Here is a 144,179-nt window from a genome sequence, read left to right on the forward strand (position 1 = left end):
TGGTGAAAATAGTGTATTTTGCCAGAATGAGGTGTTGTAGGTAAGGGTCAGGAGAGGAGGAAGGCTATGGCAAAGCTAGAAATTTGTATGGGTAAAGGTTTTAAGCTTCATGTGAATCAGCAGATTAAGAAGTTTGAGCGTTTTCCAAAGTCGTGGCTTGAGCCCAATTTCCTGTGCTGTTGATGCTGGAATTCAGACCCATGCTGCCCAAAATGAGCTTCCAAATTCTTCAAAGCACCCTCTAGAGTGTGCTGAGGCTGCAGGGGGATTGCTAGGGGCAGAAGGGAAAGAGAGAGAAAATTGGGTTGTCTGCAAAGGTTAAATGTGATTGCAGGAGTGCGTGACTGGCTGACTCCGACTGGAACAGAAAGAGGTAACACTCTTTTGCAGATGGTGTCCCTGATGACATATCCGTTCTGCCTACCAGCTGATACGCTCTTTCCACTATATAATTTCTAAATACTGTTTGCTTAGTTCAAATGGTGCTTTCTTTCTGTGACTTCTTGCTGCTCAGAGGCAGACTGTGTGAGGCTCAGACAGCAGCATATTGTATACCCATTACCCGTGGCTCGTCTGCATTGCTTGGAAGAACTCAGCAGTGCTTCTTTACAAAGTTGTCTCTTGTTAAGCTTTCTCACCCCTAGGAGTCTGGTTTAGAGAACTCACTTATTATTATTTTTTCTGCACCAGACATTCAATGACACTTAGATGCTAACGCTTCAAACAGTCACCTCCTCCCTTGCTTTAACTTTCATCCGTCAGCTTTGGTGGTCCTGTTAGGTAGTCTGAGAGACTCCTGTGCAGTAAGGAATGTATCTGATTTCTGCACAGCTGTCTGAGGTGGAGATTATGCTTGTAAGAAGTCTGTGTTACAGGGAATGGGTGCAGTAATATGCAGTTGTTCAGGCAAAGCAGCACTTACAGTGTATTTTTTTGTTCCATATTTGAACAACCCAGGGCTAGGCTTGAACCAAAGTTTCACAGACAACATGTCAGTTTACCATGGATGATAACAGCCAGTGATCTTGGACGCCTCACTGTATTTAAGTGCTCCCGATCCTGAGGGGTCTGTATTCAAGCTTTATTTCTTCCCTTAAGTCAGAAATTACAAACTAAAGCTCTTCTTGACTATGTGGCCTATATAAGCCAACTCCTTATCTCTGCTGTGATCTCCAAAGTACACACTGTTGTTGAGGACTCTGTCATCAGAGCAATGAAATGAAAACTTTCCAGTTGTGCTTACCTCTTGTGGATTTTTATCAGGTTAATACAATTTCATTGCACTGGATGTAGTAGTTTGATTGCTTTGCTTATAATGGATTGTGGAAATAAATTAATAGAATTTATTTTGTTTTATTTATCGCAGTGGATCTTCAGCGAAAGGGCAGCCTAACTGTACCCAAAGCTGACAGCACTGGTCCCACTCTAATGTCTGCCAGGGTTGTGTGCCCTCTTTCAAGGTGTGCAATAAAAGTCCCTGCTCAAAAGCATAGACTCTTTTTAAGCCAACTGGTCTTTGTGGGGAGAAGCCTCTTTCTGGGGGATTTGCTAAGGAAAATGCTAGTGTGAAGGGCTTTATTTGAGGTACAGGATTATGTATTGCTGGGCATGAAACTCTATCGGATGTCTTTTATCCCCATGGAGCATGATATAGTCTTATAATTAACTCACTTATAAAGTTTCCTCACTATTATAAAAATACTAGCTGAATAGACAGTGTTGAAGTTCTGGGGTTAAAGTCCTGAACGCTTACCTGACAGCATCAATTACTTCTTCAAACCTCTTTGCTCTCCTGCCCTAAAAATGTTTTTCAGTCAGTCAAAGTTATGTCCCTTCTCCCCCTTCCCAGCTAAATGACATTACAGATCAATATAGCAAAATTCTGTTGTGCTATTTAAAGAGAGACCTCCATCATCAGGCATGTATCTGCCTAATGTGTTATCTGTCTGTAAGTTAAAGCAAATGCTTCAGTGCATAGCCCAGTGTACAACAGCCAAAGCTTTTTATCTTTTTTTTTTTTCCCAGGGTAACCAAAGGAAGGGGGAAAAAAAAAAAGGCAGAGTGAGTAGAAGAAAAGACAAACAAATTTTGCAAATCCTTCCAATCTGAAGCAACAAGGAAAATGCTGATTGATCAGAGGTGCTTTATATATGGTGAGAGGCCAAGGCCATGTTAAGTAACTCCTATGAAATGTTAACTTCCCCTCCCACCAAAACCAGGAACATCTAGCACTGCATAGACTGGCGCTAAAGGGTAAGAAACTAGGCTGGAGAGAAAAGTTGTGTATTTCCTTTTCGAAGAGAAAATCTACTTCTACCAAAGGGAAGATTAATTCACTTTTGTTCTCTTGAAGTTAGGGAAGAAGATTTCTGTAGAAAACTTTCTGTATCTTCTCATATAGAATACTTCAGTTGGAAGGGGTCTACCATGATCATCCAGCCCAACTGCTGACCAAAAGTTAAAGCGTATTATTAAAGGCATTGTCCAAACGCCTTTTAAACACTGACATGCTTGAGTCATCGACCACCTCTCTAGGAAGCCTGTTTCAGTAGTTTGAGCGCCCTCTAGGTAGAGGAATGCTTACTACTGTCTGGTCTAAACCTCCCCTGATGCAGCTTTGAGCCATTCCCACACATCCTGTCCCTGGATATGACATCTGTTATAGTAAAAGAAATGTTAGAGCATATTATTAGTAGAGTATTTCCTACTCAGGACAAGGTTGGTTGAATGAGACCAAGAGATGGTACTTTACCTGAATACTCAAGGTACTAGCCCATAAGCTGATCACTGGGACACGTTACACGTTCCTCCATTTCAGTAGAACTGCTTTTTTCCTCAAAATGAGCCTAGCTTTTGGCTTGACCCGGTAGGGTGCTGGGACCAATAAGCCTGTTTTATTTGGGGTTTTGTTGTAGTGCAGGGAATGGGTAGCTGTTCTGCCAGTGGCAGTTACTGTGAATCATATTTTGAGTGCCTAGCTGTGAGGACCTGTTTTTCTAGGAAATATATACATCTATAACCTGCTCTTCTGCTCTGGTGCTTATCTCTTCTGATGGATGCTTTCTCTCTCTCTATTCAATTCTTATTTCCTTTCTGGATCTCCCTAGTCATAGATCTGAGATCACAGACCACAGGGTGGTGTGTGATGGATCTGGCCAAGATCCTATGTAGGTGTCAACCAAGAAGTCTGGATCAAATGGCCTGTCCCAGGTCAAAATGTCAATGAAAAATGTTTGGTCATAAAGTTTTGATTTTAGTGAAGTTATATTTCACTGGGGAAAAAGGACTATCAAATCAAAGAAAAAGGACAGAACTGTCCAGTGAACATAGTATGTGCCTGTGTGAATGCACATACACAATTTTATGTGCATAAATTAGCAGCTCAGGGACAGTTTATGTTGTAGCCTTCATTCTAGATAAAAGCCTGTTTATTTATAGTCTAATCAAGTGCAAGTCAATTTTGTTTTCCTTTGCTACAACAAACACACTGGGCTATGATAACATATCACATACTCGCCCATGATGGGACTGCCACAGAAGGAAGCAAGTATAACACGAATCTTGAGCAAATGTAGCTAATCTTGCATTGTAAGGTCATGTTATTTTCAAACTATGTAAAGAATGTGTAACATGGAGGAGACAGTTTTTGTGTAGCCCTTTTGATTTGTTTTTGTTTTGTAAAGCCAGTTTGGCTTTAGTGATCCACGGGAACAAGCTAGTGGAATGTGTGATTCCAGAGGCTCATAAGGGAAAAGGGATCACTGCTGATCCTGGCCAATGTTTGTTTAAAAAAAAAAACAAACAAACTCACAAACAAAAAAACAACAAAAAAAGTCTTTTTAGAAAATGTCAGAGAATGAGAAACCTTGCTGCCTCCAAACATCTTCCAGTAAAGAGTTCAACTCTGGGCTGAAGTCAGACACTGCAGACTCTTATCGGGTAGGTCTAAGACTTCTGGGGCCAGTCTGCCTTGGTTGCATCAACATGAAAATAAGAGTTGTGTCTGAGGTGTGCTGCTGTCGTGGCATTGGGAGTGAACTGCACTTTGTATAGCCATTATGACCCCTCGGGCAGCACTCTTCTGGCAGCACTCAGTTTTAGCCAACTAAGGGGTTTCTCAAACTGGCCTTTTGGAATAATGTCAGTCTCTTTCAGATACAGCAAGGGTTTTCTCTGTTTCTTCCAAGTCAGCTGATCTAACAGGAGCTGCTAATCCCAGTGGCAATGGAATTTGACCCGTTTTCAAGATGTTGATTCTCTTTCTCTTGCTGAAGATAAGAGCCTTATCTTTGTCACATTTAGGTGAAGCTTAGGCTCTGTATCCCAGACAGCAGATGAGTGTACTCTGGGCTGTTCAACCCTTAAAAAGTTTAATCTCCTTAAAAATGGATTTTTCTCTACCTGGGAATAGATATATACCAGTCTTGTTGTCAAGCGTTATAGAAACTTTATGGGTCAAAAGGCGGTGAAACTGCTTATACACAAAATTTGGAAAATGGAGGCGCCAAAGAAGGCGATTCAGAATTAACAAGAAATCTGCCTTTTTTTTTTTTTCCCAAAGCAATCATTTGTGTGGCCTTGGTTTGAGATTTTCAATTATTTTGTAACAGTATTTTTTCCTTTTGTGAAAGAAAAGTCTTTATTAGCTTTCAAAACTATCATGTAAGATTAACTGAAACTGTCACAGCACCTGTTGATTGATCGTTAACAGTTTTGTATCCCAAATCCCTTTGGTATTCATTACCACCCCTGGATACTTTGGTTGTTTTGAGGCACGTTTCCTTCATTTTCTAAAACTGGGCATGAGGGTCTGTTTCCACAGCTAAGTATTTACCTTGCAGAACTAAATTACTTTGCCCTCAGCTAGACTGAACTAATATTTTGAAGAAAAGTGAAACTGCATCTCAGTTTGATTCTGATGCTTTTTGACTTTTTGATTAAAATACCAAAATGAAAGTCTTTATTTTTTTAACAGAAGTTTACTTTCTGGTTTGTTTTGAAAACAAACAAGCAAACAAAAAACCACAGAAGGAAAATTTTAATTTAAAAGAGGAAAAATGTTTCTCTTAAAAAAAAAAAAGTTCTGCAGCAGTTCAAATAACTACTTGCAGTATTTCATAAAATCAGAATTTGGTCAACTCTGTTTAAAACATTTCTTTAACTTTTTTGTTTGTTTGTACTCCCTAATGAAAAGTGTTGGTCAATCAGAATTAGGAAGATGTTTCAAATTATAGTTACTGTGTTTTCCATCCGAAAGTACGAATGTGTTCATGTTTTCTTCAGACTGGGCTTTCGTCAGCCAAAGACTCATGAGGAGAACAGGTTGAATTTTGCACAGTATCTCAAGCCTCACCAGCCTGAGGTTTGTGCATCTTATTCAAAGAACACTTGCGCATTGTGTTTTCCATTAGTTTATGTTGGCCCAGGGCTTAGATCTGTGACTTCTCCTTCACACGCCTGTTTTCTGTGAGCGAGGACTGCAGAGTTGGTACTTAGGAAAAAGATTTAATTGTGCTGTTAAAAAACATATTTCATACTGGTTTTGTCACTTCTGCAAGAAATAGTTAAGGTTTGGTAGGACTTTGGTAGGATTTTAGTAGGATCTTGCCATTTCTAGTGCAAGGTACTAGTTAGCAGAGATGGCAGTCAGAATCTGTCCTTGCAGGAAAAACAATCAAGTAGAAAAGTATGTGAAAATGAAGGGAAGAGGGGTAAAGATAGGAATTAATTCTGCTTTTCAGGCTGACTTCTACAATCCAATTACAGCTATCAATAAAGTCTTTACAACTTTGTCTTGAAGCAGATAAAACTTCCCTTATATTCTCGCCATATTTAGCTGAGTCTTTGGCTAGTAGATACAGAGGATGAAAAAAATAAATGAGTGTGAAGATATAAAAAGGCCAAAAAAACCCCCCTCACCATCTGATCATGTAACTGATCTGGTATGAACTTGCCATCATTGTGATGTCTATGAGTTAAATTTTTCCAGATGTTCTCCCTAACAATTTTTACTCAATCATATTATTCAATAGCTGTTTTTCTTCCACAGGAAGGCCTTTCTCAGTGACACTCAGAACTGAAAAAAAGCAGGTTTTCTGAAACTCTCTGCAAAGTAAAATGGTCAGCATAAGGAAACAATGGAGTGGAGTTGTGGATGACTGCAGAGTATGCTACCCTGGTACAGTTTTAACTTCCACATTAAAGTGTGCATTTAAAATCCTGTAGTTGAATGCTGCAGTGCTTACAACATCATGCATGACTTTAGAGAATAGTTCCCAGTGAAGGCAGCAGGCTTATTTGTAAAGTAAGACATCAGTTACCCTGTCAGGGGATCACAGAGATTTTGAGGGAATTACAAGAGAAGTGTCTGCCACTACCATACAGGCAAATAATAAAAAAAAAGCAACAGTTGATTTGTTCGTTCTTACTTTTTGGCGAGTTCCTGTAAATGAGTAATAATGAGGAAAACTGAACTTCTGTAGACAAAAAGGGTGACTTCTTTCTCTAAAGCACGCTCAAGGGAAAGCAGCTTTCAAGACCCATGGAGTGGTGTGGGCAGGAGAGTCACATCAAGGAGCTGGGAGAATGTTACCCGTGCAGAGAAACTGTGAAAGGAGGCAGAGAGCAAAAAACGAGGTCCCAGGGGTAGAAAGGACTAGGGATCAGAGAGGACTGGGCAATTTGCGTCTCAGGAAGACCCTGAGGTGGATGGAAAAGAAGCTGCAAGCAAGAGCACACCTCTAAGGACACAGTAGGCAGCTAGGAACAGTCCATTTTTAGTTCCTATTCTTCTTGCCTTTTCACTTGGAATTGTTTCCATCTAAAAATTTAATCATCTGAGTTTATATTCACTCATTCCTGTCTTTTTATTAATTTAAAAGCAATTTGGTATCCTTTGTGAAGCTCAGGGTAGAAAAAAAGTTTAGGGTGAAGTCTAGTTTGCTTGGGCTATTGTCACGTCCATTCTGTGCTTTACTGAAGCTGGAATATGAGGATGAAAGCTCACAGTTTTACCCAAATGTATTCAGGTCTATGATAGAATAATAAGTAAAAGAAAAGTCAACAATCAGCAATGATTGGCTTTTTGGATAACAACCAGTCTCTCCATCTCTGAGGAATCATGCAGGTAGATTTTTAATAAGGCTTTTTTGACTTGTCAGTAAATTGGGCAAGCAAAGAAAGTGGTTATCAATGTTTATGTCACATGAAGGCACTCTGAAAGAGTAAGAGAGCATACAGGCTTGAATGTCTGCTGTTTACTCAAAATCTGACCGAGGGAAAGGGAAGAGGAATTGCTGTGGCCAAACCTTGATCTTTTTTCCATCCATAGAAGTGTAGATGTAGCATATCTGTAGTATACTTCTGTCAAGGTACCAGCTGGCAACCAGATGTTGCAGAATGGATTAGCCATTCCCCCAAATCATGCTTCATACTAACCTGCATGTATTGTTCTGCCAGGTTTCATGAACTTGCCTGGTCATATCTCTGTTGATATGCAGTATGATTCATGTGAATTCTCAACTGCAGGGCAGTGCCAGACTTGCCTTCCAAGCAGGTGTGCTGTTGAGCTGCACACATGCAGGAGATCTGATGCTTCCACAAAACTTTGATTTCCATGTGTGAGTTCTAGAGAGCCAATCTGTGCAGGCAAAGTGGACACATCCAGTGTTTCTAGCTGTCCAGAAATCCTGAATGAGTATGTGAAACCATCAATTTCTGCAAATGTAGAATTTCTGTCTGGAAAAAGATAGGATCTGGCAAGACTTGAATTTGGTATAATTTGATATGTAACTTTTAAAAATTACCTTCTGTGCTGAGGTCAGAACCCTATCTTAATTTTTTTTTTTATCACATCTACAAAACTTTTTTGCTTTGTATGTGTAGGCTGAAGTTCTCTAATAGTGAACTGCTACTGTTTGGCTGGACTTAAGGAAGAAGGAAAAATGTCAGGATAAACAATCATGTGGGTTGGTAAGGGTGAATGGAAATGCAGAACCCAAATCTGAAGATTGTGTTTTGATCTGCTATGAACCTCTCCCATTAAAATTTAAAATATCCTTTTCCCCAGACCTCCTCTAAAATAGAACAAACTATGTGGAAAACACCCCCCCCCCCCCCCCCCCCCAAGTTCTGGCTGTGGCTTAAATAACAGAATTCAGGAGAGCTGAGGGGTAAGGCTTGCACTTGATTCTTATTCCTTTCAGTTTCTCTCCACATACTCAGGTGAAGATCAGCCTTAGTTTTTAAATTCTTGGCTTGTTGCACTTTGCATCACAATTACTGTGTTTTCTAAACATTGAGTTTTGCTCGAAATGCTTCATTTGATCCAAGATTGGCTCAAAGCAGTTGATCTGGAAGTGTAACTGAGCTTGTTTTATCACCTGCAGCAATCCAAGAAGAGATAGGGGATGCCTGATGCTGTTAGTTTATTTGCATGTGAACAAGATAACTTCAGTTTATTCCCACCCTACATACTGCAAAAAAGTAAGTTACAGGTCTCTGAGGTGATGGGGTTTGATAGAGTTGTTAGCAGTATGCTGCGAACAAAAATTGTGATCTAGCTCAGACTTACTGTTGTATTCACTGTGGTGATCTTGCCTGGTAAACTAACACCTGATTAGAAAATGTATGGCAAATCTTAATATTTTTCGGGTGCTTCCGAAACTCTTCCTGTAAGTTCCTTGGGAAGCAAGTGGAGCTTGCCTTGTAACCTTCCAAATCACTCTGAGGGCTTTTCTGCTAGCTGTGGGCATGGAGGAGAGTATTTGTCTTGTTCCCTGTGGAAGCAGAGAATTTCGGTTTAGTTGGCGCTGTCAACTATTCTGCTTTTCTGCTCAATATTTTTGAAATTTTAGTTGGAGCAAGACAAGGTGGTCAGAAATCAGAGACAACCTGACAGATGGCAGGAGAGATTTCCAAAAGCATTTGAAGGACACTTGGGGAAAAAACTCCTCTCTGATCTCAGCTACAAGAAGGACAGTCCAAGTAATTCACATGGGCTGCTCGTTACACTGGTCCCAATCCAGGGGAGACTTATGCCATTGGAGCTCCACTGCGCTGGAGGCAGTTACTTGGGACTTGCACTGACATGAATCTGGGCCAACATGCCCACAAATTGGCCCTGATTGCTTGTTTTTCCAGTAAGAACGGAACTATCTTGTGCTTTTTACGGAGAACTTGAAAATGAAAAATCCAGTGTAGCTTGGTTGCTTATAGCAGAGCTTCCCAGCTGTGACAAGCAGCTTTGGGAGCTTCCGTTTTAGGGTGCCGGTTCTGGGGCATCTAAGCAAGGTCTCTATTGCTCTCTGAAAATCGAGCAGTTTGATTTAAGCCTCTGAAAATGTAGGCATTCAGCTTGCTTTGAGTATGTTTGCCCTGGGGATTTGCAAAGCCACAGACCACTGATTTTATTTGATTTTTACGGTTCAGTGGGACTGTGTGATGAATTTAGCTTCTGGTGTTTTTCACTTGTAAACTGTAAGAAAAAGCTCCTCATTTAAATGAGCACCTTGCTCTTCTTGTCCCACTCCCTATCTTCTATGCACGATATAGCATGAATTAATATGAATCTAAAGGCAGTCTACCTTTCTCTAAACAGCTATGCCAAGTAAGACCATGCTAAGAAAGCCTGAGTTGTGAGTACTTCCCACCCTTCCCCCCGCACAGTATTTGAACTGCTCTTGTCTGAGTGAATCTTCTGCCTTCGTGGCTTTACATTGCTGATTTCTCTGATATGCATCCTTCCTCCAGAGCCCCTGCCCAAACTTTCTTTCCTGAAGGGATGACAGGATTGCAACTTATGTACTGGCAGGCAAGTTTTAAGCTCAGGCAGTGTGGCTGCAACTCCATAAAACCATTGGTCTCTGCTCTCCTTTTTCCACTCTTCTATGGTTGGTTTCTTTTTCCTTATTGATTCCCTGTTTCTTAGTGATTCTGCCTCTTCTGGTCTTAAGTGAAGCATATGCTTAAGATCTGTCCAAAACCACAGAAGGCTTCTTTGTATGTTGACAGTTTTTTCTGAACTGAGGCTTTTCTCCGAAATATCTAATATATTTTCTGCCTTAGAGTCAACAGTTTGTCACCTTTTTTTAGCACATTGGCAATGAGACAAATATCTTGGATGTTTTTTCCTGGTTTTGGCAGAAGGAAGTTCCTCCGTCATGGTGGAGGCTTTGAAAAGGAAGATGGTTCTTACACTGGAGGGATAACCTTCCTAATCTCAGAAGGTCTGAGGTGGGCTTAATCAATTTTGATAATAAAACATGGATGAAAAAAAGGGAAGACAGCAGGGTCAAATCTGTAGTGGTACTCAATGGGGCATCCTTGCTGTGGAGGTGATGAAGTAGTCTTTTGCCTGTTGTTCCTGCATATAGCATTTCATCCTTAATATACAGCTGCCACATTAGATCTGTGTATGTACTGCAGATCCCTGACAAACTGAATCCAGTTCACGATGTGGTTATGCAGCTGTTGTCACCGGCCAAAACATGCTGCTCTGCCAAAAGGCATGGTCCTTTTTCTGCTCACTCCTGACCCCCTGTGTTTATGAATGGCCTCGTGGTGAAAAGGAAAGGGTCATTTAGCAGGATCTGTATGTCTCATTGTGCAGCCACATTGAAACTCGCATGGTGGAAGGGGGTGCTTACGAATTAGCAGTTAGGGTGCTGAAACTGCCAGCATAGATATGTTCTGGTTCAAACACATGTACACCTGGGGTCCAAAGGAACTTCCTGATGTCGGCAGAGAGTAAAATGGAGTGTAGAATTTGCCCTTCAGTATAGCCATAATGAAGGGTGGTGCTTGTAACCTTCCAAATGCTGTGTATGACATTCATGGCAGTGTAAAGCTAACATAATGTGAAATGTGACTTTAGAAGAAAGCTGGCTTCTGAATTGCATGTGTTGACTGCACGTGTGTTTGTATGTTAAGATGACCTTTTTAGTACAAGGTATAGGTCTTTCCAATCCACTCACCTACAGGTGTGCCTTTACTTTCTGTATGTCTCCTTTCCTGTGTGTATCTCCAACCTGGATCACTACAGGCTAGAGCCAAGCAATTAGAGGAAAGCTAACAAAAACATTTCCCAGTTCCTGTATTTTTTTTGTTTCTGTTGTTTGCAGGAATTGAAATCTGTCTCTCTCAAGCTTCTTCTATGACTCAGAATGATTGTCAGGTATCTTACAGGAAAAACGGTTATGTCTTTCGTAAACCACACTCAAGTTACCAGGGAACATTGTTGGCTTGCTTCTCCCAGCTCTGCACACTTGTAAAGCTCATGCTAAAGCAGTGAGCTCTTCTACACCTGGTCTGTCTTCCACCCTATCTCTGTCTCTTTCATTGATCTGGATTCAAGCCTTTCCCATGTGTTTCTCATCCAAGTCTCCAACAAGACCTCCATGTCACAGAGGGTACCCAACCCCATTGCCCTCTTTTTTTGTCTTTTATTATGTGCATGACTGTTCAACCTGGTGCTATAATGAGCTGCGCATAAAGTATTTTTGTGGTACTGGTGTCAGTTTAGACTAATCTCAAACCACTGTATAGAAAGAAGTCCCAATTATGACTGTGAGTGCTTAGGAAAGGTCACCTAAATCCTCTACAGCAGTATGTGTCCAGCTGCAAAAAAAAAAAAAGTCTGTATATCTTTTTTTTTTTTTTTCTCTTTCTTGCTCTGAGCTAATTGAAGCTTTCGTCACCTTGGTTTCAAAAGATGCCTCACCATTTTAGTGCTTGAAGAATAATAATGTGCATGCTTCTCCCACAGCTTTTGTCTTCGTTAGGCATTGTCATGTCTGGCTAATGAGGAACACAATTCTTTTTGAAGACTAAAGTAGCGTTATAGGAAATATGTGATAGTCGCAAAGGTCTAGTAGTCGGTTAGGAGGTAGTATATGGAACATTTCACCTTATTTCAGCTGTTGTCCACCACTGAAGTTTTAACAAAAGATGTTTTTTTCTTTTGAAGCTGTTTATTTTTCCTGGCGATGTCCTTTTCATTTGTCTGGGGAGGGGCAGCTCTCTGGGACCTGTGATAGGGCTTCTGGTGACTGTGTACTCTTCAAACACAGAATAAAAAGACTACAGCTTTCCACAGAATTTGCTCTTCCCACTTTACTACTTTTAGTACAAATATGCTTGTAGCAGTCACAGGCTGTCCCAGTAGCTAATGTGTGGCCCCATGTTGGACAGCACTCAAAAGCACACTGTGAACAAGACTTAATTTGCCTAGGCCTTGTGCTGTTAGGAGAACAAATGGTGCTGTTCCTTGGCTCTTACTGAAATGTAAAGTGTTTGTTTTAGAGCATGAGGACTGTCTTCATTGCTGTGGGTGTAATTTCTCTAGCATATTTTGGTGTCTTCTAGCAGGCAGAGCTAGTGTCTGGCCTCTGATGCAACCTCTACAGCAGTGCTCAGAGACCAACCTGAAGAGAAGTGTTGCAAGGGTGTCTAAGCAAGCGCCCCTCCAAGGAGGGGCGGGAGGAGGTGGGGCTGCACCAGAGGCTTTTAGTGGCAGAATAAATGGGAAAGAACAGGGCAGCACTGTACAGTCAGTCCAGCACACCTGCTGTATCTTTGTTTTCTTCCCCTGTGATCTGCAAGAGTATATGGTCTGCACCAAATCTTGAAGAAATACATACAAGTAGATTTTTATTTTGTCTTTTTTTCTTAAAACTTTAGTTACCCATCGGCAACTTTCAAGATGACAAGAATTCTGACAGCTTGCAAAGTGGTGAAGACTTTGAAAGGCAGATTGGAGTTTTGCAGTGTCTCTGCTGATCACTGGAGTTTCTCAAGGACTCGTACCAGGTTGTTGAGCACCAAGGTAACAGTAACTGAGCTACTGTGGTTTATTAGATGTGTTTGGCATGCTGAGAGATAGCTTGCTGCAGATAACAGGGCTTACCTAGACACATAACATGAAACAAAAGGAGATTTGTCTGAACCCTAAGCAAGGGAGTTGCTTGGCTAAATGGTTTTATTAGTTAAGCAAACACTTTTTGTGTAGTCTGGAATGGAAATTACAGGGTAAATTGCACCAAAAGGTGGATTTTCAGGGTTTGAGTTAATTATTATGTGGTATTTTCTTTAGAAACACCCCACCCTTCTATAGCTAACAGATAGGTAACAGAGCGGATCTTTCAGTCCATATGTGCATAAATCAGCTAGATATTTAAAAACATGCTTCACTTGAAGCATGTGATTAATCCTATTGGATCTACAAAGGATCCATTTTCAATGTATTGGAAACCATGATGCCTCTGAGATTAATTGGAGGTGTAGAGGACTCTTTGTGAATGCATCAGTGTATCGGCTCTATCAGATTTACTGGGGCTGGAACCTCTTAGTTCACTTCCCAGCTTTCTTCTGCTCTTTGTTACAAACAAAAATTGGCTACAGAGAAAAACTGGATGAGGAAAGAGACATCCCTATTTTCATCTCTTCCTTAGCATGTGAATTCTCAGTTTAGCTTTGTCTCACCTGCACTTAAAAACTGTGTTGTGACTAGTGTTCTTGCTAATGCACCTGTCTGCCCCTGTCTGTCCCTTCCTGAGCATGCATAGCAGGCATGACCTGTCACTTCATTCACTGTCTTAAAACACAGCACGGAAATCTGCCTCCCAGCAGATTGATCCTGACTCTGCAATCAGATCTGGCTTAGGAGAAAGTTACTCCTTCTTGTGATGACAACAGGAGTTCTACTTGTGAATTAGAAAGCCATCGTGGTTACCAGTTTCTGCAGGTGCATCATTTGAGGAAGAAGTAGGGCTCTGACATGAGGAGCAAGTTCCTTGGTTGTTCCTCAGGCTGGTGAAGCTATGTTGGTTTGACACTGACCACACGTTAAAACTATGTCAGAGCCCTTAGGTGGGGCAGTGCTGTCTCCCATGTCTTCCAGGGCAGGTGCCAGCTTCTGTTGTTCCATTTTGAAAACTCAGCACTGGACTAGAAAGTGTCTCTTGGTGTGACAAAGCAAATTGTTCAAGCTGTGCCGCAATCTCTTCTCTTTGGGCTTTGTGCTTTGCATTAAAATGAGATAGGAGAAAATGGAGACAATTTTACTGCCAGTACTGCTGGATGAGTGGAACCTGTGAATGCACTAAGAGGTGCTGTTGGCAAATGTCACAATGTCTAGGGGATAGGAGCCCAGGGTTCATACTTGGCTGCTTGGTTTATGGCTGGTGATGGCCTGTGGCATCAATCTGCTGATGCTATGTAATGTAGAACAGGAGTCCATGTAGATACACTCAAGTTCACTAGGGTTTTAGAAACTGTCAAGCCAACTAAGCAGGACTGGAGAGTTCTGCTGGAACACCATCTTTTCTTGTCTCTGTTGCCTCTGATGCTTCTCTCTGTTGTTGGAGCTGGTTCAGTTATTTTAGCCGTGCCCTGGGGAGTAGAGCAGTTGAAGCCTTGTGTTGCACAGATAAGTGAGTTCAAAGACACTTTAGTCTGTGGTTATAAGTCTGCTGCAGTAAAAGACATCTTCCACTGGTGATGCTTTGTAGCCCATGGTTAGTATTGCTGGCTCAACTTTTGATGAGACACAGTCTTTCTGTACATATCCCAGGATAATTCTAGTAGAGACCTGCAGAAGGTTGGATCTGATGCATTCTTATACTGGTGCATTAGCATCTGAAGTTTGGATCTGGCATCTTAAATGACAGATTGTTGGTGTTAGGTACATGGTTTTTTACTCATTCAAGGACTGCACAGTGACAGACCTACAAGGTCATACCTCATAATGCTGAGACATCCAGTTAGGAAGCTTCATGCTCATGGAAAACTGCTGCCCTACTTTGATAGTTACAGTACCAGCTGTTCTAGCATCTACCTAATTCTATGCTTGTAAAGCTAAAGAGTGATTGCTTAAAGCCAATGGCACCAGTGCTGAAGGCAAGAAGAATGGAATACATGTTAAGAAAGCAATGCCAAGTGAAATCTTGGGAGCTGTTTTAACCTTAGTCCCAGCAACGGCAAATACATCTGAGGTGGGTGAGAATGAATTGGGCCCTCTTTCTGTTTCAAGGTGTATGACAGGCTCTATTGGAGACTACTCTGTGTCTGAAGTACTGAGTCCAGTGGAGCATTTTTTCCCTGATTGTGACTAGTTGGCTTACCACAAGGTGTGGTGCTAGCCAGCCAGCCCCAGAGGTCTCTTCCTGACATATGTTGTGTGACATCTGCCTTGGTATTGACACTGCGGAAAGTTGTTTCCTTATTAGACTTGATTATTTTAGTTCAATACGTACAGGTGTTTGTGCTGTCAGAGTGAATGCTTATGCTCTTGGTGAATAAGAAGGCTGATATCTGGTGGAGTTTATGAGCCTGTGACACTTGAGATCTCAGCTCAGATTTTTAACACCACCTTTGCTGGGGGCTGAGTGGTTCTGTTTGAATTCAGAATCTGGAATACAAAAACTTGAACCTTTCCTGGCCTGGGGCTTTTGCTTTAAAACAGTAACAGGCTTATACACCTTTTTTCATGGGGCATGCAGAAGCAGAAGTGGAAGAGACTCTCTAATATACTTATGCAAGCAGTAAAGCAGCAGGCCTGAGGGAAAATTTAAGGATAAGTGGTCCTAAAAAGCCAACCTATTGCATAGCTTTGTGTCAGAGTGTGGAAGTTAACTGTAGTTGTGAGACAAGTGACCAAGTAGTGACTTAGGGCTGGGTTGGTGTTCCAGCCATCATCAGAGGTAATGGATATTTGTAAGAAGTTTGGAGAAAGAGTGAAATGCAAAGTAATTAAGGTGTGTGGGCTAGTGCCAGTATAGGTAATGATCACATTCTCCCATTATTGCAGGCTTAAATGAGCGTTTAGTTGCCTTTTATTGCTTTTTCTCAGTGGGCTATTTTAGGGACCATTACAAAATACAATGAAAACATGTTTCTAACCTATGTATAAGCCAAGTAAAGTATTAAAGAGGTGTTAGTTGTTAGTAGAGTGCCTAATAATTCTCCCAAGTCTGTCTTCTGTCCAGTTAAACTCAGCCTGTTTGGGGTGAGCTCACCACTGTAGGTGAGCAGTCTGAGATGTGGGGACTCACAGGCCTGTATTTTCCATATTGCACCCCATCCTTCGGTTCTAAAGCAGAGATGGAGCATCCACGAGTGAAAGAGGGGCACAGAGAGCGGATCAGAGACCCCTATGGGCCCTCTGTAGGGGTGCTCAGCATCACTAGTTTCAGGGTAATCAAGCTGCTTTATAATTCAGAAATGGGCAGAGACTGCAGCTCGAAGCTCATATCATTTAATGCTCATCTGAGGCCAATGTTGTTAAATGGGGATATAAAGAGTAGTATGAGCAATCAATAGGTGGCTTGTAATGGTATAGCCAGCTCAGTAAGGAGAGGATTGGGAGAGCTATAAAAACCACCAGGACCAAGCTAAAAATGTAATTAGAAATGAGAGGGAGAGGAGGAAAATTTTTGAGCGCTGGCTTTAGAAACTATTTCAGACTTCTGTAAAAGGGCTCTTCAAATATATTTTGAGGTGGGTGGAAAGTAACTGCAAAAATTACTGCATGGGAAGCAGAGAGATGGTGAGGAGGTGAAAGATCAGTTACAAGATACTCCACTCCGCTCCCTTTGGAGATGAAAGTGAAGGGGAGGTAAATGAGACCTATTCCTAAAAGATGGGGGAACTTAGTGAGCTGCTACTGTGGGGGAGAGAAGGGATGGTCATTTCCTTGGGTGCTCACTGACTTCCACTAGGTGCCTTACCTATCTCGGTTTCCCTTCCTCCTTTGATTTTTGTCACAAATAAATACTTGTGGTGTTGTGATCAGCCTTAAGAAGAGATCAAGCTGTAGGAGTTGTGACTTTTCTACTGTGGTACCTGTGCTGCATTGCTGGCTTTGTTTTGTCATCAGTTTGGATGGTAAAGGAACTAATCCAAAGCTTCTTCCTAAAGTTAGCCTACATGTGAATCTTCTTTGGTGTACCCAAGATGCTGACCTGGCTTTTGATTTATTCTTTATTCTTGCCCTTTCTTCTTATCTTAATTTTATCCAGAAGCAAATGTGCCAAAATAAAATTATGTATATATAAAAAGGGGTGGCAAAGAAAGTCTTGACTGTTAGCAACGTCCAGATAGATTTCCAGCCTGTGATGGCATAGTACTCACAAGTAGAGACATTTTTCCATTGATGAGAAAACTTCTCCTTTGTTGTTGGTTATTTGGTCTTCAGAGAGTGGATTTAGCATAGTCTTGGCACCAGCTTTCTACTGTAGAAGAAATCTGGTGGCTTTTGTCTTATTCTGCTGTGGTGCTGCGTGGAAATCTTATTCTGCTGTGGTGCTGCCTTAGAAAGATGTTTTATCATGTTATTACTGGAGGAAAACAAACTGGCCTGCAGTGAAACTGAGTCCCAGCTGTGTGTCTGCCATATATCGGTGCCCATCCTGGCTTTGGTACTCAGCATACTTGTAGTCCTCCAGCAGCCCAGTGTTCAGGGTTCAGCTTGGCCATGCCAAGGTAAACTGAGGGATTTCTTTGGACAGGAAAAACTTGACTTCCTTGACTGATTACTCTGTGATGCAAGTAAAAAAGAAATAAAATTACCTGTTCACTTTCTAGTACAGGGGTTTATAGGAGACAGGCTTTAAAAAGCAAATTATGTTGCAGAGTTTTTGAGATCTTGCAGATCTTTATCATCCATCCTGTAGATGGGAAGAGCTGCTAGAGCAGGGAGCTAACTAGAACTAAATAAATCTGGGTTTTCTGCTTTCTTTTTTCTTTAACTGCTACAGTGCTTTGTTTACTTCATGTGTGAAGTGCTTAATGAAGTGGAGCCTGAACTAGTTAACTCTTCAAGTTGCTTTGACAAAATACACAAAATCTAGCAATACCACAGCAGCAGCATGACCCTTTGTTAGCCATCTCTATTCTCAAAGCTCTTCAAGAGCCCTGCAGCCTCTCTGGAGCACAAGGAGCTCTGCTAAAGGTGAAGCTACTGGCGTGTAGGAAGGAGAAATCTGATTGCAAATGGTATGTCTTACATTGTGTGTGTGTGGAAGGAACATTTTATTTGAGACTACAACAGAGATTTATCTGAGGCTACCTGGGGATGCTTCTGAGAGGGCAGAGACAAAAGGATCTTGTGGAGCTATGGGGGTTTTGTTTATTTCTTTTGGGTTTTTTTTTGAAAGTGAAAATCTCTCCCAACTAATCCTCGATTGAGCCAACTGGCCTTCTCTGTAGCCTGTAAATCACTTTTCACATTAAAAACAAAAATGAAAAGACAAGGTAGGCTGGCAGCTTAGGGATATGGTAACACCTCCGCTGGAAATGTAAGCAAGAATAATTGCTTCTAGAATACTCAACAAATAATCCAACCACTTAATTAAGAATAATAAATCAAGTAAGGGAGGGAAACTTTTGAACATCTATCCCTTGCTATAGCTGAACTTGCAGGCAGGTTATGGTTGTTCAGGGACATTCTTGTGCATTACTTAAACACTGTGTAGGGGCTCTAATAGTACAACAGAGGTTTCTGTTCAACAGAAATTATTTCTGTGCAGGTCTGGTGTGTAGAAGGGCAGGTGGCCTGTGGTGGGAGGAAAGACATGCAGATTCCTGTGAAGTACTATAGTGAGGATGAGGTTCTAAAGGTCACATTGATTGCTCTGGATTTTTGACCCTTGGGGTTAAATGGATCTTAGCTTTTCTGGTCATTCCGCTGTTGTGGACTTTGCTTCCTGAATGATTCTCCCAGGCTATATCTGCAGTTGGGATTGCAATTCAGGCGATTACCCAAACTTGTACCCCTTGGACTTGCTGGGTAGGACCCTTGGTAGGACTTGCTTGAGCTGCATATTTGGATGGACTCAAATACATGGGGAAAAGGATCCATCTCTTGAAACCAAGGCTGAGAGAAACTGGTTCCTACAGTAAGTCTCCTGTCAGCAGTGTGGACTGGGTTTTCAGCAGCCTTTAGAAAGGCCAGAGGTCCTGTCCAAAGCCCAGTCTGAGCCACCCAGGTGACCTCTGTACTTTGTAATGCTTTGAGTGCATAGCAGCTTTCTGTAATGAGAGGCTTAGTGAGATTAGGGAGCTGATCAAACTGTAATTTTTGGGGGGGTCTAAATCTAGGGGATTTAACCACAAAAAATATATTTATAACTGGAGAGGGAGGGGATTTTGGTATTGCTGACTATCCCATCCTATGGTCTGGGAAGGTTCAGGAAATGATGGCTGAACCTTTTGAGAATGACTTGGTGTTTGACATTAATAAGGAAAAAATGTAAGACTAAAAGCATCCCAGATGCACAGAATTTAGTTACTTGGCAGTGCAGTTTGATTTTTAGTGTATTTTGTGGTACATTAGTAATTGATCTGTGCGGTATTTGTAACTGCAGAGGATCTCTAGATGAATGTTTGTCATAATTGTTGCAAAATGTTCAATGCTGAGAATGAAATTTCTCCTTGCTGAGATTGTTCATCTGATTTATGGCTAATGGAAAGTAGCTCTCCTGCTCCTTTCTGCAGCAAATTGATCTTGATTCTTTTAAAAAATACCAGTCAGATTAATTGTTCTGGGAAAAAAAACCCCAAACAACCAACCCAACAGTATGAAGTTAAATCATGATGAGAGCAGCTTCCTGGTGGACACACTTGGTGCATCTCCTGTGGCACAGACCATTGGAGTTTTTGCACTGGTGGTCACTCTGTGACTGCAGCTCTGTGCCCAGGAGGCAGCTGCACTTGCATTCCAGAAGTGGAAGTTTCCCAGGGCCCAAAGGGTTAGTTGTCCAAATTCTTTTAAGGCCAGAAATCTGTTGGCAAATCTATTTCCAGCTTTGCTTACTCTATTTTCCCCTGCATGTCATCAGTGATCCTGCTGTCTGAAGGAATCTCCCAAGTCATTCTGTTGTTTGTTGTGTGTATACTTGGTGGGTTTTTTTGGTAGAAGCTGGAGTTCCCAGGTGGTTTCCTATGCAATTCCTGGACAGGCTAAGAAAGGTTTAGTTTCCAAATGAGGCAAAGAGGGTATGTTTGGTCTGGTATGTCTAAAGACCCAACTGTGCCACTGAATCTCTTAAGGACTTTTGTAAAAGTTGCTCTCTCTGTCCTATTTTCCTCAGCTGTAAAATAGTGATTAAGCCTGTAAGGGATCCCACAATTAGTGTGGGACTCAGTTTTGCTAAACACCCTCTGAAAGAGGTGTGGTTTTATGGCAAGTTGTCCTCTAGGCTGCTTGTTCTATGTCTACCTCTTCCAGGACAATTTGTGCCTATCCTGAGACAACTGGCCACGAGTGTCTGTCTGATCCACTCTCTTCTTGTGTCCTACAGTGGAATTGACTGGTATTTTGAATTTTGCTGTCTGACACCAGTCCAACTAAACATACGCTTATTTTTAGAGGCTTAGCTGTACAGTTGCAACAGAAGTTAAGCACCTATCAAAGGTCACAGCTAGATGAGAGCCAGTGTACTCAGCAGCAAGCCTTGAGCAAACGTTGAGGAGAGGGGCAATCCTTTCCCTCCAGAGTTATGATATTGGTTAATTGCGAGATATAATGGGTAGAAGAAATGAACAAAATTATATGGAAAAGTGATCCCACAGTAACAGCAGCACATGGGTGAGGTTTGCCAGCTGCCTCACCCTCATTAGGAGCACAATGTTTCCTAGGTGTTAGAAAGAAAAAGAACATCAGGAGACAGGTAAAAGAGACAGAATCTTGGTAGCTGAGAATGAGAGAGGGGTAGGAATACTTAGAAGCTGAGGCATGAAAGGCAGGTGTCCTAGGTGTTACCTGTATAAACATCCTCCTGTATTTGAGTCTCTTTGTGTGGCTTTCTCTAGGTGCAGACAGCGAACTTGGTGCTGGAAGATGGGATGAAGATGAAGGGCTATTCTTTTGGCTATCCATCCTCCACAGCAGGGGAAGTCGTATTCAACACTGGTCTCTCTGGGTAAGGCAAAAGCAAATGAGATATAAGCACCAAAACTTCTCTGGCAGCTTGTTAAAAGCATGAAAGCTGCTTTTTCCAAGCTCATAGGGTCCTCATCCAAGCATGTAGTGTTCTGTGTAAGAAAACACTCTAGTCCAGGGATACAGAGAGAGAGAGTTCATGAAGAGACTTCAGGCAGTCCTCTTGCATCATAGCATTTGCAGTGATGAGCAACTTTAGAGACTGATATAACTAACCATGATATTGAGGTATGTAGGGATCTGATCACTTCCCATTGAAATACAGCCATTGCCGAGACAGAGCAGAGGAGCTGTCTTTGTTCTCCCTCCAGTGTCCTGATCAAACATAGAGGTTTGAAACATCTGTAGCCTGCTGGGTAATGGAACTTGGCTTCTGAGTGCAAAATTTTTGAATCCTGAGGCTCCCAAGTTGGTCACGTGTATGACCCATCCCTTATGACATTTGTTGGGTCATACCACAGTTAAAGATGCGGTTAAACTCTGTGCTATTTTATTTTATAATATTCTGCTATTATATTAGCTATAATATTTTAGCAGAAACAGGATGCTGCAGTGATGGACCTTTCAACCTGTGCTGATTAAATTGTCATCCAAATAACAGTTTCCTAGTTAAATCACTGCATGTTTATTTGTCTTCATTAATATGCAAATTCACTTCTGATTCTAGTAAATCTCCTATATTTAAAAGCACAAAAATAGAGCGCTATCATACATCAACAGTGATGTGCTGTATGTTTCCACTGATTAATTACATTTCACAAAGTGTTGATGAATTTGTGGATTTTATGAAATATAGTTGTCTATAATAAGCGTAAAATAGAGTTACAAAAGATGGAGCCGATCAGTAATTCTAACAAAACCACAAAAATGGCCTTATTCTATGTTTTCATTCAAATTAAAAATCCTTTGGGATGTCTAGGGAATATATAAAACTTTAAGAGGAAAAATAATAAAATTAGCTCTCAGCAGGAGTGGAAAATAAAGGAAAACCAGACATTAATGAGCAGTTTCCCAACATTTTACTATATAAATTTTAACTGTCAAATATCCTGCTTAAAATATAATTTAGTCTCTGACAAATTTAATTCCAAACAAAATACAAAAATGAACAACATTCAGCTTAGTTCATTTTTGTGTTTCATTTTTTCCAGCTAAAGGGTAGGATCAGATTCATGCCTAACCTAGCACGATCCTCTGGCCTCTTGAGTGGTAGAGGCCAGTGGCTGACAGGATGGCAGCCAAATGCTGCCGGTGCTTTTGTTGAACTGCTTGAGCAGAGAAAATCTACCCAGAGGAATGAGGCTTTTGGTTAGCAGAAGGACATGTCCCTGGGGAGGTGAGACAGCTCTGAGGTTGTTGGTGCTTGAGCTTTTTCTGCAGTCATTCATAGCTCTCTCTGCCCAACTGCCTTGCATTCCCCAAGTTCTACTCTCCTTTGGAGAAACCAGTACTCACATGATGAGTTTTTAATGAGTCTCATTGGTGAGAATGTTAAATTGCTGCAAAGGGGAATCTGTTTGCAAAGTTTTGCATTAGGAGGCAATTATTTAAGTATTTTGACAGCACTAATTACTGGCTGTGTTAATATACCTGCTAACAAGCAACTGCTTAATAGAGATCAGAATGATGGAGGGCACCAGAGTTCTCTTCTCGGTGATAGATTATGAGCAATAAATCTTGTCATATCACAAAAGTCAAGGAGGAACTGATGGATTCATTTCCTCCCCACATGTTACTGTGGCAGCAGAAGCTGTGTTTGCTTATTTTCTAGTGATTTGGAGAGGATGCCTGTGAAAGAGAGATCTCTTCTGTGCTGGAGAGCATATGGGCATGGAGGGAGTATTCAAAATGTAGTGTTGTATCTTCAGAGCCCTCTCCAGGAACATGACCTTGATTGATTCAGAGAAGAGGAAGATAAGAGTTTGCAGCATAGTTGCAGATCGTAGAAGTGACAGATTTGCTACCAGTCTGGGGATTGCTGTCCAGTGAAAGAAACCCCGTAGCTCTGCCTAGTGCTCCTGAGCACAGAGATCAAGACCTTGTGTATCCAGAGGAGCCCAACTAGCTCTTTTCATTGACACATGAGGCTAAGTAAAGGAGGTGGGACCTTTTACAGACTGTCTGGGCACATAGCAGTTTGTCAATGTAGGGAACAAGGGGCTAGTACAGGGGTGATTTTGCCATGGCTGCTGTTAAGCCTCAGACCAGTGCTTTCTGTGAAGTGAGTGTTTCTACATGCTGAGTGGGGTCAGCATGGCCTCTGTACTGGGACGATTAGTATGCTGCTCTGCACCTTGTCTCTTCATCTGGACTCCCACGTTCTAATTCATGTCATAGAACTGAGAGTCAAAGCATTTTATGTGCGCGAGCTTTCAGGCCTGAAGTAGCTAAAGTTGGCTGAAATGTTGTCATATGACTATGCAATAGAGGGCAGAGAGCACTGTTTTGGGGGTGGAATTTTGAATTTTCGTTCCAAAAGCATGAGAATGAACTTTTCAGAGACATTTACTCAAAATAAAAATAATCATAGTATTTCAGCCATCTGTTTGGTATAGGAACAAAAAGGAAGAGAGGAGATTTCCAATTAAGAAAGAATTACAACCCATAAAATGTTCCCATGTTTGAAACAGCCTAGTAAATGCATTTGCCTCCAATAAGTCTGCGTGTGTTTCCCATGATGTTCTAGCGAGAGACCTTACTGACTAGAATTTACTGAAATCAATTAGGCCTTTGGGTAGGCACAACAAGGATTAGACTTTGCAGCATCTTTGGAGCTTGTGCTCTCATCTGCTCCTCTGTGTTCCGTGAGGCACTGTGCCTTCTTAAAGGGCATTGCATCTCACTGCAGAGCTGTGTCCTCATACCCCAGCCAAACCCAGTGGCTCTCTGTCCTTGCTTGCTGATTGCAAATAACATGCAAAGGTTAATTACGTTAGCTTTGTCATTAACCAAGAGTCTTTTGGAAGCTTAACCAATTGACTAGGAAGGAGAGAGCAATGCTAAATGTACACGTGACATGCGCTTACTGCAGTTCTGTGATCACACTGCACTTTGTGTGATTGTTTACCTGCAGCAGAAAGTGTAGATTTGAACAGCAGGAGAGGCTTACCTGAAAATATTTCATGACCATTGTTCATTCGACATGTCATTTCTCAGAGCTGGCTGCTGTGCTGCGTTGTCTATATCTGCCTGCAGCCATTCCAGTTTTTGTGAAGAGTTTCCCAATGTTTGACAATTAATCTTCTGGCAGGAAGTCCAATGTTCCATAAAAATGTCTCCTGTGACTTGCTGATATCTGGTAGATGGCTTGAGTTGCCAATTATATATTGTTCAAACAATAATGACAATAATAAATTATATTTTGTATAGGGCAGATTCATCCTGAAGAGTCTTTATGCATTTGGCTAAATATTTGTGTGGATAACTTCATCTGTTGCTAAATTACAGCTGCTTTTGGGTTGAAAGACAGCAATTGTTTAATGGATTGCTGCAACAGGATGCTACAGTATAAGGGAGAAAGCAAAGGCCTGAATGTTAATTTGAAGTTCAAGAATACGAGCGTGGTTATGTAGACCATGTTTATCCTGTCCCCCTCTTTGGGGTTGAAAGTGAGACTGGATCTGCTCAATCCAGAGCTGATATTAGGTTTGATCCGCCGCTGCAGAAGAATATTCCACTGTGTTTTTATATCTGTCCTTGATGAGAAGGGTATTCAGGCAGGAGATTGAAAAAAGTTGCTGTTCCTGGGGCTTCTGCCTGGGCTAAAGATATAAGGACATGCTTTGGGACTTTGTGACCCGGGTGGACTGCCAAAAGGATTGCCTTCACCTTGTCGTCTTCAGAGATACACAAACCAACTTCCAAGCACTTAGGAGTCTTGTTAGGTGAAATGCATGGTGTCCTGTGGGTAGGAACCTGGAGATTGCTGAGAAGAGAGGCCAGGCTTCTGCTGGGAGAAGCTGCAGAAGTGGTACCATGGCAGGGTTTATTGACAGAGCAGGTAGGAGAGAAGAACCCAGAGTAATAGTGAGGAATCACAAGGATGATTCACAGCTGCTTCCATGATCCCCAGATAAAAAGGTAAGCATGGATTTGTCTACCCACTCCCCCACAGAAAGAGCAGTTACAGCCCTGAACATCTCAAGACCTGCAAGCTCCAGGCTGAGGAAGGGACCAATTCTGGGCAAACAGCTCTGTTGTCTTTTGGCTTTTCAGCTTGAGCTTTCTGTTGCCACCAAGAGGGGCAAGTTCTTACACCGCATGGAGGGAAGGACACAGCAATGACAAAACATTGCCCACATGGTATGCCCAGGAATGACCAATCCCAACCTGTTATTTGTGGGTCAAGTGATATGCCGTACAGTTACGGCAGTTCTGTAGTTGCTCTGCACTTTGTGTAGTTGTTTGCCTTATGTTAAATCACAAGAAGTCTGAGTTTGCTAATAGCTCCTATGATTTTCTTAAATGAAACATGTGAAGCCAAAGCCTTTCCTTGTTCTCAATGTCAAATGTTTAATTGCAGATGGCTGTCAGGGCAGATTAACAGATGTGTTTTGCTTTTATACTGAGAATGCTTTCACATGAGTACCATTTCTGTCTTTTTGTCATATGGGGATTCAGACCTGTCTTGTTTTCACTGGCTTTTTTGTTTTCCTTTCATCTCCAGACCAATGTACTTTTCTTCATCTAGGTACACCGAAGCCTTGACAGATCCCAGCTACAAAGGACAGATTCTTACACTGGCTAACCCCATAGTTGGGAATGGTGGAGTGCCTGACACATCGGCTTTGGACAAAATGGGCCTCAGGAGGTTTCTGGAGTCTGATGGGATCAAGGTAACAGTGGGAGATGCAGAGCTGATCAAAGGGTGGCGCTAGCAGCCTGAGTGTGTGTGTGTGCTCAAGAATTTACTGGCACCCTCATAGAAGTTAAAAGGAATCAGTGATACTCAGCCTTTCTTTTTCTTCTTGTAGATATTGTCCTTTGGAGGAATGGTGGCAAAAGAAAATCCATCTTGCTTTCTGTACCAGGCCATGTGCTGTCTGAAAGTGGTGTATTTCCCATCAGTGATAGACATGCTACAGTTTTTGTGAACTGCTGTTCTGGATGGCTTTTTTTCCACATTCCCTTCTGCCTCATATTTATCTGTTTGCCCAAGACTGGTTGCCACAGAGAGACCAAACACCAGTGAGAATGAGAAGTTTCTGTGTGCTGAGACTTTTCTCTGTATGCCTATACTGCCACAAACAGGGGAGGTGACAGTTGCCTGGAGAAGGCTTTATGTACTAGTGCAGGGATCGGTATTTACACTGTGGTGACAGGGGATATTGGCTAGGAGCAGGGCTGTGTCTGTAGTGGTGGCAGTACTGAAAAATGAAACAAAACCATGTAATGGCAGAAACAGTGAAACGCTTTAGCTGTCCTGTGGTAAAATGACTCCTTTATAAGCTATCTAACTCTGCTAGAAAATGGAACTGACTTTTGAAATGAAATCTCACTTAAAAGTGAAAAGCTTTCTTAAACAAAAAATGAATCAAACCATTTTGTCTTGTTTTAAATTTCCATTTTTCTTTGGAATTCACTAATGAGAAGTGTTTTCTCGGTTGAGTGCAATTTGCATCTTCGGTTAGCTGGAAGCCACACTAGTCTATGAATTTCCTAAGTGAAAGGGCCCAGATACAATCATGACAGAGCATGAAGTCTGTACCCCTTTGCCAGGTACTTGTTCTGTGCGCGCCCCCTGCAAAGAGTCAGATTTGCTATGTTTTTGTTATGTAAGAGCAGCCATGCCGTGTCTCTGATGTGGTCTGCAGTGGATGAATAGTGAAAACTCGGAAGGCACAGGGCAAGCACAGAGCGATCCTTCAGTGCAAACTGACATTTCTTCTCTCTGCAGGTTTCAGGTTTGTTGGTGCTGGATTACAGCAATGAGTACAGCCACTGGCAGGCTGCTAGGAGCCTGGGAGAGTGGTTGCAGGAAGAACAGGTGAGCCATCTAGGGGTAACTACATTATGAGAACAGACCTGTACATATGGGAACAGGGGAAGGAACAGCTGGCTTTGAGCTGGTAACCACTTCTCAGATGTCTTCATCAGTCAATACTGGGCTTATTCTGTGTTCCTTAGCACTCTGGTTCTTCATCCAGTTATCTTTTTCAGGGTGCGATGGTATTTCCAAGATCTATTCAGAAGGAATGTCAATTAAATGAGAATGTTTGGTTCTCTGTAAAAACGATGCACACTATATTCTATTCTCTCCTCAAATGTTTCTGTAGTGCTGCTCCTAGTGGTTGCCCCAGTCATAACCTCAAGATATATTAGCTGCCAGAACCTCACTGACTTGAAGCTGTGGGAGTCAATATGTCAGTAGACTGCCACTGGCTTGTGACGGCTGGGAGGGTTAGGTACTCCTAAGTAAGGCAGAATGGGGCTCAGAAATGAGACAGATATTTGCCATATGAGCTTTTTATTTTGTGCTTTTTGGTGCAGAAACTAGATTTGAAGAACTAAGCTATTTATGAATGGGACTAGGGAGGAGAAGTGATGAACTGTGAGGCAACCTTGGTAACAGTGCTAAGAGTCACAGCTCCTTAAACAAGGATGTGTTCTCAGCAAAGTAATCTGGCTGCTGTCTTCCTTTTGTCTTAACTGCTTGTTCTCTAACTTATCCTCCTCTTCTGTTTTCTTCAGGTGCCTGCACTGTATGGGATTGATACCAGAATGCTGTCCAAATTAATTCGTGACAAGGTATGATCTGCTTCCCTCAATCCAGTTGCATTAACCTTGATATTGCTGGGCCTTCTTTCTAACAGTGCAGCAAGCCTGGGGTACCAATGCTAGTATTGGGCTGCTTTGACCTCGGATTTGCTCTTCCAAAGGCTCTGTGTCTTCTGTACAGCTGAGGCAATGCTCTTATTCCAGGGAGCCCCCTCTCCTTGGCTCTGCTCTAGGTTTCCTGTTCTGCATAAGTGAACCAGCACAAGCTGATGTAAATGAAAAGCCTCAGGTAGCTGTGTCAGACTAGTGCATCAGGCACAACAGGCAGTAGTGTCAACTACGTGTTGCCTCAGATAGTAACAGTCAGAGAGAGAGCAAGAACTCAGAGATATTATAGGTATCAGTTCACAGACAGCACGACCTTTGGTCAGTGGAAACCTGAGAGACACAGGATGCCTGCAATAACCTAAACTGGATTCCTAACTCAGGCTGGTTTTCTTTGACTGAAGCCTGTTACTGTTTTTAATAGTAATTTTCTCTGGTTTCCAAGAGCTGACAATTGAAGGACACGAGTGGTATTATCTTAACGAATGGAGGTTAATGTTAAGGTACACTTCATGCTGCCTAAAAAGGTGATCAGAGCTAGTATGAATGTAAATGTGCCTTGGAGGCTCTTTCTTTTGTAATGGATTATTTGAAGCTGCTCTTTTCTTTAGGTGATCAATTTGCAGCCTGCGGTCCAAGCCCACAGCCGCTTTCATTCCACAGAGCAAAATATGAATGACCCAGCTTGAATAGAGGAGTACTTGTAGAAATGAATTCTTATGGGAAGACAGGCCATTGTCCTGCTCTTGCAGACAGCAGGCGAGTGCAGTTTAGTACAATAGAAAATGGCAATACGTTTTCTACTTTCTTGAGACATACTGTTTAATGGATCAGTGTTCCTTTCATCCAAAGTAAATACACTTTCAGTGTTTATCCTGTAGCTTAGCAATGGTAGTAATGCCTGTTATGCTGGGACTCTGAGCAGTATTGGTTTATGGCTTTTAAAATAGTGCATAATGTAGCCTTTTCTCACAGTCTTCTCAGGCTGAAAAAAGCAGCTTAGTATTTCACTATGCGTCTATTTATAAATTGGGGGGGGGGGGGTGAGAACAGAGCTTCATTATCATAAATGCAGAAATGAGCAGTGACTTCTTAAATTGGACTCGAAAGGTAGATGTAGGGCACCATTTGGCTGAATAATCTGGGAGCAAGGTAAGACACAGGGTTCCTGTTTGAGAGCAAGGGCTTTAGGGCTGTGTCATCAGCATTTATAGGACTGTCTGCATGGTGGCACTTGGCAGTTTCTGTGGTTCCCGAGAACCTGATTTGTTGAAGATGATGCTGGCCTTTTCAACTCTGCTCCACGCAAAGCAGCCTGGAGTAGCTTTTGGTGCAAGGTGCTACTTGAGATGAGATAGGATGTCAGCCACTGTTAAGAGCAAAACTCTGTCTTTAAAACTTACCCTTAGTTGTGCACATGGCAATACAAGATGCTGGCTCTTCCTTGCCCTAGAAAAATGACAAGGATACTTCGGGTATGGCCAACCATGGAAGTATCTCATGGAAGTATTGCTAACCCCATGAGCAGTCCCAGTTGCATGCTAGTGTGATATCCACAGGGAGAGCTGAGTTTAACGTGTTTTATCTTTAAAGTGTTATGTGTTAAAACAAAACATTGACTTCCTCTGTTTTACTTTCCCCTTCCATCCTTGAAAAGTTCTGTGTTGCACATCCTGTCCCCATGCTCAGAAGAGGTTAACCCTAGGTTAGTGCCCACTTATTTCAGGAGTGGGGCAAAGCCAAAACAGGGACTTTTCCACCGAGAACTTTAATGAGCAGAAGGTGGAAGAGGATATGCTGATGGCAGAGCAAGAGTGTCTTGGCTTCAGTGAGATAACAACAATAAAGAGTAGAGATTGCTGGAGGCAATGGTTTTTTTAACAGCTTATTCAGAAAACAGCTGTGCTGACCTGCCTTCTACATAGCTTTTCCTTACACCAGCTCTACTGCCTTGTAGCTATCCACAGGAGGTGGCTGAAGACCTCACAGTGGGTTTCCAAAATCAAAAAGCTTCAAACTGCTTTGTGGATTACTCCCAGATCTACACAACAGTTACTTGGAGATCTGAATTCCGATCCTCTTGGAAGGCAACCCATTTTACTGTCACTAGACAGCTTGCCAAACTGCCTATTAACAAATTTTACTGCTGACAATGCCTCTCCCCTGAATGAAAGATTTTAAACAGAGTTTTGATATCAAGGAAGGCTCATAAGCTTCTGAATATGCTAGAAATGGTTATAAGCTGCCAAGAAACCATCTCTAAACAGCTGTTCCAGTTGCTGTGCCTGTCAGCACCTTCTCCCAGTGTTCACAGCTTCTTCTTTGCTCATGCTTTGTTGTTTACTGGTGTGTTTCCACAGGGCACGGTACTTGGGAAGATTGAATTTGAAGGTCAGCCCGTGGAGTTTGCAGACCCAAATAAGCAAAACTTAATTGCAGAAGTTTCAACAAAGGTGAGCAGTTCTTCTGTAGTCCCAGGGCTGTACACTCCAGGTAGTAAGTGCTCCCCATTTTCTCTGGGGGTTGTCAAGTCTTTCTAAATAAACTGTTTGGGGACCGTTTCTAAATCGTACACCTTGCCAGACCTTTGGAGGACTGTCATCTCAATATCATCCTTGAGGAATCCCCATAGCTCCTTAGGTGTGGTGTTGAAGATGTAAAATGACCTGGGTTGAGCTGGATGTAGTCTGAACAGTGGTCTGATTTTTGAGTTTCAAAGAAGGATGGAGAAGTATTGTGGATACGGTTAGACCTAGTATGTGGTGGACACTTTCAAATATAAGAAGAATTAATAAAAAGAATGGTTGCTTTCCTTAAATAAATTTCAGGAAATCTCACAATAACATCTGATAATCTGCGTTCAGGCATAATTTTGTTGAGGTGATTCCAGAAGATATTTCAAAAAGAGACTGTTAGGAACCCCCTGGATCTAATATTCCTGATAATTAGCTGCTTTGTAGTAGTTAAGTTTGTACTCTGTTAGCTGGGTATGCAAACTATGTTCAACCACAAGATGAGAAGAACATTACGAATCATGAGGATGTGGCAAACCAGGCCCATATTAAAAATAGTAACTATTCTTGTACCAGTGTAAGGGCTAACGTCTTAAATTGTGGACTCTTTGGGGATTTAATTGTGGGATAGAGTGCCTTGGGTGCTTAATCCTGGAACTGAGTATATGAGTCCCTTTTACAAATTCCATGCTTACTGTGGTGTTTGCAGTTCCTTCAAGATCAGTGATGTTCTGGAGGAGCTCTGCAAATAGCTGTTCTGCACGCAAGCTGGTGCGTTAGTGACATGAGTGAGAAGCAATCCTGAACAGACTGGTCAGTGAACAAGTGGTAATTTGAAGCGCAGTCTCCATCTAGGCTTGGATTTACAGTGGTAACTGGTTACCTGGGATGCCATTGGAATACATAGGCCGCCTTGCAAATCTTGCCTTCAAGGGTCTCGCCAACTCGTGCCAGTGCCTCCCCTATATTTCAAGTCAGGGCCTTGTTGCTACAGAGAATGGTGACAATTGCTTATTGAGGTTGTGATTTATGATTGCAAGATGCAGGGGGAGCCATTTTGAGCAGTAACTCAGAAATAGGTAAGGTTACTCATGATGAACTCTGTAATTACTAAGACAGAATTACTGTAAAGATGCTGAAAATGGCTTCTAAAAGGGGCATATAAGATTAACGGAGCTTTGGTGGTCTCATTATGTTTATAACTTCATTTTATAGGCTTAAACATCAACATCACAAATAAAACTGAAAATGAAGTAAGCTATTCAATGTTGGTAATTACTGGATGTGATAATCTGTCTGTTGCCACATAGCTGTTTTCATGTAAATCAGCATACAGTAAGATTAGAAATCTGCTTATCAATTGTACACTAGGAGTGATTTTTTTAAATTATTTTTTTTTCCCTGCCTTCTTTAGATGCTAGTGGTATTGACTCTGTTTGCTAGTGTTGCCTATACAGGACAGGAAATCTAGAAAACTGCCACTATTTTGCAGGAACTTTTGTTGGAGATTTATTTTGTTGTATGTGATGGTCAGGATCCCAGAGCAGATGAGAGATATTTAACCACTTGAAGCTAAAAGGTCACTTCTGTCCACACATACAGCCCCATGTACTCTTTTTGTTCTCAGCACTATTGCCAGCAAGAGTTTCTACTCTCCCTGACTGCTGGCTCGCATCCTTCACACATCATCCTTTCAGACTGGGACAGTTTTTTATCGGCTGTGCAGTGAACAGAAGATTTCCCTCTTGCTTTAGAAGGAATATATTTTAACAGTTCCCTGATCCAGTTCTCAGTCTGGTTTCTGTCTAGACATACTCTCAGCCAGATGCAGAGGTCAGTGCTCTGCAGTACAGAGGAATACTAAGTGTGAGAAGTGGGGGAAAGGTTGTGAAGACAGCAACACCTAAAATCAGTCTTGCTGCTGAAGAAAATGTAGCAAATCATAGCCTAAGTAACTGGACAGAGAAGAGTTTTGAGAGTGAAGTAATTAAAATACCTCAAAGCAGTTTTGTCCCACAACTCCCTCTTGCCGTTAGAACTGCCAAGGAGATCCTTTGAGGGAGATCTTTGCTTCATAATGTTCTGCAGATTTTTTTTTAAAGTATGGATGTTGTGAGGATTTGAGGGGTCTCCAAAGCCCTTTTAAAAAGGATAGTGAGGTTTTCCTAAGGGGGTCTGGCACATAACACTAGGTTAGTTTCTGTGAGAACTGAGCACCTTAATCTTCTTGAGATTTTTGAAACCTACTTCGCAGAAGCCTGAAAGACAGCAGGTAGAAGACCCATACAGCTGCTGTGTAGTGATACAGTTCCACCATGGACTGTGCAGGTAGAATCCACTTGTGTATTGGTGACTGTGAAGAAGGTGTTGTATTTGATGTCAGGCACAGCTTTATATCAGAAGCCTTGAGTGATCTACCAAGACTCAATTTCAATGTGATTTCCATTCTACTCATTCTCAAAGAGAGATTGTGGGGTACTTTGCCATCTGATTGTGCAGTGTGAACTACAAGATATGTTCCAGCACAAGAATCTTTCAGCATTACACAGCAGAAGTCGCAACATCAGTGGCAACACTGCTCGCTCTGTGCAGAGTCATGTCCTCAAAGATGCATTAGGGAGCATTGGTTGTTCATGTGTTGCAGCTTGAAACCTTGTAGTGAAGAGAGGTGGCTCACCGCAGCCCATCTCTTCCACTCTTGCTCCTGACATGGCAGTAAGTCACTCCTGATGATGATCATAACTGTCCTCCCATAGGACATGCTCTTGCTTTCTGAAAATCTCCTCATCTCAATCTTTGAGAAGTAAAAAGCTTCAACAAGAGCTGAGTTAGGATAGCACAGAGGGAGGAGTTGCAATATTCTGCTAGTAAACTTCATCATGAGTACGCTGTAGAGGGGATATCTTTCCTTCAGGCTGATTGTAATCCTCCTATGAAAAGATTCAGTTTGTCACTCTGCACCAGGCATATTGGGCATGGATTTAACATCTTTTCATAAAGGGGCCCAGCTGTGGAATACGAATGCCAGGGAAGCTGATTACAAGGGAGTTACCTAGATTAAAAAAAACGAACCAAAACAAACCCACCCCACCCCCCAAAACAAACAAACCAACCCACCACCAAAACAAAACCCCGTCTTTGTTTTTCTTTTTTTCAGTGGTGTATTGCACAGGAGAAAAGCCACTTTGGATAAAGTACACATATCAATGTAAGCTTTCAGAAGCTAAGCATAACTGAAAGCACAGAGTTTGGTTTTAGAAGGAAGAAAGCTGCCTTACGTGCTTATTGATGAATAAGATCCCAGCCTGGTGTTAACTGCAGTTGTGTAACAAGTAATAATTCATCAAGCTTCAAAAGGAAGCTGTCCATAAATAACCTTGCATCAGTGCTTCAGCTGTCTGTCAATGTCTGCATGTTGCATTATCAAGGCCCATATAACATACAGTGATTTGACTTTACTCACTTCCATGCTGGTTTTGACCAATAGATAAGTGTGTGTACAAAGCATAATGGTCCAGATTTGGGACTGGTGACAATTTACTTTGTGCAATGCGTTAAGGAACAGCAGCTGGAAGAGGGGGAGAACTGTTCTCTACTATGTCAAACTGTCAGGTCCGTATGAACACAAGTCATGCTCAGTGACGTGCTTGGCCTGGTCTGTACTGCAGTGGTGCACTAGAGGTCACTTGTAGGGTATCTCCAGCTGTGCTATGCTTTGGTCTTACTGTGACTGGAAGGTCAGAGTGGTGTTTAATGTGATGGATCTGGAGCTGGTGTGAAGTAGCCTTATTCCACTGGCATCAGCAGGATGACTTCACTTTAGCTGAAAATCTCACTGTGTATCTGGCATTTCTCTTGGGCTGCAATAATCTGAGAACTGGCTTGCTGCTTCGCTGCTAATGAGGTGAAACAGAGGAAAAAAGTTTGTCATTAGCCATGGAAACAAGTGATTTCTTAGGAATTGCTGTTACTGCTGTAATCAACAATATATAAAAGAGCATTATAACTTCTACTTTCACAGAAAAATGAACAAAGAGCTAATATCTGCAGTACTTCTGGAGATTTCCATGTAAATTAAGTACTGGTTGCTTCATGTTGGTGAAAAGTTATTCTACCACCTATCTTCCCTGTTTTGGAGGCAGGGGCTGATCTGTCATTTTCAGCATGGTCTGTCTTCTTATAGGAAGTCAAGGTTTATGGCAGAGGGAATCCAATTAAAGTGGTAGCTGTTGACTGCGGGTTGAAGCACAATGTTATCCGTCTGCTCGTGAAGGTAGGCAGATGTCCTTTATCTCCTGTTTCGCTTTGGTAAGAGCCTTGCCTGTACTCACTAGCCTTCCTTCCACCTGGGCACATCCATTCTAGTAGCAGTTGCCCTCTTAAATTGAGGTACAATTTTTAGGATTACTTTTATCAACTGGGAGGTGTTTTTTGAACTTGGTGCACTGTATTGAGGGGATAAGGAAGAGGACTTGTGCAGCAGCCTCTCAGCCATGAGAAGAATTCCTAGAAGGTGAACTTTAAAAAGACAAGGCACAGCTTCCCTAAAGGACAACCAGGGAAGGTCAATCCAACATTGTAAAAAATAAATACATGAGGAAGAAATTTGGCAATGAGGGTGGTGAATGGCTGAAACAGGCCCAGAGAAGTTGTGGAATGTCTGTCCTTGAAGATGCTAAAAATTCAACTGACCAATGCCCTCAGCAACCTGCCCTAAAGTTGAAATTACCCCTGCTTTGCGATTACTCCTGAGGTCCCTCCATCCCAAGTTGTTCTTTAATTCTATGATTCTCTGAAAACATTTTCCTGCTGTTAGCACAGTGATGTAATAGTCCTTGTTTCTCTAGCCACACAGGAGGAATGAAGGCCATGTCCTCTTCTTCTCTAGATGTACAGTGTTTTCCTTTTCCTGTTTTTTGCTTTATGTGGATGTTTGTCCCATTTTTGATGTGCAGGACTATTTCTGGCATGTCATAGAACGAGGCTGTGAAGCCCTAATTTAGCAGTTAGGACAAATGCACCATGTAAAAGTGAATGTGTTATATATGTGTGCCTACACATGTATTTTGCATTCCATTAGTAAATTTTGATCTCATTAGTGAATTTCAGACAAACTTGACAAACACTGAGGTGGTACAAAGATACTAAGTCTAGCAGTTTTGTGAAAATAATCTGGTCAGATAGTGGAGAGAAGCCTCATTATTGTCCCTGCTAAAGGGATGACTGAAATCCAAACAACCTCTAGGACACGAGAGCATGGGAACAACCTGCTGACACAAATTAATTTGTTCCCCTCCTCCCGTCACTTCCTGTTCTTCTTTTTTTTCCTAGCGAGGTGCAGAAGTGCATTTAGTTCCATGGGACCATGATTTCACCAGTATGGAGTATGATGGGCTTGTAATTTCTGGAGGTCCAGGAGATCCCATGAAGGCCCAGGAGGTGATTCAGAATGTCAGAAAGGTACAGTGTAATAGCCATAGGTTGTTCATTCTTGTTTGCTTGCCTTTTTTTCAAATGCCTGAAATCTAAACAGTTGGCTGTGCTGACATGTTATGGACCAAATGTTGTTCAGTCATTTCAGCTGCCTGCGATATTCCTCATCTTGGTCCACTGGGAGTTGTTTCCAGACCAATAGTTGCAATAAGGCTGTACAGACCTTGGTGAACAATACATAGTAAACGTGATTGCCATGATTACTGTGCTGGTGCATTAAAGTACCCTGTGCTCTTTCAGGATCTCTGTGACCTTCTGAAAGAACAGACTGTAATGCAGTGTCGTTGCTTATTCCCCTCGAGTAGACCAAGACACCAAGCTGTGCTCTGAGGCTTCCCTCTGAAGCAGAGAGGAGGAAAGTTTCCTTTACAGGCTGTTGCCACCCCTGCATTCAGCTTTTCCCCAAACCTGTGTGGCTGCTGTGAGGGAACTAGCATGGTTGATGCTGGAATTGCTGGAGTGTCTTTGTTCAGCATCTACTGAAAACCTTTTAATTTTAGGTCCTGGAGAGCAATCGCCCAGAGCCCTTGTTTGGAATTAACATGGGAAATCTCATCATGGGAATAGCAGCTGGAGCTACTTCCTACAAGATGCAGATGGCCAACAGGTGCGGCAGCTCTTCTGCTTCCCAGGGCCCAGATAGACCAGCTCAGCACTGCAAAAGGCCACAGAGCAGCAGTGCTTTGCTTCTGAACTGCTTTAACAGGAGCTAGTGTGTCAGTAACGTTACTTCTTCATTCCAGCCATTCTCCTTACCTTTAAACTGCTATGTCATGCATTACTCTTTTTTTGAGGGTGTTTTGAAAGTATTTGATGTCATTGATCCCCATCAAACTGTAGGATAAGCAAGGTTTCTCCCAGGATTTGTCATTTCGAGATTGGCTGCCAGTATTGAACAGTGACTATTGAACTGCTGTTTATAGCCCCACAGTTATCAGCTCTTCCTAGTTGTGGCATTTGGACAAATCTGGCACTTCTGTTCTCTGATCTTTTCTTTTTCAGAGGACAGAACCAGCCTGTCCTAAATGCAGTAAATGGACAGGCTGTCATCACTGCTCAGAACCATGGTTATACCATTGACAGCTCTACCCTCCCACCTGGCTGGAAACCTCTCTTTGTGAATGCCAATGATCAAACAAATGAGGTGAGATCGTGCGTCCCAGATACCTGCATGTAGCAGTATCTAGTGAGCAAAGACTCTCTCAGAAAATCACTGGAAAGAGGGTATTTTCAAAAGCAATTTCCCCCATGGGAATATGCCTCTGCATTGTTTTATATAAATGCCCCACATGAAGTCTGGCAGATTGAACAGTGCTGTTCTGGCATAACCCGGTTATACTTCGCAGGATTGAGGAGCTTTCCAGCTGATGTTTTTCAAGTAAGTTGTTTGTCAGTTGCTGTTTACTTTGTCCTTACAGACATCTAAACAGACAAATGAGAAGTCTGTCTTTCCTCGCTCCAACAGAATCTAGAAGCACTGTCCCCAAACCCAATTTAGGTCCTTCATAGCTATTTTTTTTGTCCAGAGCAGTGGTCCCACTTCATCACAGCCCTGAAAACAACCAAAGGCAGAGATCATGTGCAAGGCCCTCTGTCAGTATTTAAAGCGAGTTATGGAAATCAAGAGCATAGCCAAACTCCATTTCTCCTGTGGCAGAACCAACCAGATCAGGATGGTAAAACCATTCATTCCATAACAGCCTTGTCCAAGGTGGTCTTTTCTTGCCATATATGCTTTTCTTCTCTGCCTGGTCCAGGATTTCCTCTGAAGGGAGACTAGTGTTTCTGCTCTGTTAAATACTTACAACATGGTATAGTGTTTGCTGTTGTAGTTAGTGATGTCTCTATTATGCTTCTCATCCACACACAGCTCAGTGGGTTACACAGGCATTGGAGTGTTAACAAAAGAGCAAGAGGCTCAGTGACTCTTCAGATAAGACATTGTTTGAAAACTGGGAATGAAATGGGTGTCAATTCGGCAGCCCCTAGAAACACACCAGTCCTTTTGCCTTCAGCACTTACAGGGATAAGGTGTGGCTTTCTGTTTTCTTATTTGCTTGCAAGGTGTCCAAGACGATTGTTTTTATTCCTGCAGGGAATTATGCATGAGACCAGACCAATTTTCACAGCACAGTTCTACCCAGATGCAAATCCTGGGCCAAGGGACACAGAGGTATTGTATGAGGGCTGATCTGGGCTTGCTTTCAGATGGAGTACAGATTTATATCATTATGTTGGTGGTGGTCCTAAATCTTGGTTTTGGAAATGTCAGGATCCTAACAGAGGACCCAGTCATGCATAGGCTTGTGTCTGCTTAGCTTGATCCACAGCTAATTACAATCAGCAGCAAGGAGTCTATTGACTTCTGTGTGCTTTGGATCAATGACTCCATTCATATGATGTGTGTGCTTTGAGTCCTGGTGGGATTATCTGTGTGTTGGAAGTTACTGAAGTGCTTAAGCCTTTGCAGGATCAGGCTCAAATCTCTTGTACCTGGGATGGTTGCAAAAGGAAAAGGATTTTATCTTGATAGAAAAAAATACTAGCCAGATGCTTTGTGATAAAATCATTAAATTTCTAATACACTTTAGTTCCACTTTCAAATTTTATAATTACTGTAGAGTTATGTAAATGGATTCACAGTTCCTCACTCTGGTTCTCCTAAGTGAAATGAAATTTTAATCCCCCATCTGTGACTTCGCACAAATTCTATAACAACTGGTTGCATAGTCACAGAGTATGACTAAGCAGCAAGAGGGGATGTGGAAGGCAGAGGAGGCATGTCTGAACATAAGTAAACTATTTAGCATTTCATGAGACAAAGATGGAAGAAAACATAGAAGTGCTTATTTTAATCTTAAGTTGATGATGTTGATTAAACCTGCAAGTAAATCTCTTGATATCAAGAAGTTTCATAGCAATCTGATTGACTAGTGAGTCTCAGAACTCAAAACAACCCTCAACCGTGTCTTTTTCCAAGGCTGTGCACTCCTACTGCTGCGTTGGGTTTGACAACATAGTGCCTATCCTGATAGGCTTTCAGGACCCATCTGTACTCTTTCCATGGGTAATTCCCAGCAGCAGCCAGCTTCAGAGGCTGCATGGACAGAAGCTCTGCAAGTGTGGGGTCAGGTGGGAAGCCTGTCCTGCTGCATGTAGCTGCCTGCATGCCAATGGTCATCATGCTGCCTCCCCTGCCTGGCCTGGCTGGAGAACACTTTTCTCACAGCTGCTCTGGGATCAACTCTGGAAGGACAATACTGATTTAGCACAACTGATGTTTAGATATACCTGTTCAGATCCTAGCTGTGTAGCAGGCTCCATTCTGGATGGTTCCCTTGAGCTAGTTAAGTCTATGCTCTTCTGTATTTTAGCTTTTGGTGCATGTTCATTTGTTACACTCCCAGCCGTATACAAGCAGAGCATACAGACGTGATTGATATGTGTTTTCTTCCTGATATGACTTCGCTTCCTTGAATGTAGCTTTGTCAGATATGTCAAAGTTGTTAAATACATTTCAAATAATGATACTCCCTTCTCTTATAGTGAAAATCTACCTTCTGCAGGCAGCAGAGCGGTTGATAGCTTGAGCTCACAAATGGCCTGGTTTTTCCTTCTTCGCTTGGTATTTATTTAGTTCCACTTTGGTGATTAAATACATATGTTTGTTTTTCCTAGTTCCTGTTTGATTCATTTATTTCACTGGTTAAAAGGGGGAAAGGCACTACCATTTCCTCTGTCCTACCCAAGGCTGGAGTGACAGCTTCCAGAGTGGAGGTCAGTGTACAGGTACTCGTTATTCATGCCTGTCAGTGAGGCTAGGAGCTTGTTAATTCCTAATGAACCCACAGTACAAAATGGCACAAAAAGCTGACCATGGGAGTCAAAGGAGGCTTCCCTTACAAAAGGCCTATCAGCTGCCTATCTCATAGTCATCAGGTGTCGCTTGTGTTATTAACTCTTTTCTTTGAGAAAGTTTTAATATCAGATGTTTCATGTATTTTCCTTTGTAGTTCTCCCAAGAAAGGTACTCTCATAGCATTATGTGAGGTGCCCTGGAATAAGCTGGCCATGAGATTTTTGTGCCAGCAGCATAATGTTAATGTTCTGTTGCTTAGAAAATAAGTCTGAAATTCCTAGTGTGAGCTGAGTTTCATACAGTTTTAATATCTTAGAAGGCAGCTGCACTTTGTGGGCAACCAAAGTGAGGCATGGTTGTCTACAAGCACATGATACAATTAAGAGGTTTATTGTATGCCTTATGCGTAAGTCATGTGTTTCTCTAACCAGAGATATATTGGAGAGAAGTCCAGTAGTAATGTTCTTAGAAGTAAAACTGCAGTGGTTTTGGATGTGATTTTTCTTCTCTTTTTAGAACTTAGGTTTTGTAATCTGAGACTCTTCAGTGCTGCACAGTCTCTGTTCACTTCATCATCCACTACAATGGGACTGATTTTTTACATGCTGTTTGACACTTCTAGGTCTCCAAAGTTCTCATTCTAGGATCCGGGGGTCTGTCGATTGGTCAGGCAGGGGAATTTGATTACTCTGGATCACAGGCTGTGAAAGCCATGAAGGTGAGAGGATACTCTGAAAATACTAAGCTCATGTAAGTGACTTTCTCTTCTCGCAGCTAACTGATCATCCAACTGAGATGTCACTGGGGCAGGGAAGCTGGTGAGAATAAATGACTGTAGGGAAATGTAGCAGTTTTGTTTGTGGACTTGATGTGAGTTGTGTGATGCAAGTTAACCACGCGGAATTATCTTCCATAAAGAGATGTTCTTGAGGTTTCTGTTGCAGTCTTCAAGCAGTTTGTTATTTGTGATGGTGACTGGTCACTCCAGGGTTGTCAAATTGAATGGAAATGAAGAGGAGGAATATGATCAGCTACACTGGAGCTGAAACTACTGAAACTTCTGTGGTATGCCAACACACTGCAAGGTAGACAAATAACAGCTGAATGGTTGGCTGCTGTCAAGACTGTTATGCAAAAGATTTTGAACCCCTTATCAAGGCAGGTTTTTTTAATTGTGTTTATTTTAAATGGTATTAACTTTTTAAAGATCGTATATGACAAATTTTGTTTCCAGAATAGATTCATAATCTTGAAAGGTATGAATGGAAAGTCATTCCTTTGGATGAATTTTGTCCTGTAAACTTACTACCTGTTTCCTATGTTCCCTTTCTGAGGACTGGAGAGCTGTATTATTCTGGAGCAAACAAAAAATGCATGTCTACTTCTGTACATGCCTGAGAAATGCATGCATTTAAAATGGTCCTTGTGCATGTTTGCCTGAAGCATCCTGCATAGTCCATTCACATGGTGGGTTTTGGGGTCTAATTTTCTCTGGCTGTTTCATGCTGCAAAAGTGCAAAGGTGAGGAAGGATAGCAGTGTTCCTGTGATGGATTTATTACTGGTAATGTAATAGTTGCACTACCTGGGCCCCCTAGTTCATGTCTGTGAAGGAGGAGAACTTGTTGAGGTCTGTCTGACTGATTCACAGCAGATGCAACCTTCAGATGAGGTGAAGATTGTGAGCAGCTCTGAGGCTGTTCTGGTGTCAGGGCCATTCTATTCCTGTGCTGACCCTGGAGTCAAGGAAGGAAAAAATCAATTACAGTAATCTTAAATATAATCTGGGGCTGCTCTGGGTGGTCTCAGTGTTACAACACATCTTGTATTGTATATGCTTTTTTTGTGTCCTGTATTGCTATTGCTGGCTACTAGTTCAAACTGGCCGTGTCACCAGGAAAACAAGAACAAGTTAGGAGTGGAGGATCCCAGAGCTGGTGAGCACAGATAATGACCTGAGTTGGAAAGGAGGCATCTCTCTCTCTTTTTTTTTTTTTTTTTTCTTTTTCTTCCCCCCCTCTTTCGTCCTTCAGACGGCTCTGGTTTGTGGAAGAAAGTGAGGTTTTTAATGATAAATCTCCCTAGCTTGACCTTCCACAGTGCTCTTTCCCTTCCCATGGCCACCAGCCAGCTGCTCTGATCTGCAGGCTGATCAGCCATTCCAGCGGCAGTGCTTGCACTTCCTGACTTTGCCTCTGGCAGAGTGATGTACAGTTGCATGTGAGAAAGAAGGTGGTTGGTCAGTGACTGCCAGGGGAAAGATGCAGAGCGAGGGTGGGAGAGAACAGGGACAAATAGCAGGAAACGAGACATTTCCTTCCCCTTTGACCTCTTCGTTGTTTTTTGTTATGAATAATCAATATTGATTCTCACTGGTGGAGTTCTGATTCATTCTGCTATTGTTGTTCTTCCTAGTCTCTTGGATGCTGATTCATTATAAGAAGGGGCTCTTGTTAATATTCAGTCCTATACAGTTAAATGGATGCCTCTTTAAAAGAGTAAAATCCTGTGGAACTGGGACTTCACGAGTCACTGAATTTGTATTTGCAAGGATATTCATCAAAGGCAGGAACATCCTCTGAAGAACAAGGCCTTGAAGCATCTGTGAACAACAGACACTGGCTTGTGGTCACCTGAAAAACCTGGATTACTTGCTGTGGGGATTCTCCCAACTGATCTAAATACAGTTGGATATTACATAAAAGGAGGAATGGAGGCATCCTGGAGTATTATTGATTCACTATTTTAATTAAGTTGTGACAAAGGTCTCCAATCAGGATGGGTAGTCATGGCACAAAGTGCTATGTGCTTATAAAAAATTATAAAGGCAGAAGTTGAAAGAAAGGTTTGCAAGGGCAAACAACAAGTTGGATTAAAACTCAGCATCCCAAACAACTGGACCAGAGGATGTGGTATGAGTGAAATGTGTCTCTTAGCACAGTAAGCATTAATTCTCTCATTAATTATATTCCTCGTCACTGCTAGCTGGTCCTTAAGACACTTTGCCCTACGTAAATAGGAAAGAAAGGGCTGAGATGTACAGATACTCCAGCTTGCTGGAAAGTGATGTACCTCTCCATCCCTTATTCATTACAACAGAGTTATAGCTATGAATTTCGGAATGAATTTATTGGAGAAGAATGTTTTGGTCAGAGATCTACCCTTTTACCTCAGCACTGCCATGAAAACTACCCAATTTGGGGTCATTTGTCTAAATCCACAATATTTTCTGTAAGGATTTTATCTCTTCTTTCGCTTGTCTGTTCCATACATTTGCAAGGGAAGTGTGCTTCAGTAAAAAAAAAAAAAAAAAATCCAACTTTTTGTGGGGAAAAAAGGTCAGCAGAAATTTATAGCCAGTCTTTAAGGTAGTATTTTAAGTTAACAAAGGAAGGAGAAGAAATGTAATCCGATACCTGAACTGAGCAGTCACAGCTGAGTGAGAATCCCACTACTCCAGGTAAGCTGTGTATTTATTCTCCCAAACCAATGGGTCAAGCAATCACAAAATTTAAACAAACACAGAAAAACCCTATGGCATTTCCATGCTTGTTGTGAACTGGGGAAAAATAGCAATTTCTATATTGGTGCCAACCACACTTCCATAGCATTTGCTCAAGGAGTGGCTGACTTAGTCTACCACACTTCTATTTCTTTTTACTTCCCTTTTTTTTTTTAATATCACAATTCCTGGTTTTAGTGAGTTGTTGTTTCTTAACCTTCACAACTTCCATGTAGCAAATCTTTCTCTTAAAATGTATTTTACATCTATAATTAGCATTTGCAAATGGTTGGTTTGTTTGTTTGTAGAAGTTTATTGCCTTACAAGAAGTTGATGGAGATTAGAGTGAGTTCCTGTAAAAGAGGCCACAGCCTTTACACATCCCAGTCCACCTTTTCAACATAGCAGTAATACATTGTTCTTTATCTGCTTGTGGTTGACATGGAATTTTAAAACTTGACCACACTCTGGTCTTATGATTATTAGCAAAACTTGATTGACTTCCTCATTACACAGTAATATTTCAAGAGTGAGGAGAGTTGATATGCTCAGCTCTGACTCAGATTTTTCTATTAATGAGCAGGCTGTAGTGAATTTCTGTCTGTAGCCTAAAGAATGGCAAAAGTCCCATTCATATAGCAGGAAACAAACTTTATTACCACTCTATCTCAATTTCTGATCTGTGACAGAAAAAAAAGTGTGAAGTTTTGGCTAACCTTAGTCTTACGTATAGAGGCAGATTTTGTCTTTTAGTGTGTGCAACATCAAATAAAAAGGTTATGGGGCAAGATTTTTAAAGTGATAACACCAGGAAAATGAAAGTATCTTTATGGAAAGGCAAAGCAAAAGATGTATTCTTGTACCGTTACTAGTTGGTACAAAAATCTGAGAACTACCTGGATACCCACGATCAAAGACCTACTGCTTGGCAAGAAAAAAATGGGTTTTGATTAAGTTTTTCTTTGTCACTTTAGTCCAACTTCCAACAGAATACAGGCATGATTATGCTGGAGTTTGTTCCTGTCTCCCCTATGTAACTCCTAAATGTGTTGAACAATTTTAGCCAAATTTCTGAATCAGGTGGGAATCTCCATTACCTCCAGATTCACAGACAGGCAGGGGCACAAGAGTAAAGAATTGGCATTGGCTCAGCCTGGTACAAGATAACAGAAATCCCTTATGGGAGGATACATAAGGAGCCAGGCTTTTTAAATTCTGCAGTTGGCAAATTGCTTGTTGAACGCCATCTCTCCTTGCTGCTTTTTCCGCATATGCCTAGTTTTAATGCAGATTTTCACTTTTCAGGAAGAAAATGTGAAAATTGTCCTCATGAATCCCAATATTGCTTCAGTGCAGACCAATGAGACTGGCTTAAAGCAGGCTGATGCTGTCTACTTCCTCCCCATCACTCCACAGTTTGTCGTAGAGGTCATTAAGGCAGAGCGTCCTGATGGATTAATTCTGGGCATGGGTGGCCAGACTGCTCTCAACTGTGGTGAGTACGATACAGCTAGTCAATATCTTTTGAATACTTTCTTCATCTACCATCAGTCCTCAAAACCATGGCTTTGTTTACTCTGCAGGAGTGGAACTCTTCAAGCAAGGAGTCTTGCAGGAGTATGGTGTGAAGGTCCTAGGTACATCAGTTGAATCCATCATGGCTACAGAGGATAGAAAGCTTTTTTCCGATAAACTGACTGAGTTAAATGAAAAGATTGCTCCTAGCTTTGCAGTGGAATCGGTAAATCAGATAATTTTAAAGACGTGATTACTGTTAACCCATTTAGTTATTAAAAAAATAATTCTAGCTTTGAGTGAAAGCTGAACACAACTGTGGATACTGTAGTTTGTACACTTTCATCAACACTCCACGGTGACTGATGTGCTTCACCATGATTTAAAATGAGTGAAAATGCAATTAAGCACTTAGAAAGCCTAAGCTAAGTTAGCCATTGACAAGAAAAGTAAATTAGGTTGAGGAGACTTCTGTGCTGTAGCACAGAAATATATATAACATGTCAGTGGCTGCCTTTTTTTTTTTTTTTTTTTTAAATCTTGCACAAGCCATTTAGACCTAGGATTTCAGGTCCTCAAAATCAGCAGTACTGAAATCCTTCTTGAGGACAGGAGTGTGAAAACAAAAAATTGGTCCACTGTGAAGACCTGTTTGAGTTTGGAGGAGACGAAAAGGTCTTAAACCAGGATGTCTGCTGAAGGGGTTATTTCGTGCTAAAGTCTGTGAAGACAGAGCAGGTAAGGACACTGTCCATGGAACGTCAGCAAGGAAATCCACACTTAACTAAGAACAGAAGTTACCTCCTTGAGTCCATGTTCCCGTTTTCTGCTGTTTGGCAGAGCAAAGCAATGTTGCAAAGACAACGTCTATTCTTTTATTTTTATCTTCAGACAGCTTAGTGTCTTACTAATGTGATTGCCAGTTAACAGTGTAACCAGAGTTGAAGACTATTAGTCTTAATTGTTATCATATCTCTGAAATGTATTCCCCTCTCCTTTAAGATTGAAGATGCTCTGAAGGCAGCTGAAAAGATTACCTACCCAGTCATGATACGTTCTGCTTATGCCCTTGGTGGTCTGGGGTCAGGCATATGTCCTGATAAGGAAAGCTTGATGGACCTTGGTACAAAGGTACGTCTGTGGTTGCAAGCTCTGGGAATAGAGCTGAAGATGTGATTTTCTTAAATATTCTTCTAATAGTCACAAACATTGGAATTGTACATACGCTATCTTTCATCTTATCTGTAAAATGTTGTCCTGATTCCTTCTAATACTCTCTTTTCGTAATTCCTGCTGACTTGGGTAATGAAAATAGTTGGATGACAGATCTGTTAAATGTATTGGAAATGAGTCCTAATTTGAGCAGGCCTAATTGTTTCAGCAATTTTGGCCTGAAAAGAAATGTAGGGGACTATATTCACCTGCTTCCAGGAGTAAATGGCACATGAAAGATGTCAAGGAAGTTGAAACATTTGAAGTGTTGAGTGATAATCTAGTATCAGGGACAGAAGAGTTGAGAAGCTTGGGCCTCTGCTGTGTTTCTGTCTAAAGACTGTATTTTTGTTAGGTCAAAAGCTCGTGTAGAGATTTAATAGGATGACACTTAATTTGACATCCACCAGCTGTTGCTGGCTATGAAGAGACAGCTCTCTTTCTGTAGGAAATCTGGGGTTGTTTTTGATAAATTTGCTGTGAAAAGTAAACAGATGATTGGGGAAAACAAAACAAAAGCTTTTTTTCCTTGAGGAAAATACAGACTTTTAGGAAATAAGTCTTGATCAGTTGGTCCCTAAAATTCTCTGTCTTTTCCTGATTTGGTGAACCTCTTAATCTTTCATATATCTCTAGAAAGAAATAATGCTGATGCCAGTAAGAGCTGTTTGTGAAAATGAAATTTTTGTATTCCTCCACACTGCTGTCATGCAAACAGACTTTGCATCTAGTGTGCTTAGTGCTGAACAAATATCTGCTGAGGCAGTGTCAGTTGCAGGGAGGCTCAGTGGACAGGACACACTGTGGAGGCAGTAGGTGCAGTAATCCCATTTTATGGATTGATGGTTGAGGTTGGAAACACTTTACTTGTCCAAGCTCACCCGTGGCCTGTGTTTAGAGAAAGAAAAAATTCACCCAGAAACCCTTTAAACACTGATAGGCTTAGGGCACCGACCACCTCTAGGAAGCCTGTTCCAGTGTTTGACCCCCCCTCTTGGTAAAGAAATGCTTCCTAATGTCCAGTCTGAACCTCCCCTGATGCAGCTTTGAGCCATTCCCACTCATCCTGTCACTGGATAGCAGGGAGAAGAGCTCAGCACCTCCATCTCCACTTTTCCCACTCAGGAAGCTGCAGAGAGCAATGAGGTGGCCCCTCAGCTTGCTTTTCTCCGAAGTAGACAAACCCAAAGTCCTTAGCCGCTCCTCACAGGACATTCCTTCCAGCCCTTTTCACCAGCTGTGTTGCCCTCTACTGGGCGCATTTGGGGACCTTCACATCTTTCTTAAATTGTGGGGCCCAGAACTGAGGTGAGGCCGCACCAAGGCTGAATACAGTAAGATAATCACCTCTTTTGACTGGCTGGTCGTGCTGTGTCTGATGCCCCCCAGGATGGGGTTTGCCCTCTTGACTGCCAGGGCACAGTGCTGGCTCTTGTTGAGCCTGCTGCTGCCCAGCACCCCCAGATCCCTTTCTGCAGGGCTGCTCTCCAGCCGCTCCTCTCCCAATTTGTACTTGTGCTCACTTACTCTGTCCTAAGTGCAGAATCCAGCGTTTCGACTTGTTAAATTTCATCCCATTAATCATAGCCCAATGCTCCAATCGATCTAGATACCTCTGAAAGGCCTCCTGTCCCTCGAGAAAGTCAATGGCACCTCCCAGTTTGGTATCAATATTTCAAAATTTATAGTGAAAACCAATTTGGGTCTTGTTGAATTAGCTCAACTTTGGATGCTCATTTTCACAGCCCCACAGAAACTCCCTTTTCAGTTATAAAGATGATCTGTAGTAATTCTGTGAACTGGATTTTCAGATGCTGGACTCGGAGTTGTATGTAATTCAGGTAACTGAACAGCTATGGATGTTTCACAGCACAGCTAGTTCAAGTAATCTGGCCTTGAGTTCATGTCTCCTAAGTCTGGTCATTTTGAGTGAGAGCAGGCAATATGCAGTAGCACAGGAGCAGCATAGATTGTTTTACAAGTGTGGTTAGGTGTTCCCACCACACGTTTAGTGCCTGCTTAGGCCAGGTGTGAAGTACCGCTCCTCAAAGTCTTTATTTTTTCTGTGTGCGAGTTTGGCAACTGAGCTAAGGGCAACACTTGAATAACAGCTTAAGCTAACTACAGAGGGGACTGGACTGAAGACTGATTCATGGGCAGTATTAAAACAAGAAGCTTTGCTAAAGGGTGGATTGATTGCCTGTTACTTTCTAGGATTTTAAGGGAGGATTGATTGATGCTTTTTATCTGTTAATATTAAGGCCATTTATTCACTTAGATTATGCTTATTTACCAACAAACTATAGTTCTCAATTTTTCTCTTTGCGCTGAGGAGTGCTTTTGAGATTAGTTTAAGAATAAATCACAAATCTTGCTTCTGGTTAGTATGCCAATGATAAGCAGCATTATTAGTGCTATTAATGACATAGTGTTCGCTGGCGCCCACGCTCCCCATCACTTAATCATTTAGCTTTCTGCAGAGTTCTCATGTAGAAGTCCATGGCGCTGCCCACATACACAAACAAAAGCATGTCTGTTGCATGATTGAAGCCTTTGATGTTTTTATGTTCTTATTTGTTATTTATATGCCATTTCAAGCTCACATGCCGTGCCTTATTTTCCCATCAGATCACATAAATATTTTCTATGCCTTTCAAATGAGGCTAATGCAAAAATTTTTCTTTAAAAAGACCAGAAATGCTGGTCATTGGTGCTATGAACTTTGCTTATCTTCATCTTTCGATTTTCATGTTGGTCTAGGATGTCTGGAGATAAGCCACAGGTGTCTTAAATAGGGAACATGTTCTAATAAGGTTTTCTCTTTTACTGTTCATTTTCCCTAACATATTTCCAGGCATTTGCAGTGACTAACCAAATTCTGGTGGAAAAGTCAGTTGTTGGCTGGAAGGAGATAGAGTATGAAGTTGTGAGAGATGCTGCTGATAACTGTATTGCTGTCTGCAATATGGAAAACATTGATGCTATGGGAGTCCACACAGGTAGGCTTGGGCACAGGGTGGCTCTCTGGAAATGGCTCGTTAACTTTTTTTTTATGCAGTGCCTTTCTGCCTGCTGTTATTGACATAGTTTTATGATGGATGAAGTGGGCTCTAGAATACTCTTCAGGTCAGCAGAGTGTGAAACAGATAGTGTTATGCTAAACCGACCCCTGTGATCCCATTTTCCATAAGATTACCTGGCCTCTCCAACTCTGGGCTGCTAACTATCTGTGGTTTTCATCAACTGTGTATCCACAGGTTTGAATGTCTGTGGTAACTTCATTACTAGCAATGGCTTAGCAAATGAAAGTGACCTATGTGGCTAGAATTTGGTGCTGCTGAGCTGCTTCTCATTTTCCTTCTCTGCTACCTTGTGACAAACAGGAGATTCTGTTGTAGTGGCTCCAAGCCAGACACTCACTAATGAGGAACTTCAGATGCTGAGGGATCGTGCCATCAAAGTTGTCCGACACTTGGGCATCGTGGGAGAGTGTAATATCCAGTTTGCTCTACATCCAGCTTCCCTGGAGTACTACATCGTTGAAGTTAATGCCAGACTCTCGAGAAGTTCAGCTTTGGCCTCCAAGGCAACAGGGTAAGATTATTTGAAAAACCCCAAAACACTACAGAGCAAATGAGTAAACAAAAACTGAGGGAAGAAGAACAGAAAGAGAGAATTACCATAAGGGACTTGGGTCTGTTTAGTATTTAAATATATAATGACAGCTGCAAGGAAGAAGAATTCCTGCCTCTGCTCTCTGTGCAGTTAAGGCAAGGAGGTGCAGGCATAATTTTCAGCAAGGAAGACTGAAGTTGGTTCTTGGGGAGAACTGTAGACCGATCAGGTCAGTAAGGTGCAGACTTTTGCATGGGAAGCTTCTAAGAACAGTTCTTGTTAGCATCTGCTAGGATTGATGCTTGGAGAGTCAGTCCTACTGGGAGATGAAGAAGGGGTTAGTGAGCCCTCCAGGTCCATTCTGGCCTGCTGATGCTGTTATTACAGATGGAAGAAAACCCAGTGCGGGTGTGTGGAGGAGCTTAATAGCTGCCCTTACAAAGCATATCCGCTGTATCCATATGTTTGCTGCAAATCATCTCTGAGACTCAGAGGACACAGTTATTAATGAGCTGTCTGTCAGACTGATGCAAATGGTATTGCTAGCTGCCTTTGTTTTGTTGGCTAATCATAAACTAATCAAGGTAGGGATGGTCAGAGCAGGCTGTTTAAAAATTGGCTTCTTAGTTGCACTTTGCAGATGCTTTTAAGAGGTACAAAGTAATCTCTAATTTGCCATTCTCAACAGCTCTTGTGGTTGTTGATGTGCCGTAGCAGACTGGAAATAAGCTGTGATGTTGAACAGTGGGTGTTTGTTTTCTGTTTGGATGACAGACTTGCAGCCAAACATACCTGTTGTGGTCTTGCTGTGGGTCTGACAAATACTTAAAATGGTGGCTTCACAGATAATAAAGCAAGTCCCAGATCTAGGTAGGTAGCTCTACGATGTCTTAAAGTAGGAAGCTGGACAGGCCCTGCTGTGCTTGAGGAACCTTCCATTGTGTTGAGGAGGGGAAAATCACTTTGCATCTATTTAATTTGATCAACTGAGGGATTTGCAAAAGCAAAGTAGTTCCCACTCTGTTATTCTCTACTTTTCATCTATGACAGGTATCCATTAGCATTCATTGCTGCCAAAATTGCCTTGGGGATCTCCTTGCCAGAAATCAAGAATGTCGTTACGGGAAAAACCTCTGCCTGCTTTGAGCCTAGCCTGGATTACATTGTTACCAAGATCCCCTGCTGGGATTTGGACCGTTTTCAGCACATGTCCAACCGTATTGGAAGCTCCATGAAGAGCGTAGGAGAGGTGAGTGCATGACTCTCTCCTTCCCTTCCATTCCACCACTTGGGAAAGTAATTTCTCTTTCTTTGAAATCCTCAGAATATTTATCTTCAGGGACCTAATGGCTTTTGAAGATAGTTATTCAGCTCAAATGATTTTTATCCAGCGCTATAATTTGTTGAAATGAGTTAGAACTATGTAATCTTGGATGTCACAGTGTGGATTCATAAGTGGTCTGACTCAGAAGGAAAGAGACCACTTTGGATCACCTGAGGTTGACTTCATTTTTAACACTCACTGCAGGACTCTCAGAGTTATTTTTTGTTTGAGGTTCTGTAGTGGTGGTTAATTAAGAGTATAACTTCAGGAGATGTAGTCTGTTAAGATTTTTTTCAGTGATGCTGACGAGCCACAGCTTCTGATTGTTCCCATAGTTGTTTGTCCCCTCTGTTAAAACCATGTGCCAAATCTCAGTCTACTTCTGCTCTTGAAATCCAAACACAACCTGTAATCTTGTTCTGAAGTTTTGACTTCTCTTCATGGTCAGGTCTCATATCTGGAACAGGACAGTGTGACTTTTAAACCCTGATTTTAAGGTGTCTGGGATAACAACAGCATTTTCTAGACCATGTTTTAAGAGGAGAGAAATGAAGCAAAATGGGTTAGTTACCCACTTAATTAGTGGGTAATTAGTTAATTACATATCAGCTACCAAAGTAAAATAATTAGTTGTATATTTTTTCAGCTGCCTTTTTTCCCTAATGCTTTTCAAGTAGCTATTTTATTTAAATTATTTTGACACACGAGACCTTCCTAACATCAATTCTGCCTTTCTCAGGCAACAAACCTTCATCATCACTGGAAAGAATAATTAGAATTTGATTTTTCAGTGGCAGTTTTGGCTTTTAATGGCAATGAGAAGTTTGGGGTTTTTTCAGTGAGTTGATGCTTACTGGTATTGACCTTCTCTGCATAGGGGTTTTTTTGAGTGGTCTGTAGAGCTGGGGTTCCTAAGTACAGTTTGCTGTAAATGCTTCCTGGCCATAAACATTTGTGGGAGGAAGTATTGAGTCCTTCCAGTGGTCATATTACAAATGCAGAACTGCATGAAGCCCCTGTCCTTCTCAAGGCAGGATGCTGGGTAAAGGGAGGGGGGAGATACAGGAAGAGTCAGTGCTCCAACTGTGCAGGTCTATGACTGCTGGGGGGTGAACTGAAACAGGGATGGAGAAACTTAAGAGATGCAGTTTGCAGTTGGTGGAGGTACTCAGCAAAATGTCGGTCTCCAGGACCTGTGAGTAGGAGAGGATGTCTTTGAAGCAGGGTTTCTTGCCGCTGTGTGTCTATTAGTATGGCACAATCATCTCCCTAGGCCTGAACTAGAAGCCGGACCATGGCACCTACTGCATTTTTATTAGCTGAGCAGTCTGGCCTGGTCTGTTTTTTTCCTGAGCTCTCTTGTGCTGGGCAGTGGGCCTGAAGTGGTGAAAAAAGAGAAAACAATATTATTTTTTTCTTTGACGTTTTTCAACATTGTATTTGAGAAGATTTTTATGCTGTTAGGGTTTCACTGGGAAATAAAAATGTAGAAACTTGAGAAAGGGCTCTGTTACCTCACAGATTTCCAAAGAGAAAGGCTTGTTTTTTTTATTAGATGTGATGTCAAAATTGAAGAAGGGGAAACTCCAGTGCTACTATGCCAAGGAGGAGTAATCCTTTAAGAGAGCCCTCACAGAGGAGAGTCACTGTTAAATGTAATTTAAAGGAAGAGCATATTTCTTTGAACCTTAGAATTCCCACAGTGAGTTTCTATTTCTAACAGGTTGTTAAACAGAAATATCCATCTGTATTACTACACCCATGCTGCTGCATAATGCTTCCCTCTACTTAAGTGCTTCAAAGCAGTTTACAGAGAGCAGCTGCTTCCTGTATTTTACAGATGGGGAGACAAAAGCAGAAAGTCACTAGTCTGAAACTGTTGAAAATATTGGCAGAGTCAGGCCTAGAAATGGGACTCCCAAGACTCAGTCAATTGTAGCTGTCTTAAAGCCAGCAGCACTGTCTTAGGGAGGAGGTCTAAAGGCTGTAAGCTTTCTGTATGTCTATCTTCGTGGTTTAAATTTGCACTCCTCCGTTGTTCAGTGGATAGCTAGGCAGCAGCTCACCATAGCTAATGTGGAAGTGCTCTCCATTACAGGTCATGGCTATCGGACGCACTTTTGAAGAGAGCTTCCAAAAGGCCCTGAGAATGTGCCACCCATCTGTAGATGGCTTCACTTCACATCTGCCTGTGAATAAAGCCTGGCCAACCATCGTAGATCTCCAGAAGGAACTCTCAGAGCCATCCAGCACTCGGATATACGCAATAGCCAAGGTAACAAAAGATAGAAACCCTTTGACCTATGTCCCATGAATTATAGCTACCAGATTGAGTCAACTGAGGTGACAGATTCTTCACCCCCTTGCTTCCCTGTGTCAAGCACACTGGGACCACTTTGTGTAGGATCCTTGTTGTTGAAGTACAGATACTTGCTATCGCATGTAATTTCCTCTGCAGGACATAATATCTGAGTGGGTATATGACTTTAATTTTTCCTGCTGACATCTGTATTTTCCTGCATCTTCTGTATTCAGGTAATGTGTTTGCCTTTTGGTACAATCTTAGACAATGTTCACTGCATTCAGCAGCAGGTACATTCCTGTGTTCTGGAACTTCAGTTTGTAACTGAGTGTTGATGGAGACCTGGATCAGTTTCCTTTGCTTGTTCCTGTTTGCTAAATATTGTCTAATGTTCAGCCTTGATTTACATTGGTGTAACTGTCAGTCAAAGCTGGCCAGTTTTGTAGATTACCATTAATTTATAGGAAGGAAAAAATTAATATCTTTTTGAGAACTGAAACAAAGGATGATAAAGAATGGCAAGCTGCAGTCTGTGAGACTGCTGTCTTTTTGCAATTCTTGCATTGGTATGGACCTGAAACTAAAAAAAAAATATTAAAACTTTGTTAAATATAGCATACAGGAAATTTCCTGTTCTTTGAGATAGGCTAAACTTCCCCTAGCATTCTTTTAACCCCTCTCCTGTCACACTGGGCAAATCACTTCATCTTTCAAGGTGTCTGGGTAATAGGGGTGGGGTGGGGTGTTACTGTAAGGGAAGCTAGGGCATGAAATTATTTTTTCTCTTCAGCTCCACAGTGTTTCCCTGTGTATATAACCTGGTAAATGTGGGGTTAGTTACTTTACAAGGTAGGTGCAATTTCACGCTTTGATTTTACTGCAGCTAACTTGCCTGTTTGTCCATACCATCTATGAAGAGGAGGGGACAGCTGTCTTTTATAGCTCATACTTACCTATTGTTTTATTTTAAGATTGCAAACCTTCCTGGCAAGGAATGCCCAGTTACTACTTTTTGTGCCTCTGATTTTGTGTCGGGCTCTCTTTATGCCCTTTGAGCTGACGTGTAGACACATCTCATGTCCTCCACATGAGTGTGGGGTGCCAGGGCAGTGCTGTATTTGTAAATAGGTTTTCATGTAGCTGTTCCTCTTATAAATGGCCTGAATGAAAAGCACAAGATGTTCTATAAACGTGTGGCTTGTCCAGCTGTTGACTCTCACTCTTCAAGCTGGGGAAATGTGTGCCTTCATAAGTGTAGAACATCCTTCAGCAGCTGTGCTTCATCTTTGTTATAGCTTTCTCTTGTGACTGAGAGAAAAATCTTGCTTCTTGTCTCTGAGTGGCTCAGAGATGTTTTATTAAAGGTTAATCTTAGCCTGATGTTAACAAAAGGGATCTGGGGATATGAAGGTGAGTTTGGGCCCCACTGAACACTCTGGGTGTTCTCAGCTGGTGGCATTTTCACTGGGAGCTGTTGAAAAAAAGCAAGATCAAAGTCTTAATCCCTTCCTATAAAGAGCTGCCTCTGTCTGACACAGTGCACTAATTCATCCCTGTTAATAACTGAGGCAAACAATATCAACAAGGTACTTCTGGCAGCTGGGGCTGCCTGCCTGGAAATCCCTTTCCAGCTTGCTGACATTTGAAAGCCAACTGTTAGTCTCTGTTAGCTGTCAGTTTTATTTGAAACAGGATGGAGCTTCATTGTGTGTCTTCTCCTCCCTCCCTCCTGCAAGCCCCACTAGTCAACTCTCTAAGGCTTTTTACTTTTTCTCTCTGTTGGATGATGAAAACAGTAACTGTTCAGGTGAAAGAGGAGGGAGTTCAGCTGCCATTCAGAGCTATTGCTCTTGTAATGGGACTCCCTGTTGTAATGTAAAAGAAGGCACTGGGAAAAAGGCTGCAATAGATGAGACTTGTTCCTTGGCCAGAGTGGCCAAGTGCTGCAAGGATGTAACTGTCTGATGACCAGGATTGGTCAGGCTGTATCAGATCTTTTCCGGGCCCTCTTAGGGATTGTATACAAAGTGGCCTCAGAAGGCTTAAGCTGTGGATTTGATCCACGCTCTGTTTTATGCCAGGACCCTGGTCTCCTAATTGTCCACACTACAGACATGTTAGTTTGCACTTGTGCTCCTGTCCACAGGCAGCTACATACTTCCTTTGGTGAGGAGCAGGGATGGGACTGCAGGAACAAGGGTGCTGGTTGTTGTTTGGCCTGGAGACCAGTTGTGCTCTCTGACTCACGGTGTGAGGACAGTCCTATAAACCCCTTAGCTTCCCAGCATGGGGCCAGTGTCTACTGGGTGGCACACTCTTGAAGGTGAGCAGGGCTCTAAAGTCATGCTGTCCTGCTGTGTCTCCCTCCCTCTTCTACTGTGTGTTTAGCCTGTATTCCTTCATATAGGTTTGAATAGAGTAAAGCCATTGGAGTGCTGTCCAGGGCCCCTGATCAAACCCTACACAGATTTTCTGCCTGGAAACCTGATTTGCCCCTGTAGTTTAGGGCGTTATAGTGGTAATTTGGGAGCAAGAGCTGCCTGTGAACTCATTTTTCTGTCCCAGTATGTATGCCACAGGGGTGAAGATGGTATATTTTCTCTGTCCGTTCGCTGATTAAGGAAGGGAAAGCATTTGTTTTTTTATTTGCCCTTGATGGTCCCTAGGACTTTTAAATAAAGTGCCCTAAGTAGATTAAATGTATGTGGTCATGTTACCTGTGTGTGTGTGGCCCAGGGACCATTGACTGAAGGTTGGAGATCCTCAGGACAGGCAAGCCTGCACGTGTTTTGTGAAAATAGATGGGCAGAAGAAAGGCCTGTTCATGTCCCACTAATGTGGCAGTGTGACCTTACCCACCAAGTGCTAATGAATCAGGATGGGACGGACCCCTTACTCGTTGCCTTACACCAGTATTATACCCAGAAATGTGAGAAGCCCAGCCTTGTTATTACCAGTGTTCAGGGACCACTGTGGTGGCCCCAGGTTTCTCTTTGCAGGCATTTGGAAGAGCAGTAGCTGTTGGGTGCCAAGTGCTAGCTGACAGTGTGTAAGTGACTCATTACTCTAAAGGAACAAAACGTGCATTAGCAATTTTCACCGCTGCTTGTGAGCAAGCAGGCTACTGCCTCTGAGGACAAGAGAATAATTGTGAGAGGGAGACCTGAGCAAGCTGGCTGGAAATCCTTAAAAAAGGTAGAAGATGGTGTCAGTATTTTGTAGCACCCGATGAGAGTTGTTACCCATCCCTTGTCTGTTCAGTGGTGCCTCCTTGGAGCACAGCACTGAATTGACCTGTGCATTTCTCTTGGGTGGCATGAAGTTTCCACGTCACAGTGATGAAGTATGTGGTGATGGTACAACATTGTGTCCACAGCTTGGTAACTCGGAGGAATAATGCTGGGGTGCAGTGGGCCAAACTCACTCCTAGATTAGTGCTGGTGTTTTCTTCAGTGACTTTCTTGCTCTGACTTTGTTCCGGGGATGCTGCCCTGCATGAAAACAATCACAGAATCACAAAATGTTAGGGGTTGGAAGGGACCTCAAAAGATCATCTAGTTCAACCCCCCCTGCCAAAGCAGGACCACCTAGAGTAGGTCACACAGGAATGCATCCAGGAGGGTTTTGAATGTCTCCAGAGAAGGAGACTCCTCCACCTCTCTAGGCAGCCTGTTCCAGTGCTCACCTCACCTGTTTCACCCTCACAGTGAAAAAGTTTTTCCTTATGTTAATGTGGAACCTCCTATGCTCCAGCTTGCACCCTTTGCCCCTTGTCCTGTCATTGGCCATCACTGAGAAGAGCCCGGCTCCATCCTCCTGACACTTGCCCTTAATGTATTTATAAACATTGATGAGGTTAAGCATGGTAACAAATTAATGAGCCTGATTACTTCAGCTCAGCAAAGATACTGTGCCGATATTACCATTACAGTTGATCGTAGTTGTATTTCTCAGGGGAGTTGTAACTGTACACCACTGGTGAGACCCAAAAAATATCAGTGATAGAAGATACAGCCTCAGTTGTACTGGGGGGCTCTTAGCATATTGCTCTGAGATTTTTTTTTTAATACTGCAATGTCCTGTAAAACATTGTCGTTTGAATAATAACTCGGTGGGGTTCCTTTTTACCCCATGGTTGCAAATAGTTTGATAAAAATAAAATTAATAGCTCCAGCAAGACAACGTAGGGGAATTTGAATGATCTTGACATGAACTTGAAATACAGAGCAAGAAGCCTGGGTTATACTGTAGCTGCAGTGTGTCACCCAGGACTGGGCTTTCTATTGCTTCCAGGGGATTTCAAGGCCATATTTGATTCAGCCTTGTATTTTGAGGGTAAATTAAGATTTATGCTCCAAAGCAAAAAGTTCCTCCACAGCTGAGAAGCTGAACCTTGCTGTTTAACGTTTGCAGCTAGGAAGTTGGCAGTGGGTCTGAGATTTAGGCAACTTGAGCAGTAAGGGGTGCAGATAGAAGACTCGGCACTGCAGTCTGAATGTGCCTTGCTGTAGGTAGTTAAGGCACACACCCAGTGGCTGCCAAGCCTTGTTGCCATCAGTTTGGCTGCTGGCTCTGTGAAAAGCAAATTATCACTTCTTCGAACAGAAGCCAACTTTTGGTACCAAAGCATGTGCAGAAGTGGCTGGTGCCTCCCTAAGCTGCTTGAGGGGCATGTTTTCTGGGGTAGATGAACCTTTGATTTGTCCATCTTAGTCTACAGTACTTTTTATGTCTTTATGCTATATATTTGCTGCTACCTATTTGCAGACTAAACCTGTATTTGCAAAGCATGTATTAAAGGGGCTATTTGGTGCTGCCTTATTTTTGGCAGGCCTTGGATAACGAAGTCCCTGTGGATGTCATTCACAAACTCACAGCCATTGACAAATGGTTCCTGTATAAGATGCGCAGCATTGTGAACATGGAGAAGATCCTGAAGGAAGTGAACAGGTAAGAAAAGTCAACAGCTTTGTCCTAGGACACAACAGTCCTTCTGGGGGTTCTTCTACTGGGAAACCTGTAGAAAGCCCTGAGCACAGATGCAGTCAGTGCTGAGAAGTTTATTTCAGTGCTTGGAGTAAGCAATGTTGTCTTAAAACCTAGTTCACTGCTTCACCCAGACAGAAGAAATTTCTGAGAATATTCCTTTTGGTAAAAGAACTTACTTGAGTGTTCTAGGCATCTTGGCTGTTCTCAGGGATTATGGAAGTTCTGATTTTTTTTAGAAAATCTGCATTGTATCTCTGAGGCTAAAGCTGGGAATGTGGATGGTCTGCAACAAGTAACAGTAGGCTGAACTCACAGAGTTAGCCTTCAAACACAGGACTTATCTTGACTTACTACGCCTGAGGGTCAAATACACTGAATTTTTTTTCCTAGGTCTGGCCAACTGATTTTTAAGCCTTTCTGCCTTGCTGGGATCATGCAGTATGTGTTGCTTTTGTACTGCACTTTCAAACATCTATGATTCCAGACGTATTTAAATATAAATCTTTTTCTTCAAGAAAAATGACCGTATAAAACTAAGCAGGAAAGATAGCAGTAAATTAAAGCACTGTGCTGTATTTCAGTTCCAGCCTCTTGCTGACTTGAGCTTTCCCTTCGTGGTTTACGACGTTGGGAGAACCTCCTTGCTGAGTTAGTGGCTGTATGTTGGCCGGCTTTTCTGCTTCGGGTACCCGCTGTGTTAACCACGTTTCACCACATGATGGCACTGGGAGCGCACTGTAGCCAGCACGTCACTAAGGTGCTAGTTACTTCATCTGCTGTGATTTCTGCTTCTTTGACCAGCTGCACGGTTTTAAGTGAGCAGCTCTTGCTCTCCCTTGCCCCCTGGAACAAGCTGGATCTGGAGCTAAACAAAAACAAATGTGGAGGGAGATGTCAAAGAGCAGTAGCTGCCTAATTATTTACAAAAAATCTATTGTTTGTCTGCACAAGTTTTTGCCCTCTAACATCCGTGTCATGTTACATTTGTCTCAAGAGCCTTAAATTTATATGTGCAGCTCCTGAGGAAGAAAAACAATATATCCAGAATCAGTTTGATTTCCTCGCTGTTGGAGTGGTGTGTTTTGGAATGGTGCACTTGGGACCCCAGAGTTTGGCCCCATCCTTAGCTGGTATAAATCTAGGATCATTCCACAGAGGCTGATCATGCTGAACTGTCCTATATCACTGAGCCTACTTTATCACTGAGTTTCCTGCAGTGGGTGGCAAGTGATAGTGCTACTAGTAGTGTGATCAGTAGCTGGTACCATCGCACATAGTTTTTCATCTTTCTGGTGACTAGGCAGCAGACTATATAGATGGCCTGCTACAGAAAGCCCTTTCACAGTATCCAGCCTTGCATTTGTATCAATCACACGCAACCAATGTTTTGTCCCTTGTAAGTGGGTTTGTGCAATTCAACTCAGATTGCAGGTGGTATCATTAACTTAGTCTTATTTGCTTATTGATGCAGATTTTCACGCCAATATCCTTACTCAGACCTTCCCAAGGAAACTGTCTTACCTCACAGCCTGCATTGGAAGGAGGGGATGGATTGTCCAGCTGCATTATGTTGAAGGCACGTTGGCATAAAGGCAAAGAGCCAGGGAAAAACATTTCTGACCTGAACTAAGAGACTAGTCCAGTGAGCCACATCAGGAAACACATTTCTGCAAACAGCCAAGGGAAAGCCAATTGAGTGATGCAAATGAGTCTTGGCACACATGTGTTCTTCCTGCAACCAGCTGTTTCCAGTCCCCAGCATGCCTGGCATAAGTTTTACGTGTGCTACAGAATTATTTCCAATTGAAAAGAATGAGCTGTGACACTGTCATTGCTTTAAATCTTTTTGTTGTTAAAATACAGTTACCAAAACCAGAAGTAGTTGCCCTGTTCCCAGGCACTGTTGCTGGTTGCAAGCTCACTCTCTGTTTGGTTGAATCCACCCCTTGCTTTTTGTCTCTGGATTAATTTGTGGGTTCTTTGCAGTGAGGTTTTGGATGCAGTTGGAGTAACATCTCTGGCAAGAGTCTTGATTTGGGCCCTGCAGAGCTGTTGTAGAGAGTGGTAACAAGGAGATGGTCTTTGCCAAGAGGAAATTTAGAGCTAGAACAAGTGGGTATGACAGACAGATGGGGAAGGAAGATCACAGGCAGGTGCAGGCCTTTGTGAGCAGTTAAGCAAGCAGCATTCACATACCACATGCTGCATTGCATCCTTACCATGTGGAGTGATTCAGAGGTGAGCAGAAGGCCTCACCAGTTTATGCAGGTGATCTGTTTCCATGTGTGAAATGTTGCATGGGATAATGTTATGGGGGTGGGACGACAGCTTTCTGACCTATAAATGTTTGTCCATTCTTAGTCATGCATAGGCAAGGCCAGCCATTTGCAGAGAGTGGAGGCTGGGATGGGCACCCTCTGCCCCATTTATGTTTGTCCCAGTGGACTTCTTTCTGAAGATTTGACCCAGTGCTGATGAGACTGTTTAACTTCTGTCACGCTGCAGCAATGTTTCCATTTGACTCTGCCTCTGGGCCCTCTAAGATGGAGAAGGAGTTGTTCCAGGTTGTGTTATTTGGCTGCAGGGAAGCAAATGGACCAAGTTGAATTGAGAAAAGAAAGCCATTTTGCGAGTACTTGCAAGAATATGCAGTAGTATCACACACACATCAAACATGTACCTCTGCTGTTTGTCCTGTGACCTACGTGTTTTTCATTTTAAGCAGAAACTTCCATTGTGGGTTTTCTGTTATTTTTGACTGATTACCTCCATACCTTCAGTAATGTAATCTTGACTATAACCTTCCCCACCACACACAAACAAAACCACACATACATACACATGCATGTGGAAAGACCAAGCACCATCCCATGCTGCTAGTCCATGAATAGGCAATGGTGTATGGTGCAGTGGCAGTGCAATAGGATATGCTGTTCTCAGGAAATACTTTCCCTAGATTTGGCCTCGCCTGTCCCCTGAGAGAAAATGGAGGGGAAGGGCCCTGAAGTGATCCTACTGGCTGTTCATCACACAGCTCATGAAGGAGACAGAAATTTGAACAGACCATGTCTAGCTGTATGAGGCAGTGAGGACTCAGATGTGACTTTAAGGCCAGGATCATGGGCCCAGTCTGGTGCAAGTCAGATTTACAGTAGGGTCCAGCAACACCATCATCCCCAAGAGCACAGCCGAAGAGCCATGTTCCATCAAGACACTGGTACCCTGGGTGCAAGGGAAAGCCTCTTTTGGAATTTGTATTTGTTCTTTGACCATCTTCAGTGAGGATTTGTTTGCATGTGGCCATGGTCATTTTTATCTGTTCCAGATTTTGTGATTCGTGAGAACTGCGGCTGTATGCAAGGAGAATATATGACAAATGCCATTAAATATAGTTAAAGGGGTAGGCGACTATGGTGAAACTGTCAATTATGCCCAAGAGTCTTGGGGACAAAAGCCATGTTGAAAATCAGTATGCTCCTAAGTCACTTAGACATCTCTGTAGTAATTGAACCTGCGATTGATTGCGTTTGCCATTACTTGGGAGCTCACAGAGATGGGGGAAAAGGAGAGGTAATGGCATCAAGTTCACTGCTGGGGAAAATCTGACTAAGACCCAGGAAAGATTGGGCCATCTTGCAACAGGTGGAAGTATGAGTATATTGCCCAAAGAGGAACGTTTCAATATTGATACAAGGCTATAAATTAGAATTCAAATGAACAAAGAGGAGCATGATAAACCCCCATTTTGCAGTTGAGGAGCAAAGCACAGAGACAGTGATCTTACCCATAGTCTCAAAGACAGTCTGTCAGAACAGTGAACTGAATTCTGCCACCTTAAATCTCAGCTCTTCCAATTAACCTTAATGAAAACAGCGGATCTTCCTTTTGGTGGATACCAAACTAGCCAGCCTACTAGCAGTGCGAAATGATGGCACCAATCATGTTTTGATACCTTTATACTTTGGAGCTTTGGTTTGGAGAAGAATGTGTCCTTGTTCTGAGGGCATTGAGCGAAAGCACCTCCTAGCCCATGGTTTTCTTGAAAGGAATAAATGAAGTCCTGAGTATTGCTCTTGTCATTCCTAATGAGATACAGGTTAATGGGAAAACAGAGAAAAGTGAGAGGGTGCAGACGTCTTCAGCCCAGCATTTGTAGCCATGTGCTCTGCTCAGTGCCCCATGGAAGATGTTGTTTATTGCGAATTCTTTTTCAAAGCTCATGTCCTTGGGTCTGTGAAAGGTGTGCTTTGAAAGTTGCTTACTGGAAGCATGACTTGATTTCAAAACATGATTGTGGTGGAGTAACCACAGAAATACAGGTGCTGGAATTAAAAACCTGGCTCCAGCAGGTGACTTAGGAAACAATGCAGGAAGGAAAGATCAGACAGGCCATCAATAAGCTGTGCTCTTCCACAGTGGTTGCTGCACACCTGCTCTTCTCAAAAGCAGTGTTTCTGCTGACTTGTGTGCTTTCAGGACAGGTCAGAGTGTAAGTCAGATCTTGTGTGGGTATAAAGCAGAGCAGGTCCAGTGATGCTAAACAAGGCTGCACTGCTTTATACTGTTTGAGGAGCTGTCACTGACATATTTGTAGTACTTGGTTTTAACTAAGTGGTAAGATTACTTTTGTCGTCTTTGTGAACTGTGAGGCAGGGAAGACTGAGGAACAAATTAGGAATTCAGTACATGAGGAGAGTATAATATAAGCAGCTATTCAGTGCTGTTGTTTGTGCTTTGTCTGGATCCAACACAAGATACTTTCTATTTATCTTATAGAGCTGTTGGTAATTTTGCAGCTGTATTTTCTTTCAAAGCTTCTGTACATTTGTAAAAACGCAGTATGCATTTTTTCCTTGATACAGAGGTTATACAGGCATAGCCCTTTGAAAGCCCTTGGGGCCTGTAACGGGATATGTTGCACGAGCAGGGGAGTCTGTACCATGGCATCCCAGCAAAAAAACATAAAGCTCTCTTTTACTGGGGGTAGAAAATAGGCTTTGAGGAAGCATCTATGACCCATTTCTTGGCTGTGTTCTTGTGTGAGCTGCTGCTTAAGCATATCACTTAACCCTAGGTGTGAGTCATTTAGGTCCTAGGGTATAGTGTGAGGTTCATGTTACTTAAATCAAGATGTCCACAATGAGATTTATTAGCCGAGGGACCTGAATGTTAAAGATGCAGAGTGCTGGAGTGATAGTTGTTCAGTGAGTGAAATTTGTTGGTTTACAGCTCTTGCTTCCCTGAATGCTCCTTTGACAGCTTTTTGTCAGTCATCTCATGAATTTCTCAGGAGGGTAAAAACAGTAACAATCTGTCTTCTTGAAAAGAGAAGCAGGGAGAGAATATATACACCAATCTCATTATTTTAATTGTAGCACATTCAAAATATTGTAAAACATCAGGAGCAGTTAAGGAAGCCACTAGGAGCCTTGAAGCAGAACAGCACAATGAGGAAAAGAGGAAGAATATGTCTTTGTACATAATCCACCCTGAAATCAAGTAGGCTATTGAAACCCTTCAGGTCTGTGACTACGGAGAAAGGATGAGCTCTTTCAGGACTGGGCATTAAGCATTTTGGTTCCAGCACTTGCTCTCGATCCCCTTTGCTTGCCATAGCAAAACTGTAGTCTGGGCTTAAATCCACCCCCTCCAGACTTAGGAGGAGATGAGTTCAAGACTGATGGGCTGAGCTGGGATGTGCGCATCTTTGCAGCTCCTATGCGCATGTCTAAGCCACGTGAATAGCTGCTGAGGTAAACCAGAGGTGACGTGCAGTGGTAAGCCTGTGGGCTGACAGGGCAGATACTGACACAATATCTGTGTCCCAAATGCTCCCACCTCAGGCTTTGGCCCTCAGTTCACAAAATATTCCTGATCCTTTTGATCAAGAGCCATTAACATGCACTAAGTAATATGTGGATGGGCATAAACTTAACATACCAAAAATGAAGCAGAGCCTGATGTGGGAGACAAAAAAAAAGAGTGCTTCTTCCTGTATCCAGCTGAAGCTTTCTATCGGCATGTTTATTTAGCATTACTTCTAAACTGGTGGATCAGATGAAAGCCAGTCAGGTGAAAGAGGGCCATACTGAAGTAAGCAAGCTGTCCCGGTAATTGCAATGCTGCCAGTGCTCCTCCAGTCAGTTAATAGATTTCCCCAGGTCCTCTGTGCCAGGTGAAAATGTCCTCGTTAAGGGGAATTTATTCTATTTCCTTTTATTGTCTATTATTGAAAAAGTGAGTGGATGGAGTTCTGAAGATGACAGGGTGGAATTTTAAACACAAAGCAACAACAAATCAACACTGGAAGCTGAAATGTAGGCACAAGCAAGGTTCAGGAAAGGTTCATATTGTTTATAAACAGCAAAATGTGGAGGAGACATTAGCTTTCTGAGGAAGTGAACAGCCACTAAATGATCATGGCAGTGTGCAAAAGTCTAGTTGTTTGGTTTTGAAGCTCTAAAACTTCTGTCATTTTGCAAAGGCAAATGTTAGGAAAAAGGAGCGTTATAGGAACCTGGAATCATGGCCATTTAATCTTCCTTTGTTTCAGAATTGGTTATAAACCAGCAAGGGCATTCAATCTTTGGAAGATTTTTCACTCTGTGTTTGAAAAGTAAGTGATGCTCCAGGGGAAAGTGGGAGGCAGTAATGTAGGACTGGGTCATGTGTTTGGGAAAAGCCAGAACTGATTTTTTTCTTTTTTTTTTTGTGCTGGATTTCTGGTGAGCTTTTAGAAGGGTTATTTGCACTCAAGCGTTCAAAGAGTTCAGCCTGATCTTGCTAACTTTAGTGTCTGTAGCAAGTCTAAAGGGCTGTCTTTGAGCAAAGGCAGTGGGAGTGCTGGATCTTAAAAGTCATTACCCCTTAACTTCTGCGTGTCACAGTTTTGCTATCTGCAAGATAAACACCACCCTACCATACTGTTCACATGTTTCTTTATATTCTTTCCGTGAGAGTTGAGATATAAAAGCTAAAAATTACCCTTATTATTAAGTGGAAATTGTCCACATGTGAAGATATGTGTCTGGTACATGCAAGAGAGGCAGCCTGATTTCCATACCAGGGATGAGGGTTTTCAGCTTTCTGATCCAGTTCCCTCTAAAGATGGTGGAGCAATTCTGCTGGCTTACTGTACCTGCTCCTCCTTCTGGATGTGCCCCCAAATCCCTGGGAGCTGCATCAGGGTCTTTTGGCAATTTCTCACCTTGTGGCAGATTCTGGTTTCAAATACTTGGAAAGCAGCACTCTTGGGTGTTTGACTCATGCCGATTTTCTGTGACAATACTAAATAGCAAAACTGTTACATTCCCAGGGCTGTGTTGTCAGTTCTAGCCTTCCTGCCTCGTGATGAGCTGGGTGTGTTTCTTCCATGTTAAGCTGCGTCTGTGGCGGTGAGAAATGAGAAAACCATGTCTAGATGCTGCTTGAATAGATGTTCCCACTGCATCTTTCTTATTAGCCACATTGAAAGCTGCATCTCTTACTTTTTCTTTAAATTGCATTGGGAGTAGCTGAGGGAAAAAAATACACTTTCATTTGCCCTTTAGGTACTCAGCCTTTCTCTTGCACACTGGTTGTGCTATACAAAACTGGTTACCTTTTTGCACAGATTAGTAACTGTCCTAACCTAATTTAAGCTGCTAGCCCAAGGCAAGTGACTCATGTCACCAAATAATCACTGCTTTTCTTCTACCCGCTCTGCTGGGGGGGGTGACAATGAATGATATTGTTATAATGAGATACAAAAAACTGAGCAGAAACAAGAGGCAAATGAAGGCAATTTTCTTTCTCTTGTCAGTAATCAAATGACAGCCAGCTATGCGTGTTTCTGAGGCAGAAGGGAGGGAGAGCAAGGGAGTAAACTGCACTGAAACAGGCTCATTTTCTTGGGGTCATCTGGTCCACTCACTTGTACTTAGGGAATGATGACGCTAGGAGAGAAATCTAACATGGCTGCATTCTTCCTAAAAGTTGGCAACGGCTAACATCTTTTTTGCCAGAGAATTGGCGTATTTTGCTTTGTTTCTTCATGTAAAACACTCATCGATGCCTTCAGTTCTGGCATTCACAGTTTATGCAAGAAGGCCTGCCTCTGAGCTGAGATCAGAAAGTGGAAAGTTCTGGGGAGAAGCAGAGGAGTTTTGTGCCGGAGGTGTTAGTGCATGGGAACCACAGGCTTTCTTCACATACTTCAGCGCTGCAAAGTGGGTCTTATTTTGGGAAGTCTTTCTGCACCCAGAACTACATCCAAAACGTGGGAAGTTCAACCTGCTGGATTAGGCAGGACTGTTTCCTTCTGACACTAGCAAAGAGCAGGATCTGCTGGAGTAAGGAGGGTGATGTGGTAGATGGTTGTGAAGCAGATCACGGGTGTAAGTGGTACTCCTTCCTGGAGTGCCCTGAGGGCAGAGCAGGCTGGTGGTTAGTGTCAGGCTGGGATGCAGTGCAGAGCATAACAGTTATAGTGAGTGTTTCCTTTCTGCAAATCCTCACTAGCTGTCTGCTATGCTATTGCAGGCAGATGGAGTACTCTGTTCTCGTATTTCAGTGGAAGGAGAGGTGGCATTGGAGCGTTTGTAAAGGAAAACCCATCTAGCCAGGGATCTGAACCCAAAAGTTTCTGGTCCACAGTTCTGCTCTCGGAACATCTGATTTGACATTTCAGTGACTCTCACTTGTTTTGCACTAGCCTGACTTCACAGAGGGCAGCAGAACCGCTCTGTGCCTAGGCCAGAGTGGAAAATCCAGTCCAATGACTCTTTCATGCTTCAGCTTCCTGACACCTTGCAATAAAGCAGCCTTACTCCTCTTTTCCCTCTGAAATAACATAATGCTATTTATTTAAAAATACCGCGAAGCAAAGGACAAAATTCAAAAGCTCTGATTTAGGAAAATTGCTTGTTTGTTAATAATTTCCTTTTTCCTGATTCAGAGCTTGCTCATAAAATATTGATTTATTGGGCAGGCAAGGATGCTCTTGGCAATGAGGATGAAAAGCAGAAGTACTGATAAAAAATACATAGGGTTTTTTTATGTCTTTGCAAAAGCTAAGCTTAGAAAAGGTAGCTTAGAAACAGAGACAGGCAGAAACTCTAAGAGCTGTAGGTGGAGTAAAAACGAAGTGGAACAAAAATAGTGTGGGAGAGAAAAAAGTGTAGGGAATAAAGGAGGAATGGAGAAGATGGAAAAAAGCAAAATGTGCAAGAAACTGTTGAGCTGCAGAGATTGTCAGGAAAAGCAATGCATTTGAAATTATCAGCAAAAACTAGGACTCCTGAAAAGCAAAACCAAGAGAACAAGAATATATGGAAGTATTGAGAGATCCTGATTGCAAATATGAAATAAAAAAAGGTGCCTGTGCTTTACTCTATCCCACTCTCTCCATAGAACAAGGGGAAATGACAAAATTCAAAAGCTCTGATTTAGGAAAATTGCTTGTTTATTAGTCATTTCCTTTTTCCTGATTCAGAGCTTGCTTGCTTATAAAATATTGATTTATTGGGCAGGCAAGTATGCACTTGGCCTTATTGAAACTCATGGAATTGCCTTGGCCCAGCGATCCAGCCTGTCTAGGTGCCTCTGTAGAGCTTTCCTACCCTCAAGAAGATGGACTCTTCCACCCAGTTTGTTGTCATCTGCAGACTTACTAAGGGTGCACTCCATCCCCTCATCCAAATCATTGATAAAGATGATAAACAGGAGTCGCCACAGTACTGAGCCCTGAGGGACACCACTCGTGAATGGCTGCCAACTGGATTTAACTCCATTGTCCACAACTAAAACCATTGACCATGACTACATTCTAAGTATTCCTATAAAGCCTCACGCAGAGGTGTTTTTCTTATTTAATCCCAGTGAAACAGTTCCAGAAGAGACACTGAGGAGAGCCAAACAGATTGGGTTCTCAGACAAACAGATTGGGAAATGTCTGAGGCTGACTGAAGTCCAGTGCTGTCAGCTGAGACGGAGGAAGAATATAGTGCCCTGGGTGAAACAGGTATGTGAGAAACATTGCTGCTTGTGGTGGAGGCTTCCAAGAGTGCAAGGAGCAGGAGACCTCCATGTCTTTAGAAACAGCTGAGGTAAACAAAGCAGAACCCCTGACACTGTTAACATCCATGGGAGTTTTGACATTGACATTGGGGAGAACAGATTTCACCTACATGGCTGTTACTTCTGCACTGCAGGCATCAGTGTAATGACATGAACATCCCCAAAGAGAGACTCAGAATATTCTTGTTCTTATTCTGTTTGGCTGAGGGGGATATGCAGCTATCTGGCTTCAGGAGAAGGCTGAGAGTGCTGGCCTACCATGGTGTGACCACGAAAAGTGTAATATGTCTTTTCTCTTGGTAGTAACTTCTACAGGATAATACTTTATTTGAAGTGTGCTATTGTTATGGTTCATTTGCTATTCATTGTGATACCACGAGCAGAATGAGCTCATCTAGTATTCATGGCAGTGTCATGAGTGCTTTGCTAGGTGTTCTGCTGCTGCATTTAAGGTATGTTGCTATTAAACTGCTACCAGCTGTTTTTTTTTTCTTTGTCCTTAAAGGGGTAAAAAACCCACAACCCAAACTACTGAATGTTTCTGAAAGAGCCCATCTGTATCGTCAGGCCAAGTTTCAGGTGCCAAATCTCATTCTGTTCTCCAGCTGTTTTTTTTCTTCTATGTCCTCACCTGGCCTACAGAAATGTGCTTGGTCTTGCACTGTGTTCTTTCAGCTGCAGTGGCACTGCAGTGCTGGATTGATTTTGTGCCAAGGTACCCTTAATAACGTCATTCTACTTATGCCTGCATTTGTGGCTTCTTGAGCCATGAAGTACAAGTTGCAGTATTAGAAACAGTAATGAGCAGCAGACACTTACATAGTGCTAATGACGTAAGGTCACATTCTTCATTAATCACAAGGATTTGGACAGTCAGTGGAGATTCCTGAAAATACTTGAAGATTGGTCAGATTTTTAAATGGTATAGCATGTAAAAATTTGTATCAGGACTGCTTTAATTTTGTTCCCTGTTCAGTACTCCATGTAGAAATATTTCAGCCGTTCGTTCAGGAAACTTCAGCAATTGCTCGTGACCTATATGGACTTGTTACTGTGTATAATCTGCAATAAGTAATTGACACAAATAGTTTTTGAAGAGCCTAGTAGGCAAACTATTCTTCTGGGCTCTCTGGTGACTAATTAAGTAAGAAATTGTGGAAAACTGCGTGTAAGGCGTGGTTGAAAATTACTCTTCCTTTGTGTACCATTTAATTATCAAAGCATGAGTTATATTGTGACATAAATACATATAAGTACTTGCACTGCTGGCTGCTACTTGGCATGATCTCAAAGTGATATTGTGTGCGTGTCTGTATTCAACGTGGGAGTAAGATGAGGTCAAGAGTATACTGTGAAGATCCCAGACGGCGCAGCTAGAGAGGACAGGAGACCTGGAGGAATGGAGATCTGTGTAATTAACGTTGCCAAACTAACTAGAGAATGAGGGCCTCGGCAAGAAGGGATGGATGGGGAAAGTTCCTGGGCTATAAAGGTGTTTTACCGAAGAGGTGCACAGCTATAACTGCAGCTTAGAGATGTCAGACTGTCCTTTTGACTGAACTGTAAAGTCTGGGGGGAAGGCCAAGCATATGCTGCATTGCCAGCATGCAATAGTTCTGATCACCTCCTTTTGAGGAAAGACATGATGGGAAAAATAATAGGCCAGAAATAGGAGTGGAAGAGGAAAAACTGAAGAAAAAGTCCAAAGCCTGTGTGTAAGAAAGACTAAGTCACAATCCCTCTTCTTCCTCGTACAGATTGACACGCTGGCAGCAGAATACCCAGCAGTAACTAATTGCCTCTACCTCACGTACAACGGGCAGGTAGGCATGTTTGGAAACAACAGTCTCATTGCTGTCTATTTTGATCACTTTCCCCCATACCGTGTTATTTCTGGAGATCTTGCAGACATCTCAGTCTCTGTAGCAATTATTTTGGATGGTGTTACATATAATCCCCTTACAGCAGGCCTGAAACTTTCTCTTGCTCAAATACTGATCCAGAGCATTTAGTCTTCGTGCCCCTATGCTGTTATCATCCTCTCCTGTGCAGCTGTACTTGCATCCTCTGTGCACAGATCACGTGCTGGGAATGCAGAACTCATGTTTCGCTCATCTCATCCTAGGTTTCACTTTTACGTGAAACTTAGCAGCTCCTTAGGCTGCTCAAATAGCCAAATTGGAAGTGCTGTGTCTCTTTTGGTTTGGGTACAGCACCACTAATTCCAGAAGAGTTGCACTTGATTTACGCTGCAGTAAATGAGGTCAGACTTGAGCCCTGAAGGATCAAACTGTTGGATATGGGCTGAGCCCCAGAAACTGTTATCCTGAAAAGCATGGAGTTAAGTGCTGTGGAGTACAGAACTTAATGACTTTTATCCCTCCCTTCTCAGGAACATGATGTAAAATTTGATGACTGTGGAGTGATGGTATTGGGCTGTGGACCGTATCACATAGGTAAATATTTCTTACAACTCCTCTGTTCTCCTTGCATCCTCAAGCCTTCGTTGGATATTCTTGTGGTTCATTTGTTCCTCTTCTCATACGGTGACAAAACCCTCCAGAGCACAGTGCACAGGACATCAGTTCCTAACACAAGGTTTGCTTTTTACACTTACTTGGAGACTTCATTTCACACCCTGGAAAAAACAGGAGAATTTTACTACTTTTCACCTATCACTTTAGTTGTGATTTCCACAAAGTTTTAGGGAATTTTTTTAATCTTACTTTTTGTACATGTTAAGGTCTTGAGAACATGATACCTTGTATAGGAATTCGTTGCTCCCACACCAATCTTGTATGTTTACTGCCAGTTCATGACTATGTTATTATGTACTATCCATCCTGTAAGTAGGGGTGACTTTGAAAATATTTTGATATCTTCAGCTGCTTTTGTATAAGGAAGTCTCTGCTGTTTTTTAGCCCATTCATATGGTTATGAAGCATAAAAACTTCCTCATGGACTATGAGTATTGGGTAGACAGACTGCTGAATTCTGTATATGATGACTTTCACTTTTTCTGTTCATGGATCCTTCCTAATAGCTTGCAATTATTGACAAGAAAAAAATTGCTTGTTATTCAGAGATATTTTTGCTCTACATCTCACAAGTAGTGGTGATGATGGTTTTTGAAAGCTGGAATTTAAAACTGCATCTGTTTGTTTTGCTTGGATGGATAGGTCATGTGCTACGCTCCTGGTGCTGTTTGTAGGATGTGTCTTTTTGAACCCAGTTTCCAGTATGAATGTTCAGATGAGTGAAGTCAGGAGGAACACTCCGTGATTATGGTTATTTTTTGTGAATGCTACTGCCAGTCAACATGCTCTGTAGCATGGTTACAAAAAAATGAACATAAAAAAGGTTGGCAGTGTTGTTCAATTATTTGATCAAATTTATGTGAATATATTTAGCACTGTTCACCTAAAACTCCTAATTGCTTAATTTAGCTACACAGATCTGATCTTGGTCTTACCTGTTCTGTAGCTTTGATTAGATCAAGACAATATTTGGAAGAGGCTGCAACTAAATATAGGCTGCTAAAGGAACCCATTACTTGCATCTCAAAGATATCTTTTTTTTTCTAGCTGCAATATCAAAGTTGACTACTTTTTTTTTTTTTTTCCTTTTCTTATCTGTTGAAGGCAAGTAAGCAGTGTGCTTTTCCTCTATGCGTTCAGAATTGTAATCATAATTCAGTGGGATCGACTTAATGTTCCCTGGGGATTTACATTTACAAAACAGGAACAAGTCAGAAAGGACTAAATCATTTGGATGGAAGTTAAACATGTGACTTTTTTTTTTTTAACAAGATTCTTATTTCCTTTGTGAAAACTGAGTTTTAGACTAAAAAAAAAACCTTATGAATTTTACTTGAAAATATTTTGAAATCTATTACAGGAAAGTCTTGAATATGTTGACACTCGGAAAGAAATAAAATTATTTGGGGGAACTGTGAGGTCATTTCAAAACTCATGCTATATTCTGTATTTAAAAAGAAAATGATTCAAACTGAAGTGTCTTTTTTTAAGTTTTCTTGATAACTAATATGCCAAATAGAAATATGAGGTGAGTCAGCACAGTTGCACACTCTTGAACTTTAGAGCTTTCTTTGATGCACCTTTTGTGCACACATGAAGGCCTCTGGCTCAGTGAAAGCCTGAGCTGCAGTGTATGATTTGTGCTCTGGGGGGTATTGCTCAAGGCAATGCATGCTCTCCGCTTGCTGCCGGGAGGTTGGCTTCTGTCCCGGGACGGGGCTTTGTTTGTGTGAATGTCAGCCCTGAAAGCAGTATAAATAAGCTATTCCACCAACTGCGTGGACCAGCAGAGTCCTCTGTAGGTTTTAACAAGTGCATGTAGATTTAACGTGATTGAAACCTGAAAGTGAGTTCAAAAACATGCCTGTATTAATACAGTAATTATCTTCTGAGGAGCAGTGTCTGGTTATGTTACAACAGTCATTACTGGTACTACTAACTGCTGTTTTCCCTTTTCCCACTGTTTGGACAATTAGTGGATGTGGCTGGAATATACTTACAAGTGTTCAGCTGGTTTCCCAGGTTTTGTCTAAAGCAGTCAGTCAGATGGGGACTTCAGATGACCACTGTGTCCCAAAGTTGAGGTTTCTTATGTGTATAAGAATACTTGAATAATGGAAGTGGAATACAAAAAGTAAACAGGCATCTGGTGACCTTCCTAGGGAGCATCCAGCTTCAGATTTGATTTCCCTCTCTCTTCTGTGGGATTTTAGCTGAGGCCTAGACATGTTTTGATGTTCCTGTTTGACAGAAGTAGGGAAATAAATTGTGTGCCTGTCAGTGAGTGACCTGTGACAGTCATCTGTTTGTGACTAGGTGGTAGAGGCAGCAATTAAACACAACCTGAAATTCCAGTGTATCTTCATGCAATTATATATAAAAATAATTGTATCAGTGGTTAACAATCATGTAATGACTGTGACTGCATTATGATGAGGCCAAGGTTTTCTTGTAGACTGTAAGCATAACCACTTGATGATGGCTTTTTTTTTTTATACACATCTTTATCTGCTTGTGGTACCTCTTAGATGTTTGAGCACAGAAATTTATGGGACAGTAGCTGTTGGGTAATGCTGCAGTCCAGACTTGCACTAAGTCCTGCAGCTTACCCAAGACCAAGTCCTGGTGCTCACCCAAGCACCAGGTGATTCCCTCTGTGCCTCACTACTTTGGAAGTGGCCACGGTGCTACTCGGGGTTCAGAGCAGTAGGATGTGCTTGTCCCACAGTGTTGCCATAGTCGCTGTGGCCTTAAATCAAGATAAAAGGATCACAGAGTGCCTCTAAAAATGCTTTTCTACCGATTTGCCTTATCTAGACTCAGTGCATAGGAAGGTCACTGAGTTGTAATTTTTCTGTTGTTAGCTTAGCCATACTCTGCTTTTCTGGAAGGTAAAAAGCACTTCAGTCTTCTGGTTTTTAAACCACACTTGTACAAATGTTTTGTGTTTCCTGGAGTAAACAGCACTGTCTTATAATAATTGGACTCAGTTTCATCACATCTAAGCTTCTGCCTCTTAAGTTTATCTCAAAGCATGTTGATTGGGAGGCAGTAGTAGCTGGATGGGCATCAAAAGCAGACATGAGTGTTTGAGTGCAGGATGACAAACATGTTATACAGTCCTGTCACTCCTGAGCAGCTGAGCCAACTTACCTATTGTGCTTGGAGGCTCACGTTTGTGGATGATTAGTTTCCATGGGAGGACAATTAGATTTATTGCTCTGAGCTGACAGGAGGCAATACTGTTTTGGTGGTTTTTTCTTTTTCTTTTTAAGCTTGAGTGCCGAGAACGTCTGTTTATGTTTCCTTCTCTGCATCCTTCCTTTCCTTGCCCACTTTTCTGTTTCCTGTCAGGCAGCAGCGTGGAGTTTGATTGGTGTGCTGTCTCCAGTATCCGCACACTGCGTCAGCTTGGCAATAAGACTGTCATAGTGAATTGCAACCCGGAGACAGTGAGCACAGATTTTGATGAGTGTGACAGACTGTACTTTGAGGAGCTGTCATTGGAAAGGATTCTGGACATCTACCAATACGAGGTAAAGACAAGCAGAAGCACAATAAAAAGCCATGAAGCTAACCAAACTTTTCAAAATTCATGTCGCTACCTTGCTTTGGCAGAGCAGCTGGGGACAAGGCGAAGAGCTTGCTAGCAAAAGCTGTTTGGTTTAGATCCCAATGTTGCATTTTACACATCGCTGATGTTCCTAGCAGACTGCTCAATAATGAATGCCAAGTAAATATTACATTATTTTGCAAGATGCCATATTGTGCAATATTTACAAGCAGATCTAATTTACTGCACAATCATTTATCGCACAAATTGTTCTGCCCTTGCGGTGCTGAGCTTTAGCACTTAAGCACATCCTTGACTTTAAGCACCAGTACTCTCCCTGAAGCAGGAGAACAAGTTACGTGCATAACACTAACATGTGCTGAAGAACTTGCAGTCTTGGCCTCGCAATACAGTGGCAAGGTGATGGATGTGGTCCAGCATGCAGGCAGGTCGGGAAGAGGCATTGGAATTGCCATCAAACCAAAACATGTTCCAGCTCCTAATCCAGACATTGCACTGCACTTGTCTGTTAGGAGTTTTCAAGTGTTCAGAAGTGCTGATACTAAGAGGTGGAGGAGAGTCCCAGGCAGATCTGGTAATGGGAGGATGCATAATGTAAACAGTTGGTCACAATATGGAGAATATTGATTTCTTACCGGTAACACACTCATCTTGGACTTGAGGCTGAGGCATTCCAAGGTCCTTACAGGAAATTCAGCCCGCTTGAAATTCAGTGTGAGTTGTCCCTATAACTTGGTGAAGCAAATTTGCAGAACCCAGGTCATGTTAAATTTAACGATTTTTCTTGGCTCTTTTTCACAATATATGATGATTTGAGCTCACCTCCTTTGTGAATGGGTGCAAGTTTCTAAAATGATTTTATAACCTCGCTATGTTTTGATCATTCCCAAATTTGGAACCAAGCAAAAGCACATCAGAACTCAAGTCCCTGTCTCTAGGCTCTGTTCTTAAACCATTTACAAAATACTGCCTAGGACCATTTTTAGATTGCATGTTCTTACTCCCTTGTTTGTACGTGTTGTTTTTCCTCTTTAAATTTTCATAAGAACAGAGGCTGTTACTGGAAAACATAGATTTAGGACAGGCCAGAAGACTCTGGGTGGCTCTCTGGAGTCTTGAAGGCTGATTTTTGAATGCTTTTGAATCCATGAGGCTGAGCTCTCTAAGCATTGAACTCCTGTTTACTTAAGCAAAACTGAACTTCTGAACTTGGGGCACGGAGGAAACTGGTGTGACAGTTTGTCAGACAAGTAACACTGATGAAACACTGCATCTAATTACTGCAGTATCAAAGAGAAGGTAGAAATAGGTGATGGGGAAAAACTACTCATTTAAACATGTAGTGCTAGTAATTAGCAAGTTGGGTAAGAAAAATATGTGAAAAAAATGCATACATATTGAAACTTGCATTATTGTGCTTGTCACAGCAGGGCATGGTGAGTTTGATGGGAGATGTCGCAGTTCTCCAGGTCTAATAGCAGCATCCTGTGGTACCCAGAGCTGAAGGGGAAGAACACTGTTGGCAATTTCCCCAGATCAGCCAGCCATGCTCATCAGCTGGACTGTGCTTATGCTTCTGGGCATGTTTTTAGCCTGTCCTGGTCGTGAAGTAAACCAAAAAGTGGTCATGAGAGGAGAGAGGGCAGGGAGGAGGCAGCAAGAGCTGAGGTAGTGGGAATAAAAAGGAAGAGAAGAGACATGCTGGGAGTTTGCAGAGGATTCTACTACTATGACTTGGGTATGAAAACAACCAATCTGATGTTTGCTCTGGAGGTGTTAAAGCCGTCAGAGTCTGAGCCTAAACATCCAAAGCTAGGGTTGTGCTGTCTAATAAATCCTGAGATGAACAATAAATACTGAGCTGTTTTAGAACACTTTTCTTAAGTGGTGACAAAAGAGAATGGTATCCTTATGTCTAATTTGCAAGTAGGGAAACTGAGTCTCTGAGGAGTAGAGAGACTGCACAGAGTCATGCAAAAGGACATAAGCAGACCTGGGGACAGACTCCAAATCTCCAGCAGAGTGTAGTCTAAAATATATCATTTGCTCTATGTTGTGGTTTTGGTTTTGTTTGGGCTGGTTTGTTTTTTTTTTAAATGAGCAAGACAAATGCTAATATGCTATTAACAGAATAATTCCTCAGGCAAATGCAGTTGGAAGTCAGTCCCTAAGGAAACAATCAAGTTAATTCAGGATCAGATTCTAAGATCCCTCACCAATCCTGTGGATAACCATCTGTCTCAGCTTGTTATACAAAGCATGAATAGTGCCATGATTTCAGACCTATCTTTTAAACTCAGCCACTCATTAGCTTCCTCTAGTGTTTCAATGTACGATCTACAGGGAGAAATACACAAAGGTCCTGGATCATTGGCAAACTGCAGGTAAAACCATCAGCACATGATGGACACAACCCTTTGCCCTCAGTGGAGATAATACATCAACTCTAATCGTTTTTAGGACAACTATTAAGCTCAAATAGGTGCACTGACTTGTCTCAGTTTTTCCGGTTATTCAAATTGGGCTGCACTGGGGCACGACGCTACCAACAAGACTGAGGGGGCTGGAACCTGTCTACCAAGAGCTGCTCATGACTTCCCAGGGATGGATTCAGCTGTCCCTCCTTTTTCTTTCACTTGTGTCCCTTTTTGTCTCTCCCTCTCCAGTCGACGTTCACAGCTGCATTGACTCACTGGAGACTGAACTTTGCACAACAGAGCTGTGCTTTGGAGGGAAGTTTAATTTACTGTGAATGTGCAAAGTTAGATGGTAGTCTGAGGACAATAATTTAAAAAAAAAAATCCCTCCCTCAGATTTATTGGCTTTTTCTTTCCAGAGAAGATGTTCCCTTTTTATTTTACTAACTACCTGCTTGAGGGCCTCTTTGATTCTTTCTCAGTTTCTAGGATCATTCTGAAACAATTCATAAAACTAAAGGAGGCTCTTAGGTACAATTTTAATGGTCTAATTTGTTTTCAAATTCAGGGATAAAGAAAACGTAACTCCATTACTAATGACATAAAAGCAAGGTAGTAATAAAAAGAGTGATTTTTTTTTGTTGTTGTTGTTGTTATAAAGGGGAAAAATAAGCCTCTCTAGGCTTCTTTCACTAGATTGTAGATAGCATATATTTTAAAGGAAGTTATTAATCTTCTTTATAATTAAAATATGGCTGATGACAAAGTGATATGCAACGGAGTCCCTTTCTGTCTGCTCATATATCTCAGTGGAGCAGTCCTGTTCCCTAGCAGGGCAGTGGGCTGCTCTTTGGGCGAGAGCACACTTTGGGAATTTACAGCAGAATTTTAAAGGAAGAAGCAAGCAGCAGCTGGGTCTCAACTTATGTTTCTTTTTGAGTAAAAATGATTATATGATTCTTTGCTATCTGCTTGAACAAGCCATCTCTGTCTTGTTGGGGCTGGAGGCCCTAACACCATCCCAACTTTGATGCAGGCAGTGTGACTAGAATTGTTTTAAAGGGAGGAATAAGTGGCAGCTGAAGAGAAGCTATTAGCTGCGACATTCGCAAATATGTTGAGGATAGATTAAGATGTTGTTTGACCTTGGCAGCAAGGCTGGGTTGACTTGTTATCAATCAGGAGCCATTCCAAGCTGCAAGAACGGGTTTGCTTTATTCACTGTCTGGTTCTTGACCATGTGGACAATAAGGGGTCCGGAACTAGAGATAAGTACTGTATTTTGGATGAGTCTGGAAGCAGTAAGGAACAGATTTTTTTTCTTCTGAGTTGGAGATAGCGAGCTCTGATGTTATGAGACAATGCTATGTGGGCACAAAACAGCATCTGTCCTTGCTCCACCCTCTACTAATGAGGTATTTTTCACTCCCTGTCCTAAGCTCTTTCAGATAGTTGCTGTTGGCCAGCAGTAGCATTGTGTCATCCTGTAGGTGACTGCATGGTGAAGAGAAAAAAATTATCTCCAACACTGTATATTAGCAGCAAATAATAATCTTGTAGATTTTGTAATAATAAGTGCTGCTTAAATGCCAGACTCTTTTACTGGCTTTTTATTATGGTAGGAAATTAACCACATTAAAGTTGAGCAGGGTTTGTACTGGCATTTATCATCTGGTTTTTTTTCTCAGTCATTTCTAGTCCATCCTGCTCTCAGGCTTACAGATCTGCACTCTAAATCCCTTTAAATCCCTCATTAAGTTCCTTTTCCAGGAAGGCCAGTGACGCTAACCACCTTCAGGAAAAATACACTTGTTAATTAAAAGAACATTGGTACTCTAAAAGATAGAGCCATACTATGGATCACTTGGTTTGTGATCCTCGTTTGTTAGAGGTGGGTAAAACTGTGTAAAACACATTTGGTTTAAAAGAGCCCTTCACTGCAGCTGTACTGTGGGCCTGATTCTCCTTTGGGTAAAGTTTCATCAGCTTTAATTTGGAAATAAAGTGCCTATTATTTAATTATCCTCAATTATTACACAATCTAAACTTAATTTGTGTCCTCATAATTGTTGCAGATACTCTAAGGCCTTTTTTTCACTGTTGAAAATTTTCACACCAGACTAAATTGTACCTTAAAGCATTAGGGATTCTATGTAAAGAAAATGCCCATATTTGCACCTGAAGAAGGATGTGTGTTTGCAAGTGAGCTCACCTGCCTCTTGTTATTTGCTGTTTATTATTTCTTCATGTAAAATGGTGTGGTCACCCAGTGATGAATATAAAATGTGCCATCGTGGCTGGAGGATGCTGTGCTGCCTGTCCTGCCTCATCTTCTTCTGGAATTAAAGTGCTTGCGAATAGCCTGCATAGAAATGAGCGTATATGACAGTTTGGCTGAAATACTTGTTACTTTCAAATGCACAACCAGGAATGAGGAGCTCGTCCGGAATAATGACAATGAATTAAAATGAAGTGCTAAGTGTAACCAGAGTAATTCACTGCCGCAGGCTGTCTGATGGATTGGGCTCGGTTGAAGTAGCCTCTGCTTTGCTTTGTACAGGCCAGCAAGGGGTCAGAAGTGAGCGGTCCTTAGAGGCTGTCAGCTGAGGCTAGGAAAGTATATTTGCTTAGTAAATAACCAAAAAAAAAAGAAGAAAAAAGAAGAATTCCAGTTGTTTCACATTTTTTCTGCTGGGGGTTACTGCTTTGCAACTCTGTAATAAAAACAGTGTGCACAATGTCTGCTACTCTGCAAGTCTCTGACCGTGACCTTGGGAGAGACTGTTTTCTTAGAAGAGCTGGACTCCTAAAGGCAAGTGCTCTAAAACATCTTTTTTGTTCAGGCAATTGTGTCCAAAGGTTGCAGCAGAGGCGTGGGAGTGGGATCGGTTGAAGTGATGGTGCCTGTGTCCACATGTGTAGGAGAACATGGGAGGGAAACCTCACCCCACCAAGTGGAGTTTTGAATTTCATTGTGCAGCATCATGTTTTCATAGTGCAGTGCCCTTCCTCTGCAAAGGAAGGGAGCATGGGTCAGCTCAGTGCTTGTCCTTACTGGGAAAGCAGAAGCACCTAAACATGACATGAAAACAAGGTAACAGTCTGTGGTTCTAGCAGAAGTTAAAATCTTGGCTTGATGTCAAAAGGCTTGTAAATGTTGCAGTTTTCTTTGGTTTCCTGGGGAATTTGACCTCCAGTTACTGCTGTCTGTTGAGTGCCATCCAAGAGGATATTGCTGATTTAGAGAGGCCACGCACTTTGAATCATAGTTTGCAGCCTGGTTGCCTCTGGATCAGCACAATTATGATCTGCCTTTGCTCATAGCAACCTGAAAAGTGAAGTAATCTAAATATTGGATTCCTCATTATAACAGCTCTTGATATTAAGCTAACTTGGATGTGACTCTGCTCCTTTCTCTCTGCCAACAGAGATGCAGTGGTTGCATTATTTCTGTAGGCGGGCAGATTCCCAATAGCTTGGCAGTGCCACTGCACCGGAGTGGCGTGAAGATCCTTGGCACAAATCCTTTGCAGATTGACCGGGCAGAAGATCGGTCCACATTCTCAACTGTTCTGGATGAGCTGCATGTGGCCCAGGCTCCCTGGAAAGCAGTCTGCACGCTGGTAAATTGGGATGTCCAGAGGGAAACAATGAAGCGGCTGGGAGTTGTTATGAGCATCTGCTCAGAGGGGCCCGACTTACCGATACCTTTCAAGATTCTAAAGACCTTTGACAGTGTTTTACTGCTGATGTTGAAGAACTTTTTTTATCCCTGTAAATTAATGATATAGCATCACTGGGAGTGGGGTGGAAACTGGAAGGGGAATGGCTTTAAGTCACCTTTACATTACATGGGATATATACCCAGCAAAAGTTACCACCACTGTCAAGCTACTCTATTTTTTTTTTACCCTGCTGGCCTTGAAAACTACTCTAGCAGGTGGAGATTGCAAAGGAATAGAGAGATGTCGGCACTGCTCTTTTATTCCTGGTGAAGCTCCATGGATAGAGAAGGTCTGAAGATGAGAAGTCTTTTATTACAGCCCAGGCTGTAGTCCCTGACTTCCTCCCCTGCCCCAGTCTTAAAGGCTAGTAAAGTGCAAATGCAATTACAGTTGAAATTTTGGTATGACTTTAAAATGTTTTCATGTTCACAGCATGTTTTTCCTCCCTTTCTTCAGAGAGATGCAGTTGAATTTGCAAGCTCTGTGAGTTACCCATGTTTGCTGAGGCCCTCCTATGTTCTGAGGTAAAGCTCAACCATCAGAGCTCATCAAGCTGAGGATATGAAGTACAAAAGCCTCTTTGTGACAAGGGAGGGTAATTTCAGGGGACATGTGGGAAAAAAATTATGCTAGGGGCACGCAGCATAAAGCTGCCCGTCTTAACAGGTGGGACAACTGCTCAAACCAGTGAAGGAAGCCGATGGATCCCTTATGTCCATCAGGCAGAAATCAAAGGTAGAACATAATCATAAGAATGTCTGTTTAGCTGCATTAGCTTTTTCGTATCTCAAGGCCAAAAACATGAACCATCTGCGACATTCCTTAAGGTTCTTGAGAACCTTGTACTAGCTGTACAATTAAGGCAGAATATTGTTTGTCACCAGGAAAAACAGAAGGGAACGTGCTGAGGCCGTTTATTGGAGTTGGCATCTTTTTTCAGAAAATGACAGCGCATCTTTTGAATTCAGCTTATTTGCTAAGCTTCTCTGCTTACAGGCATGTTTTATGTCCCTGTGCTGTGGCAGCTGCTTCTTTTTAATAGACATTGTACAGAGCCACACATTTCCAACAGCTAGATTTTTGAAGAAGTTACACCAGTACATACACACAGCCAACTCACATGTTCTGAATGATAACTCTTCTCTGCAAGGAGTTTCTTCATAGCTGGATGACTAGACACAGAGAGGCAGTTGGCTGGGCACAATTTCCAAGTGAAATTTGGGACAGAATCCTTTTCATATAAAACAGACAGATATCAAAGTGAAGAGGAACAATATTCATTTTTAGGGGAGAAAAAAAAAAAAAATCTATTTAAAAAGAGAAGGAGAAGAATTTCTTGTATGTTCAACCCTAAAGGAAATACAGTTTAGAAGAGACTTTTCTATCTTGTTTCTGAAGCTTGCGGTGGGGTTTCAAAGCAGTTAAAAACCAGCACTCGGATCAGGACGATAACTTAGAAATGGCTCCTGATATACATTCTCCAGTTTTTTAGGGAAAACTTCTTTTAGCCTCTTTTTTCCATCTGTATTAAATTCAGTATTAGCCCTTTCCATGTAAATATTTGCTAAAGGGTATTTGGACAGGTTAGGGGGACTTCAGGGAGAAAGATGAAACTGTAAAATGTCAAACCTGAGGAAACAGAAAGTGAAAATCCCTGGCACAGCACACTGCCTGGCCACTATTTGCAGAACAGCAGCAGGTCCATAGCTAGATTTCTTCATCCTTTGAACAGATACAGCCTTTAATATTTGCCAGTTGCCTTGGAAAACTAAATACATTTCCTCACTAGTCATGTACTATGAGTAACAGCTCACATCCTCAGTGGTGCTGCTGACATAAGTGCATGGATTTAGTTGAACTCTATTGATTTACATCAGCCGAAGAGGTAGTCTGGTAAGTATAATCACCTAGGTACTTGTGTCTATTTATCTGAGACTGAAGTGACAAATTTCATGGGATAGATACTTCCTCCACTTTTCCCCACAGCCTCTGTGGGCTTGCCCACCAAAGCAAAGGGGAAGCTGAGTGTCAGTGGCGGAAATGACCAATATAATAGCTTTTTTTAAAAGATTCTTGTCTTTAGAAGGGTCATGAATCGCTGACTCTTGACCCATGTTCTCCCAGGTCTCCCTCTCTGATATTACTGACAACTACATTTCAAAGTAGCTTTCAGATACACTGTCTGTATTTGCTGTGCCTCTCCCTTCAGGACTAAGGTGTTAGGGGAGGGGCACAGTGAAATGGCTGGCAAAGAACAGCCCATTCTCATCTGCATTTACATTGTTGCAACTGTCACCAGTGGCCTATGCATTCGTCGCTTCATCTGTCACTGATGAGCTACAGTGAGCAAAGCTTCAGTTTTGTCCTGAGCTCACAACTAACCTGCCCATATGGTGAAAGTCTGGGTCCTTAGTGGGGCTATCTGGTTGACTAGCCATCTCCTCCAGCTTAGGGGGATCTTTAAAAGATTGGGGAAAAGGGGTTTTGGCAGCAGTGCTAAGGCTACACAACCAGTTCTTTGATTCTTCATTGTGGTTCTAGAGGTTGCCTATCTTCTCTGCGAAGTATAATGGAGGTTGATTCAGTACAGCTCTGCCTTCCTTTCAGTCAAGAATGGAGCAAGTGGCTTGAGGCAGGAGCTTGCTTGGCTAGTCTGTCATACAAAGGCAGCTGGCAACACTGCTGTGGTGTCTAACACTGATATCTCCCTCAAAGTCATGAGGGAAGCTGACCTGTTTTCTTTTCTTTGCTATTCCCACAGTGGGTCTGCAATGAATGTAGTATTTACTGAAGAGGAAATGAAGAAGTTCTTGGCGGAAGCCACCAGAGTCTCTCAGGTACCAGTCTTCATGCTGCTACTGCTTTGTCATCTTGTGTTTGCTGTATTTGTTTCACCTCTACTGTGTTTTCCATCTCTTTGTTTCTGTATTGTGTATTCCTCTTTCCCTTCCTTGTTTGGGGAGGAGTCAGTGGAATTAGAGTTTAACTCCTCAGTTTGTTCCGTAACAGGCTGACCATGGGAGCGTGTGCAAGCTTCCTTACTGATACCACTGGGATGGTGCATGGAGCAGGGTTAGCAGTTAGCTGTTGTACCCAGGAATCCATTCCTGACCGATCAATTATATTAATAGCTGTAGGCTAGTGGGCTGGGACCCTTCCTACCCCATCCAAACTTGCTAGTAGCAGGTTATGCCAACCAGCATAGAACTGATAGCATCTTTCACTCCATTTCTGAATTGTTTTGCCTGGCTTCTTTGAACAATTTACAACTTCATCCTGGCATCTTCTCTCCCTTCGTTGTGTTTCCCCACACATTCACCAAAGCAGACCAGGCAGCAGCCTTAAAGCCAGGTTCTTGTGGGACAGATTGCTTTCTCATGCCGTTGAGTGGCTTTATGATGGTAATGGGTACCCTACAGGAGGCTGAAGCCCAAGAAGGTGACCCTTTGTCAGTGCAACTTGTCACAGCTTGATTTGCTTGAATTGGGCAATGTTGCTCTTCATTGCTCAGGGGTTTCATCCCCGGTACAGGAGGCCCTGCTGGGAGTTGAAGTTGTAGAGTCTTGACAATACATGATGCATTCCTAGGGGAAATAGTGGGTGTTCCCATGGGATCCTTGTGATGTCTAGTTCTGCTACACAAACAAGGCATTGATGCTTGCTGCAAACATGACCAGTTGTGCACTATGAGTCTTTGGGTGCTCTGGCCCTGATTCTGCAGAGACTTACACTAGATTTACATTGCTAAATTTTTCCTAGTGTAGTCAGGCTGCGAAGGAAAGACTTCTTTCTTCATCTAGTATTTTAAATTGACAAAAGCTACCGTATCATTGAAGCTAAGCTAGAAAAACACAAACCAGAACAAAAGTACTGTATTCTGCTTCTAATCTGGGGAGGTTGTTGGGTTTTTTTGTCTTGTGAAGGCTTTGTGGCCTGTGAGTGGTTCCACAGAAGCTAGCAATGTTACTTGTGAGCATAAAGCTGAACACAAGCATCTTTGTGGGATACAGGCTTCCTTTTCCTGGTTACAAAGCCTTACCTAGTTCTGCTTCATCCAACAGAGCATCTCCGGATAAAATACCTGACCAGCGTTGTTCTGTTGTTTTAGCTACTTTGCTGTTATGGTGTTGTGTCATTATGGCATTTCTGTTGTCGGTGATGTTCAAAACTTCTTGTGCAAGTTGAGACAGATTGGAGTAAACAAGGTTGTACGCTCATATAAAATTTTCTGGTGAAAAACTGCATCAAGAGAGAAAGTTACAGGACACAAGCCACTAAATTTATGAAACAGTGTAGGCTGTGGCATTGTCCTTGCCTGTGAATTTACCCTTGCACTGATAAATGTAAGGAATTGTGTCTTGTAACTTTTGGAGTTGCTTTATGTTTTTTCAAGAGGAGCCTTTTGAGCATGCATAGACTGTCATTTATTCCATTTTATTCTCTAATAAATAACAGGCAGTTAATAGTGGATGGGACAGGTAAAACGTTGAGACATAAAGCTGGCCAGAAAGAATGTGGATTAGATTTTTTTTTTTAACCGTCTGATGGAGCAGGTGGCTGGAAGGAGAAAGCATTAGAGGAGAGTGGGAAGTGTGTGCTAGCGTCCCAGAGATAGGCAGGAAGAAGAGGAAGGAAAACAATGTATACTACGGAACATATTGAGAGTCAAGGACAGGGCATTCCTGGCCAGCTATAATTAGTGGCAACTTCTCACAGCAGGACTTTGGAAGCCAGGCAGAGAAATGAGAAAGGAATGGGTCAGTTGCCTTAAATATATGACTCTTTAAAATAGCAAACAGCCACTATGCAAAGACATTAAGTATGCCAAGGATCGATTACTTTGTGAAGCAGTATAACCACTGAGGTAGCGGGGAGGATCAGAGGGAGGAAGAACTAAGATCTTGAAGGTAAGGACTGTCTTTGGGAAGAGGTCACTGGGCCCATGCACTCTCTTCTTTTTGCTATGATCTCACTTAAAAGCTCCTTGTGGTTTTGCCCCAAATTTCCCTGTTATGGTGGAGTCAAACTAATGCATCAGTGGTTTGGGGAAAATATTTCTTTTGCAAAGTACACTTAAGTGTGGAAATAAGGATATTAATAGATTGGTCTTGTGGAATTCTGCTTCCAAAGGTTTTCCAGTGATGAATAGTGGAGTGCTTGGATGGTCCCCAAATACTCTCAAGTGAAAACTTTATTCTTTTATCTTGTATTGATGACAGGATCACCCTGTGGTGCTCACTAAATTTATTGAAGATGCCCGTGAGGTGGAAATAGATGCTGTAGCCAAGGCAGGAAGAGTAAGAACTTTGCTTTTCTTTAATATTAAATTTGTTTATCAGGATCAGAGATTTGCAAAAATGTGTGGTTTGAATGATTTACTGTACAGCCATGGATTCGTGTGAGAAGAGTAGAGAAAAAAAGAAAAGATTAATTCATCTTAGGATCAAAAACATCAGGTTCGAAAAGCTCAACCTACCTTGTTGTGTACACCTAAATAGTTATTTTTTTTAAACATTGCTTAACCACGTGAATGAATCCTTTAGAATATAGTTGTTACTCGATTTGAAAATCACTGGCTTCACAAATTACTTTCATCAAAGTTGTATCAGCATGTGGTACGATATTACCACCATTGTTTTATTATTGCATCTTCACCTTGCATTTCATTACTAGCCAAAGACAATTCTCACCAAAAAAAAAAAATCACAAACTCCTCATTTAACAGAAATACTCCGTTTTCACTTTTCATTTTTAACTAGCTGACAAGATCACTTTTTCGGTATCGAGGTAGTATGCTTTGATGCAATTCATTCATAATTAGATCCTTAGGCCTGAATTTCCTCTGCTTGCTTTTCTTCATTATTAAAACACCACAAAACTGTGTGGGAAAAAAAAATATACAAATGACGTTAATCCATACTTGTTTCTATTGGGGAATGACAACTTTTGTGTGTTCGTGGCAAGCAGAACTTAGAGAGTTCTTTTAAAGCCTAATTAGCTTTTACGTTCTGCATGTTAGAGAGAGAAAGGAAGCCTTAGGATCTCCAGACTGTGATAGGTTTTATCACATTCACAGTTTCCTTAACCATAGTATGAAAGATACTAACATGATCCCATTGTTCATATGCTTCAGGCTATTCCCCCCAAAATCATGGGAAATTCCCTTTCCCAGCCCCACGCCCCCTATATCCTCTTTTGGATACAGCTCTGTTCAGGAGACTGTGCTGGCCTGGAGATGAGGAAACAGTTCATGAGAGAAGGTGAGGTGACTAACTTCTCTCTTGTTACTGTATGCAGGTTATTTCACATGCTATTTTAGAGCACGTTGAGGATGCAGGCGTTCACTCTGGAGATGCCACCCTCGTGTTACCCACACAGACTATTAGCCAGGGAGCCCTGGAGAAGGTAGGTGTTGCACTAGCACTGAAAAGAAGAAAGAAAATAAGAATTTGAATCTACTTTCAAGAACTCAATCACAAATGGAGAAATCAAATCGCTAATTTTTTTTTTTTTAAAGGTCAGTGTGCTATGTTAGTGTGCCCCCTGGGATTTGCTACACTGTACATGGGATCATCTGAACTCTATCCTATTAATTTAAGCAGTAGATGTACATGCTTTCAGACCCACTGTATTTTTTTGTTTCATTCATTTAGAACCAGCTTCCATAGCAGTACAGGATTGTCTAATTAATATTTATGCCACAGTTCACTTTCACTTCCTTTTCTTCCACAATCCCTAAATGATTAGATCAAGTGTATGGCTTTCTAGCTGCCTGCTTTTCCAGAAAGGATATCAGGATGAATGAATCTCATCTAATGTTCACTTTTTCCTCTTTCCAGAATAAACCTAGTGATACAGAGTTAGGTGTGAAAATGCTTTTTCTAAATGAAATGCGCCATCCTCTGTGATGTCATCCTGTTACGGGTTTGTTTGGAAGATAGCAAGAGCTGTAATGCAATGGTCTGTGCTCCAGCTCTGTTTACAAGGATGTTGAAGGCCTTGTTTCTGAAAACAGTCATCTCCTGGCATAAAGCTACTCAAATGCTTGTACCGAAATGGCATGTGATTTCTAGAAAATAAGACTGTAGTGTTTTCTCCCAGTATGTTCCAGAGTATATCTGCTGAGATACCTCTTCATGATGTGTGATGGGACAGGCACATTGGTGAAAGACTTTTGTGACACTTCTAAAACAGAGTAGTTAATCTCAAATGGCAAAATGTCGTTAATCATTATTTCACCAACAAAGTTATAAAGGCTCCAGTGTGCAGTGTAGGAATTGCTACAGACAGAAAAGGCTTTTATTCTCTCTTTCTCCTTCTTTTCCCTGGTTTCTCACACACACGCACACACAAAGCTGATTTTTACTTTTGCCCTCAGATGGTGCTTTGGGCTCTAGATTACCGGGCGAATTAAACATGTTTGCTTCTGAAAGATAATGCTACTGCAAAATGAAGGTATAGAGGAAAAATATGCTAGGGCAGACATACACGACATTTAAAGGATTTGACATGTGATTTATTGCCAATGACGGTGTCTATTTTGTGAGACTTATTGATTATGCATACACTTACTTTATTTCTTTTTATAGGTAAAAGCTGCTACGAAAAAGATTGCAAATGCCTTTGCTATCTCTGGTCCATTTAACATTCAGTTCTTGGTGAAAGGAAACGATGTGCTGGTAAGAGCTCCTCTGAGTGTTGGAAGAAATCTGACTCTGCTCTGGATAGTTAGGTGCATGGCTCCTGTGGTCCCTGCCATGGAAACTCTGTGGCAGTGGCAGCTGTGAGTTTCTAACCTGCCTTGTCTGATGATGTGTGGCTCATCTGTGCCACCCCTAGTCATGCAGCTCTCCCTGTCTCTGTGGGAGAGGGCATCCTCCCCTGCCTTCACATTAAGGGTGATGTGAGTCTGGTTGCATTGTCTGTCAGCACTAGCTTTGTTTTGCTGTGAGCTGCTGTCCTTGCCAAAATCATCAGTTTTAAATATGATGGACAGCACTGGAACCTGTGCCTCATTCTGTGAACTGAATATCATTGCTTTTAGATGTCAGATACCTTCTGTCATAGTTAGCTATTTCAATCATTAAAATAAGCCTTCCAAGCCGTTGGTAAGAAATCAAGACAATTTAAGTGTTTAAGCCTTTAATACAAGCTATTAAGATGGTTATCGACATAGCATGGTCCTAGTAGCTGTCCGTAACAGAAGTACAGCAGATGTCTGATCCTTTATGGGTACTGTTGGCTTTCTGTTGCTAATGGAAGAAGGCCAGAGGAATGTGAGCAGAATATGAGGAAGTGGTGAATGGAAAGAAAACATGACGTGATACAGAAGAGATGCATTATTGGTGAAAGATCCTGTTTGGGCTATTAGTTGAGAAAAATGTACGTGTTAGTTGAGAAAAAAGGTTCTTCACCTTTCTTCTGTTTCCCGCAGTTGTTCAGAAACTCCACGGAGAGACAGAATGGAATTTTTCTTTTCTTGCCTTTCCTCATCTGTGCTTGCCTTTTCTCTGGATAATCTCCCCCTTTTCCATTCTGTCTTAACTTACATGTTTTTGCTCCCCTTTACTCCCCCTTCATTCTCGCTTACAGCAATTCCTCTTTTAATAATGAACTCCATGGGTCACTTCTCAGCAGGATGCAGAACTTTTGTTTCTTGCTTGGGTCACTGAATGTCTTCTGCGCATAGAGAAGGAAAGTCGGTAAGGGTAGCCCGGTCATTCAAGATGTGCTTTTAAAGGTTGTACCTACTGCCTGTGCATAAATTTCTATGCCTCTTGCACATTAAGATAGGGTGCAGCACAATACGTTTTCCGAAGCCTATTCTGGGTTACTCTCAGGTCTAATTTTCAGACAACAGAGATGAAACTCAGTTGCAGGGCATCAGGCTCCTTGTGTCTCAAGCTGACCACTACCCATCCCTCATTGCTGTTGTAATATTGAACACAATTTCTGTCTCTTATTTGGCCATCTGAAGACCATCTCTGCCAAGAGGAGTAAGGACTGATTTCCAGAAATATGAACAAATCTATTAACTGCACAGTGCCTCACTCTGGTATTTCTCCTTTTCAATTCCATCAGGTGATAGAGTGTAACTTGCGGGCCTCACGCTCCTTCCCTTTTGTATCGAAGACTCTGGGTGTGGACTTCATCAGTGTGGCAACAAAAGTGATGATTGGAAAAGAGGTTAATGAATCATCCCTCCCCACACTGGGACATGCCATTATTCCATCCAAATATGTTGGGATTAAGGTATGGTTTCCAAAAGAACACCAAAAAACCCCACAACAGCGACAGCATCTAGCACGTTAATAGGTAATTAGCTCTTTAAGGCGCAGAGAGAACAATTTACTCATTGGCCAGAGGCCAAATTGACCTTTTGTGGTTTCTGTCAAGATAATGTATGTTGGGAATTTTTGAGGAAAATCAAAGGAGAATTATCCACGGATTATTAACAAAATCAATCTTCCTTTATTTCTTACTTCTAACCTTCTCTCAGTCACACTTATGAACTGTGTAATAGATATACACTTGCACAATTGAACACTGAAGTTCAGACTGTTTCATAATATTATCTAAAATGTGTATGGACATGTACAAATGTGTGTGGACATGAGGGGCCACTGTGTTTTGAGTGGCCCCTCAATTTTATCTTCAGGATTTGGGACAAAGGCTGTTGAATGAATAGAATCTCCTTTATATGCACCACCAGTTAAAATGGGGATAAAAGTCTGGGATCCTTTGATTTCAGTGGGGGCAAGATTTTACTTTCTGTGACTACTAGGCTTGTATAATCACCCAAGATATAAAAGTGTACTGTAGATATTTTTGAATGCTTAGTGGAAGAAAAAAAAAATAATTGAAGTTCCTAATCATAAAAACCTAGAACAGTGGTGAAGAAAATACCGTGGATAAAGAGAATTGTTTATACAGCAACTTTCAAGCTTTAATAGCTTCCTTATCAGTGAAAATTGAGGAAACTGAAAACACCTAGCATCTTTCTATGAATGAAATGTTTAGAACTATTAAAATGCAAGCCAAATCTGTGGCCCAAACCACCTCAGGTTATTGGCAAGCCAGTTAGTCTAGTAGTATTTTGATGCTACAGATAAGCATTATCTGAAATTCTTATTGGAAATATTTTTATTTTTGTCAGCCGTATTTGTTTTTATAAATTCTATTATTTAGACCTGGGGCTTCTGCACTGTTGTTAGCTAAACTGTCAAGAGTTTTGTCTCTCCTGGGAATGCTGGCTACAGCGTGGAAAACCCAGCTATATTCCTAAAAACTTCACCCCAAAGCCTTTTATACTGCCTGTGTTCTGTGTGGATTTGTTAAATATAGAAATCTGCTCAAACCTTTGGAAATGCTAAACTTTGAAAATATTCCAGATAAACCTTGTTCTCTTTATTCATGTGTCATATTTTCTGTCCTCTTATATTTTTATTGCTAGGAACATTTCATGGAAATGAAATTTTGTTTCTCCAGCAGTTCTTAAATGCTCTGAAAAGAGCGTATGAAACTCTTTTCTTCTTTCTCAACATAGCTGCTCCTTTGTGAATTCAGAGTCTCACCATATTGGCTTTAGTGGCTGAAATACTGTCTTGCCATGTTTGCTTGCAGAGTGACACAAGTATCATGGCCTGATCAAGGTTAAATCCTGGATAGAGCGTCACTGACTAAATTTTAAATAGGATTTATTTGCTGCTACAGTTGTCTGCTCCTACTGATGCATTTTCATGTTCATGGCAGAGAGAAGTTAGGGACCTGATGGAAAGTTTTGTTGCTTGCTACCTTTCAAGACAATATGTGCATGAAAAATAATCCACCTTGACTGCCATATCTCAGCTTGAGACTTTAGGGTTGACCGCTGTAAAATAGAAGAAGCAAAACTGATCTAAAAGCCATGAAGACACATGACGTTTTTTGAGATACCTTTTGCAATGAATTTCTGCTGTCACATTTTAGTTGGTCATTGCTGGGTGTCATGGAACAGCAGCTGTCTTGTTTGCAGCGTCACCCTCAGACTTCCAAGAACAGAATTATATCTTTGGTTTTAAAAAGAGATTACTTTTAACAGAAAGGGTGCTGTCTTTATGCAAATGCCATGAGCAGTTTAAGATGTAAAGAAACCCTACAGAAAATTATTCCATAGCAGGAAATTTGTTCAATGTTTGCCACATGTTGTCATTTGCCCCTTAACAGAGGATTTCTTTTACTTCCTTTTATTTTTTTTTTAAGGTTGAATTACACAAGAGAGCTTGGAGACAGCAGTGGCTTAAGTCCTCAAATAGTGATAAGGATGAGGGGTTTCAATATTCTCATATAAAAGAAAGAAAAATGACAGATGAGTATTTTGGGGGGAAAGTAAAGTCTGAAAATCATTTGCCATGTTTTATCTGGTTTACACCAAAACACTGAGTTCTTATGGAATGGTTTGATTCCTGTGAATGAAAAATTTCCATTATGCCTGGTAACCATCAAGTTGGAGAACAACTTTCTCAGAAAAACTGACTGGCTTCAGATCGTATCTCTCCTTGTTTTATGAATTAGATGCTTCACAGCCTTTCTGTTTTAAAATGTGTCCTAAAGATGATAGTGATAGTGGGCTACCACAGATTAGAAATCTGCCATCAGAATGTGAGCAGGAGTGCAAGATTTAGAAGGATGATTTATTGATAAAATATATGTTTACTTGTTCCAGGCTGTCATCAAGATGGTGGGGGAACTCATTTGCCAAGTACTTATTTGCTTATCGGCCTTGACTAGTGCTTTTTTAGATTAATTCATGTCTGTCTCTTTCTGTCACTTCCAGGTGTGGCTGAATGGAGTTTAGTTGTGTTTTGTTTTTCAAATGATCCATTACATTTTTCATTCTCTTTCTCCCTCCCTCCTCTTTCTTTCACCAGGCCCCAATGTTTTCTTGGTCCCGGCTGAGAGATGCTGACCCTGTTCTCCGATGTGAAATGGCCTCTACTGGGGAGGTATCTTTCAGATCTGCTTTTTTTTTTTTAAACCAAGTTGCCTTTAAACATTGTGAATTTTGAAAGGGATCTTATTAGTGCCTGCATCATGATGGCATATGTAACTTCTTCAGAAAATTGAAAACATCTTTATTAGCTGTAAAACCACATTGTCCTAGAAAACCCTGTTTATTCAGCCACTGGATGTCCCTCTTTACCTGCATGTTAGCTCCCTGAGTTGGACCTAGTTGGTGTGACAGCCTGAAATAAGTTTCTTAAAAAAACCAAATCTTAGAGTTAAAAAACAAATCTGAGAGTTGTCAGGTTCTGGGAGGTTTTCTATGCATCAGTCTGTTTTATGAATCATCCACTTCTAGACAGACAAGTGCTTACAGCTTTCAAAACCCCCCCATCAACATATGCCAGAATAGCAATATCAAGAGTCTAGGTCATGAGCATTTGGTCTTAGAATGTGCTAGTTACTTAAAGGCAACAAATATGTGTGGTGATATTTTTCTTGTTGCCTGGTAACCATCAAGGCATGTCCCAAGGTGCAAAAGGCAAGAAAGAGTGAATAAAATGTGGTAGCTGAAGTATTGACTGTCGGTAGGGTGAGGGGGAGACTGGGCTACTTTACCTGCTTTCTGTACAGCAGGGCTCTGAGATGCTTCTGAAATGTCTCTGGTGTGCACATGGTGCACTGTAAAGGTACAAAGCTGTTCCTCTTCCTGCGTAGGTTAGGCATTGATGGGAGCCCTCAGCGCTCAAGGGGTGCAGCTTTCCATCTACATCATGAGCTCATCTAGAACAAAGAGGTCGGTCTGGGTTATTGCTGAGCTGTCAATAACTGCCATAGATATGTCCAAGCTATCTTTAAACTTGCTTGCTCTGTTACTTCTAGAAGAGATGCAGTAGCAAGAAAATTATTTGGGCTCAAGAGCCCACTTGAAGTGGTTAAACGCTGAGGCAATTAGGTTAGACTTAACTCTGCTCTACCATAGCTAGGCAGGTGGCAGAGCCTGGGCTGCTTAATTTGCTATGAGCTCGGATATGTCTACATGAGCTGTTTTCATTAGGAAAGACTTACTATTTTACTGTGAAAAAGCACTATAGCCAAATACAAGGTAAGAACAGCCTTAGGTCTCCTACGTCTCTCCAGAATTACTTTTTTTTTGCTTTTCATAATGTGTGGGAAATCAGTATTGCGGCTTTCCTTTCAGTGTGGTTAATGGGCAGAAAAAAGACCATTGACTTCTGTGACTTCCTTGTTTTCAGAACAAAATTGACTACAGAGACACCACCCCCCTCAAAAAAAAAAAGGAATAAAAATGTAGCTAAGAACAAGAATTATTTTTCTGAGCTTTATGTGAAGTTAGAGATTACCTTGGTTGTAAAGGAGGGGTTATTAACTTTTATGAGTTAGAAAGATCCATATTCAGAAATGCCATAAAATGTGACAGTTATGAGTGAAGTAAGGATAATAACTTGCTTTGGGTAAAATGCTCAATTATTCCTCAAAGATATTTTTTACACAAGCAGCTTGATTTGAGCTTGAATTTGTCACATCTGTTTGGCAGAGATGTATTTTGCTGGAAGTCATGTACCCACAACAGTAGAAGATAGAGTGCTGGTGGTCCCTTTGAGTACTGTGGCTGTTTTGACCACACCATAATGATAATCCTCTCCTGGCAGGCTGGAAACCCGTGGTCCAAGCCTACAAGGCAGGGGGCTGTCCACCACCCTAGAAAGTCCAGGGCATATGTAACCCCTCAGACAGGTACAGCATAGAACAGACTGAACACTCAAGGATGAGTTTTTAGAGAAAAGCTGAGACACTTAGTTGGCATGATTTTTAATTTCTTTTTTATTTAATCACTTCCCTTGTGGGATTTTTGTTTGGGTTTTTTATTTCAGAAAGTCTGACAAATCATCATTTGTTGTTCTTACGTGAAATACTGGTTTCTGCTCACTGTGGTAACAGTGAGACTATGAATGTGAGGCCTTGCTCTGTGATGGAAGGGCCATCATGGAAGAGGAAAATGAGAGAGCAATTCTCAGTCAGCCTCTTTAGCCCATTTGTATATATGTGTAGATTTATTATGTCAAAAATAAAAATTGTGAATTTTTGCTTCTGACTGTTTTTTCACAAGTGTGGAGTTGGTCAGAAAAAGTGACAGTTGGGTTTTGTTGGGGGGGGGGGTTAACTTTCACAAAAGCTCATGTACTCCTCTCTTTGTCATCAGAATTCCAAATTTTGGTAAGGCACATAGTTTAGTTCTTTCAGAAAGTCGTTAACATATGACAGTCTGTAAGCAACTGAGCTTTACAGGCAGTTGTGAATGAAGAACAACTGCTTAACGGTTATTATGGATTTCTTTATCAAGTTTTTGTTTATATAAAAGAAATTACTACGAAGTGGTCTGATAGATTTGTTTTCTTAAGTACATACTAACGTTTTACTTGAATTTCGTACATTTGTGGACTTTTCATGGAGAAGTGTCTTTATATACTATGGTTTATCTTCACAAGAAATGCCAGAAGTACATGGCAGCACAAGCGCTGTCATTCTCCCGTTTTGCAGTGTACACACAGAGAAACCTACCTGCATGCAGAACGCTGACTGGTATTTAAGCATTATATAATGTTAGACAATTTGCAGTGCACTCACGAACATTGGAGCAGAGTCTGTGTACAGCGATTCCATAACTGAGCAGAAACCATTGTTGTTACTCCTTGGTGTGCTGTTTGAACCCAAAGCATTGCTTATTTCTTCATTATTGCTTCATTAAAATTACGAGACTTTTCTGCAATGAGTTCCTCATTTCTCCCCGCCACCCACCCAACACCCCCCCGCCCCCCGTGCTGGCTCTATGCAAAAGCAGTCTGACACTGCATGAAGTCAAAAGAACCTATTTTAAAAGTGTCATTCCTGTTTATTTTCAAAGCAATGTTTTGGGTTGGTTTTGTTTCTTCCCCTCGTGCCACCTTCTTTGTGCTTTTTCCCAGGTCGCGTGCTTTGGAGAGGATGTGTACTCTGCTTTCCAGAAGGCTATGCTTGCCACAGGGTTTACGTTTCCGAAGGAAGGAATTTTGATTGGAATCCAGGTGAGTCCTAAAAATCAAAGCTGAGAAAGAAATAACAGAGGAAATCAGTAACTGGTGCCTTGTTTTCATTCATGTGTCTTTATGGCTTAAATGTGTTTCTCTGCAATCCACCTTGAAGCCCAGTAAGACAGCAAGGAACAAACACCATGGAGAAATCTTTACTGGATTCCCTGGGTCTGGCCTGGTTTTTTCCGTTTGCCTTTTTTTCTTTTTTTTTTTTTTGGTCCCCTCTGGCTCCTTGTAGTTTCTACTGGGAGCTGCAGAAGTTTGCTGGGGGCAACCCCACCGGATTGCTGCAAGCAGAGGCCTGGAATCAGGGTGTTAGAAGCTACCTTCCTGCAGGGAACAAAGCCTGTAGATGATCACTTCAGAGGAATGTCCCAGATAGAACTTAGAGCCTGCTCCTCGCCAATCCTGACATACAAACTCCGTTCATCTGTACACTGCCTCTTGCCCTTTTGAAACGAGTTCCCTTCTGCCCACCCCCTCAACAGTGACACAATTTCCATACTGCAAAGCTGGAACTGCTAAGCTTTCCCCACAGATGAGTGCATTTCATTCCAGGCAGAGCTGTAGTGTCACTCCACAGTGTAGAAAGCATGATGTTGTTAGGGTATTGTGGGGCTGGTTATTGGTGTAACACTGTTAGGCAATGAGACCTCCACCAGGTATGGCACTATGCCACTCTCGTCATTGGAGTCACAGTGGGAATATACTTGAGTGAAGTGGGGTGAGGGATTACAGGACAATAGTATTCATCCTGCTTTTCTGGCTGCCTAGAGGCATAGCTGCCATTATTCCTTTCCTTGTTCGATGATGGTGCATGGCCAATATTGTTCCCTAACGTGCAGCTCCTATCGGCTAGGAGAAGTAACTCAGAAAGGAAAACCCAAAGCTACGTTTCTGTAGTGATGTTTCTGTATCTTGCCAGAGATCTCCCCTCATAGGCACTGCCTCAGACACATATTCTGCAGGTCTGGTGAATCCATAGCAGACTAGAGCTTGCACTTTATGGTTTCATCTCTTGCTGTGAGTATCCCTCAAAGTTGCTGCATGTGAAAGGAAGTTTAAATGGTGTCATTATGGCAGTGACACCAGTGCCATGGCTTTTGCAAACAGCCTTTATGTGAGGGAGTTCCTGATGGGTTTGCCTTAGCCACAGCCCTGCACCATTCGCAGTTCTGTATCAGTAAGGAGGATGTGTGTTTCAGGATGAAAATGTAGCTAGGCAGAAAAGCAAAAAGTGTTGGTTCTTTATCACAGGGTAGTTACCAACAGCAGGAGGTCCTGAAGTCAGATACACTTGTAAGCTTTAAGATGTGAGTATGTTCCTCAAAAAAATTCAGACATTTCCACTGCAACTAGAAGAGTCTTGGGCCCCATAAAAGACTGCCTCCTGCCATTTCCCTGTTGTGTCCTCCATAATTGCATAAAGCAAATAAAACAGAAAAATCGAATAGATAAATTTTCCTGCCAGACAACTGGGCTGTGAAAAATGTGTTGGGCTGTCTGTGGCTGCAGAGGATGTGAAAGAAGTGTGTGAAAATTGGCCAGAAAGGAACATGACTTCTGCTAAAATAGATTACGACTTAGTCCTTAAATGTACACATCTGTATGCACAACTGTGGATTGAAGCTGTTGCTCTCCATTACCTCAAATTACCAGAAAAGTCTTTGCTTGCTACCCAGATAAAGTTTAAAAGTTTACTGTGAAACTCCAGGCAGTTGGTACTATACATCTGCTGTATGTCTAATCACTGCAAATTTAAAAACAACATTTAAAAAAGGGGAAAAGAAAAGCCAGGAGAAGAAAAAAGGAGAGAGCCCCAGCGTTTATAATTTAAGCCTGTTTTCTTGGCAGCAGCTAAAAGGCACCAGAGTAATTTTAGCTATAGAAAGCATTTATGTATTTTGTCAGTATCTGTTGAACTCAACCAAATGTGCATTGTAGAAAGGTCTTAAGAAAAAAAAAAGGAAACAAAAAAACAATGCCAAAAGCTCAACGTCCCAAACTTTTTAAAAGTAACAAGAGTCTGTCCTTTTTAATGAGTGGTTTGCAGTTCATTTTCTTGCAAAAGAAGCTCAAAAACAGATCAGTTGCTTGAAGGTCTCTCTTCATCTTGGCATATATCTTACATAATTATACTCCGAAACAAGAATTGTAAAATTAATGCCGAGAAACACATACTGCTCTCTCATCACTCTGGAGTTTGTCACCTACCTACTTTTCAATGGTCTGTTTTGAAAGAGTGGAAATAAAGCCTCGTAAGAAGGGAAGGTTGAAATGCTGACCTAGACCTGATGTGTAGACTGTGAGTGGTCTTCTCTAACTATTACAGGCTGGAGGAAAGGGGAGCCCCTCACTGCAGAAACAAGAGGCCCAAGGCGGGCTGTGAACACCAGCAGCATTGTTCTCATTTTAATCACAAACATGAGGTCATCTGCCTCAAACTGGCAAAGTTGTCCATGTGTCCTGAAGGGAAATACAGGCTCAGAAGGACAGATACCAGGTCTCTCCGCTCCACGGTCGCGTAATGTTTAAATGTCGTTAGTGTGAGGGGTTGACAGGGTATAGGTCTCTCCTCAGCAGAGGTCCCTGGCTTTCAAACTGCAGGATGTTTTCTGCAAGGTGTTCTGGAGCACACGAGGCTTGTTCTTATCAGGAGAACATATACTAGTCCACTTAGTTGTCTCTGATGAAGGGTGCTATGTTTTATCTGCAGTGGATGGTGAACTCAAAATATATCCCGCTTTCAGAGGCTTCATTATGACTAGCATCTCACTCTAATTTTTAGACTGGACTTTTAGCTGTTGCAGAGAAAGAAAAAATAAGCCAAATGATCTGGAATTCTGCTTCCTTCAGAAGTATCTATGCTCAATACATTCGGGTTAAGCAGTACACTGCATCTTTATGCCATTTGCTGTTGATTATCTTGACGTGAGAGGGGGCTCTCTTCTTGAAGGTGGAAGTCAAATAGATGTAGTAGTAGACGTAACGATATTAGAGAGGGAGAACTTAGTCTCCTTGCAAATGTTTCGTTATGGGGTATCTTGCAAATCGAGGCAAATGGCTGTGCTGTGATCTGCAGTCCAAACAGGTCCCAATATATCCAGGTAATGAACCTAGCCTTGCTGAGGGGCTTCCACACTCAGGTACTTACAGTGGTAATCCTACTAGGGCCACGCAGCTATGTTGCTAACACAGTAATTGTCCTCAAGGTCAAACAGGCAAGCACTCCTGGACATCTGTGAGACAGCACAAGGGAGGTTGGGCAGCCAGCTGGGACCGCAAGCCGATTAGATTGTCATTCAGTTGTAACCACTCTGACATTGTGCAGGTTGAGGTTCCCCAGGATTTTAAAGGCCTGATGCTCTCCCAGGGTAAATGGAATACAGCCTTCTTGTTAGACAAATGAATCTTTGCCAGTTTATGCAAGCTGATAATCTGACCTCTTTTCTTTTTAAAACTCTGGGAAATCTATGATGCTGAAACCCTGAGTCTGCCATTAAAGGAGGGAGTAGTTGAAAAGCTCATTTTATTTTCTTTCCTGATTGGGCTATTCAGTGGTAGCGCTGGGATGGAGTGCATCTGTCTTACATCTGTGCTGATGACCACAAGATGCGGAAAACGTTGATGGAGTATTTTATTTTTAAATCCCAGCACTCCAAGTCTGTTGTTTGAAGGTAACCTTCTGCCTTGGTTCTTTATGTACAAGAATTTTTGCATGCTCCACAGCAGATTTGGATACAAAATTCAAGATTATCACAGGAGAGGACCTGGCTTTGTTTTGAGCTGATATTAGTGAGAACTGGCGTAGCTGTATTGAATTAACTGAGGATGTAGCCCTTTACAAATCGCAGGTCATAGTGGCAAACATGAGAGAGGTTATAAGAAATAGAACTTTTCCAATAACGGAAAAAGGATACAATTCTACAACCAGTATCTTCCATTAAATAAATCTGCTTGTACTTTTCACCTTTAGTAACTAATGGTTTCTTACACAGGTTCTTTCAGCCAGCTTGTAAATCTGAGGCTGCTCCAATGAAAGCTGTCAGCTTGCAATTTCTTTTCATGGAGAGGCTGTTTTATGTGTCACAAGTGTTCAGTACGTGTTTGATAGAAGTTTATAATACTGTTGTGAAAGCCAAGCCCCCTGACCAGAAGGCAGAACCGTTCTCTCTGACTGGGAAGCTGCCAATCCTGTCACATTGTATATTTATATTTTCCAGTTAGTGTACAGAACAAGATGGCTTTCAGAATGAGGTTCTTTCCAGAGTGCTCAAAAAAGTCCTCACAGGAAGTTGTTCACCCTTGAGAAGATTGCTCTCACCCATAAAGGTTAAACTATCAGTAGCTTCAGCAGGGACAAAGGAGCTTGCAATAATCTTACTTGCAAATGGCTAGATCATGCTAAAGTCAAAAGCAAGGTTTGGCCTGCCTTAGCAGTGAGAAGGGCATGCATTGCATCTGATCTTTGCATTGCTGTACCTTCAGCATCCTAAAGAAAGTTATGCTGGGATCAAATTTTCACTTATCTGTTGTTTTAAAATGGCTTATTCAAGTGCAGATGTGCACAGGTTATCTTATCTTTACTGCTTCTAAATTATGTTTGATCTGGTTATGCATTATGAAAGAGTCTTTCAAAGGTGCCCTAAGTATAGAATCACATAATGAGTAGGGGTTGGAAGGGACCTCTTAAGATCTAGTCCAACCCTCCTGCTAAAGCAGGTTCACCTACAGCACGTTCCACAGCATCACATCCAAGCCGGTTTTGAATATCTCCAGGGAAGGAGACTCCACAACCTCCCTGGGCAGCCTGTTCCAGTGCTCTGTCACCCTCAGAGTAAAGAAGGTTTTCGTCATGTTAAAGTGGAACTTCCTGTGCTCCAGTTTGTGCCCGTTGCCCTTTGTCCTAGCACTGGGCACCACTGGAAAGTGCCTGGCCCCATCCTCTTGACACCTGCCGTTTAGATATTTATAAGTGTTGTTAAGGTCTCCTCTTCTCTGCGCTGAAGAGTCCTGAGTCTCTCAGCCTTTCCTCAGAAGAGAGATGCTCCAGTCCCTTCATCATCTGGACTCTCTCCGGTAGCTTCCTGTCCCCCTTGAACTGCAGGACCCAGAACTAGACACAGCACTCCAGATGTGGCCTCACCAGGGCACAGCAGAGGGGGAGGAGAACCTCCCTCGACCTGCTGGCCACACTCTTCTTAATGCACCCTAGGATACCGTTGACCTCCTTGGCCACAAGGGCACTTTGCTGGCTCATGGCCAGCTTGCTGCCCACCAGGACTCCCAGGTCCTTCTCTGCAGAGCTGCTCTCTAGCAGGTCGCCCCCCAGCCTGTACTGGTGAAAAGTGCCTGTGCGTTCAGGTCCTTGTGGGAATAAGGTGTCCCAGTCCCCTGAGTTGTTTTGTGTTTTCCATTTCCATATCCTGTGGGAGTTAAAAACAAACTCACTCATACACAGGCTCTTCATGTGTATTTGCAAAGAGAGCATCCAAAGGCAATCCAAAGCCTGTTCATATATTTTATCTGCCAGAAGAGAAGGCCAAATATTTTAGCAATGATTGAAAAGATATTTAATTAAGAGCAGAGGAGACTCTAGTTGGTATATTTGAGAATGAAATTGCCTAGATGTTTAATATGCAATAGTAAAATCTGTAGTTGCAGTCAAACTTAGTGTGGGAACACTGGTCCTGGTGTTGTCACTCTTAGCCGGGAGTGACTTGGGCATCAAGATCTAGATGGTTTTCATGCACATTTAGACATTTCTGCGCGAGCACACACATTCTCAGCACAGAAGGGAGTATTTGCCTCTTAGCGCAGTTTGGAGGAGCTTCATATTACCCCACAAAATACTGTTTCTAAATCCTAGCTTTGATGTATCTAATAAATCTCCTTTTTCAGAAGTCCTTCCGTGCCAGATTTCTCAGCATAGCAGAACTACTACATGAGGAAGGTTTTAAGGTAGGTGGTTTCAGTTATTTAAAGCTAGAGAGTTTTCAAAATCTGAAACATACTCAGCCTGCTACGGGAATGGAGACTGTTGGAGTTTATTTGGAGATGGAGAAAAAAAGGACATTTTTTTCAAAGTACAACAGGAATTTTTAGATGACTGAGCCATAAACTCAGCAGGTATCGCCCAACTAAAAGTTTTAATGATTGTTTAATTGAACATACGGGACTGTCATGAAGGCAAGAACAACCCTGGCTCTGCTGTCAGCCTACAGCCAGGAATTCACATTCATAAACTCCTCCAGGTTCTTCAAGAAACAAAACTGCCAACAGGATGACATTTATGACAGGAGGGGAGGAAGAGGGAAGCCTTTTGTGTGGAGAAGGTCTTTACAGTGCTTCATCTTCACTGATATTCGCAAGCTGCAGACATATGAAATTTGTAGTGTTTACATCGTACTTGTAACTCTTCTGCATCATTTTCTGTCTGTATCCCTACTGAAAAGTAACTAACCACACAGCCGCAGAAGATTGGCAAGAGCTTTTTAGTATCAAGTACTATTTTCCTCAGTGGTTTTAGTGTGACTACTGGATTTACAGTTCTTCCTTTCAAAACTTACGGCTAGGCAAAAAAAAAAAGGGAGGAGGGAATATTTTACAAGTGATTGCAGTTAAGCCCTATTGAAATTCAAAGGGATTTAGGTTTTCCTAAGCAACTTAACTGCTTCTTGATGTGTTGCTACCATTCGTTGACTCTCACCTATCAGCAAATCACAGATAACAGAAAGTTAGGAAAGCCATGTTCTTCTTTGTGCGTTTCTGTATGGAGAGACACCCTTGTGATGAAAAATGCCATCCAAAATGAGCTTTGACAACAAGGCTGTGAGTTGGGTCAGACCCACATGAGTTAAATGAAAAGTTTAACTGTGAAGCACACAGTAAGAAACCTTTTATTCCCTTAACAGCTTTATGCCACAGAAGCAACCTCGAACTGGCTCAATTCTAATGGTATCCCCACAAATCCTGTGGCATGGCCATCACAGGAAAAGCGGAGTCTGAGCCTCCCTCCAGTCAGGAGGTAAGGACGATACTCATGTTGTCAAATTAGTGTTAACGTGCAGGAAGCAAGGGGCAAATTGCTGGCCCTGTTGAGATCAGTGATGGCAATTTACTAGGACTTGAGACTCACTCTGCAAGTTTTGTTTTATCTGATTCTGTCTGGAATTGCCTCAGCAGGGAGGTTTCAGCTTAATTAATGAACATCTATTTAAATGGCTTGGATGTATCGCTCCATGTTAGACTTTGATGCAAGAATATGTGGGATCTGAATATTTAGCCTTTAATGACAGTCACCATGCCTTTAACAGAGTTCTGCTGAACTGTACGAAGGCTGAATATTGCTTTGCATCAATGAATACAACATAAATAAAGCCCAAATTCCCGAGTTGCAGTTTAGCGCCTTAACCCCTCGACCCTCCTTTTTTTTGGATGTAAAACTAAGCTCAAATGAAAATTTTCAGTGTTGTTTACCTGTGTGCCTGTGCTATTCATCATAGATTTTCATTAAGTAAGACACACTGTGATACTGTCTTGTGCATTGTCTCTTCAGGCTGGTAAGAGATGGGAAAATAGATCTGGTGATTAACCTGCCTAACAGCAACACCAAGTATGTCCATGATAATTATGTGATCCGGAGAATGGCTATAGACAGTGGGATTGCTCTGCTCACTAATTTCCAGGTACTTCCCATGTTGTCGCTTCTCTTAATCATAAGAGCCTTCAGAGCTTTCAAGCACTTGTGACCGTAGATTCCAGTGTGTTTGGACCGTCATTATCTCTGACAAATAATAACGTGCCTGAAAATCATGGCAACACAATTGTTTGAATGTATTTTCTCTTTGCTACTATACAAAATAACATTGCCCAAAGTAAAACAAAAAAAAAGAAAATTTTGAGTCCTGTACTGCAGCTGAAGTTGTTGCTATATCTTTTCACTTCAGAGCAAACTTCTTGCACAGGATTGCCTATGTTTAAATTATGCATGGAACAGTTTTTTTGGTAGGTTGTGTTTCCAGTATGGTCCTTAAACCTTAGAGCAGGATGTAGCTCAGCTTTTGTGAATGATCCTTGGAGCAATCCAGATCCAAAGTGCCATCCAAGTGGAATTTGCTGCCTCTCATGTTGTAGTCCCTAATTGCCAGTCATTGAGTTTGTAGCTCCTGACATACATAGCTCCCTTTCATATACTGATAGGGGAAGAGATATTTGCTAACGCAAAGTGGGACTCCTGCTGCCTGCAGTGTCTTGACTTCCTTTGCAAGTGGCTTCAACTGTCACAAAAGAGCCTCATCTGTCTCCCATTAAGCACAGTAGTCAAATTCCCGTTGATTTTTGTGGGTGCTGACATGGAACACAGTGTCTTGAACTGGTGTCCAGCAGTGCAAAATTTTCTACTGTGATTGGAGTGAGTGGAGAGCAGAGAGAATGCCAAGCTGTAAGTTCATAGACAGGATAATTCCAAACATGATTAGCAGGAATGGGAAATTGAAGACCCGTCCTTTGCCTACTAGCTAAACACACACTGAGAACCAGAACAGGGATCCCCATCCAAAATTTGTTACCACACCTGCTTGATGCACTTCGTTGAACCCTTTAGATTGCAGAGTTTTAATCTCTGAGTTTGAAAAAGGAAAACAACACTGTGTTCTCATAAAGGCCTGGGCTGTAGGGGGAAACAACAGCTCTCACAGGTCAGAGCTGATTTGCCAAAGAAGCCCAGAACTTCCATATGTCTCCAGGTGGATGGGCAGGCTCTAGAAGGCTGGAGCCACACCTGCACAATCACTTTGAAATTGATATTGTTTTGGATAGACTCAAGGACTGGACCTGCATAAGGTGGTTTCAGGGTGACAGTGTGGAATTGTGGAGCCTGCTCTTACTTGGCCTTCTGCAGAAGGCTTTGCAATGCTCAGTCCTCCTCTGCTTTATTTTGACAGGTGACAAAGCTTTTTGCTGAAGCTGTCAAATATTCTGGGAAATTGGACTCCAGGAGTCTCTTCCACTTCAGACAGTTTGACAATGGAAACACTGCATAGAAGAACTATCTCCAACATACAATCTTACTGCTTCTGGCACCAAAAGAGAGAGGGGATCTCAGATCATCCACCTAACCATCTTTCTATGTATTTTGTAGAATCTGCACTGATTGTTTGTCCAGCTCACATAAACTAATTCCTAGCCAATACTTTTGATTGCTCGTTGGAAAGCTGTCCTCTCCCCAGCCTCTCCACCATCTTCTCTCCGTTCCCACATAGGATCAAGTATTAATTACTTAGTAGATGTGTAGATCCAAATACCATAGAAGAGGAGATGAAAGGAGATACAAGTGATCCTACATGCAGGTTGTGCCTTCTTTTTATAACCAAGCCTGTTCCTTCTTAGAAGCGCCTTCCTTGGATCTGTAATTCCAGCTGTTCTCATGCTGGACTACTAGACGCTGGCGACAAACCCACAGAAAGACATGTAGCTTTCTCTTTCCAATGCCAATTATTGAGGGTTTTATGACTTTATGCAACAATTAAACATTCTACTTGATCTGCCTGATGATGCCATGGATGCCTGCCACAGTGATGAGTGTGATAGGATCTCTTTAAAGACAGATGAACATGAATCCCCCACCTCTCCCTGCAAAGGCTGACTGGCGTGATGCAGCTACTTTTTGTTTAGTTTTTAACCCTGTCCAAGAATCACCATCTTCAGCCTGTACATTAGATGGGAGAGGAAGGCTGTATGTGTGTGTCCTGGAATAGCTTCCAAGTTCTGCTCAGTACTTCAGGCTATTATTATTTTTAAATTCTGGTTCAACGTTCTGAATGCAGCTGCCTGTCCCTGTATCATAAAGGCATTCTCTCAGATTTGTGTCTGGCTTCAAAAGTAGAGAGTTCCCCAAAGACTTTGTGTTTCTGTCCAACATTTTGTGCCATGATTGTGGGCATTAAAATTGAATCCTTTCAAAACGAGGTGAAGTGTTGCAGTGCTTTACCCCACCCAATAAAGTGACATCTTCCCATTCACTCCAGCCTTCTCTGCTGCTTTTTCAGCTCTGGCAATGCCTGCTAATGCTATCAACAGAGCAGACAACCACTGTGTCACATGGTGCACGTTATCACTTGCTGTCTGCATGGCAAAAGACTTCAGCAGCTCTATGGCCAATGGCACTGCATCCTGAAGTGTATACGGCGCCTGCCTCTAAATGTTTACTAGCTAAGGAACCTATGTCTGTCTGTTTCTTTTCCCCCCATGTTGCACTAGGTACACAGCACACCGTGGAGTCAGAAAGATTCAGTTAGACAACTTGACTGATAATTCCTAGACTATGCTAAAGTAGAACATTTTCCTCCAGCAACGCTCTGTCTGCCTGAGATCCTGGACACAGGATATTGTTAAGTTGTTGTTACCTACCTATTAGGTATCCCCCAATACCTACAGGCCCTGCCAAGAAATGCTGCTCTCAGCTAGAGCTAGATATATGGTCATGGAGCTCAGTACCACCCAGTAATGCTTTTTTCTGAAGCTGTCAGCACTGGAAGTAGTGCATTTTGGCTGTCTAGAGGAGATGAGCAAACTTAGGCTACTTCTCGCATGTGTTCACAAGTTCCCTTGGGTCCCAAGAAACTTTGAGTGTAGAGAGGAAATAAAAGCAGAGAGGTAATCTGGGTTTTTTGTAAATATTAATGCTAAAAGATTTCAAGAAGGATATAAAATCTGATGAGAGCTGTTATTGAAAAGTTCAAAGGAGTGGGCAGAAGCTGTGATGCCTTTGGGTGCCATGGGACTCTCTGAACAATTGGTGCTAAGTGCCAAGACCAAATTTTGAAACAGGAGTGGACTTTATTTCTGCTCTGGTAGACATCGCAAGTGCTCTTGTCATGGGCATTTCTTCAGTACTAGCTTTTGTGATGAATACAACCCTGTCTGCTGTGTGTAGAGAGAGCTTTGCACTTTTGACTGGAGATGTTAAAAAAAAAAAACAACCAATCCCAACCAAAATTCCAGAAAAACCTGAAGCCATCAAGTGTTCACCCATTCAGTTGTGAAATGGATGACTAATGGTTGTTAATGAAGCAGGACTCTAAATGCATCCTGCACATCTTTTTTTTTTTTTTAGTGGCAAAAATCCCATTAATGGCTAGTGTCATTTCACATCCTTCCACCCCGCTTTTACCTCTAGTAGTGAACAAAGCGACATCTTAAAACATCTATTTTCTCTCGTGCTTCCTCTTCTATTTTGTCACTTCTCTCATGAGCTGAAAATGAAATAAATGCCCCATATTGTGACAGCTACTCATTCTTAAATTCTGCATGGCCTGCATTCTGCCCTTCTGGTTTTTAAGTTGTTTTGGTTTGGTGGGGGTTTTTTTGTTTTTTTTTTTTTTAGTATGGATGAACAGTAGTCTGTTAGAAGACCATCATTATTATGTTTGACAGCAAAAGCATCATGTAATGCAGAGCTGCTGTATGCCTCAGAGGTGAGGAGATGGTGGTAAAAGAGCAACAGGACAAAGTTAAATGCTCTTTCTCTTCAGCTGCTTGTACGCAAGAGAAAGGAGAAGCCCTGATCCCCCAGGAGGGACATGTGAAATGTTAAGTGAAGAGCCAGATGATAAAGCAGTGGGCTCAGAAACTTTGAAGAGATGGAACTTTAAAGAAGGGACTGCCAGTTTTGGAAAACTTTCTTAAACAGTGCTACTGCCAATTAGCTAACAGTGTGGGTGTATGTCTGTGTATACATGTATCTATACATTCCTGTTGTTACTTATCACAGCAGCTACAGGTGCTTAAACCATGGCTTCTTCGGTGTCTACATGAAATTAGAGTGGAATTTAATAGAAAAACAATACCAGGGCAGAATGTATGTTGAGTGTTCTGTAATTATGCAGTAGTGTCAATGTTTTGCTGCTAGTGCTAAACACTGGTCCCTTCCCCATCCTCTGAAGCAGGTGCTACTATTGTCTTTCCACACTTAATCAGAGCTATATATACACCATCCCTTGAGCTGTCTTTTTGTCCGTCTCCTTTTGGTGTCCACTCCCCTTCCCCTGATGAAGAAATAAACTTCTTTTTTGCTCTGACTGACGCAAGATTAAACTCTAACTCCTATCATGGTCAGAAGGAGCCAACAATTCATCCCTTGGCTTGTGCAAACACTGACTGCTGCCTGAATTTGTTTCTTTATATGCATTTCTTCTTTGTGTAATGAATGTGTGGACTATAGGAAAAGATGCACAAATATCTACAGCTGTTGGGATCAATGCAGATCTGGAAAAAAGGTACAATTGGTATCCTTTGTACCAAGATCATCTCTGCTTTCAACTGATTCTGCCTTATAAATGTTTTTTCTTATTAATCCTGAGAGGGCTGACAACAACAGATGAAAGAGGATGCTGTTCAGAGCAAGAAATCTGCTAATCTATGAGCAGTCAAATAATTCTATTCGTTTTTACTTTCTTAAAAAAGAGGGTTGATCCAGTGACACGTGAAGGTACGAGTCAGTACAAAGCACAACTTTTGAGCTAAGTGCAAGGAAAGGTAGCAAAAGCCACGATAAAATATGAAGGGACCTAATTTTTAGTAACAGAGATGTCTCTTTTCTCAGTAGTCAGACTGCTGAGCCACTCTCTGGAGCCAAAACTATCGAAGTGCGTCAAGTGCTGGGAAACGATGGAGACTGAATTTCCTGGGAGGCACTGCTGATTATGGAGGATTTCTATCCAGTTGATCACCTTTCTGGATTTACTACAGTTAGCACCATTAAAATCACTTTGAGATTGCTCAGGCAGCCCCTGTTAGTAGCAAAGCAGTGATAGTTTGGCATATTGAAAGTCAGAAGAAAAGAATATAAGACAGTGAAGACAAGTTACTGCTACCACTTTCTGCTTTCCTGGTACAGAGTGACATGAAAGCGTACATAAGTGAAGAAAAAAGTAAAGAACCATTGAAACCTTCAAAGTCAGGTTTCTAAAAGTCCTAGGAAGTAGCCAAGTAGGAAAGACTCCATGAACTGAAAGAGCTCTTGGCAGGGAGCAAATAAATAAGTCTAGCTTGCCTTGCAGGTTGCTGGGTTTTCCTGGGCTAGATGTTGCCACTGGCTTGTAAGCCATACTTTTTTCCTTCTCCCATGTACCTGGTATATTTTGAACACTCAAGGTTTGAAAGCCTATTTGTGCTCTGGTTCTGTGTGCTTGCACCAGAGGCATCTGGGAGCTTGGCACCTCTATATCTTTATAATAAAGTAGGGAAGGGTTTGAAAAGTAGCCCTCTGCTAAAACCCACAACTGAAGTGTGTCCGCAATACCAGTGGCTTGATGTGCGCCTGCTGCCTGTATCCCAGTCAGATTCTAACAGCCACTATCAGGAGGGTGGGCTCATACAACAACCAAGATGAGGTGGTAAAAGGAGAGAGCACCTCTGGCTCCTTCCGTTTATAGTGTTTATAACACCAAATCATAGTCACAGCAGCCTTGGACACTGGGAATCTTTCGGCAGGCATAATTAGTGCTGTTGTCATCTCTGCAAGGACATGAGGTACTACCATGCCATATGAAACATATGAATGCTACTGCTATAGCCATCTGCAGGACATTGAAATCACCTGTACTACAACAGTCGGCTGCCAGATAGTACCCAGAGTCTAAAAATGTATAATGTAATTTATAAGGAATAATGTAGTTACGGTGTAACATTTGTTTCACCCTTACATTGAAGAGAATTTAAATATGAACTTTTTAGTGTATCCTAATGAAATGGAGAACATGGTATTTTTGTCATTCACTAGCTAGGCTAAACTCTCACTCATCCTCATAATTAAAATACATTGAATTCTGCAGAGTGGTAATACCAGTTGAGATAAAGTAATTTAATTCAGGGAAGTTTGTAAAGATGAAACTGAGAGACAAAAGCATTTGTTGCAAATTATGTTCAAGATTTATGATGACATACTTTGGGGAAAAGATTAATAATTGCTAGGGAGTAATGCTGGTGCTTTGGGATTGCCATAATCTTGGATGAATGCTCTGGGTCGTCTAAGACGATATCCAGGAGTAGCAACTGCAGCTGATTTGCATGGAGCTGCAAGGATTGCAAACAGTTTGTAGTTCTGTCACAATTCATTCCCCCAAGGAAAGTTTCTTGTTATTAAAGGTCAATTTTTTACTCGTGTAGCATGAAGTTTCTTAAACTCTATGGCTATATTTTTTTGTCAGTCTCTACAGAGTTGCTTACACTAGCATAAAGCCAGCATAATGTTGCTGTGCTGATTTTACACTGCTTTTAGCCTCTGGTGTAGATGATTGCCCAAGATATTAATCACAGAGAATCAGGTGCCTTTGCAGGAAAAACATTTGCTCTTCCCATTCTAGACAATCTTGGTTTTTTTCTGACTTCCTGAGCATTACTAAATGCTGCAAAGCTCTTGTCCTTCAAGATCTCTTGTGGTAATGAGACCTCATTATAGCTCAAAACGGCCCTCTGCTATTCACTGTCTTTGAGAGGCGTTACAAACTATCCCCTTATAACAGAAGTACTCGAAGCAACTCTTGGAATAGTGGGTTATGTTCTGACTGAGCATCATGGGACATGGGTTGAAGTGTTCGTTGCCTCTCGTGATTTATGGGAGGCTGAATGGCAGAGGTGAAGTGGTAAAAACATGACCTTTGCTGAGGTTCAAATGTGAGCGTTTAGTCAAATTTTGAATGCATTGATGTGGCCAGCTGAAAGCAAATAAATAGCACGTTCCTACTGTTAGCAGGTTTGCGTTCTTAGTATACATAAAATAAGAATTGAAATCTTTTGTAGTGCTCTTCCAACAGCTTTACAGGTACCAGTATTTATCTATTTTGCAGCTTAGCCTGATGTGTTGAATCTGAAACAAAGGTCTCAGAAATGCTGTATCATTTATATCCCATTCAGATATCCAGGCACATGATCCTTCAGCAATAGTATCTTGTGGAGAGTCTCTCCTATGCAGTTTTCATACGAGAAACGAAATGGGTGTTAGAGTTTGTAATAGCGGTGAGGAGGGGGTATATGCCCATGTTATCATGGCATCAGTAACATATAGTATAGTAATACCATTCACCGTCTGAACACTGTGCAAACCACACAGAGAAAATACAGCTTGCTAAGGAACTTAGGCATGGGTCCCAATGGGCACAGACAGAGAGTACAGGGGAAGAAGGATTGACTAAGTCACTGGGCAAATTCCAGATTTGCTAGCTTACATTTGCTAGTAAGAGCTTTTAAGTCATTTCTGCTACATATGATAGCCTCAAAGGTTGTTATGATTTGAAAGACCTGGAATTTATTTCAAGTGCAAGAGCAGTCATGCTTCATAGATAGCTGGGAGAGAAGAGGATGAGTAGTGCATCAAAATGAGAAATACCGGAATTCAACTGATGGTCTTTCTCTAGCCTCATGCTCTCCAGGCTAGGTTAGATATGCTACTAGACTGGAAGGTAAGCAGTTCATTTTCTGTTTGAAATTGCAGCATCTGATGCAGGAAGAGAGTGAATGTGCGCCACAGCTACTTCAACACAGAGCAGGAGTCACTTGGTTGTGCTGTGATCTGGGTTATCACCACTGTTACTTGCAAACTAGAGCTCTCATACAGCACCTAAATGAGAGCATTGCAAAACAACCACTTGCAATCTCTGTTCTTACTAGCATGAATGAACCTGAAATTAAGCTGGAGACATACAGCTGTTCTGAGATGAAAGTACTTCTGAATAGACAATAAAGATCTGAGACCTCAGTAGAGGGGAGAATGCCAATTATATAAAAACATACCCAAGAGTTCCTCAAAGATTGCATTTCTGTCCTGTGGAATCTAAACTTAGCGCAATAGCACTGTTTCATATATTAGTTTAAGCCTAGGCATCCTCAACTAAAAGCTGATTTTTTATTTTTTTTTTTTAAATTAACCGCAGGAAAAACAGCCTCAAGAAATTCTGTTCTCAATCTGCCATCAAGAAAAGACTATTAACAATAATTGTTGGGTTTTATTTTTCAAAGAACCCATAATTGAATTTTATTGTCTCATATGTGATTAGAGTTAATTGCTTCCATACTAGCTCTGCTGCTCATTATCTGTTTTAAATTGGGAGTGGCTTTTCTGCAGAATTCCTTCATTTACTACTATCCCTTTCTGTTACATTCCTTGCCAGAGAAATCCATCACAAAGGCTGCTCACTCAAAGCAATTACTAAAAAGTGACAGGTGTTGATTTGATATATCTTCTTCAACAGATTGATTAACTAAACAGAATGGCTTTTCCCAGTGTTTAAACAGAAATGTTGTATTTTTCAGAGAAGAGGATGGCGAAAGCCACTTCCACATTGGTTGGATTTTCAAACTTGCATTAAGACTAAGTGCTTTATGAATTCTTTTAAAATGCCTTTCTGGTGCTAATCTGAAAATTAATCCTCTGTGGAGAGGAGAACGTATTAGAAATTTACTCATGTGTTACAATAAATAAAGGTAGTTGTCTTTAGTTGCTGTTATGCTAATTTAAGACCCTTTACTCGCCAATTTGCTGGGCTTCGGTCTGACCTTCAAATCATTAGAGCTGTGACTTTTATTAAGCTTGATCTGGACACCGGGTGGAACTTGCAAGTCCTAAAGACTTCCTAAAGAGCCAGAGTATGCCTTGTTGGGAGACTAGCCACATCTCATTCTCTATCCATAGGCATCCGTTGCCACTCTGGGATTCACCCAAGCCAAACACACCCCCCCACCCCCGGCCTTTGGACTTGCAGTATGGTAGGCACTTTAATGGTAGTCTTCTCCAGGGGCCTTTCTAGCCAGCAGGAAGGGATCAAGGTGTAACCTCTGGTCTCCACCTGTTACCTGACCTTCCTTTTGTTTGTTTTCTCTTCCCACGGAATAACTAGTTGTATCAGGTGGTGTTTGGAAAAAAGAACTTGCTTTTATCCTACATTGGTTCTCTCAGATACTATCTGGCTGGACCAAGGTCTCAAGCCTCCTGTCCAAATGTCTCTAAGCCATCATAACAGCTTCCAAAAGCTGCAGGCTAAGATCTGTGCTCAGGAGCAGTGCTCCTGGTGCTCAACACCTCATGATTTTTTTTTTCCTGTGGGTTACTCTCAGAAAAACAAACTCTGCAGCCTTTTCCTGCCTTGCATAGTCAAGGTGTTTGACCTTCCATCTCTGCTATTAACCTATAGCAATAGGCAGCTGTATAAAATCCACTTATGCAGAGAACAAAATCCACCCCCAATTCCACTTGTGTGAGATTCTCCACTGGCAAGAGGATGACTTAAAGGATGCCTGAATCCTTAGGGGGCACTGTGTAAGGCATCCGGTGAATGGATTTGCATAAGACCAGTGTAAAATAGAATACTGTAGTGCTTAGTACCGTGTGACTTCACTCTTAGAATGTATTTTTAGAGGGTTAGAGTGCTTCAGAGGATGCATTTAGAATACAGAGATGTCTTTTGTCAAAGCAGAATGCTGCTCATACAGAAAAATCCTATATATTTTTTTTACACTTTTCATTATACAAATTATCTAGAGTATTAGGCTCTTTGTTACAAACATGGAGAGTTTAGCAGGCAAAGACCTACTCGCTCTGAATTGTGACAACTTCTGGAATTGAATGGTTTTAATTTAATTCACTGTCCCATGGAAAGTTATCACTGTCTACTCAGCTCCAGGACATAGCAGAAGGCAGGAGTGATTTGCTCTGTAGAATTGGGAGAATTAGAGTGTAAGTAGTGTGGTCACAGAGAATATATGTGGACCGTTTCCAGTCCAGCTGAATTACTTTACGTATGTGAAAATATTAATAAAATGGGTTTCATTAATGGCAGCAGGGAATGCCCTCAATTGCTCAGTTCACCAGCTAATTTGTCTATAGGTGCTTGGATATGGAAGAGCTTCAGGAAGACCAGGAGGTTATACCCTATAGTGAACCTTGAAAGGCTGTATGGTAGAATAGGTATTTACAGCATTTTATAATTAGCAGCACCACATATCGCTTTGATCCCAACTGGAGGGAAACACAACATTGAGCTCCTCCTCTAGGACGCTGTGATTTATGTTAACCTCCTCTGAAGGGAAACCCTTGGGGGAAACTGGACAGCCAGCTCATCTGGTCTGTCTGATCAGAGCTATGCTTAGTGGTTTTCTTACATGCCCCTTAAGCACAAGGGTATGGGTTACTTTTTAACACGAGGAAGGATTTTTTTTCTTATGTAAATTGTACCACTAATAGTGACTCATCTTTCCTGCAAACCTTGCTCTGAGCAAAGGACTGCTAGCATTGTCTGAAAGAGTTATCTGCTGTTGCTGGGGATGTACACCCAGTAGTATCACCTAGCAGCTTGGGTGCTAGTGAGGGGTAATCCCTTTGATGACTTTGGTGCCTTAAGCAGGTCAATAGTCTAAATTTGTACCTGGGGGTCACGGAGATTTTTGTTACACTGTATAAGGATCCAGGAATGAAACTGCTAGGTTTTTCACTACCTGGTACCTAGCTATCCTGGACACATCTCTATCTGTGGTACCTCCACCAGGCTGCAGTGCTGGCATTCCCCATTGGGACCTGACAGGGACAAGTATTTGTGCAAAGAAATATTATTTTTTTCCATGGCTTTATTCCACTGTTGGTGTTTGTTATTGTTTTGGTGGTGTTTTTGTTTTGGTTTTAGAAAACAAGAAAAGAGGGAAAATATTTAAGTCATCTTTTCAGGATCATTTTTGTTTATGCCTGTGTTAAAAACATAAAGAAAGAATCTTCTAAAACAAGACTCTCTTCTCAGTAACCAGGATAGCAAATAGAGCCACTACGGTAAATGTTACCGTTCATTTTTCAATAAATCACCAATTTATATTTCTAAATGTGGTAATAAAAAGAGATAAAAGGACAGAAGAAAGAGGAAAACTTGGGAGGTTTATGTTTACTGCCAAGCATTTGGTTTTATGTTTATCTCATGGAAAGTAACTCCATATATCATGGTAATTGACTTCACCAAGTACATTTAAAAAAAAAAGGCTTTGCTACAAAATAGAATCTTGCGCTAAAGACTGTGCCTGGATTTTCCACTAAGTAAAACATTATCCTTTGAATCAATGGTTTTATCTTTTTACAATGTTCCTATTGTTCTAGTTCATTTGCCCAGTTGCTGGCTGAGAACAAGCGAGGTCATGGCATGAATAAAAGCAAAATGTTTATGGTTCCCTTAAAACCCAAACAAATCATCACTTACCTGCCATCACTCCAGGCTAATTGATTCCTGAAAACTTTATGGAGGGGTTTCTCCCCCACCCCACTTAATTCCAGGTATTTGCTTGTTACTGTTTTAACTGCAGTCATTCAGAGGCAACTTTTCGACACTCCTGATAAGGGATTTTGATCCACCAGGTTTTTTCCTTCACGTCCTGGGACAGGAAACAAGGGCTGTCAAACGTCTAAGATTCTGAATTTTTTTATCATTTAACACAACTAAATCAAGTGGCTGAACTATTTTGGTAACAACATTTGTGGCAGTTCCTCTCTGAGTCACTCAGAAGAGCAGAGGCTTGGATTGTGGCAGGCAATAAAAACCCCTGCTATAAGGGCTTTAATTACTCACCTTTTTACAGGTGAGGCCAAGGGAGGCTCGCAGCAGTGCCAGCTCCAGCACAGATGCGAAGGATTTATTTTTCTCAATGATGAGTGGAAGAGGCTGTAAAAATACTGTGCAAGGATGGCTAAAATCTGTATTTTATTAGCTATACTTATTATTGGTGTTTACATGCTAGTGTGCAGATAGGCATTTTGATGAGATAGTATTCCTTAATTGCAATCATTCTGGAGTTACAAAACAAACGATAAAAAGCCAAAAAGCTGGAAAACATAGCATATGCGTGTGTCAGGTCAAGATTTATAGCCAGAGAGTAAGTGGCTAGCTTGGCAGCAGGCACTGTAAATTGTTACAGTGCTGACCTCATCAAGTCGTTTGTGGCTTGTTCAATTGATAGTGCTGATTTCTGGATGTTCGTGATTGTGAGGAAAATGCATCTGCTTTATCCATGGTCCTCCTTGGACCATCTCAGGCCCCTGAGGTCTGATAGCAGCCCAGTGAGCTGATGGGGTCCCCTTCTTCTACTGCTGGTTTCCCTTGTTGTCTGTGGTGAACATAGGAAAAGGACGAAAAGGCCTGGACAGCCTCCCAACCGCATATCATGCAGCAAGCCCTTTGTGAAGTTGAAGCTTAAACTTGGATTTTTTTTTTTTTTTTTGACTCCCATTCTAACACCACGAAGTTCTACCATAGTTTTGCTTTTGTGCAGTTGTGGTACAATTTTCCTTTCCTAATGCCTGATAGCAAAATTGCATCTTGCAGGTTGGAGCCATTTTCTACAGTCCTTCTAGCCAGTAATAGTAGTGTTCTTCCTAAAAAATGAAGCTTGGTTAGAGGTTGCGATGTATTTCCATGTTGGCGGTATTACGTCTCAGGCTATGCTACACCAATAGCAATAGTCCTATAATCAAAGTAATAACAAGCTAGCAGGAAATTAAGTTTATCCTGAAAAAAGGCTCTGTGAAAATGCCTTTGTGCTTACTGTCTTTGGCTCTCTGTTTATTGCCTTTCAGTCACACAACCAAAAATGTACTCTGCTTACACTCAAAAAGGTTTTACTGATTTTTTTTGGTGTAGTTAGAAGAAGCCCTCCCCGTTTCCTGGCAATCCTGCACATCCAGCCACAGTTGCCAGAGTCATATTTTTTTCTCTACTTTTTATGCCTAATCTCCAGTAGTAAATGTTCTTTAACCGAGCCACATCCTCAGTGGTAACTTTACAAAGCCTCTTGTGGGCTGCTGATTTGCCCTGATGCATCCCCATGGTGCTTAGGTACAACTTGTGAGCAACGCATGCAAAGGAGCATCTCTGTGCTCATGTCAGTTCTGACAGGGAAAAAGGTATGGAAAGCAGATTGCATTCAGAGCAGTAGTCACCTAGGACCAGATTTTTCAGGGAATTAACTATGTAAAGATGCAGTTTCATAGCTGCATGCTTTTGAAAGTGCACTTTGTACCAGTGGCCATTTTAGGAGTCTTAATCCCATTCAAACCTTAATCTTTTATCTCAGTCTCTCCCTGGAAAAGAGAATGCCTTGTTCTGTTAGTGTGCTGTAAGAATACCTCTGTGAATATGGATGTTTCTCTCTTGAGGCCTTCTGAATCCTCTTGGGAGACTAAGACAGGATAAACAATATCCAATTTCTGCGTGGGCTGGTGGGGAAGTTTGCACGGAGTGTCATTATGCTAAGCAGACATATACAAGAACACTTCTGCCACATTCAAATGCACGATCTATACACTCTGTGTTGTAAGGGCTTTTTTTTTTCCCCCCTAGCTTTGGCAACATCTTAGAAATTACATGTGACTACTCTTATTTTGAAAAGAAATTGCTGTTCTCATTGAACTTCAGAAGTGATCTTGAAAATGGTTTTGAATTTATAAATGCAGAAGAAAAGTCCTCAAATTTCTTAAGTATAAGTGCTGCAAAAAAAAAGGGACTATTTGAAAGCTGATAAATTAAATAAACTAAATAAATTTTAAACAGCTTTATAAAAATGATTTCTTTTGTGCCCAGAGGTTTTTCATAACCTCTTCAAACAATACAAATAGGTGGAACAGCTAGACTCTCTTACTGTCACCTTACCAAAACCAACCACCAGGCAACTGCAGAAGTGGCTATTGCTCACCATTAACTCTGAGAGGAGACACTTTATTGACTCATTGATACCCCATCTTTTCCTTAAAGGTCACCGATCTCAACTTTGAGCAAGTACAATCTTTTGTAATTGTAACTTTGTAATTGCAGGGCAGCTGGAAGATTTTTTTTTTTGAGAGAGAGAACAGTGCGTAAAATAAAAAAAAAATCAGATGAGTATTCTTTTCATAGTGACAATCTTTGTGCTTCTCGCTTCAGTTCAGGGAGTGCAGTGTTCATTTTTCTAGCTGAACATAGAAGGAAAAGAACAAGCAGGGAAATTAGGGTTAGATCTGTCTGTAAGGAGTCTAAGGCTCAAAGTTAGGAACAAGTTGGTTTTGCTTGTCTGATGAGTGCAATGAGGATAGTGGTCATATGTTTTAACATCTGTGGTAGAAGATCTAGGACTAATCATGGTGAATGAATGAAACTCACACAAATACAACCCTGCCTCCCTCCATATGCTGTGTGTAAAACTGAAGGTGGCCACTGTGATATGAGAAGTGGACATACGGTTTCAGAGGCTACAGAGAAGAGGTTTGTCAGACCTTAAATGGAAGATTTAAATTTAAGAGCAGAAAAAGATTGAAATCCCAGAAGGAATATACACTTGGCGCAAAAGTGGTCACTGAGTTCTTGATGTCTTCAGTAGCTTTTGCTCATCATAAGAGCCTGCCCTTCCTTTGGTTTTCTTCAGGTTTCTTTCCCAGCGGTTCTTTATCTGTAATAATCTCAAGAACTGAACCTAAAGGGGTAAGTTGTGAGTCAGGAACGTGTTGTGCTACGTGCCATGCATGGACCCCCCGCGAAGAAGGCCATCACTGCCTACAACACATCGGCAATTTGGAAATTACACAACTAGATAAATGTACCCCAAAACAGAAAAAAAAATCACCCATTGACTGCATTAGGCTACAGCACGAAGTTTGGAACATTTTAGCAGTGAATTTTAATGTGAAATATTTATAAATTCTTTAATGTTTTTAATATTCTGTGGAGATTTCGCTGATACGCTAATTCTTAAAGTTGCACAGAAACATGATATATGGCGTACTCAATGGTCCAGCGTTATATTGACATGTCTCTCCAAATCACTGCCAAAACACTTAGGGTGTTTTCAAGGTAAGTCTGTATGGGTGAGTCACTGCTGGCTTAGTGGTGTAAGTGTCAATGCCAAGTCCTGTGACACTGGATCAAAGCTTTCCCTACTTCTAAGCAGACTGATTCTGCTTTGTTACATTGCCAGAGATGCCCCTGTGAAGAGGAATCAAGCCCATGGATCCTTCTTGGGCCATATGGCCTCTCAAACCTGGAGGTCAGGCTCTGATCTTGCTGACATAAGGCTGGATCCACCACAGTGTCATGTCACATTTCATCTTGCTTGAGTCACTTTGGGCTGATGTAGGTAGGTGACCAAAGAGCCCTGGGTTTGGCCAAATGATCAACGACGTCTTTGTGGCTTGCTGCAAAGCCTTAAATTCCTATGTGGGTCTTGCAGTGAATAAAAGCCCAGGCAGGAATTAGCCCCAGATTACTATTAGCGGCTGGCTCAGACAAAGGAGTCAGAAGCACTCAGACTCTGAGAGAAAACAGTAGCAGGTTTTTGGTCCAGGAAAAAAAAAAAGGAAAAGTGAGCCACAGGGCTAAAAGTAACAGTCTGGCAGAGAAAATAGATCCTGAACAGCAAATGATTTAAAGAAGCCTGCTGATTTTGCTGCTCTCTTGTGTCAGAGCCATCTATCTATTACTTTATTTTTTTGTAAGAAAGGGATTTGCAGCGTAACAGCCGAGCTGTAAAAGCTCTCAAAGTCCAGGAAACTGATTTTTCTACTGCAAAGGTTGCTCATGGCAGTGGGATCAGACTTCACATAGGGAGCATTTGGATAGTATAAGCAGGATCCCACCTCATGTTAGCTGCAGCATTTCACCGTGCGGTTTGCATTACGTAGGGTAGAAGCTCCTGCCTGTTCAGCAGATTACTTAAGCCATGTCTTGTGAAATGTTCACATGGCATTGTTCACAGGATTGGTCCCAAGTTTTGTTTTTAGAAAGATGTAATGTGAATTTCTGTATCCTAAAGTTGGTGGACAGACTCCCACTGGTCAGGACTGTCCCTACCCAGGTGATTTGAACGCAGCCACAGGTCAGTGCAGTGACTCTCCAAGGTCAGGCAGAAGACGCCTTGGAGCATTTCCCTGCCATCTCAAGAGGTGTCAGAACCACTTCTGTACACATGTGTCTCATGGCAGAAGAGATGTGTCTGACCGCCCCTCCAGGCATCCCCAAGCTGGCTGTGAATTGCCAGGCTCAAGTGTTGTGACCACGTAACACTGAAGCCCTGGCAACTGGCTGAATGAGGTTTAACCTTGATTTACTCTTTATTTTATAAAGTTTACCCCTTATTCAGAGTACAATACCCTGAGTTCATTACCTCCAATCAATCCTAAGATAGGCGTCTCTTCCCAGGCCAGCTCTGGCTGTAGTAGAAATGGTTGATGATGAAGTCTTGTTGCCAGGAGGTACAGATCTGCTAAGCTGTCCACACCTGCATTCACAAGCCCATTCACCTTCTTCCTTGGAGTTTTGATATCTACAGCTTCAGCCACATTGACCTGTAGTCTCGACTGTGACAGGAAGTGTAGTTTTGTTAAGCAAAGGACATTGCGTATGTATTTTTGAAGTAAGTATACAATGCTTGGATGGATTTGTGAATAAATGCAATAGAAAAAATAATTCAACTTGTCCTTTAGAGTCAGTTATCCCAAACAGCCAGCGGTTAGGCATTTCACCTACTGCGTGATTACAATTTTCAACCAGCTCATTAAGTGGCTGGTTTCACAGTGAATAAAATACATTATCTCCAAGGGGATTAGAACACCGAATACAGAGTAATTGAGACCTTGCAATCATTCTGTCACAACAGAAGGAAGAAAAATCTGTGTTTTTTTTTTTTAAAGAAGATACTTCAAGGGAAGGAATTGCCTTCCAAAAATAGAAGGCAGCTCTTTCAGATGTCATTTGCGATTTTATGATGTCACTGTTGTTTCATTCGTGATTTGGTACATCTTAAGGGCTGCAGGTTTCAGAGAAATGATACCTGTCTTCACTGTGCTATTTACTGAGTCATGTACAGGGACCAAAGAACAGTGCAAGGGGAATATACTTCAAGCTCTTAGTGGAAAGGCTGAGCTGGGAAGGGATGAAGTCTTTTCTAGGTATGACCCTCTAATGTGTCCATGGGTGAACTGGCCTGACCCTCTAAGTTGGCCCTGTATCATGTCTGCAGTTGCCTGAAACAAGGTGGGACAGACTTGGTGCGCTGGATGGCTTTTTTTTGCTTTCCTCTTATAAAGTGAGGTAATTTTTTAAATTTTTTTTTAGTTTCCTGGCTGATCAAGATTCAGTTCTCATTATTTTCTGTCACATGTGTTGTCCTAGTGGGTTATGTCTTTATCGCAAGGCAGTTTTTGCTCCCAGTAGGAAGACCCCCACCACTCCTCTTGTGGGGTAACTGTATCAAGCGGTCACTGTCTATAGCATCATTTAATTGTTTGAGGAAAAGACAAAAGCAATGGAAAAAATCCCTAAGGCAAAAGATAAACTCTATATAGGTTTACATTTTCCACTCTGAACCATAGATCAGAGACCAGCAGTGACAACTACATCAGCACTTAGTGCATCTCTGATCCAGAAGCTGTCTGATATATTCTAGCTAATTTCCAGACTCAGTTTAGAGCAAAGCAGCAATCTCTTCTGAACCTCTTTTATATGCCCATTTTTTTTTTTTGCAGTCCTATAAAGTAATGGTTTTTTATGATATGCCTTTTAACGTTATCCAGCGTTGTGCCTTTGCTCCTCCATTAACATACTGGTCTGACAGACTGCAGCCTAGCTCTGTTAATACTGAAAGGCAGTACCAGTTGATGTCTCAGGAGTCACAAAATCTGTTTCAGAGCTGATGTAAATTGTCACATTTGCATGACAGAAAGCGTAGGACCCCGGTCAGCAGTTCCTTTGCAGATCTGAACTGACTTTCCTTGGCAAAGCTTTTCAGGCCTTATCTTCAAAGATATGGACTAGAGTGGGAATCTATACACACTGAGGCCTAATATGCATTTCTTAAACTGAATATGCCAGACACCGCCCTCATAAGAAGTCAGTATTTTCTAATAAAAACAGCTGCAGTTTTATCTTTTAATTGTTTCATTACAACTACTCGCAGCAAGTATTTTTGGATGACGTTCTGCTTTATTTTCAAGAATTTGTTGTTAATTTGGGGTATTAACTCTTGTAATATATTTTCTTAAGTTTTTTTTACAGTTATATGTCCTACACCTTTGAATGTTTTGAACCTTTCAGTGTTGCAGCATAAGCGATAAAAAAACCTCAAAGTCCTGGAGGTTTCCAGTTTGGAAGCCCAGTTCCCTTTTTTCTGATTTTGTATGGGAAACCTCACCAAGAGCCGTAGTCTGAGCAGAGACCAAAGGGACCACTTCCTGGGGAGGAGAAGTGCCAGCTCACCGGGTAAGCCGACTTGCTACAGGGAAAGGAGAGTGATTTTGCTGCCTAACACTGTCTACAAGAGTGGGAAATCCAGGAAAAAAAATAGTGTCAATTGAAATGAACCAGTGGGTTCTGGTGTTTCAAAGCCCCAAGCTGGTTGTTGGTAGCGTTGTCTTAGGCATCTCTAAAGGGCTTCAGTCTAAAACCAAGCAAAACAAGATGTTCTCCTCTCCCCTCACTCCTACACAGTCACTGAATAGATTCACAGGGGACACGTCTACACTGGGGAAAAAAATAGAATATAAAGACTGAGTCCTTTCAAGGGCTCTGTTAATGGCCCAGGGACTGAGCTATATCCCAGGAGATGAAGCTGTCTGTCTTATACACGAGCTGCAAAGACTGCTGGAAAAACACGTGTACCCAAGAATGTGTTGGTTATGACTGCATTAAGCACTGCACTGATGTGCTAAAAGACAAGGACAGAGCCAGGGTAGTCATTATTTCTCTCCCTTTCTCCCCTTCCTTTCCTTCCTCCTACATTTGCTCACTGAAACCTGGAGTTCCTGGTCTCCACCACTCCAGTGAACTTTTTTAAGGCAGGAAATGTAGCAAGGGAACAGATCCTGTGTCCAAGAGAAAAAGGACCTTCTCCCCCTCAGTGAGAACTGCGAGGAGCTTATGTAAATGAGCATGATTTCACTGATATCAGGCTACTTCAGTGAAGAATATTGAGATTTTGATAATATTTTGTGGAGAGGATTGAACGACTGTTGACACATCGCTAAGGATATGTGAACTAATTAATCCCACTTCTCTCTCATGTAATCTGCTGAGCTGCAAATGCAGTAAAGCGTTTTTATTTGCTCCCTCATATTACTTTGCAGATTTCAGGTAGCCTCTTTGGCTCCAGTGCTCTGTGGTGCAACGTCTGGGAGAGGTATGTGAGTTTTCTTCAGCTGTATATGAAAGAAATAAATTATATATTAGAAAAGCAGAGCACTGGATGTCATGAAAGTGATGTCACTTTGCATGTGATGAAGGAGGTTGTGGGAGCCCTGGGCAGCCAGCTTTCGGAAAGAAAGGGCAGGATTTTTGAGGTACTGAGCAAAACCATACAGCATGTTTTCTACTGAAGGACCTTCAAAGAACTGTGTTGGTGCTTCTGCCACCCTCTGCATGCAGGCCCCCATAGAAACGCCTCCCAGAGAGAATTGATATCTGTGGATTGGGAGCTGGATTATAAAATCAACGCAGGATGCAGAGGCTGGAAACAATAGCTTTGCACAACTTAATAGTAATTTTCCATGTGGTATTCACCACATGGAGCTTAGTGTGGAGTTGACGATCTAGAAGTGGCACCATCTCAAATTCAGCTTAGACAGAAGAGCTGGACTCAGTGAAATCAGTATAAGCATCCCCAGCCCTCACCAATAAAGAAGAGACACTCCCATTTCAATCTAGTTATCAGCCATCTCTGATCAGATCAGTGGGCTCTTGTGAAAGACCCAATACAGCCTTCCAGCCAAGTCTCTGAGAGAGAAAGTATATACCTAGAAAACACTGTTGTTCTTCTCATTGTGCTGCTGGTTATTAATGATAGGAAATGGAGAAGCAATTTGAAATTATTTAGGCTGTTATGCCATCATCAGTGGTGCCTATTTTTATACCTAATAGAAAAAAAACTTTGATTATAAGGATAGCATATGGCAGAGAAGAGGGAAGTCCTTCCGTTGTGTCACTGTAGTTTAGGCCAAGTGCTGTGTCCCTAAGCTTGGGAGGATAAGCCAACTTTTGAGTCTCTCCGCTTAACTCTGTGTCTCGTGAAAAAGTGGAAATACTGGTGTGGCATTTCTGATGGAAGTCTTTGGCGGTATACAGCTAAAGATAGAACAAGATTAGGGCTCAATTTTTTGGGGGGATGAAATTTTGCTTCCAGCTGAAGTTTAGAAAGCAGAGTGTCTTCTCTGAAACAGATACTTCTATAGATAATGACCAGGTCTCACCCAACTGAAACCTGCCCGTGCCTTAGCAACCATCTTCCGCTCACGGGAAATGATGGATTAAGTAGTATGTGTTGTGGTGCTGCTGGCTGTAATGTTGTAAATCGCATACATGTGCTTCTAGAAATATGAGATCCCACATCAGTTTTTAAAGAACTGCCGCAACAGTAACGCTGATAAAACCTCTCTCTCGCAGAGTGTATGTGCTGAACCGAAGTCTGCTCTCAGAGAGGCCCGTGCATCAATGGATGATGAGCACACGCGTCTGACAGCAGATGCTACCCTTTAAGGGCTGCTGAGCTGAGTGAAATGTTTTGCGGCACCCTGCTATGTTACTGTGCGTGAACTATTGCTGAGGCGAATGCAAACAAGAGCCATTTAGAAATAAAATGAGAATGAAACAAATCACAGACACAAAGCCTTTCTGTTTCAAAAGGACGCCTCTGTCCCTCAGCACTGGGCGTCGGTGTGGACTGGATCAGTAGGTGGTGCGGTTGTCCATCTTTTTTCTTGGCTTCAAGCGGGTGATGCCAGTTTGTACCATTGAAGAACCAAGATCAGATATTCACATCAGCAAAGCAACAGAAGTAGGAATGCAAGAGCATCAAGCTTATTTTTTTTTATCATCTTCAGCAGTGACTTGGTGGGACCTCGTCAACGTCTGCCTGCCAAGAAATAGGCTGTGGTTCTGAATCTGTGCTTCATGCTGACTGCTGCCTTTCTCTTGCAGTAAAAAAGGGATGTATGCTACCTCCTGCTTATTGTCATGCTAGTAATTGTGGGGCCATGCTCTCCAGTCATAACGGGCCTGTGATAGGGAGTTCCGTGAATTTCAAAGGCTTATTGGTTTTTGTTTTGTTTCAGTATTCTGCCTAGAGCAAAGCCTTGCAAGCTGTTGCACTGGTATAAGGGGGATAGGGAGGAGTCTGCTATATAATCCGCTGGCCTCATGCCAGGAAAAGAACAAATAACTGAGTCAAGACCAAAGGGAAAGCAAAAGCTTGTCTTTCTCTGTAAGCCTGGCTCCTCGGATGGGCAGCTGCCTGCAGGCTACCTTGCAGCAGCTGATTCGTCTCATGAAAATCCTGCCTATTTGAAATGAGCTCCTCTTCCAGACTCTCCCATTTGGTTTGCTTATTCATGGCTGTGTCCTATTTTGTCCTTGTGCTAGGTCTCCTTTGTGCTAAACGCTATGTATTTTCTACTTGCTCAGAGATCACCATCTAGCTGGGGCCAAAGTTATGCTTCAGGTGGAAGTGAAAGGCAGCAGAAATCCAAAAGTGCAGTTACAAAGTGGTATGTGATTTCACTCCTCTTGAGTTGATCAGACGGTATCCAAGAGCTGCTGAAACAGAGACAATCCCCATTTTGGAACCAGGCAGGAGCCCCAGAACTGGCTATGATTTTGGTAGAGGTAGTGTTTCTTGCCGATAGCCATAACACTGCACAGCTGTCTGACAGCAAGGGGAAAAGTCTGAAGAAAGTGCTGCAGGGCCCTTCAGAAATTAAAGGTAAAGCAGTATCAAAGAGAATTGCCTCCAATCTACACCAAAGTTGTTTGTAGCCGAGCTGCAGCTTAGGAAAGTAGTAGGACCTGGACTAATGGGAAAAGGGAGGCAATGTCATACGGTGGGGAGTGGTGATATTGTTGCTTAAGGTTTGACCTCACCCCTCTAGGTGCAAATCTATCATGAAGCAACAGCTCCCGCTGTGAACTTGAGCAAGATTCCCTGCAGCCTGGCTGTCAACGAGAATTCCCTGCAGGCTGGCTGTCAACCAGAGAGGCTTGCTCTCCCCTACCACCCAAGCTTGGCCAGAGTCCTTCTACCACGACAGTACCCCGAGGAAAAGCCAAGCAAGCTGTTAAATCATGATATTGCAACACGGTCCAGAGGGGGACTGAAGGCTTCCAACAAATTCCCTGTTTGCATTAGTGATGCAAGGTGGAGTGTGGCAGCAGCAGGCAGAAACCACGATGTCCAGCTGTTACTGATTCCTGAGACCCAGAGCAGACAGCAGCCTGTGCCTGGCTTTTGCTCCAAAATCACTGCCTGCTCTGTCTGACTGGTAGAGAGGCTACCTTAGCACTGCTAGAGGGAGAAGTGACAAAACTGAAATCTAAATGTTCTTTCAAGTCCTCTGAATGATAGAAACACCTGACACTCTGTAGGAGAAGGCTGGCTCGGTCTTTCCACAGGTTGACAGGAGCATTAAAATGTATTTATAACAGCTGGGGATGGCTAGCCCTGAAGAGTGAACTTAATTCTTAGTCTGCCATGCAGTCCTTTTTGAATGACAGTGATTTGTCCCCTGTGTGTTCGTTATCCTGCTTGCCCTCTTGCGTTCCCGTTGCATTTTATAGAGCTGTATTTGACAGTCTAATTTCACATAACTAATAACATTGTGTAGTGAAATGAGCTCAAATGTCCGTTTATCTCTCCAACACTGAACTACTTGGTAAACAATACTTTTTCTCCTTTGAGCCTCTGCCATGTTTCAGTTTTCTGATCTCCCTCTAAAACAAATATTTTGATGAGAGAATTGCTCCGATTTATGTTCTCCATGTGACAAAGCCAGGAGAGTGCTTTTTACAGCCAAAAGAGACTCTTTGGTGGGAAGTTGCAACAAGTAACTAAAACCAAAGATAAATTGAAATTGGTTATTCTAATTTTACAGATAGAAATCATGACAGCACGTCTCAACCTTCTCCCTCATCCTGACATTGAAACAAACTCAATGCAGAAATCCTAGCTCTGCCAAAATCAGGGGTTGCCAGTGCTGACTGGCAGGCATCAGGCTTTGGTCCTGCAGCTTTTGGTCTTTCCTATTTGCCCTTGATACGAAGCCACAGAGATCTAGCTTATTTTGCCAATCTGAGAGGGACCTTTTTGGTAGAGGACTTGGATGCATGTGTTAGCCCCGTCTTGGTTGGGATGATGGTGGGGGAAATGTGGAAATGCAGAGCTTCAGGTCAGTGCAGGACGCCTGAGACAACTGACAGCTCTTGTTGCCTAATTAGAGGGATTTTAATAATAAGACTCACCAGGACGTTTCTAGCTGAGTATATATGTATATTGCACACAGGCTATGACTGCATGCAGCTTCCCGTCATCCGGACAAGTGACATGGGGGTTTTGCAACACCTCTGTAAGAAGATTTTTGCTCTTGGCCACCAAAATACCTTGAGGCAATCAGTTCCAATGGCTGACACTATGGGGAGAAACTGTCTTGTCGTAGCTCATCTTAATATAGCAAGCAGATATATTTCCTTGGTATTGTGTGGAAAAGGTGCAGAGGACCATGTGTGCCATGATCAGCTTCTTTATCGTACTCTCAATCTTCAAAAACCTTGTCATCTCCTTTTTGTCCTCGTTGGACAGCACGTCTGCATCCTCGGTTCCTGTAAGAAAGTCAGACATAGGTCACTTTACAGCAATCAAACTTTCCTGACCTGTGTTGAAGCGAATGCTTTTATTTTTATTTTTTTTCTGAATCTTTACTTTTTCCACTATATTACGGCTATGAATAATTCTGTTTGAAATGAGTACAGACAAAATAGTGGGTCAATGATATAGTCAGACTTTGGAGCACTAGATCTAGGCTTAAGATCCTTCTGCTCGTGTTTTGCCTTTTGTGGTCCTCACCATGCCATGAAAACAAAAACCAACCAAGGAACAGTGATTCCCTTAGGGATGGAGGCGGAGGAAGAGCGTAACATGGATAGGAAGTGTACACTCCTCATTTGCTCAGGCCATATGGAGTGCAAACTCTATTCTGAAGAAGCAGCCAGAAAAATATTTAATATTTTGTTTTTAATAATACATATGACAGCTATGTGGGCAAATTAGAAAGTGCTAGACTGAAGGGGTTACTTTCTTATGTTTCCACTGACATCAGTTCTTTTGGCTGGCCTCAAAATCACAGTCGATATGGCCTAAATTAGCAGAATCAAGTTGGAAAACTGAGAAAAGCTGCGGATTTTTTTTTTTCTTCCTATCCTAGCATTCTCTATAGACTTGCGTTAATGGGTTTTTTTCCCCTCTCATATTTATTACTATACATTTTAAATGCTGAATTTAGAAATAACCACAGTCCTTGATCACCTTCCTGTTTATATTTTGATGTTGCACTTGGAGCAAAGGGACCCCTCTTGTACCTCTTCCTCCTCCACTCTCTGAGTTTTGTCACCCTCCTTTGGGATCTCTTTTCAAAAGATCAAGAGTAGAGAAAAGGCTTCAGATGTCATAAATACTGCAGGATCCAGTGTTCATCAGAGAACGGCCTTCTTTAAGATCAACATGTCTTCCTGAGAGGGCAATCAGTCCTTCAAAGTAAACAAGCTGGGAAAATTAATTCAAATGCTTTAAACTAAATACATATAAATGAATTAGCCTGTGATAAATAACTGTTATATAAGTGACGTTTAAAGTAAAAGACAAAAGCAAAAAAAGCGGACTCTGCAAATTTGCTAGGCACAAGCCAAATTCTTACTGTTGATATTCTAATGACTATTTTTGTTAAAGGGCTAAAAGGAACATCTCTTCACGTTTGTGAATAGATTGACCTGGGCTATCAGAATCTTTTCCTGAGAGGAGGAATACGATTATGTTGATGTGTCAGTCTAGATATTTTGCAAAATGTGCTGAATCTAAATTTTTTAGTCTATCGCTGCCGGTGTTTGGAAATATGCTCATTTCTTGGGGAAGGAAGAGAGATGGAGACGGCCATACCTCCATTGCAAGGAGGGAAAGTGGAAGCAATTCTTTCATGATGATGATACCAGCTTCCTTCCTTCCACGGCCACAGGGTGCCAGGAAAAATGAAACTTATTGCAGAAGGTGTCCATGGAAATTCAGGTAAATCAGGGTGGTCCTGAACAAACTATTTGGATATGTTCATGTTCAGGATAGCCCCTGTCCCTCAGTGAAATCAGAGCCTCCTGCAACCCTGGCGGAGATAAGCGTTCTTAAGAACATTTGTGTCTTGAGATTACTAACTGAGGATAATGGTTTAAAGAAAATCGATCCCTTATAAAGTATAACAAGGGAGACAAGACGGGGAAAAAAAATTTGGTAGGAACACAGGTCAATCATAGAGAAAATGCTATTATTTACAAGGCATTTAAAAAAATGGTAAAAAAAACGAAGTGAAAGAAAGCGGAAGGAGAGAGTCTAAATGAGTAAGGAAATTAGCAGAAAAATAGCCTTGTGGTCATTAATTCATAATGAATTACTGCATACGTAGAAAACAGAAAGGCTGGCTGATGGCTAAAGCATGGGACAAACTGGGTGATCGTTTTTTAAATTTATATACTGCTGTGGTCTGTTCCTTTCTTGTTGGACAACTGGAGGATTTCCTCTTAAATCTTCAACTCTTAAAAAAAACCAAAAAAACCAAAAGCTTCAGCATGTTTTGTCCAAAACTACTGATTGTACGAGGCATCAGTGCAGCAAAAAATGTATGTCTGAGCCCGTGCAGCTGCACTCTTGCACGCATGACACAGTACCAGCATCTTGATGTCAATGAAAGTATATACGTTTTTATCCCTTAGAAGAGTTTAAGCTTTCTAAATTTTTGATCAATTACTGTTTATGCATTGATTAGTTCGGTTTTTTGCCAGTCGCTGTTGTCTGCAGTGTTTAAACTTGTGTGGTGGAAAGCAAGCGGCTTTGTATCACAAGGATGTGCCTTCCATGCCCTCAGGCAGTGGTGAGTCCTCCTATTTTCTGAGCAAACCTTCCTTCTGAATCACTTATTCTCCATCCAGCGGCATTGAGTGCTGTAACATGAGGAGATGAGCACTAGGACTATGCAGTGTACAAGGGCAGGCTTTGCTGGATCGCTAGTAGCAGAGAGCTTTGTAAAGCGAGAAACATGTCATGCAGCTAAAAGTCTGTGGCTGAGAGGCAGCGATGCTATTCTCCATGCTCTTGGTGTTGAAGGGTGAAGTCCACCTTTTTTGTTGCAGAAGGATAGAGTTGCAAGTAATTGTGGCAAATGACATTGCCTGCTCACAGGACATAAGTCACCCTAAGTTTTCCGATCTAGGTGCTGAAATGGAGTATTCATTCATCTTAATCTTTACCTTTAAACTAATGGACTGAAATCTCCAAGTAGCCTTCTTCCAATCTTTCCAGTTTGGGGCAGTAATTCTCTAAAAGACTTAGTTAATGCGAAACTTCCAGTCAGTTTTCGTGTGGGCATTCTGGACCTGAAGTGCAATGGGCCTTCTCTGAGTTACTTCTGACCTTGGGCGGCTCTACAATATTTATGTGCATTTTGTTCATGGCCTTATATGTCATAGATCAATCTCTGGTGCTTGCTGTAATGGGGATAATAAAGGCTACTGAACCATTTCCCAGGGTCTCTGATACAAAAGCGACTAACTCTTCTCCATCAACCTCATTCGACACAGCTGAAATTCGTCTATTTGCTTAGGACTGTTCTCACTCTGTTCCTCTGAAGGTGTTTGTCATTGTTCCTCTGAAGAGTGTAATAACAGCCATGTATGCAGAATATCTGGAGTATCAATTCACACTAAAATCAGTATGATTATGTCTATTTTAATCGATATTTGCAGCATTGTAAATAACCGGGAGGTGATTTTTGACTAGCTTTTGGACTTACTGGACGAACAAGCTTTGTTGTACTCAAGAGCTTGATGAGAACAACTGTCTACCTGTATCAGGTCTGTGCAACGCTTCCCTCAAAACATAGCTTTGTCTCTTTGAGTTTGAGGTTATAAAATTATAGGGATCTGGGCTCTCCCAACCCTTCAAGGCCATGTGAGACAGACTGTTGCTCAGCAAATGATACCGGGGAAATAAAAACACAGCAAAGTGTTTCCTGCAGCTTCTCATTCTGTTTATTTAATTTGGCTCCTGCTGCAGATATCTGAAGGCGGAAAAGACATGCCACAAGCAATAGAAATTTTTATTTTAGAAAGAGGTGTGGGTATATGAATAAGCAGAAGCTGACGCTAAAAAACGTCATCTTTTTAATGGTCTCATTTAAATAATGTATGCATCAGGCTGTACTGCCACCAGAGGAGATTCTTGTGTGGGTTTATGAGATCTGGGAAAGCGGACAAGTTAGCCCTGATTATATTTTGTTTAATCAGCTATTTACATAGCGAAGTCTATTCTTGACTCTCTTCCCCATTGAGATCACATCTCTATACTCTTGACCTTTTTATTTTTATGCAAGAGTGTCTCTAACTGGTTTAGACCAAACTTCTGAACCCAGGTAAGTCAGAAGCACTTAACTTGTTCTTACACCATCTCTTTTCTTGCAGGAGAGAAAGCCCAAGGTTAGTTAATTCCCAGGTTCTCAATATTAAAGGAAAAGAGAGACTTTCTCTTCTTTTAGTTTCAGTATGCAAATACAAGAAAGCCCTCTGGAACAAACTCCGGTATGTTTAAGGATGTAAGACAATACGAGGAACATCTTGTAGTTCTACTTTGAACAATATTTGGAGACAAACACAACTCCACTATATTCAAAATATATATTAGTCTTCTTTCCTAAATCTTCATTTAGCTGTAAAGAAATTACAGGAGGACTGCGGAGTTAACTCTTTGAGATGTCCATGCAGTGTGTTTCAGAGGACTGCTCTCGACCATGAATACTGAGTCCCCTTGAAATTCAACAGGAACTGGATGCATACTTGTTGAAGACTAGAATACTGAAAAAATGTTCATGCCTGTCCGACATCTAGTCTGAGAAAGAATTAGATCTGGGCCGTATACATGGTTTAGCCTGGAACACAGCTGCTCGAGGATAGACAGCTGCATGTTTTAATTTCCTTCAGAGCATTTCAGTTACTTCTCAAGAGCTTGGAAAACAATGTAATTTCAGTAGATGCTAAGAGCAGACAGTGGATTTTAATGAGGAACATGCTGGTGCTCCAGTTTATCTTGTGCTAGACTCCTGCTTACCAAGTGGATATGGAAATTTTAGCTCTTTTGCCCTGGCTGAGAGAAACTTCTCTGTCTATTAAAAGGAGCATACTCATACTTAGTTCTCAAAGTGGCCCTCTCTAACAGAGATCTCTGCCCTCTCACCTCCATTACGGTGTGTTTGTTGTTACAGAATAGCATTGTCAAAAAAAGTACCATTCATGCTGCAAAAGCCTGTCTGACTGAAGTCTGTTCCTTCCCTCCCTTCTTCCCCCTCGGCACTGCCCAGGGAGGCGAGGTTCGTCTCTGTAAAGGCCACAGTTCACATTGCCATGCCCCAGTTTTGAGCTCCTCCCTGGACTCAGCAAGTCGTGTGTTTTTAGTCATCCCTATGCGGCACTTGCAGGATTCTGAGGGGAAGGTTTTGTCTTTGCTCTGGCAGCAGGGTAGGATTCTGCTTGATCAGGAGTAGGAGACCACAGGTCATTTGTACACAGAGGTGATATAGTTCCTGAGAAATAGACAGGCTTTCAAATAGATTGCAAGCATCGCTATTTTACTGTTGGGACACTGATGTGCTTCTGGTGCAAATTCTGATTTCTGCTCTTGTCTCCTTTCTCCCTGGTCCTGTTTTTGTGCTGATGTGTACCCAGCGGTGGCATAGTAGGGAAAGTTAATATTTTTTCTGCACTGTTGGTAAATGTAGTTTTTCTAAGGGGCAGGCCTGTAATTCTTTGCACCAAGAGCAACTCTCCTCTCACCCCTACAAAGCTCTGAGGGGACAGAGAGAGTTCTAAATGGCATATCCTTGGCACATCTTGGCTTTAAGTGGAATATCTGAAAAGAAAGTCAACTCCTGTCAAAGAGCTCCCTGGGCAGGGGAGGGGAAGAATTAGTAAAAATCGTCTGCTTTTGAAAACAACAGAGTTGTTCCTCCACCGCATATTCCCCTTCAATGCCTCTGTCTCCCAGACGGAAACCACTCCAAGACTGCGAGAGACTACATAAGTGAGACCTCCCTTTCCCTCTTTGGTAACGTAGGGCAGGCTCCAGGATTAGTTATGCTTCTGATTGCGCCGCTAAAAAACTGAATGTAATTAAAAAATACAGCAGGGCCATTGCATTTTAACAGCTCGGAGCTTTCCCTGTGGAAGGATCATCAAACAGTGAAAGAATATGAAGATTCATCTTCCCTGCACCTGCTGGATAGCCTCTGTCAAGATTATCGGTGTCTCACCAGGTTATTAGGGTGAACATGAATACTTTGGAGGCTCTGTGGGTAGTTATGGTATCAGATTTTATTATCTTCCACTGAAATGAAATTACTTACTGTAATTGCCTGTCAGTCACAGGGCAACAAATCTGGCAAAGGAAAGCTTTTATGCTGTGAACGGGATCGGGAGATAGAAGAGATAACATGGTCCAGAGCAACATTGTGAACTGATTTTTTTGTGGGGGGAAGAGGGAGATTAAGAAAATATAACCTGAGAGGCAGGGAGAGGAAGGGCTTTTCCCTTGCATAGTGAGCTGAGACAAACAATTCTGGCCAAATGTCCCAAATTTAAGAGCTCTGAAGAGACTGAGCAGGCTAATCCAGGGTGTTGCATTAGGGATGAGTGGAAGTGCCTGCCTTGTGGTTAGTGTGCCAGGCAGCAGCTCAGCGGTTTCTTGATAACATCAATTTTATCTCACAGACGCTGCTGAAGTGTCTGGGGACAACCAGTGAGCACGAGGTGTAAGCTTTGCAGAGTGCAGAGATCCGAGTCAGACAAGAAAATGATCTTTTTTGCTTTGTTTACTTTTGGACACTTGTTAGACTTGGACTGGAAGGAGGAAGTATGGTGCCTGGGACCAAAGGGGAGAGCAAGAGAAAACTGCAGATATTTGGAAATGAAGATTGCTGTACCATCAGATAGATGTGCTCTTTTAAGAAGAGCTCAGGTAGCCAAGCTTGCAGGAGCCCAGTAATCGTGCATGATCTGTGGTGGTTAAAGGGAGAAATGCGATCATTTCAACTGCAGGCAGTCAGCAGTTCCAGCCCTACCAGGAGAGTGGATCTCACTGCAGCTCTAAAGGCAGGGGTCACCTTTTGTGTTTGAAGAGCATCTCTCAGCTTTGCAGCACCAAGAAGGCATAGGGCTCAAGGTGTAATTGAGGTGGAAGTGTGCCACTGACAAGTCAAACGGTCCCAGTATTTGCCATTTGCCATGAAATTACCTAAATTCTTCAAGTAACCATGTCACTCAACTGTTTGAAAGCATTATACTGAACGCTAATGGGGTGTGACAATAAAACAAAAACAGGACAAAGGAAAAAAGACAGGCCTAATCTCAAATTCTCCAAGTAAAAGCCTTGAAAGGACTCTGTGTCTGGTCTGCAGTCATAGCCAGCATGAGGCAACAAGAATAGGAAGACCTCAGGAAAAAGGCAAGCATTCCTAGTTTCCTCAGTCTTCATACTCTTTTCTGTCATTTGCAGCCCCAACTTCCAGCTCAGAGGTATAATATTTCCTTCTGCACCCACGGTGGTGATATTTCATCACTATTGGAATCTCTGTGTATTTTCGTATCTGTGGACTTCTGCAATATTTGAAGCATGTAACTCCCTTCATGTAGTCTGAACTTTTTGCTTCCTGACTTCATTTGATGCTTCCTTATTGCTGCTTCAGAAGAGACTGTGAGCAGCTGGTCCTTACGCTCATGTTACTCACAAAATACTGACCAGTGATCAGTTTAATGCTGATCATACCAGTCATAAGAAAAGCATGGGAAATAGCATCTTCTATCTTCATCACTGGCATAACAATAAACATCACAAATAGTGTTGGAAGTCCAACATCACATAGATCCCCAGCCCAGATGGTTTGTCAGCGTCACACCTGAAGGATACGAACCTGCATTTACAGAAGCGTAAATGTACTAGATGCTGTTCCAGAAGTAAATGTGTTCAGCTCTTTAATTATTGTTTTGTCTACTGTATCTAATTTCCTAGTGAATGAATCCTGTCTTGATGTTATGTAATTGCTTTTAAGGTTTAGAGCTCAGCATTAACTAGACAGGTTGGTTTTCATTCTCAGACATTTTAGTTAAGATGCCTTCACGTTATTAGACTGGGAGGGATTTCTTTTTATTTTTAAGCATGTCTTCATTAGAGATTACAGTCTCTTTTATCCGCAGATGAGGATTCTCTACTTCCTTTGTACTACAACATCAGGCAGAGTAGTATCAGCTTTTCCTCCTCTCAGCAGAAACTACAGTACTTTATTAGACATATAAAGGATACCTAGTGATACAATCACAGCTCATATCTTTTGTTATTTTGGTTCTTGTCCTCATGGCTGCTTTTTGAATCATGAATAGTAGTACAAGATTTACATACCAATTTAACAACTTAAACGTAAAACTAGCTCTATGCATGCTCTAGAGTTTAAGAGTATCTCTTCCTCCTTGTAATGGTTTGAGGCTTGGCAGGCCATTAACAAATGACAGATGCTCTCTATTAACACCTTTCCCCTCCCCAAAGGGAAAAGGAGAGAAAACAAGGCAGCGAGATTTCACGGTTTGGAAAAGATAACTAAAACAGCTTTAATGAAAGAACAACAATAAAAGAAAAGATAATAATAAGAATAAGGGTCTAATGCAGTATATAACATATGTACAGATATATACAAAACCGAACACCACCACTCCCCCCCCCCCTTATGACAATACGTCACCACTCATGCTGCAAGGCTGGCACTGTGGCAGTCCCAGACTGGTCTCGGCAGCAGCCAGGGACGGGATGCAGGAGCTGGACTCAGGCACTGGATTCAGGGATGCATGGATCGAGATCGACGACAGAAGAACAGGCAGAGTCCCCTCAGATGTTGCCCATCGAAGAGAGAGAGACCGTCATGAGCTCTCAGTTTTATACTGAATATGACGTATATTTTATGGCAGGCTCTGTTGGTCGTGTTTGGATCACCTGTACAGTTCGCTCCTCCCTGCAGGTGTGGCCTTTTTTGTGCCTGTGACACTTTTCTCTCCCAGCACCCCAACACGGAGTACAAGATTTAGCGATGATCTTCGTTGCTACAAGAACAAGTAGTGCAAGGGCCTCTGCACACCATTCCCTGGTACGAACTATAAACATCAGGCCTTATCACTGCTAGGAGCAGCCACTGTCTCTAAAAACATGCTGCTGTTTCAGAAAGTACCGTTCGTTAGACGAGACTTAACTGAAAAGTTAAAGCACTAAAACAGAATTAGTTCTGGTTTAGCCCAAACCGGGACACTCCTTTAAATGTCATGTAATATTATTGTAATAATTACAGATTTGTTAACAGTAGAGGAGGGAGGACTCACTGCAATTGTTCGGACATCAATTATACACAAAGTGAAGAATGTCATTCAATAACTGCTCTTCTGTTCCCATCTTATGTGTGAGCTGCAACAGACCCTTGGGAAAGCCATCAAATTTTCACTTAAAGCAGAGGTGAATCTAGCAGATTCCTGTAGTCCTGTAGTTAATTGTCTTCATCAGTGGAAATGTGAGCATTTTCAGGGTTTTTTTGTCCCTGAATCTTGTAATTTCTCTGCCTGATGTATGTAAAGTGCCATAACCTAATGAAAAATATTCACTTCCATAAAGATAATTATGGATGTTCAACCATTACGTTGATTTGAATTTCAAAACCGAAGTGATTAAAATCCTGTAATCATCAAGTTTGAACTGTTCTAGATTTTCATGATTTCAGAAGGTGGAGTGCTTCTGTCAAAAGCCTTCTCTAAGACGTAGGAGTTGGTTCTGTAGCTCTCTGATGAGAACATCTGACCAAAGGAGCAGAATCAGGTAGATTGCGTCCATAGTCCTTTTCCAGGAATGTAGGCTTTTGTTACTGCTGATTGTTATCCTAATTTCCTACTGGTCTTTGTACTATAGGTGATAAGGTTTTATGAGTCTTTTTCAACTGGGTAAAGTATATAGCAATGTAGATGTCTTGTTATCTATGAGTATTGTTCTTTATAAGATGATCTGATAAGCCTCCATGGTATTGATTTCTTAACTGTGCTCTGTGTGTAGCTTTTAGAGTCTTGGCATGAAAAATGAAAAAGAGTGAAGCTGGAATTCTGGTCCTTCCTTTGCCCAAACACCATAACCAGGGAAGCCTTCACCATCACGATCTAGCCCAAGAGCCCTTTTTCACGGTTAAGTTGGTAGCACCATTGAATTAAAATTATGAATTGGCTTTTCATTGCTCATGTAGGTAAGGTTATTCATCTGCTTTGCAAAAACAAAGTCCTCTGGATTGAAGTAATGGCCAGGAGACATAATCCCATCCTCATTCCCTAGTATATCTTTCCTTATTTGAAAAGATTTGTGGGACTTTTTTATATAATTTACCTCAGAAATTAAAATATAACCAAATACATTGTGATAAAGATTTCAAGGCTCATTTCCTTGGTGGATAATACTAAATATCTATGGCTTTAATTCTTTAACACATTCAGATTCAGTAAATTACAATTTGTTGACAGATGGTTTTGGTCAGAAATTTTTTTCTTCTGTATGTATAACAAGGTATGGTGTGGTATTTTAAAATGACTGTTTAAATGTGTTTTACCTTATATTAAAATTGATATAAACGGTGTTATGTTTAAACACTGTTTAAAAGGACATATCTAAAGCCCCTAGAAGCACAGCTGGCTTTTTTTTTAATCTGCCTAATCAGATGCCTTTCTGTAGAGAAAAGTAGAATGCGCTTCTCATCAATTTAAGAGAAGCCTGTGGCAGCATTTAAAATTAATTAGCAGTTCTTCTGTTTAGAGGAGCAAGCCCAAGGCATAGATATTCCTACATGCATTTTCATTTCTAAAGCGTGCTGCAAGAGAAGGATGTATGTCTCCAAAATGCTCCAATCCAGACCATTTATGCATTTGGCAGAGCAGGCCAGAATAGCGGGGGGGCTGTCTTAATTGGGACACTCCGGAGTAACTGGTTTAGTATTTATTTAAGCCTTCACCCTATTTTCTGTTTTGGATCAGGAAATTTCACCTGTGAAAATGCAACCGCTTATAAAGAACCCTCTTTAATGCCATGTATTGCATGGGGTTTTAGGTGTTTGCTGTATTCCTGAAGAGAAATACACAGCAGACTAGGCAGAAGTAGAGAAGATAAGGCCCAGACTGCAGAACAAGGTGAGCTGCACGTATCTGAAAACCAGTAGGACTTCGAAGGGCTGCATTTCTTATCTCAGTGCTTTCGGACATGGGTGAAGCATTTTCTCCCACTGCTTTGAGTAGTACCTGTCTCCCTGAAGGGAATGAGAAACTGTTGTCATCCTGTCAGCTGAACATCTACCAGCAAGAAAAAAGGGAAATAAGCCAAGGCATTCATAAGGAACTTCTGCTCTTGCAGGTAGAGGTCGGCGATTAAGAAACGCGTCCTGCTTTTTTTATAGGACTTGGTTCTCTTTACTTGCCTGTAGAATTTTTTTTTCTGTTCCTTTTTGACTTTTTCTTTTTGCAAAAAGAGATTGTGTTGTTGAAAGTGCGTGACATCTCCTTGCTGAGCACAAGGGGACAAAAGCTGAGCTGTGACTGGGCTGTTTTCAAGCAGACAGTGCAAAGAAAAGCATGAAATGAGCGAAATCAACTAGGTGTTCTATCTAAATTCTGCAGGTCTTATTGGGGGATCCTCCTTGAAGAGCAGTGTGAAAGGGAAAAAAAGTAAGAACCAAAGAAGTTGAGCAGCCTTGAAATTACTCCGTACTTTTCTTCCTGTTCTGGGACTGGGGACACTACATTAACACAGAGTTGTGTTCTTTTTAAAAGGAAACTAAATGGGGCATGAACAACGATTCATGTCCCTGGAGAAATATAAGGAAAGAAAATCAGACTGAGCATGTAGGAAATAATTGTCAAAACCATCCCAGGTGATAGTGTTATGGGAGAAAAAGGAAGGACATAGAAAAAAGTGCGAAGGAGAAATAGATGCTGAGTGCCATGAAGTCTCCTGCGTTAATCTTGTCGGGACCAAGGGCATCCTGACCTTCCCAGGAAGGACGGAAGGTGCTCAAGAGACCAATGGCTACTTGTCCTCTGTGTCTTCAAAAAACAAAGCTGAAAAAGGCCTAGCTAGTAAAAAAAAGAGCTGAGTAATTCTGACTCTTTACAAAATGAAGCCTCTACAGACAGGATTTGCTTCTACCAGATAAAAAAGCATTTCAGCATGTTTCTCTGGTTACTGAAGGAAAGAGATGTTACATGATATTACAATACTCATGATCATGGCCACTGTGCGAGTGAGCACTGTCAGGTCAAGGAAACGCAGCCAAAAACTTTCTCACTCCTCTGCAATCTTTGCTGGTTTATAAAAGACTATTTTTGTGATGCACCTAGAAATGTCGTTTAAGGACTTCCTACTCTTTAGCTGTCCACAGATCCAGAACTGAGACGAGTGCATCGTCTGTAGCCATGACTGGGAATTGAACAATTAAAACAAATGAAAAAATTGTCAGTGAAAAAGTGTCCTTTTTACTGGAGATCTATGTATCTATATATTTTACTCAAGATCTGTATATCTCTATGTCTTTTAAGTATCACGTCTTTTGTGGCCTTTGCGACTGGTGCAAATTTTCCAATAAGTGTAAATACTATAACTGAGTAAAAAAAAAATGTTTTCTAAGGAATGCCACATAAACAAGGACTAAGAAATCTGGATAACAGATGACAATAGATAGTCTGTGTTGGGGGAAGAGCATCCTAAGGTAAAGGTCATGTATTCCAATGCATACTGTTAATGGTATATTTGCGAGAGAGATAGGGCAGAAAAAGCAGCTAGCCTGTCCTCAGACATGAATGAGCATGAAAAAGGAGCACTCTGTAGGTGTAAGCAAGCAGGTGCAAAATTGAGAGTGGCAACTCTGTCTCCTCAGCCTCCTCCATCTGCAGGTAAATTACAAGATAAATTGTTTAGAAGGGAATAATGGGTACGATGAATTGAAACTGGAGTAACAAAAGCATTGCACGGGAAGGAAAATAAATGAAAAATACAACTGATTCTTGTGTTAAGCTCAAGATCCATCATGTAATTATGCGCTCCGTGATATGTGTAAGGCATGGTACTGGGGATGGCTCTGAAAGTTTTTAGACTTGTGTCTGTGTTCAGAGGTGGCTGCAATCTCCCAATTGTCTCTTGCAACCGAGTCCATCTATGACTATATGTGGGTTAGATAATATTTCTTTTCTAGCTGAGCTTGAATAAATTACATGAAGTGTTACTGAAATGGAAAGGGATTCCCAGGCGAAAAAAAAATCTTGAATCAAGTGCAGTGACAGTCTACACCTTTATGGCTCTATTTGTCTTGCATGGTTCTAGAGAGTATAAAAGCAAGCCTTCTCCAGATTCACCAGAAGGACAGATTTTTTAAACACTTACATTTGGAAAAAAGGAAAAAAAAAAAACAATGGAAAGCAAGGGGAACCTCTTCAACTCCTGAGCAGCTTTGGCTATGTTGTTAAAGGGGGTATCTATTCAAAATCAGGATAAGAGAAGCTTAAAATTTGGGAAGGAAATGATTGTTTTTCCTCTGCTCAGGACACAGCATGGAAAAGATACAAGAAACGCAGAGACTACATATAATCCTGAGAAGATAAAGGTCTTGTCTCAGTCAACATCTTCTCTCTGGATGAAGTAGATGAAATTATCGCAAATGCTACAGCGCTCGTGTTCACCTGTTGCTTTTGTCTTGGAGAACTGTTTTGTTAGAAGAAATTGTTTTATATGTTTGCCATAAAACTGTGAACTGAATATCATTTCATATATGTATTGTCTACGTATTTTAATGCTCTTACATTGCGTTTGGATGTGCAGAGCACTACCTTGCTGCTTCACTTTTGCTGTAGCTGTCCCAAATCATAGAATCATTCAGGTTAGAAAAGATCTTTAAGATCATCAAGACCAACCATCAACCCTACTCTGCCAAGTATACCCCTGAACCATATCTCCAATCCAGCACAAGTTCTTCATGGTGTAATCATGTCCAAGAGGACTGAGCAAAGCTTGTTTTCTGAGGGGTTTCCGAGGTGTGTGTTGATCACATATTTTTGAAGCAGATATTTGCAGACACTTTCCCACCTGCTTATCCTAAAAACCCAAGTAACAAAAAAGCCTGTGAAGCATGGGTTTTGTCCACCTTTTAGACTGAGACTTTAACTGTAATCCCATTACTGCAATAAAAGTTTGGGTAGCTGAATGTGTGCTGGCCTCACTCTGCCTCGATGAGACTGTGCTGGCAGGAGAGACGTGTCCAGCACGAACACAAAAGCCTCAGTGCAGAATTGACCTGTGAGGGCACATAAATGTTATAAAACAATACCTCTTCGGTTTTAGGTGGTGACATTTTTCAGAGAGAGGATTTCATGGGTCTGAGGATATACACCTGCTTCTTAAAGGGGGACACTGAGGTATGTATGGCATACACCAGAGCGCTGATTTTTGTGCTACGTGAGATAAAACTTCAGATTCTGCTAAACTGAGTTTAAATAGTTTCCAAGGTGAATGTGGAGCATTACCAGCAACATTTGTGAGCTTTAGATGAGCTTTTGTACAGCTGACAATTGCTCGTTAGTACATAGGCATCCTTGGTAAGGCTTATTCTGCTAGTCTGATCTTAGGTACAGGCTTCGTTATTCCTGGTTTCCACCTATGCAGTTTTCATTTGAGAATCTAAAACCTGCTCTAGCTACAGTCCAGGGGGAGAGTATGTCTTATCCTTGGATACAGCTTTTGAAAAATTATAAAGTCACACCTTGCCTATAGAGAACACTATATAGCTTTCAGCTAAAACTAGCAAGATGATGAACTGTGCAATAAATTGTTTTTTTGATGTAATGTGTGCTAACACACACTCTGTGTATTTGAAAGGGTGTTAATAGAATATTTTCAATGATCATTGGTAAATATTACATCGTACATGGTTTAAATCCAGAATGTGACAGACACTGCAGCTGGCTGTGATTCAGGTAAGGAACATGAATGATTCACTAGGTTGGTAGACGTGGAGTAAGTAATTCTTTCATCTTGACAGTTTTCTCTCTGAAGCCAAATATCTCACACATGGTGACAGCTTTGTGAAATAGTGTGATGGACAGAAAGGATAGTGGGTGCTTAGAAAAGACCTGCTGAAACAGATCTGGTTTGGATATAAGAGATGGAGCTTACCTCTCTCTCTTTTTCTTTTTCTTGCCCTTTCCTCAGCTTTCTCTCCGGGTACGTAGGGAATTGTTAGGATTGAAAGGTATCTAGCCCAGAATGCTAATATCTCTTCTTTGATAAGTTTTGAGAGCTGTTTTAATTAGAAAGAGGATGCAAAGCCTTAGAAGAACGTAGTTACTTATGTAATTTGAAAAACAATCCTGAGGGGCAATAGCCTGAGGAACAAATGCAGGTTTTTTTTTCTCTGGGAAAATATAGCCAAATGTAGCTTATATGTGGATTTCTTATGTGGCTTCCTTGGAAAATACTCATGTGATTCAGATTCAATTGCCTGTTCTCTACACAGAAGAGCCCTAAACGCACTTAGCATGTTTTCAACAGCTGCTACCCTGGAATTTCTCACTTCCTTTAGCAATGTAGATAAAGAACATCTTTACCTGAGCCAAACCCATAATCTAGTTGACGTGGGATGTAATCCATGGAGGAATCATGCAGCTAGCTAGAGGACAGGGGATCGCTTGTTATGCTGCCAAACATCGGTATAATTTGTTATCAGAAGCTGGGTTTTGCCAAAGAGGCTTTTCAGTGCCAAACCTGGCCGTATGAGCCAACTGGGGTCTGGCCAGTCACATTAAAAAAAAAAAAAATAAGGACACTCTCTGGCAGCGCTGGCGCAAATGGTCAGAAGCTCCTTGTTCCTATGATAATGATCACCTCAAAATTGCTGACAGACTCAGTATTCTTGACAGAATGATTTAACATAAGCTAGGCTTGACTTCAGTATCTGTTTCTACCTATTTTTCTCTGCTTCTGTTTCTAATTTTCTTAAGAAACCCATCCTCCCCCCTTTCTTTTTTTCCCCTCTGCCCCAAGGCCTAATTGAAGGTCATCAGCACAAGGCTTCCTCCAGCTGACCATCGCTTAATCAGAAAGAGGAGTTTCATGACCCAGTGCAAGGCATTGTTGCCTTCTCTCTTGCCTGCAGTGAACTCCTCAAAACAATGATAGACTACTTGTATTCAAAACCAGAAGAATTACGAGGCAATAAATAAATCATGTCCTTGCAGAGCAAATTGGTAAATGTGAATAGGGTAAGCTTTAAGCTTTTCCAATCTCAGGACCAACAGCATGCATAAGGATTTGGTCCAACCCTGCTGAAGCCAGTAAAAACAATCCTGCAGGCTTCTAGGAGATTTGGATTGGGATTTGCTGTTTTTGCATGTTTTGGGAGAACTCTGCCTGGAAGCCAGGTGCCCATCACTCCCCGCCTCTGCTGAATAAGGGAGAGAAAATGTAATGGAAGGCTCAGGGATTGAAATGAGGACAGGGAGAAATCACTCACCAATTACCAGCATGGGCAAAACAGACTTGACTTGGGGAAAAATTAATTTAATTTATTATCAATCCAATCAATGTGGGATAATGAGAAATAAAACCAAATCTTAAAAAAACTTTCCTCACCCTTCCCTTCTCCTCAGGTTTAACTTTATTCCTGATTACCTCCTCCCCCTAGTAGTGCAGGGAGATGGGGAATGGGGGTTGCAGTCAGTTCATCACACGTTGTCTCTTCTGCTCCTTCCTCCTTAGGTGGAGACCTCTTCTCTCTCTTCCCCTGCTCCACTTTGGGTCCATTCCACAGAGTGCAGTCCCTCAGGAACAGACTGCTCCAGCGTGGGCCCCCCCACAGGATCACAAGTCCTGCCAGCAAACCTGCTCCAGTCTGGGCTCCTCTCTCCATGGGAACACGTGTCCTGACAGGAGCCTGCTCCAGCGCAGGCTTCCCATGGTGGTCACATCCTTATTCAGGCATCTACCTACTCCGGTGGGGGGGGTCCTCCATTTGGTCTGGGGAGATATGTGCTCCACCCTTAACCTCCATGTGCTGCAGAGGGACAGCCTGCCTCACCGTGGTCTTCACCATTACCTGCAGGGGAATGTCTGCTCCCCTGCCTTCTTCACTGACCCTGGCTTCTGCAGAGTTGTTTCTCTCACATGTTTTCACTCCTCTGTCTACCCACTACTGCTCTTGCATAGTAGCTTTTTTCCCCTGTTCTTAGACACGTTATCCCAAAGGCGCTACCACCAGCGCTGATGCGCTCAGCTTTGGCCAGTGGCGGGGCCATCTTGGGGCTGGCTGGCGTTGGCTGTATTGGACATAAGGGAAGCTTCCAGCAGCTTCTCAAAGAGGCCACCCGTGTAACACCCTGCTACCAAAACATTGCCCTGCTAATCCAATACACTGGGGAAACATGAACTGTTGATATTCTCATTCCCCCATCTGCCTCCATCAAAAAACTAAACAAATCTCACATGTTGTTGTCGCTCTTATCACCACGTGGCATTCTGCTCCGGCAGAGGCATTAGAGCAAGCAGGAAGCTCGATGTTTGCA

General features: G+C 41.8%; 1 protein-coding gene across 1 annotated transcript; it reads left to right on the forward strand.

Annotated features, from left to right (window-relative positions):
• The first annotated feature begins 12,700 nt into the window (after positions 1–12,700).
• CPS1 (carbamoyl-phosphate synthase 1) lies at positions 12,701–104,510 on the forward strand. Its single transcript, XM_009956383.2, has 38 exons — positions 12,701–12,823; positions 20,809–20,918; positions 25,629–25,773; positions 26,835–26,924; positions 27,629–27,685; positions 30,121–30,213; positions 34,457–34,546; positions 35,605–35,733; positions 36,267–36,373; positions 36,769–36,910; positions 37,862–37,939; positions 39,445–39,543; positions 40,248–40,343; positions 44,432–44,621; positions 44,710–44,867; positions 45,644–45,772; positions 48,708–48,852; positions 49,237–49,447; positions 50,519–50,717; positions 52,891–53,067; positions 57,926–58,044; positions 67,942–68,083; positions 69,897–69,962; positions 70,532–70,595; positions 74,031–74,212; positions 80,096–80,290; positions 80,849–80,916; positions 83,154–83,229; positions 85,612–85,689; positions 86,690–86,797; positions 87,982–88,071; positions 89,474–89,644; positions 92,302–92,376; positions 95,362–95,460; positions 101,368–101,427; positions 102,381–102,493; positions 103,025–103,154; positions 104,412–104,510. The coding sequence occupies exons 1-38, from the start codon at positions 12,701–12,703 to the stop codon at positions 104,508–104,510; spliced, it is 4,503 nt and encodes a 1,500-aa protein (XP_009954685.1).
• The last annotated feature ends 39,669 nt before the right edge of the window (positions 104,511–144,179 follow it).

Source organism: Leptosomus discolor, chromosome 5, assembly GCF_034619465.1.
Source record: "Leptosomus discolor isolate bLepDis1 chromosome 5, bLepDis1.hap2, whole genome shotgun sequence".
NCBI classification, from domain to species: domain Eukaryota; kingdom Metazoa; phylum Chordata; class Aves; order Leptosomiformes; family Leptosomidae; genus Leptosomus; species Leptosomus discolor.

What these genes read in the sequence shown, in the direction of transcription:
- CPS1 (XM_009956383.2), top strand. Translation starts at nt 12,701, where the DNA reads ATGACAAGAATTCTGACAGCTTGCAAAGTGGTGAAGACTTTGAAAGGC. An exon ending in CTGGGCCAAGGGACACAGAG is followed by an intron (nt 37,940 to 39,444) that starts GTATTGTATGAG and finishes TGTTTTTCCTAG; the next exon opens with TTCCTGTTTGATTCATTTAT. An exon ending in GGATATACGCAATAGCCAAG is followed by an intron (nt 53,068 to 57,925) that starts GTAACAAAAGAT and finishes TATTTTTGGCAG; the next exon opens with GCCTTGGATAACGAAGTCCC.